This window comes from Megalops cyprinoides, chromosome 19, assembly GCF_013368585.1.
Source record: "Megalops cyprinoides isolate fMegCyp1 chromosome 19, fMegCyp1.pri, whole genome shotgun sequence".
NCBI lineage: Eukaryota > Metazoa > Chordata > Actinopteri > Elopiformes > Megalopidae > Megalops > Megalops cyprinoides.
The window spans coordinates 22544681-22688859 of NC_050601.1; the positions used below are offsets into that span (position 1 = coordinate 22544681).

The 144179-nt window shown below is 43.6% G+C and overlaps 2 protein-coding genes across 4 annotated transcripts; one reads left to right on the forward strand and one right to left on the reverse strand.

Annotated features, from left to right (window-relative positions):
- Nucleotides 1–2271: 2271 nt before the first annotated feature.
- Nucleotides 2272–73484, reverse strand: LOC118794708 (neuronal-specific septin-3-like). 3 transcript variants are annotated; one of them, XM_036552961.1, is made up of 11 exons: nucleotides 73191–73484; nucleotides 59352–60905; nucleotides 21994–22212; nucleotides 15980–16108; nucleotides 10658–10739; nucleotides 10326–10463; nucleotides 9975–10092; nucleotides 8536–8631; nucleotides 7961–8057; nucleotides 6046–6097; nucleotides 2272–4254 (listed from the first exon to the last, which is right to left on the reverse strand). In XM_036552961.1, the coding sequence occupies exons 1-11, from the start codon at nucleotides 73243–73245 to the stop codon at nucleotides 4095–4097; spliced, it is 2700 nt and encodes an 899-aa protein (XP_036408854.1). In that variant the 5' UTR covers nucleotides 73246–73484; the 3' UTR covers nucleotides 2272–4094. The 3 variants fall into 3 exon arrangements, with proteins under 3 accessions (XP_036408854.1, XP_036408855.1, XP_036408856.1); XM_036552962.1 differs by lacking the exons at nucleotides 59352–60905; nucleotides 73191–73484 and adding an exon at nucleotides 35258–35379; XM_036552963.1 differs by lacking the exons at nucleotides 59352–60905; nucleotides 73191–73484 and adding an exon at nucleotides 29531–29717.
- Nucleotides 73485–86805: 13321 nt separating this feature from the next.
- Nucleotides 86806–103765, forward strand: LOC118794959 (cytoplasmic phosphatidylinositol transfer protein 1-like). The gene is made up of 10 exons (XM_036553261.1): nucleotides 86806–86918; nucleotides 92559–92707; nucleotides 95494–95582; nucleotides 95863–95870; nucleotides 96601–96672; nucleotides 96794–96889; nucleotides 98688–98843; nucleotides 99871–99934; nucleotides 102772–102897; nucleotides 103511–103765. The coding sequence occupies exons 1-9, from the start codon at nucleotides 86871–86873 to the stop codon at nucleotides 102852–102854; spliced, it is 765 nt and encodes a 254-aa protein (XP_036409154.1). The 5' UTR covers nucleotides 86806–86870; the 3' UTR covers nucleotides 102855–102897; nucleotides 103511–103765.
- Nucleotides 103766–144179: the final 40414 nt, after the last annotated feature.

The window sequence follows — 144179 nt, forward strand, 5'->3', positions numbered from 1 at the left end:
GAAAAGTTGCTGACAATGGGACAAAGCACCAAAATCAGTAAATTATTATAACTAAGCATAACTATTATCACAAGTAGGATATTTTCCCTATTTCATTTTATTTGGTGGGTCTAAAACACTGATGGATTACATTAGCCAAATTGCAATGCTGTCTGACATGACAACATGACCCTCAGATTAGGATATAATTGATTCTTTGTAATCTACAAAAGTGTAACCTGCAAAAGAAAAAACAAGATGGGGTTATATATATATATATATATATATATATATTTATATACATATATATATGTAAAAAGTTGGCCATTTATGACATACTAACATACAGTCAGATCAATAGAAAAATATGTTAGATCAATAGAAAAACACTGGAGTGGATCACTGGAGTAACTGACCATATCACAGAAAACAACACAGAGAACAATTTAAAGATGGTATGAATGACTGTGTGACTAAGTCAGTTACTAATTCAGCATATGGTCAATGCCACACACTGAAACAAGCTCAATTATTGTTCTAATTTTGTTCTTTAATTTGTGACAAAGGAGTCATGAGTTTTCTTCAGCTGTTTTTGTTTTGCTTATTTTCTCTCTGTAAATAATAATAATCATTGTGAAATTGATTTGATGAGAAAAAAAAATTGTTTTATTAATTTCCTCTCATGGCTTCAGTGCCTTGTCAGACAAGCGTTGTTGTCTTGAAATGGTTTGGTTGCAGTCTGCACCGTTTTAGTAAAAGTTGTACAAAATCAGCCATGTTTTACTGTCTTCATTCACTTCTCAAAAATACTGTCTTGCTGTTTCTTTTTGCAGTATTGCTTAGCCAGCATATTTGGGAATCCCTAGTGCATGGGGCCTGAGTTAATTCTAACTGCTTTGTCATTTGCTCCTCAAGCAAATGTTCCTTATTTCCATGTTTTAGACATTATTTGTTAATGTCAAAACTGCTGAACTCAATGTCCTGTAAGTGAGGAAAAAAGTAGGCAAACAATTAAATACCATTAGATTGCATTCCAACCCCAGGAGGTTCATAGCATTCCCAGCTGACGTAACATATCAGGACACCTCTGTCTGGGTAGGATTGCACTATTAATACGTGGCCCTCCTCTTTCTGTGCTTACGATTTGAGTGAGAAGCATGAATTGTTATTAGCCTCTCTATCCTACACACCTCAGGGCAGGACAGGACAGGGAAAAGCAGGAAAATTAGGAAATTTAGCTGTTAGAATAGGACTGAGACTCTGGAAAGTCATCCAATCACAGGTAAAGCAATGCTTTGGGGTTTGACTATGAAATCAAATGAATGATTTTGCCAAACCAAAACAGGGCTATCCTTTTCGACAAGAAGGTTAAACTGAATGTTGATTTTTGATTAATCTCACTAGCTTTTGGCCAAAATAGGGGTGCACTGCTTATAGCCAGTTGCGTTTGATCTAAATTACGATCAGGCTTGCTGTTCGGGCAGCCATTGTCTCTGCGCTTTTGTCATCTGGCCTCAAGATGGTGCAATAGACACAGGTTTTCATTCCACAGTAAACTGTGACTGCACCTCAATATGATCTGTACTGGCCATTACTGTGCATGTCAGTGGCCCGCAGAAACCCAACACTGCACACAGTCTTGATTGGATTTACGTTTAATTACTGGGAAAAGGTACAATAAAAGCTTGCAATAAACTCTTCCATGCACATCACTGTGCTTTCACAATAGTCTAGTTACTTTACTGGTAGTAAGTCTATCAACCACAATCTCCCAGCATACCCCTGGGGAATTAACTGGAATCAGTGACATGTAAAAATGTAACTGCCAATTCAAACAGGCAAGAAACTCAGTATTTATTGTTCTAAGGAAATGTTCATTCTTGCCAAGCTGCTTTTTCAACAAAATATGCTCTGTATTTTGACAAATTGGATGAGTGATTCTGTTAATCAGGTGTTGGAACTGTATGGACTCGTACAGAGCCATAATGTCTGAGTTAAACCTGTTCCCTGTTAGTCGGTGCGTGTGAGCTCTCTTCTGTGGCTGGGTAGCTTCACTTCTGAACAAGAACACCGGTCGCGTTTTCAGCAGTTCCTACCATCATTACCGTCAAGTGTAGAGTAAGTAACTGGATGTTTCATTTTCTTCTCTACAGATTTGTCCCCACTGTCAATGAATCTGTCTCATTAGAGAATCTACTTGCATGGGTTCAAATGAAATGACTTAGCACAGGCCACATTAGGCGAGTGCTACATTACAAATGAGTGAAAATGAACACCACTCCGTAGCTCCACTTGCACATAAAAAGCTGTTTATTTGTGAATATTTGTGAAGAATGCCTGTGCTCTTTGTATACTGCGCACATATATATTTTTTCAGGGGTTGGGGGGTTCTGTTCAACCTTGGGCCCACCAGAAATTTAATCTGCCCTAATGAACAGCATGCTTAATCAGAGGTCTATGAGGAGGACCGATGTATGTCTGGATTTCAGGTCAGTTTCTGCTGTCGAATATTTCACTATCCCAATCACTTACTTGTTCTGACATAGTCGATAAAACCTCAAACAACATCTGAACACTGTGCTCGTATCCTTAGCTAAAACTGTGTACTGTGGCATCACTGTGGTAACATAGGACTGAACATTACGCATGCACACAGCCAATTAGCTAATTAGTCTTGATTAGTCTAATTGGCTTGAAACAAAAACCAGCATGCGCAGCGGCCCTCCTGGAACCTACTTGTCCACACAAGCAGTGAACAGCCCCTCAATTCCTTGGGAGATGGCATGCACTGTGTACTGGTTGTTATGCCAACCAAACCCCATGATTTAAATGGTCAGATTATTTAATTATCAATTAACATTTACACCTGTGCATTTTGCAACATGCTTATTGGGCACAGGACTTAAGACATGTTTTATCAGTGGGGAAAACTGTGGGCCCTGATTAAACAATGCAGAGGACAGGATGGAGAGACAGCCAACATACACAGCCACCACCCCACCCCTCAGGTATTGAGTGTGACACCTATAGCTCCCTTTCTATATGAAACGGCTGGACTGACATTCACGCCAATACTACCAAAGGGAGACACAGTAGAAGGGCAGACGAACATAAGGAAGACACAAGGTTCATTTCTTTTACACTGCATCAGAAAGTCCCTGCAGAAGCCGCCTTGTTATTGAAGCGTCACACGAGGGAGTTGTGTCTTGAGTCATGAAACAGCAATCATTATAAAGGAATGGGTATATAAAAATCAGCAACGGTAACTTCGCCTTGCATTAAATGGCCTCTGCTTTCAGAGAGCTTGCAAAGAGATTGTGTATGAAAATTAAAACCTGTGGAAAGGGTTTGGTTGGATGCAGAATATGGCTCTTAATCAGCCTTGTCAATGAATTGATGTGTGTGCTTTTAAAGAACAACCAAACACCTTTGCCGTGTTTCCTTTTCATATACTTGACTCTGCAAAATACTGAGGCAAGAATTTGAAGCTTGTATGCAACGAGCTTACTAAATGATAACTATAAGGTTGGCTGATAAATTTCAGCTGTCAACCCCAGGTGCTCTGTGGGGGTGAAAAACAAAGTGGACAGAATATTAGCCAATCAAATCAATCAAAAAACAGGAAATAGATTAAAAGCCTTAATTGCATTTGTGTTATTGATGGTCACGTGTCCATTAGGGCTGTAATGCATTTCCAGTTTCCTACTTTGATCCAATGGTCAGAAGGAGGATCTGGAAGTGAACCCTTGTGTATCAGTAACAAAAAGCCATGCACCAATCAAAGTGTCCTTTTACAATTTTTTTGCCTGGCGATGTGTTTTTCCGCTAAGCGCGCGCTTCAGACGTGGGCAAAGCGCTTTGCTTCCCCTTTCAAAACAAAACAAAAAAAATCATATACATTTTTATTCATAATGAAGAAAGGAATATATGCTTTCCTTAGCAGTAACGTGTATGCGAAAATAGCGGTGAGTTTCCAAGGTGCGATGGAACTTTAAAAAAAAATGTCTTTTTCTCTCCCATTTTGATTGGTGGACAGTGGCCGGTCCGTACTGCAGTCTGGTGGGGGCAAGGGACGGAGGTCTCCAAAAATCTTCCCGCTTACTCCTCCGCCTCTCTCAGAGGTGGTTCCCCCCCTCACTCTTTTCTGTGGTCCCGTTCATGGGGGTCAAAGTTGAAAGTCCCTGTCCGTTGAGGTTGCTTTCGTTGAGTCTCCTGACCCTGTACGTCTCATAGTGGATGTAGTGGGTGACGTCCTTTAAGTCCTGCAGGTGGGACCTGAGGGGATCGAACAGCACATGTTAACCTGATTGATTTATTTAAAACTACTTACTAGATAACTGTAATGTCTACTGCTTTTGAAAGCAATCAAGCAGCCTGGAACCTGACCCTTTCCCCTTGCTTGCTATAACTAATTGGCTCCCTGAGATCGACAGCAGTACCTCTCTCTTACCACTAGATGGAATAAGGGTGTAACATCTCCTAACTGTCCTTGTTTTATTTTTGTGTGGGTATTAACCACCTTTATTCAGATGATTGGGAATGTCACTGTAGTACAATAAGGGCACTGAGGGTCACTCTCAGTCTCATTCTCTCACTTTATGATTGGGCTTGACATGCATTTTCCATTTTATGGAAAACAGTTAAAAAATATTTGAAGGTAAACCCAAGGGAAAGTCTTAAGTTTCCCAAGGGAAGCTTCTCAAGCACAGAATAAGTTTGTGACCTTTACAATGCAGATTTATAAATGCTTGGTGTGTCCAACCAAACACTTTCCGTGGGATTTATTTTCTCATAGAACAACAACAAAAGAGTCCTTTCCATTCTATAGTCTGTAAGGTGCATTGATGTTCTGTCTAAAAACACTGCAAAGTTCCTTTTTGAATTAAGTTTGAATTCTGTGGGTAGACGAGATGAGGTCAATGAACATGGATTTTTTTTTTCCCAGAGCCAACTGTTCAGAAACTGAACATCTTTAGAAAACCACAACATGCTCTTGTAATGACCACAATTTTTTCCATATGTTTCCCTTTTTTTGCATATTGTTTTCGTAAGCTCTTTGCCAAGCCATGTGGAATCTCCCACGACCATTTATTTAATCCATGTGTAAGTTCTTGAAGGAGCTGATGTTGAAAAAACCCAAGCAGACCAGGAATTTAAAAAGAATAGGGCTACACTTCTCTGTTACGGCCTTTAAGTGCTGTATTGAATTTAGGACTCTGGTGCATTCTGGGAGATGTGGCACTCTGTAGAAACCCTTGGGACCAGAATGTTCTTTAAGCAGAGGTTACGGGGAGGTGGGGACGTCCCCTGAAAGGAGCTGAAAGGGCTGTGTCACCGTCCCGCCCTACATCCCACCTCCTCCGTCAGGCAGTGCTGCACACAGTCTGGCATTGTGTGAACCCTTGTTACTCAGTGCCGTGTCCTGGGGTCGTTAAAGGCTCTGTGGCCCTGTGCTTGTCTGGGCCTCTTCCTGGCAAACCACAGGAAGTTTTGTTGTGCCGACAGCATCAATAACTAGGGATGCACTGTGCCAATAATGTAAATAATTAAGGATGCACTGTGCCAATATTGTCAATAATTAAGGATGCATTGTGCCAATATTGTCAATAATTAAGGATGCACTGTGCCAATATGTGTACCAATATGGGCATAATTAAGGATGCACTGTGCCACTATTGTCAAAAATTAGGAACGTGCATTGAGTGATCCTGAGAATGAATAACTGATTAATTGAGCCCTGCTGCTCAGGAGACAAAGCAAGTCCTCAATGTGTTTGGAGACCAAATCTGTGCAGACTAACCACTCTTTAACTGCTCTGGATGATCCCTCTCATAATGTATGCCACTTTCAGCCCATCCAGACATGATAAAGATCAGTGGATCTATGTAACTGCTGTGCAGGGTTTGTCTACTGGTTGATACGCACTTTGGCGATACATTCAAGATGGACCAAACCATCACTGGTGCAGTTATTTATAGTTTGTCTTCCTCTAGAAGTTTTAGGATTTGTATAGCTAGTTCCTATGAAGCAAAAACAATGCTGCCACCGACATGCGCAGCTTCTTACCTGATGAGCAGGTCTCTCAGGTTTGCGAACTCACAGTGTGTGACATTCTCCACTGTGAAGAGAAAATTACACCACCAGTTTACAACTTCATTACTGCCTTAACTGCACAGATGCATACATCTTCACACAAAATTAATATAGAATCCAAAATGTTCTAAAATATCTTTTGGAAAAAAATACAACCAAACACTCAACATATAGATAGATATACCAGCTGCCACTTATATGTACAATAGTATACATGTACTATCATTATACACAAATGATTATATATGCAATAGTATACATACAGTATATTGTAGAATATTTTACAATTACATGTGTTGGGAAATAATTTTTAGACTGTTTTGGTATGCTATGTTATTTTACAATAAATTCTAAACTTGTCAGGACTGCAGCTTCTTAGCCTGGTTTGTTTTTGTTTTCCCCATCCATGTGCTTTTGTTTTTCCCTGTATTCCAGCCCTGCCCTGCTCTCCGCCCTGTCTCTGGCCCACCCGATTACCTGACCGGCTCCACCTGCCTGCCGGCACACCTGCATCCCAGCTCCTTATTAGCCTTTATTCCCTGTTTGTTTCTTGTCTCGTTGCGAGTTCGTCTCAGTTATTCTGTTACGCTACGAGCCGTTTTTCCTGCCTCCCTCCTTCCCTGCCTGCCTGCCTGCCTGCCTGATTTTTTGCCTGTTTACTTGACTTCATCTTTGGATCTGTTTTTTGGTTTTGTTTGCTGTGCTTTTCTGGATTGTGACTTCACTGTTTTTTGACCCTGATTCCTGGACTGCGTTTTGGCTTTATTAAACTCGTTTATGCATCCTGCATTCCTGTCTGCGCCCGAGTCCCTGTCTGAGCTGTGACAAAAATATATGCATACAAATACCATATATAAAAGTGGCAATGGTTGGTATATCAGTAAATGTAGTATATGTTGACCCATATTTGAAGTATCCAGTCTGTGCATATTTCTGACAAAATACATTAACTAAGATGCAATAAATTATATGCTAACAACTAAAAGGAGATATTAATATTTTGTTGTTTTTCGTGTGTGCCGGACGGTGCAGTTGTGACACTCAAATTTCCTTCGGGATTAATAAAGTATTTCTTATTCTTATTCTTATTCTTATTCTTATTTCCATTAAGAATGTAGTATCAGCTGAAGTGCAATCATGGTTCCTGTGAAACGGCAGCACTGCCCAATTTAAAAAGCAATCCCTGAGCTCTAAAATGACAGGGACAATGGCGGAAAAACATCGGCCTCATTTTGTAAGGGGAGACGGGTGGATAAGTCAGGGGTTTTCTTGTCTCACCACACTCCAGCACCTTGTGACTTAGCAGGTGTCTGTAAGTTGCACCTATGACGTCAGTGGAGTATCGCCCATCCTCCAATTGGCACCCAACACTATTGCAGTTCACTGTGTGACTTGTCATGTGATAAAACAGCCATCTGATGTATTGGATTGCATTCATCTTGCCTCAGTGCTCCTGGTAGTGCAGAAACTTTTGCGGTGGGATGAGTCTAATGTGCAGTGAGGTAATCCACAGCATGGTTGCATAAAAGGGAAAAGACAGGAGTCTATATTTGGCATGTGATGCACTTAAATGTCGTTTTGCCTTTTCCTTGATTTGCTGCCATGCTGGAGGTGAGTGGATCTAGCTAGGTTTACTGCAGATGAAGAGATCATCGCTGTGCACCAGCAGCCATCACACTCTCTTCCCTGGTGTCAGTGGGTCCTGTCTGATTTACATGGCGATGGGCAACGGAGGAGAATGTCCCGGTCTAGAACAGCATGGCTGCCAGTTTTAAGCTCACATGGGCCAAGCTGTTCCTCAGGTGGTTGTGAGTTACGGTGGGGACGGCTGGGTCTGTGGCGTAGAAGGGCTGCTACACGTTGATGAGATTTCCCACATGACTCTTACCTTCAATTATTCCCCATTTGGTCTTCCTGCCAAGGACTTTGTTCCCGTTGACCTGGTGCTCCTTGTCTGTTCCAACCACCGCAAAGGGAATCTTTTCCTGAAAGTTCAAACACATCAAAACTCAAAAAGGCTGAATTAATGCACAGAGTGTCATTAAAATTGGAGAAAAAGGTTCAGATGTTTTTTTATATGGACAGGGAAGTGGAAAATATTACTGCCAATTATACTCAGGTGAAATTCTGGGTTAATTTTTTGTCAGAAATTGCTCTGTTGAAAACTTTGTTCAAGATGAGTGCTGCTTTCTTAAAAACTTTTGAAGACTGTTCTGAAGTTTAACTTACAATTATCATTTAAGAAGTAATTGGCATTCAAAGTCAATTTGAAATTTTGTCACTTATAATAAATAATTATAATTATAACTTATAACTTAATAAACTTGAGGGAAAGTTATGGACATAGGACCACAGCACACAGATTGATAACAGAACAGTATGTCCAGCCACGCACTTTGCCTGGATTATATTTTCCCATAAAAAGACCCATCTGTGCCCTGTAGTGCTAAAAAGAGCCATTACCCTTATTTTATCATTCATTATCCTGTCCTCTGCGTCTTCGTCGTACTCTGCCTGCGGGTACACCCTGATCCCATTGGCCTGGAGGTCATGTCTTATCTGCAGTGGTAAAAAGGTTCAGATGGGTGATGAGTCACTGTGTAATGTGGTTGGCATAAACCCTTTTCATTACAATCCTGAATCAGCACATTAAATCTTCCATGGCCCTGATTTACAGAGTGGTCCTTGTTTTCTCAAAGCTGGGATGAAGAACAGATGATTTCACAGACACAAACTGAAGAGCCACTCGTGGAACAAGATGTGCTGATGGGTGACTGGGGCTTCCCAAAACCCTTATAATGAGTGGTTGCACAAAGCAATGACAGTATGCAGTAGCTCCAACAATTACAGGATTTATGAAGCCTCACTGTCCCATTGCTGGGTAATTCCTCTCCTTCCATGACAGAAACGCGAGATACACAGCAATAGGTTTCCTCATAATAATTTGTCGTGACGTGTCTAAGGAATTGATGGAAATGCAGCGGCCATTTCATACTTAAGGCCCAGCCAAGCTCTTATGCACTTCCTTCCACACACAGCTCAGTAATACCGGCACTGATCTGAGGTCAGCTCATGGAAAGGGAGGGAATGATAAAGCGCATTATGCAACCTGCTCATTAGTCCACACCAGTGGATGATCTTGAACTGCTGGAGGTCATTGGTCAGTGCTGGGAGGGTGAGTTGATATCCGCTCCATAGAGACATGCTGGCCAGTGGCCAGGCATGGGTTTCCCTTCCAGGAATTTGTGTTACATGGACAGTTCTTTAGGTGTCACGGCTTGCTTCTCCTCCTGTTGTGACACACAGGCTGCGTTTTGTAACCTAATAACGGGCCAGTTGTGGTATTTGGGCTCAGTGGTGAAGTCAAAGGTTTTTTTTTAAGATTTAAAGCCCTTCATGCCTTTTTTGTAGCCTTCCCTCCCCGCATGTTGCATGCACTGTCAGGTCATTATTTTCTAGATTATTTAACTGGTGGAATTCTTCTAAAGTGCAGTGGCAGGGAGCAATCAGCTTTAATGAGGGATTAATTCCGTTAAAGAGGAGCACGCAGCGGTGCATGTGCTTTCTGCTTGCCGGTGTGGAGGGGAGAGTCGCGCTCGAGCCAACCAATCGGCGTAGCTTCGGCTTTCGGCTTATTGCTGCCATCGTCATTGTCGTAGTCGTAACTATCAACATTATCATCGCTGTCCTTATCGTCATACTCATCATCGTAATTACCGCCATCGTTATTGTCATTGTCGCTGCCATTTAACGCTTTCATCAGCATCATTATTGCCATTGCAATCATCATCATCTTTGCCACCATCATTAGCGCCGCTGCTGCCGTCATCAACACCATCATCGGCACAATGCAGGCTTTGGCTTTCTGAACAGTGTGTAAATGGAGTCCCTGAACTCCTCACCCTCTGTTTGAATTCCAGCCTCTCCTCGATGGTGAGCGTGTCGGCCTTGGCAATCACAGGGACGATGCTCACGATCATGCCCAGCCTCTTCATGAACTCCACATCTATGGGTCTCAACCTGTGAGAAACCAGAACACAAGCGCCTTTGCACCTGAGGGGTGTGGGATTTAATCCCAGATGACAGCATAAGACAACCCCATAATTCAAGTTGCTCTACTGCTACCCACTCCTTGGACACAGTGAAGCAGCCGCCATTCTGTAGCAGAGATCGCAAATGGCTCAGTCAAGCAGTATACACAGCAGCTGACTATGGTGGCCCAGAGGGGACACAATGAGACAAGGGACACATACCAGTGGCCGGTGGGCGGCAGAAAGTAGACGCAGCAGTGGACCCTTGTGTCCGGGATCCTCCTCTTCCTGTTGACATTGAGCTCCTCCGTCAGGTACTTTTCATACTGCTCGTTGATGTATTCCACTATGGGCTCCCAGCTGGAGGGGAAAGAAAACACGTCGCAGAAACACTGTGGAGAGGAAGCTCTCGGAAACACACCGGAGAGGAAGGTTTCGTTTCGTTTTGTTTGTTTGAAATGGCTCGGGCAGATGGAAACGCTTTTCAGCGTGAGCTCTTTCACGGCACTCAAATGAGCTGAGCCGTTCAGAGCGTTTACTTTGCGCCCACTCACCAGTTTTCGTTGTTGATCTGGTCTCCGAAACCCGGGGTGTCGATGACTGTTAGCTTCATTTTCACGCCCCTCTCCTCGATGACTGTTGAGAGATACAGGGGCAAAGTGGAATTCCAGCAACTCTTTAACGGCTGTCGAGGGATTGGTGTAATGATCATGCAGTCCACTAGGTGGCAATGCTATTCAGATAACCTCTTAACGGTCTAGATAACTAACCTTTTTGATGTGACATTACAGGAATTAACATAAACATCAACTGCACTTTGGGTTATCACATAAAAAACTAATGTAACTTACATGAGTGCTAAGTTAAGTGCTAAATATATCTAACTGCAGCTTGCAATTTGGAACTTGTTTATTTGCAGTTTGCAGAAAATTTTAGGGAGTATTCGAAAAGGGATGAATCCAGAGGAAAGATACCATCCAATACAAGCATAACAAATAAATACAAATAACAGTCTACATCAGAAATTAGGGTATGTACATACAGGCCCTCACTGTACATGTTGTATGTGCATCAATAGTGCAATGCAGCCCAGTTAGATCTGTCTCATCTTCCATGTATTACATGTGTTACATCAGCACCTGTATCCTCATTGTGAACGGTAAAAAGACTCTCCTCTGCACAGTGCCCGCCCTGCAAGTAAAGACTAGTTCAATGAGAATGAGTCTCTATGAGCTGGCCCTGCCAAAGCTGTGGATTTAACTGGACCTCAGGAAGTGATCAGACGGGAGGTCAGTGGATACTGCAGTGCAAACCCCGTGCTGTTAACCAGTCTAACAATGAACCGTTCAGTGAGTTCAATGAAGTTGTAGATAGCTGGGGTAGATGGAGCACAAAAATGCCTTGAGAAACAGTGGGGATGCCCTGTCTGCACCTGCAGCTGTTGAACACAACGGTCTGTGGTTAAAATGGGGCTAGGGAAGATGGCAACCCTAACCGTGCGTATAACTGTATCTTTAGTTTTGTCACAACTACCAAGAATGTGTCTCAGGACAGGGCAGTAATATGAAAATTAGGCAGGAGATAATACGCTCAGCTTACGATACGAGATGTTTCACTAAATCATGCGACAAAATTGTCGAGAAATGATATCCCACTGCTTGCCATTCTACTGTCTTTCTCACATGATGGTGATGTTAGTAAGAGGCACAGTTCAAATGGCTACAGAAATGCAAACAGCATTCAAGAAGAGTAATAGACTGAGTAAAACAAACAAAAATTCCACTGACATGTTTTTTTGTGGACAAACTATATAGTACTTTCTTTTTTCAGCATTTTAATCTCAGTCAGATGGTAATTGAATTTTGTAGCATGTTCTCAGGGCCACCCAACATTGTATCATTTTCTAATTTTGCGAAAATTCAATATTTTGCCGCATGCCTAGTGTGTACTGTGAACACAGCGACGGCACATTTTACGCACTTTGCAGAACACTGGCCAGAAATTAAAGCCCTTTCTCTCCATATGATATCCATTACCCACACAGGCCAAACAACTGCAGCCCAGATACCTCCTAACATACCTACATCCATTCACAAAGACTGGATCTGAAGTCCAAAAACCCTTTGATGCTCAATCATCAAATCAGGCAAAACCGATTACCGATCCTCCTACATACAGGAATCAGAGGAAACCATTAAACTCCTCTGTGCCTGCAGTTCTGATCCTTTCCACATTTTTCTCAGTCCCTGTTTTCACTGTTTAAGACTTTGTCGCAGTGTTCCCCAGTAATTTACTCGGCCACTCTCTGAAAGGATCCAGAGCTGCTTGGATGGCTGTGAGGTGTGGGTGTTGCTCATGCTGGCTCTAGACTGGGATTTCTCCTAGACAGAGACCGGGACTGTGAACGAGGTCACAAGCCCAGATTCAGTCTAACTGCTAAGAACTCTGTCTTAAAGTAGCAAATCTCAGCACGTACTTGCTCAGTTACCATGATTGACTACTGCCTTGCAGTTCACTGTGACGTTTGAACATGTTTGAGTAATTTTTTTTACTTTTTACATCGCTTAACCAGACAAGTTAAGCAATTGCATTTTGTCACTAAATCTGATAAATATGAGGAAACAATGGTGAAGATTTTACTCAGGATTTAAGATTTAGCAGCTTCATGAGTACTTTCTTATGCTAGTCTTCCCCATTGTTCCAAGTTGTTTGTGTTGTGCCTGACTGGGAAGCCTGTGAGGAGTATATCTGTCACTTCCTCGGGGGATGGCTCAGGAAGTCATGTGACTAAAACAGACTGGCCTTCATCATGTTAAATAGTACTAGTGCTGTTCTAAGAGACAAGGAATCCCCCAAAAGCTTGGAGTGAAATGTACCAAGTGCTTACAAATTAGCATGGTGAGGGCCATTGAGTTCCATGCTCATTATACAAAACCAAAAATGCAACAAACAAAATACATTCATTACTTTACAAGCAGACACACCCCCAGCAGGGAATCAAACCAGCAACCTTTTGGTCACAAGTCCTGCTCCGTAACCACTATGCTACACTGCAGCCATTCCCAGAGTGTTTTCAGAGGCTAAATTAATTTCAAGTCATTCGAAGTTAGAAACGCTGCATGCATGTACGTATAAAACAGCTGTATATTCTGCCACCTTGTACTAGAATTGAGAGTAGATAGTGTTAAAGACTTTTGTGATTTAAAAAACATATCCTACAAGTGTTAACATTCAAAGTTTTACATCCCCTTCACACAAGGTTATGGCTTATAATCACAGACTTGGCAGGGAATAAAAATGAGTCACTGCAGTCACTGGGGGTGGGGTGGTGGAGGGGGACGTGTCCCTTCTCTCCAGCCCAAGGACCTGTCAGGACAATAGTGCTATCTCCTTGTCACATCTATTTTGCAGAACTGGGCTTTCGTAACCTCAGCCCTGGACCAGCAGTGAATCTGTCCCATGAAGTCAAAGCCAAAGACGACATGTTTTTCCAGCAGCTCCCTTCACACACAGACCCTCAGGGTATTTCAACAGGGGGCTGTATTTGGCCTCATTCCCATAAGGCAGCCACATATGAGTAGTTTGGACAGGGTTCATACTCTCCAGCATGTCCGTAACCAGCTATGAGGTCACGAAGGTCCGAACCTTGGTAATTTTTTTAGAGCTAAGGATAATATTTGAAGCTAAATACAACTGGATAAAAAATCAGTGGTCGTCCCCTCCAAGACAAGTGCATGCTTAATTCAGTTTATAATTGTTATTTAGTGTCCGCTGTGTGTGAGAGTTGTGAGAGAGGGCACGAGCGCAGCCCCTTGCATCATCAGCACTTCCACTGACAGCAGCAATTGGAATTTACGCACATTGGCAGCAGCAGGTGGCTTGTGTGTGAACTGGCAGCATACCATACCATTCGGCAAGACAAAGCAATGATCGTTATGCCATTATCTGTAAGAAACATTCAAAACAGTAACAGTATACAGTGTCTGGAGTAAAGGCAATTGTATGAAACATGTTAAATATGCATACTCTGGCCATGATGAAGGCTAGGCTATTTCTTTCATATTAGTAGGCTAGCTAATGTTTCACACAATGCCACTGATTAGAAAACAGCTTATGTAGGCGATGGTATCAAAAATAGTATGCCAACGAAACATTCCTCTCATTACATTACTCTCAAGCATTCCCCCCTGGACCTCACTGTTTTTCGAACCCTGGTTACGGCCATGCACTCCATCAGCTGAAAATCACAGCGGAATATAAGAGCAGTTCACAGGATGCACAGTGAGAATGGCCCAACCTCGTCCTGTGGCTGCGGTCACATCCCTGAACTGTAAAATATAAATTAAAATCAAATAAAGCCTCCTTCATTTTGCATTGTTTTGCCTCATTAATCTTTCTGGGAATGAGTCCACGAATGCATAGAGAGCTGTACGCAAAGCGCAGAGCGGGATTTCTGTAATTGCTTTGTGTACCAAACGCACGGCCCCTATTTCAACGGTCGGGAGAGGAAGTTTAAAGCTGTCACGGTGACGACCTTCATGCAAACTCTTACAAACCAAGCGTGATGGCGCCTGGGGTATGGTATCAAAACACGGCCCCCAGTCTGTATTTGGGAGATAGCGGGTTTGGTGGGGACCGGAGGATTGAGGGTACGTGCTGTTGAAAGCATTCAGCCTGCATGGAAACGTTCTGAGCGGATGGCGGCGGTTTGTGAAGAATGAAACTTTCCCTTAAGCTACTTCGCACACGCTTCCGTCGGCTTGGCCACTTGGCTGACCACCACGGCCCAAGGGGCTCCTTGCGACGTGGAAATGCTCGCTCGCTGCTCGCAACGCTTGAGCGCCTTCCCAGCAGGCACCACGGGAGGGGTTTGAAAAAAGGAACGTGATTCTGGGTGCTTCGTCCCTCGCTTTGACCCTGATGGTGTCTCTGATTTGGCCCGTCTTACCAGAGACATGACTTCTGCGCTCATGGAGCGCTCCCAGAAGTTTCCTTCAAATGTCACAGCCCTTTGAAAGGGAAAATATAAACCAAGCGAAAGAAATTTCATTGGATATACAAAGCACTTATAAATCAGCCTTGTGGGAGCCATTTGCTTACTCATGATGTTTGTTGCAGCTGATGTGGCTGTCTAACAACTTACCCTCATGTTCCTTCTCAAGCACTCAAGACCTTTTCAAGAAAACATAAACCTAATTTCAACAATTTACAATTTGTTGTACAAGCTAATTAGTTTTATAGAGTATTTGGTATTAAGGCTATAATTTCTGATAATATGTATGACATGCAGGTTCCCTTCAGGCACAGAGTTTTATAGACCTTCTTGTTTTGGGAAATGCAAGAAGAAACACTGATAAGCTGGTTTGTGTGACCTGAGCCATTGTCTTTTTTCACACTGAAACACAGCACAGCAATATCTGAGTGAAATCTGCACAAGCCCCATGATAGTTTTCACTCCTAATCAATCTCGCTCTCTGACGTTTTGACCGCCCCGTTCCCAGATTGGTTTATCTGTGCCAAATGGCTCCTCTCCAAGTTAAACAACAGATAACACCATTTTGGCTTTCTCAACTCATTTAGTTTCGTATTAATTACAAAACTCTCCACCTCTGTTTTTCTCCATAATTAAAAACAATAAACGTGAAATTGAACTCATTTAACATGAGAAGTTTCACATCTCGACCTAAAAATACCCCTGTAATATCAAATGTAGCATCCAGCCCTTTGGGATGAAGGCAGCTGTTTTCAATATTACTGCTTGAAGCCCGGATTCTGTCGGGAACTGTCCTCAGGTCACGCCTGTGTGTTTGTGTGTGTGTGTATGTGTGTGCGTGTGTGTGTACATGTATGTATGTGTAAGACTCTCCTGCTCTTACCATGGCTGATAGACTGGAGGTTCACAGTCTTTGAGATCTTCTCCTCGTAGTTGGGCGTGCAAGACTTCCGGCTCACTTTGGATTTGAAGAGCGTGTTCACCAGCGTGGACTTTCCAAGGCCGCTCTGTCCTGTAAGAGATGGGGACAGGAGAGGTATTGTATGTAAGAAGGCAAGCTGAAACATAGGGAACGTCCTGATCTGGGCTGGGTGGTTATAGGAGGGGGGGAGAGGAGGGCGTTGTCGGGAGCCAAGCCAAAAACTGGAGGATAGCATTCCACAAGGTGCTGCTTTCACTAATGAATTGAGCGCACGCTGTACTTTTCAAAACATCACGTCTAGTGCAAACAACACAATTTACTGGAACCTCCGAGGGATATGGAATCTCATAAAAGCCATGGTGTCGAAAGGAACTCTGCTATTATTTTTAATGTCTCAGTAAAAGATCAAAGTTGCTCAGGTGTTGTGAACGTTCCCTAACCTCATTCTCAAAATCCGGTAAAAACAAAACAAAAAAAAAAATCACAAATATATAGGATGAATCACACAGTATATTTCCTGTAATTCCTCCACCCTCGCAGACAAACACAAGCACATGTCTCTCTGTCACTGCAAGGCCCCGGAGGCTCAGTTGCGATATTTAACGACCAGTCATTTTTTTCCTCTCTGTAGCTAAGCGAGGTTAACAATGTGGAGAGGAGGCGTTAGCAATGTGGAGCCTGCCGCAGGAGTCGGTGGATGAAATGGTCTGTACCTCGCTGACACTGAGACAAAAGGATGATGGATTGTTCGGGTCCAGCCACTGGAAACTTTGACAGGGACACATGATGGATTCATGTTTGGTTTACTCTTGTAACAGCCCGTGAAAAAATTTATGGTACACCAGCACTGCTGGGGTTCCGCCATACTGTTATTGATGAAGCAGAGTTCCGCAGGCACTGTGCTACAGTCAGTGACAGTCACATCACTACGTGGAGAGGAGATTAGAGTTCGATTAGTTCTGCGTGCCTGAGGAGTAACCATTAACCGAATTGACTGTTTTGCAGGGAGTTGAGCTTTGTTGTTGGAAAATTCATGGATTGATTACCCTCTGTGATCACACTGGTTTCAAGTAACGACTGTGAGTGACAATGTGGTGACACTGTTTGATAGGAGGGTTTCCAAGAATCTGCTGCTGTTTCAGATGAAGCAGGTGGTACTACAGTCGTGACAAAAAGCATGACGTGGTTTACAGTTTCTCCACGCTCTGTGCTCTGTCACAGACATGTTCGAGTCAGATGTCGTTGAAAAGGATATTGACTACACTATTTGACTCTCACTGCGTTTCTACTGAAACATTCACGGGGTATTGCAAAGCCTTTATGTTAATTCATTCTTGGTTGAAGACAGAAACAAATTCATGTTTCAAGTGATGCAAACATCACCGCATCATCGTTTTAAAGCCCTTGAACCACAAACCACATTGTTACATAGGGCTGAAACTGTGTGGCTCCAGGTTTTTTCACCTGTGCACCGGTAGAAACTTGTAGTTTGGCAGGAGGTATTGTTATTGACAATAACAATATGCAAAGAGACGAAAGTAACAACCTATATAATTTGTGGTCATTATGAAAGCATGTTGCGGTTTTCAAAATATGCTGAGGTGTCGGGCAATTTATTCTGGAAAATATCCTGGTTCTCTCTTGTAACCACAGACATAACATGAAACTCAGAAAGGAATTATGCAGTGTTTTCAGACTGGATGAAGCTGCAGTGTAATTTACAGTAGAAGCCTGATAACTGAAAGAATAGACTGAAGGGCATTTTTTGAATCCATGAGAATGTAAAACCCAGGGAAAGTGTTTGGTTAGACATGCCATGGATGTAGAACATTGTTTTGTGAAGGCCATTTACAAGGTATGCAGGTGTCCCGCTTACTTCTTGTCCTGTTGTCCCATTTGTCAGCTCACGGATAAGGACTGTATCTCCCTAACCAATCATCCTTCACACATCGTTCCTACTGTACAGGGATCTTGCCATTTTGTCATAGTCGCATTCAAGTTGTGAACAAAACTGGAGGAGCCAGGGAAAGACGATGAGCAGAGTCATCATTACCATGTGTTCCTTTTCTCTGTGTAGCCTAAAAAAAACAGTATTTGGGTTGGGAAAATGTACAGAATGTCTCTGTGTATACTGGGACAGCTGGGTCTTTGGGGTCGGGGTGATGTGTTGCAGATAGAGAGCGAGGGAGCGAGGAGGTGTCGGGAGAAATCTCCCTTCGACATGAGAGACGTCGCTCCTTTGGGCCATGTGAGAACAAACACCTGATACAGACAGATTCCAGGCACCAAAAATCGCCCGAGTTCTGGGAAGTGCTACCTCAGATCGGAGGTACAGTGTTCGTCTGCGAACGTGCGTGCATGTCTGTGTGAGTGCATTTAATGCATTTATAACACAGAGTATGCAGGGAGAGTGTGGGTGAGAGATAATGAATGACAGTTTGTGAGAGACACAAATGCTTCCATTGAGCCAACCAGCTGTGCCGTGCACAGACAAACAGCCAAGTGCCTGAAATGTTTCCAAAAACTGAGGCCTTAAATCTGAATCAAAGCATTTGCACTCTAAAGGCTTATGACTTGGGCAGAATATATTTCTCCAGTTTTGTTGTCCTTGAAAGACATCAAGTTCTCTGCTCTCAAAAAGAAATGTCAGTTGTTCATTTACAATCATAATTTTAAACCAAATCGGGTTGAAACTGGTGATGTAGAAAATTTTCTGGAGTCTGTAGTGTCTGTAGTGTTTTAAAATAAACACCCGGGAAGTGTTGAGCTGTGTTTCAATGGTCCTAAATCACCAGCAGAGTAAATCATTGGGTAAATCACCAGAAAAGTATTTACTTAGATTTCAATGGTATTTACCAGGCTGACTGTTAAAAACTGTGTTTGTCTAGCTGAAGACTGCAAATCCTCTGAGATAGAGATGTAAGTTAAGCATCTGAATAATAGCTGAAAAACATAATAACCAACCATTTCCAATATTAACATAAAGGAAAGAATGTCCTTGACCCTATTAAGAAAGATTCAGTCTATTCAAGGCCTGGCACACGAGGCACTAGAAGACCAGGAAGCAGAGTTGCACAATATGGGACATGTGGACTTGGCCAAGCCATTAGCTGTTAGTGCCAAGGACAGGATTACCCTGAGTGTCTATTGGTGGGTTGCCATTCTGTTCAGTGGCTCTATGAATCCCTGCCTTAAAATCACAAGGCAACAGTTTGGCGCAGTCACGCTATGCAAACTGAAACATTGGGATTGTCACAGAGGCTGGCATTTGATATGGAGCGGCCCAAATCAGGGTGGCCTGACACTGTTTGTTTTGCATGATTATGACAAGCACAGTGATTCAAAACAGAAAGGATTGTCCATTAGCAGCTATTTCGTTGGTAATGTGGCAGCTCTGCCTTGAACTCCAGCTCTGCCTTGAACTCCGCATGAAATCAGTTTAGCTTTAATGGAAAAAAACTGGTATTAACTTGGACCTATTGTTACAATGAAATGAATGAACCCCAACACTTCATTAGGATCAGAATTATTTAGTGTGGGCTTCTGAGTGGCTCAGTTGTCATGGCACCTGTCTTAAAAGCAGGCTGAGGCCTACAGCCTAGGTTTGAAACTGGGCGTGTCTTCTGCCAAGAAAATTGCCTGTGTGCCGGAAGACTCCAGTGGAGTAGCGGTTATCCTCCAATGAGTGTCCACTTCACTGTGGTGCAGCGGGTGAGGTTTGCGTCATTTTGGGGCTCCAGCAGGACTGAAGAGGTTGTCACGGCGGATGAGTCAGCGATTTAAAAACAGGGTTGGAGAAAAAGCTTAAAAAGTAATGTGAAGTGGACAAAGGTAGTGCCTTCACATGAAACACAATGAAGTATAAGGAATCAGGTTATGATTAGTCACCCTTGCTAAGACTGATGACCTTGTTAAGTATGATGAACCATTATTAGTTTCCACTGGTCCAAATGACCCCCCCCCTCCCCACTGCCCTCATTGGTGCCCAGCATTAGTTTGGTTTGGGTGCAGATGGTGGCCCTGGTTCAGGGACAATGGTGGCCCTGCTGTACAGCACATTTGCCTGAAGTCCCACACATTGGGACCACGCCTCACACTCAGACCTAGTAATCTATCACACTTTTTAAGGCAGATATTTTCCTTCTTAATTTATGTTTACCTCCTTTCCAAACTATTGTTTACGTTCAGTCTTGCCCGTCCACCTTAATCAATGCCAATCAATACCAATCTCTTAATCTCCACTAACTCCACTAACTCACCAGCCCACCCCTGCACTGTGATTGGTCTGACGGCCAGATATCCTGCAGCTTTAGCCCAGAGCAGAATACCACCATACATTCCTACTTCAGAAGTTTTATGGTTCTCAGAGTCGAACATGGCCCCGGCGCTGAAAATAATGATGATGACAAATATTGGTTGGGCTAAACATCCCAGAATTAAAACAGTTAATCAGCCTTCTCCAGGCAGAGATACCAGTGCTAAAGATGCAGCCATACTGCTCCTCCTGACTGACTCAGTGTTGCACTCTCTGCAGTGCTTATCCATTCACTGTGAAGCACGAGAGTGAGGAATATTCTTGAGATAATGAAGGAAATGGTTGGGCTATTTTTTTAAGTGTTTCACGCCAGAAGTATCATTCAACATGTTCTCCTGCTCAGGATTTCAAGTTAATTATTCTAGTTTGTGCAGACAGTCTGTACATAGTGGCTTTATGTGAACCCCAGGAAAAGCATCTATCCTGGAAATGATGAGCAAGAATTTAGATTCAGCTCTTCCAAAACTCATTTGTAAGCGTTTGGTGAGCGCAACCTGACACCTTTTAATTTCATTCATTTATATTTTTGTAAAGATTTCCAGACAAAAACCCCCCACGTAATCCATTTTGAGCTCTAATCAGATGTATATCTTAGATGATAATTGTAAGATAAACTGTTTATAATTTTTCTTGGAACTGCTCTTGGCGTACTTACAAATTAGTAATTAAAATGAGCAGCACTGAATGAAATAGTTTATTGAGGGGTAATTCTTCCTATTACTGTTTCCATAACAGTGCAGGAGACAAAGGCTGAGAGACACCAGCTGATCCCCATCTGTTAATTACTGTTTTGGCGTTTGGTGTACAATAGGAGATTCCCCTCCCTGTCGCACCGTAACACAGCACAATTGCCAGAGATGAAAGGAACAGCAGAGAAGGGCATAAAGCCTTTAAAGCCGAGATGACAACGTTGAGTTTTTCTTGGCTCTGCCTGAACACGGTCAGAAAGGGCCCACCTTTGGCAGTGGAGCACACTTGGAGTGTCATGCTTCCTGTTCACCTGGCCACCTTTCCTTTCAGCAACGCTGCAACCCCCACCCCCCACCAACACCCCCACCCGGGTCACCACAAACCCAGGGCACTGGTTTCCGTTCCGTTTTAGGGGGATCAAGAGGCAGGGGCAGGAAAAATGCCTCTGATTTCTTGCATGCATGTGTTTGAGAGCTCAGTGGTCTCTCCTGTTTTCTTGTGTGGTCTTTCCTCTTCATATAGCTCTTACCACGCAAATGAGCCATACACATTAAAATATAAGTCAAATCTGAAGCAATACATTTTCAATAAATGAACTGCACACATAAGAAGATATATAACATCATATATGATATGATATTATATAATCCATATATAATATCAAACCAAATGTATAAACCGGCTAATACTGGAAGTATTACTGTGTACTGTGATATATTCAAATCTGTATTTCTTTTATTTTTATATTTTATATATATTTACATATATTTACATACAATGCAGTGAACATACCACTTATTGGAAACTCATACTCTTAGTACTGAGAAAGTTAGGTTTTGATGCACTTTTCATGGCATATATTCAGTGCATGTGTCTATGTGTGTTTGCATGTATGTTTGTGTATATACATATATACGCAGCACACAAAAGCACACTCTTTCTCTTCCTTCTATTTAGGCCACTTACGTACCTACAACCATGATGTTGAACTCGAAGCCAGTCTTCATGGCCTTGCGTCTCATTTGGTCCAGCACGGCCTCGATCCCCACATAGCCAAACAGCTCTGGGCCCATGACACACCCGTCTGGGCTGGGTTCTCTGGGGAGAGGGGGCGGGGCCTCTGGCTCTGGCTCTGGTTCCGCCTCCTGCTCAGCCATCCGGACTTCGGGCTCCAGGGCCTGCGTTGTGTCTGAGGGAGGAGAGGGCAGAGGTGGAGGGGGGGCAGGGTTAGCATGACAATGAGGGTGGAATTGTAGGATTGTAGCATAGAGGACTTGAAGGTTGTGGGTTAGCATTTTGGTAGGCTTGATAGCAGGACTTAAATGCTCAAGAACCCTAAAGACTCAAGGGAAAACCCAGCTGCATGAGCAAGTTACAAAATGTCTAGAGTGCAAAACTGGAAAAACTGTAAAAAGGTAAAGCACCTGAATCCAGACAAGGGTGCCTGAATAGCAATGAAATGAAATTTAATCTTCCATGCATGGAGGGATGCCTAGTAAGTAGTGTGATACTTTAGTGATAATTTAAGGGATTCAGTTCAACAATTTAAAACAAGGAGTCAGAATTCATTTAATATGAGTTTTTCATCAGGGCTTCTGCACATGTACATGCCAGGAAACACACACACACATACACAGACATATGCAGTCATTCAAAAATGTATGCACACTCACAAATAATATCAGTATCTAGTATTCTACTGGTCATTAAAACCTGATTTTGTACTTACAGCTACTGTTTGACCATAGACACAAAAACTACATTTCTCAAATCTATCCTGGTATATTCTGGTCTTAGGCAGTGTTATGTTTTTCCTCAGACCAGAATTGACTAAAAATACATATGCATATACAACATATTTTTCACATATAGTTACACACATCAGATGTCATGGCTGAAGCTGTTGAATACACTACACAGCATTGGCACGGTGCTGGCGTCTGTACCATGCCGATTTGTTTGTTGTGTATTCCCTTTGTGGTGTTGTGAGGCTGTGGTGTTTACAGGTTTACTCTCAGCTAGGCTCTCTAAATGTGGACTGCAGCTCCGCTGTCCAGGGCTGGTTTAGCGAGGAAAGAGGATTGGCCTGACATGACAGTCTTCCAGCGGCGCTCACAGAGTGACCTCTCTTGTGTCATCTCTGCCCTCGGTAACGGTGATGTAACCACGTCACCCCCAGCGGTGTGTGTTTGTTTCCTTGGATTACGTCAATGGCAGAATGCCTGAAGTTTAGCTGAGGACAGTCCTCCCATCAGTGGAAATTTATCTGGAACCAAATCTGACTCAGAGCTGCCAGCAACAGAGGAGCAAAGACAACAGGGAAATGTAAAGAGCGCTAATTCAGCCATTCGTGTTTTCTCTCTCAGTAATAATGAGTAGGATGTGTTGCTCTGAAAAGCTAAATGCAAAGGATATGTATATATGCTATGGTCCACCAAAATGTATCGACCTGTGGTGGGGGTAGAACCCACTGCGACACAATGCTAGCACATTTGAGAGGTTTTTGGGGAGTTTTCACAGCTACAAAACCACCTTTTACACTGACATTTGGGCAAAGGTCCTGCCTCAGTTTTGACACTGGGTGAAACGGAACGAGTCAAGTTGAAGTTTATTTATATCACACAGATCTATCATCAGAACTGTGTCATACAAAGACCCCAAAGCCACAGCAGTGCACAAAAGAGGCATTAAGCATCGCTTTGTGATACATCTGTGTACCCTCAACGTTAAGGTCACCTTTTTTAAATTGACAAGAAAAATGGTTCAGTAGTTTCATTTGTGGAGCTGGAAATCAGCGTCAGAGAGGCTGAATGATTAATGCTTTCTGTATCTAACTAAATGTGTTTGCTGGGTTTCACTTCACATACAGCAAGCCTGGAGGCCTTTGTTGTTAGGACAGAAAACGCTAGGGGCCAATTCCTATAGAAATGACTGTGCCCCGTTAATACCCATTAAAAGTTTACTGGATACTGTAAAAGCTCCAGCAACTATAATCAGCCTTTAACTGCTGAGCCAGGTATGCCCATGCCAAAAGCTTGCAGGGTCTTATGAATGAATCAGGGCGATTGGCCATTTCCTTTAAAGCTCACAGTAAGGGCTCACTGTCCTGGTGGCAACACCGACTGAGGCAAAATGTATGTCTGTGTGTCTGTTTGTCTGTCTGTCTGTGTGAAGTGTCAGTCTACAGAGAGGTCACATCATGGCAGCGCAGCGACCGTTATTCTAACACGTGACGCGGAACATAAGGGAGACTCTGAACGCAACACAAAGCAAAGGAGAACCGAGCTGTGCCACAGCGGCACCTGTCCCAACGACCAACAGCAACAGGAAGCCACGCGATGGTGCCAGCAGCACCGGGGACGCGTGAGCTGCCACAGTGGCCGTTGTATGCCAGCTAACAAAGACAGCAGTGAAGTCATGAAACAAAGAACCGCTGGGTAATAGGATAATAGGCCCATATGAAGTGTCCTTTATCCCACTGCAAATCACTTCGGACAAACAGCACGCGGCGTGATCCAGATTTACTGCGACTCGGATACAGTTGGCCCGCAGAAGCGACTGGGGCGTGCAGACTCGGGCAGCGGGCAAAAAAAAAATGAAAATGCAAATTACATGAGGTAAGGAAAGAAAGAACAGCGAGAACAGCAAACAAACAAGGATTCAACGAACAAGCAAAAAAAAAAAAAAAAGAACGAACGAACAATGATTCAACAGTAAAGACTGCTGCTCCACTTCTGGAGGATGAGATCACCGGGGGGTGGATGTGTTTGATACAGAGCTGCTTCACAGAGAGTTAATTTCTTTAATTTGATGCTCATTTATTTCATTCTCCTGTGACTAGTAACTATCCATTCTTGTGCACAACTCACTCAGTCAACTGGCTTGGGTGAGTTTTGTACCCTGCTGCGCCAGCAGAGCCAGCTGCATTGTTCTGGTCTAATTTAATGCTGATAGAAGCAGAGGTAGACCAGCAGACTGTACCTACAGCAGCATTTCCTTCTGGTTCATTCCATGTAGTTTCATAGTTGATAGTTTGGAAAGGAAGTCCTGTTTTGCATTGTACATTACTGCATATACTTTTTTCCTATATATATATATATTTTTTTTTTTTTCCTAAATTTATTTCAGTCCATTTCTTTGACTGCTGTGTGGTGAAAATGGGGCAAAAAACATTAAAAAGTTAAATATGTAAAACAAGTATCAAGGAAATTACCATTAATTAACATTAATAATTAATATAACATTTGCACATGTATACATACACATACATCTTACAGTGTAAATTTTTCAAAAATGCACATACACATATCACACAAACACACACACACACAGAGGCACACACACACAGACACATGCACACACACACACACGCGCGCGGTATGTCTAATACACTCTTTAGAGCCAAGTGGGAATGTTGGAGAAGACCATGGGAACGGTGCCAGTAGCTAGTCCTGTTGATTTGATTAGCTATAAATACCTGTCCTCCAGCAGCAGAGAAAGAAACTAATCCCCACAGAACCGTTGTCCTTGATACAGCCCAGTGAGACCATGGGCAACAGAGCACCCCAGAACCTGGTGCGGTAGATGGTCGCTGCTCTGAGAGAGATGAGGACGAAACAGACCCGGAAAAACACAGGGACTTCTCTCATGAGGACAAAGTGTTTTGTTGAACAGGCAACGATTCTGTGATACACCATCCCTCTGAGTGCAGGTGACCTCCTGATAATGTCCACAGCATCGTACCGGAGCTCACTGGTGTCCTTGAGTAACTCTGTCTGGCTATCTGTACATCTTTCAGAGGGAAACTCGGGATGTTCCCAGAAAGGCCCTTAGTATTTCACCTCACACTTATCCTTTTGACATGCGTATCTAATTGGAATTTGAATGAATTGGAGGCTTTCTGGGAAAAGTCATTAAGCATGTAAGAATTTTCCCAAGGGAGTGTTTAGCTGGGTGCACCAAATGCACACCAAGTCAAGGAGCCTTACAAGGCAGATTTATAAATGTTTGTAAGCCCAGCTAGGCACTCCCTATACTTTATTTAGTCGTAAAACCTCTCTAGGTGCCCCAACAGTTCTACAGTTCCTTTTTTTAACTAGCATTCTTTCTTACTTATTAACAAGCCTTTTCCCACCAATTACTGTAAATAAAAAGCTCTTAAAATTACATTAAAAATGACAGTGCAGCTGCTAGCACATGCTAAAGCAGTTGGCAAAATTACATTACAGTTGCTTAGCTGACACTCTGACCCAGATAAACTTACATAACTGAAAATTTTTATCTGTTTGTACAGCTGGATATTTACTGAAGCAATTCTGTTTGAGTACCTGCCCCAAGGGTACAAGAGCAGTGCCCCATCTAGGAATCAAACAGGTAACCTTTGGATTACTAGCCGTGTTTCTTACCACCTACCACTATACCACACTATACATAAAATCACACGCATTCAAAGAATGTGAAATGACTTAAACATATTTGTATGATTAACTGCCAGAACAGAGGCTGAATTCCAATTAATATTGCACATTTTCCTGTGGTCTTATTACAAATCCAGAAATGGTTTGGTGACAGTATGCAACTGCACACAGATATGGAGCCTTACAGACAACCTTGTTCATGGCACTATAGAAGGTAGTTCTGTGAGAGGGCAAAACTAAGGGAAAGTGTGCTCTTGAACCTCAAAAGCATTTTCACACCAACTTTTTTAACTTTGTAAGGACTGCGGCCTTAAAGTGTGCTTGGCATATCCAGCTGACCCCCCCCCCCCCCCCCCCCCCAAACAATTAAGTTCTAGCTCCAAGTATATCTAAATGTTAATAGGAATCTACTGATACTTCCTTCATAAAAGAGCCCTAAGTGTCCTTCGAGCCCCGCCAGGCTTCGCCTGAAAGCTGCACACATGCCAAATCATTCATCTCGCGAGGAACGTTCCTCCTTGGATGCGATGTGAGCGGGACGCAGGGGGTCGTGCCGCCGGAGCTGGGAAAACACTCAGAGGGCCATGACAAACGAAGTGCCCGGGGGGGGAAGGGGTGAGATACGGACCCCCACGGCCATGAGAAAAGCAAACAGGGCAGGAGCCACAGGCAAACGGGCCGAGGGAAGAGGGCCCGTATGAAAGGCGGGTGAGAGTGAGCACACTGACACACCGCATTCTGCTCACACTCCCCGACCGCTCGCTTCTGCAGAGTAGACACCTCACCAAGGAGGCTGTTTGATCTAAGCGCTCCGCCACCTCCACCTGACTGTACAGTACATGACATTAGTGTGACATAGCTTAACATTTTTACAAATTATCTATTTCTATAGCTGGATACTTACTGAGGAAACTCTTTTCACCTTCAGCGCCATAACTTTGCATTTAATTGTGCATTTAACTTAACTTTCCGCAGCATTATTATTAATTATTACCTGCATTCACCCTATGTGATGAAAAAGCAGATAGGAAATTTGAGGTGCTTTACTGAAAATATGTAACTGCTCACAAACAATTCTCACTGGCAGTTTTAGGTGTGTGCAGTGCTCCAGCACTGATGAGTTGATCAATAAATTTAACCTGAGAAAATCAACAGGAATAACATTTGTTTAGTTCCTGTTGATTTTCTTGGATCAACTACTTAACAAGTCACTGATGAAGTACATGCTTAGAGAATTAATTAGCCAGTTAGCTTTAGTGCTAATGACTAAAGAGTGTTCTACAGTGTTTGATTCTGATCACATCTGATTTACCAGGGCCAGTTAATCAGTCTCCAGCGACCCACTTGCGCCTTATTTGATTTGATCACTACCTGTATCCATTTGTTAGTGTAAGTGTAAAAGTGTAAAATCCAACTTTAATAAACACATTTTCAATATTTACCCAACTACAATTTTGAACTTTTGGGAAGTATAGTGATTGCCACTTTGTTGTATGTTACTGTATGCAGAAATAAATACTAATTTGTAATACTAATTGCAGAGTATGTTGTGAAAGGTATTCCCTAACATTTGAGAGAACTGCATGAAAGCGGCATCTCTGTGTTCTGCAACGCTCTTTGTGACAGTCTCTGTTGTGGAGAGCTCTACACTGCACACAGTTAGGACATTACTGAGTCAGTGACAGCAGCAGAATGCTCACACTGATGACCTCACCGTGTGTGACGACCACATCTGGGGAAGACACACAGAACAGACGCATGCTATGCACACAGTGGACCTCATGACCTCACCATATGTGACGACCACATCTGGGGACAGGCATACAGTACAGACGCCAGCCATGCACACAGTGGACCTTGTGACCTCACTGCATGTGACAGCCACACATCTGGGGATGAGGATACTAAGTGTCCTTCAAGCCCAGCACAGGTGCGACGTGCCCATGAACCTTACACACAATGCTTACATACAATGATCCATCCAGTCCAACCAAGAGAACACTGTGGGTTCTGTCGGCCTGTTGTGACTGGATCAGATTCTGGGAGGGGGTGCTCCAGCTGGCCAGGCCCACCCCCCCGTCTCCCCCCCCCCGTTTCCCTATCGCACCGTACACGCATTCCCCACCAACGGGTGACTTTCGCAGGGTTTAATTAAGAACATACAGTCACATTATGTTGTTATCAGTGGTGCTTTCTGTACATCTCTGAATCTCTACATCGCCCCTGCCGTCACCACCCAACATATTTCCCTCTGTGCCCTCGCCCAGCTGACTGCGCCTTCTGTGCTGCTACCCAGGACAGGAATCCGTTCAGCAACCACGCAGACCAACCCACAGACCTCATTCTGCAGCAGTCATCACTGCCATAAGTGACAGGCAGATTTTGGCTCAGTAGATGTGTGACTAGGGTTGTGTTCCCAGAGCACATACAAATTGAATACAAAACCCGGCTGCTCACCCATCCTCAAATTCCATACAACTAAAACATCCAACCACAGTTTTAGCTGTATGAAAATGTGGAAAGAAAGAAGTCATCTGTAGGAAAAAAATGATCCACAACATGCAACGAACATGTTCCAGAGGGGGAGCGCATTAATTTAATCTGATTCAGAACAGGCATGTGTGTTACATGATAGCTGAAAAATATGGAAAACTACAGAAATTCTGCAGCAAACAGCCCTCCATGAGCTCTCCCCATAAGGCCTCATTACACAACAGAGCTCCATAGGGGGGGGGGGGGGGAGAAAGCCATCCTGTATGAGAGAGGCTACACTTCAAATGACAGCAGCCACCTGTTCGACTTGGACCGTCGTGACACCCGGAGCGCCGCTGTGAAAATTTGCCAGCACTGAGTACCAAAAAGGGAACAGGTCTGCCACCGAGGATCAAAGACATCAAAGCTTCCTTGAAACTCTGAGGAAAGTCTCCAAAAATATGATAATACAACAGTGTACAGCCCCCCCCCTCCCTTTTTTTTCATCAGGCAGCTGCCGATGAAGTAGACCATTTCTGGCAGCCCTATTGTTAGCAGAGCAGGACTGAGCAAACTCTCATTGAAACACACATTAAAAAAAAAAAAAAAGATTCCTACCTTCTCTCATTCAAAAAAGTCTCTTTCCGCTTCGTTCCGAACAAGCTAGTAATCCAACCACTGCGGTGCCTGCTGGGTAATGGGCTGGCACAGCTCAAAGCAGGGGGCGAGCCTCTCCTTATTTCGCTGAAGTTCGTTCAGCCCTTCTCTCAGCTGTTTCCCGTGCTGAAGAAAGCTGGGAGCGCTGAGGCTTAATGGGACTGAATGAGAGTGATTCTCTCTCGCTCTCTCTCTCTCTCTCTCTCTCTCCGTCTCACTGTTCAGCTAAAGCTCTGCTCAGCCATTCATATGCAGATGGGCCAGAAGCTTCCACTAATCCAACAGAGTACTTGTCCAACCCCCCCCCCCCCCGGCCTCTAATTTACACATGAGTGAAGCTGCTAAAAGAATTCTGAACACAGGGCTAACCAGATAAATAACTGTCCTATAAAACAAATTGGTGAGCATGCAGTTATTATTTAAAGAGCCCCTCCCCCACCAAAAAAACTGACAGTTTATGCACATTGTGAGCCTGTTGCTTTAATCTGAAACACAAGAAGGCCTGGCCCTATATACTTCCACCCCCCAGTAATAAATGCCAGCCATTCTGAGGTTATCTGCAATGCCGGTACTATCTCTTCAGCCATCCAGCCCTTTGAAGGCTCGCCAGTGACTAAATCTCTTACAAGATAAGCTGAGTTTAACAATGTCATTCTCCTAACGTTTTATCAACGTCCTCAGAGCGCAGATATTCACAACAACGGTTTACTAACGAGGGCCCCGTCTGCTGTTTTGCAATATATGTCCCTTTCAGCAGACGGGTGTGTTCAGATAGGAACTTATGGCTGGTTGTATGCTACTTGAGGAAACGTCACGTAAAACAGGTTTTCCAGATAGCCGGGGGTAATCTGGAAGTGTTTAAAAGGTTATTTTCTTCGTGGCTGGTGTCACAGATGATATTTTCAGAAATACTTATCACTGGTTTGATGTCTCCCTCCAAGGCAGAAAAAATGGATTCTTTCATGACTGATACCGGATAGGGCCAGGTTTTACACTAAATAATTTAACATTCTGCCCTTCCATTGTTTTGGAGAGTTGGGTAAAAAAGAGAGGAACCTGGAAGAGGGTGTGCGGGGTAGTTTGAAGACACCTCTCACAGCCTTTTAAATGAAAACATATTCTCTGGAGGTCTTTTTAACAAGCAAGGTTAAAACGCGGTTCAGTTTGTCTCTGTTCTGCTTCACTTTCCTTTTCCGTCGAGCACTCGCGGTACCTTGATTTCTTGGGCCAGGGGTTTAAGTTTGCTTGCTGTCTGTCTGCACTTCTAAAAATTGTAGTTATCTAGAGAAGTACCATTTCTCACTTTGAGCTTCCGTTGGCTCAAACCAAAACTCACAGCTTCTCCATGCCCTCTCTCAGATAACAGAGAAAATCACGCAACATCCCAGCCAATGACAAGCAAACCTTCCTTCATGGTGTGCATCACTGTCCAAAACTAGGAAAAATAAATTCCAGGTTAAGAATAAAGTCACGAATAAGATGTAATCACCTACTGATGGGTGATCCTTACTTGTTTATGTTCAGCAAGCTGGCCAAACATAAATCCATAACAAAAAAATTCAGGATTCAGGAAAGTTATCAGTTTAGAAGTAAGCCCCCTTCACTCCCTGCCTCTTGCAGACAGACCTCCACTAACTCACAGCAGGAGCAAACACTAAGCGATGATTATCACCAGTCAATGAAAGGAGGAAATGAGTGAGCTCAGCCACTGACGGTGAAGAATTAAGAATGATTTCCTGGCTTCTTTATAGCTGGTCTTATTTATCTTTGTTTAGCAGTGAGACATGGGCATAACGAAGCAGTCATGCTTGCTGGTGTTCAGAAATTTCATAACTGCTCAGGCTGTCAGTTGAAGGTCCAGTGAAGCTGGTAAATTTGTCTCTCCATGACCGCAGATGCCCCTGTCTTTTACTTCCTGTTAGTACTGAATGATTTCTAAACTCTGAGGTAAAATATTTCAGTTCCCTCTTTTTTTTAAAAAATAAGAAAGTCTTTTCTCAGGTTCCTCATTGTTATAACCATTAGTGAAATGTAGCCATGGTAGCATGCACAATTAAGGCAATTAATAAGTACCAATAAATGCTGGTAATATTATTAAACGGGTCAGAGCTTATAAATACAGCATTATAATGTAAATAAAATCATAGTAAAATGTTTCCTTGCTAAAAATAAAAATATATGCCACTTTAAAGTTCATTGGCTTTATTCAGGAAATTCCATCTTTCATAAATTTTTTAGGTGCCCAACACAAATTTTTGGGCAACTGGCCCTGAGTAATACAATCTCTGCATGTTTCTTGGGTACACGCTTCCACAGTTAAAGGAGATACAACCATTTCAAAATCAGGTGTCGTCTGGAGGAAATCCGAGACTCTGCTTTTATTGGGACAATGAAACCCAGCGCCAAGAATCTGTTTTTTTCCAGGACAGGACAGCGTTACGGCAACAGAGTTCCAGACTCTCGACATTCCCATCCCACACTGTCTCCCTCCACGCTGGCCCAGTGCCGGCTGTCACCCCATCCATCTCTCCACCATTGCGGACCCCGATCAGGATGATTGGGGGGGGTTGATATTGTACATGAACCTGTGAGCAGTCCATTTTTGGACCATTTGGTCACTTAATAAATCCCAACAGCTTAAGAAAAAACAAACCCGAGCCTCATTGTCACCTGATGTGTATCTCAAGCTAACAAACGCTGGGCAGTGTTTTTATTTTTTCCATTTCATGTATCAATGAACTTCACAGCTAAAGAAAAAGATGCCAGTATATGGCCAGAAATATGATTTGAAAGGTAAGAGGTAAATATATAAAACACGTAAATTTTTCTAAGGAGGGGATTTGTACCAAAAGGAAAAAGCCAATGAAGAGTCAAAGAAGCACTTGCAAATGGACGTTAGGTTATGATGTGCCCATCTGCATTGCTTTAAAGCGTGGCTGCTGTGTGGCTAAGTTAAAGTGCAAATGCGAAATGGAAGGCACATGGCCGTTGCTATTGTGGCGCACCCCTTTGCACTGGTTTTCGTTCTGCTCATTCGAACAGCTGTTCGTTCTGCCTCATTTCAGTAGCCTTTACTTTTTTTTTCTTTACTGTATCTGTCAATCACTCATGCAGGGCAGGCGAAGGCAGCTTTTTGTAAAGGCAGTTTGTTTTAGGTGCAGGCTTATGTGTGGGGTTACACAAAAGGAAGCTGCATCGTCTCTAGGGCAGCAAACGAACAGCTTGAAACCGAGCAAATTTCTCGCACCTCCTTTCGCACGCGTCAAATGTTAGGAGGTGAAAGGCCAGCTTTTGGGTGCCGAATGTGAGGTTGCCGACAGTCACCATCTCCTGCCACTTTTCATAAAGCTCTCCATTTCTGAATGCGACTAGACTTCAAATCTAGACTTCAAATTTAGTTTGCAGTCTTTGTGAAACTAAGTAGCTAGAATATTATGGATACTGTGGTCCCTAGTGGATCATTTTTAATTGCTTTTCACTCTTTTATGCAACCCTGCTTTAATATCAGTAATTGTACATTAGGCTGGTCTCACTGCAACAAACTCAGAAGTGCTGGAGTGTCGCAATGCTGAAGAAATTTCATTCTTTGATACACTTGCAAACAGCCAACAGCTATTTTTTTACACTTCTGATCCTACATTGCACCACAGTTAAGGAAGTGCTGATTAGAGGATAGGCACTTAAAATCTACAGTGTGGGTGTGTCTAGATGATAAGTGACAAATGAGGTAAATGTTATATTGTTTGGAAACTGAACAGCGAAAGTCGTGTTTTTACCTTTTCTCCATCTACATAGCTGTTGACTCATGAAATGAGTCGAGAACCCGAAAACCTTCCAAAGATATGAAACATATTACCATGAGTATGCAAACTGACCCACCAAGAGTTTTTCAACAGTTGTTGGGTCACTATATGATTGCATGGCATTTTGTCAGTTAATCTTATAGAAGCTCAAATTATTCCTGTCTTTACTGACTTTACTGGCTTTGTAGAGGAAAATCATACTTTAAAGGATTTCCATCACCTGTTCCATCTTCCATTAGCACTTAAGAGCTTTTCCTCCAATTAGACAGGAATCTGTACCATAACAGATGCAAAATTTTTTTTTTAAATGTGCAAACATTCTATATCAGTAACTCTTCCATGGCCTAAAAAGAAAATGGCCAATCTTTGTTATGATTTCTGCTGCAAAAGTAGGTAAAAGCTGCTAGTTTATGTGTGTGTGTGTATGTATTTGTGCATATGCTTTAACACAAGGGAAAGTCACTGAACCCTTCCATTATTGGGTGCCTTTGATTAAAAGCACATGACACAACTGTTGCTGTGGGTTCATTCGTTGCCAGGGAGACGTGCTGGAAGGAACAGGAAGTATCAGGTTACCTCAAGGGGTTCAGGGGCACAGATGGTGAGAAGCCACTGCCATACTCTGAACCACACAAGGGGTTAATTCAGCTGCGGCTGCTCAAAATGCAGCCCCAGCAAGCTTTGGGGTGGGGGGTGGTGAGGTAGAGGAGGGAGGAAGCAGCACACTCTGGGAGACTGACCCCACTCTTTCTCGGTGTCTGTTTACACTCTGCCTCTGCCTCGGTGTCAGTGTGTGTATTCTGCTGACAGCGAAGTGGAAAGGAGGGGGTGGGTGCGTGGGGGCCTTTTAAACCCATTGACAAGGAAAATGTCAAACAGGACCATTTATTACCAGCAATCTCACCAGCTAAAGCTGACCTGAGAGCACTGTTTCTGGCTTTGTGTTCGCAAAGGACCGATGGAGTACCAGAAAGGAAAATGTCCATTTGCTCCAGGCGATGTCTCAACCTTACAATGAAACCCCTACGTACTGCGCGGCCCCTCAGCCGGCAGAAACAGACAAGACTGTTTGCATGCAGCATCTGGAAACAGACGGCCCAGGGAAAGACAGACACTACCCTGATAAAATCTAGCCACAAGGGGCTTTATCTGTAACTTTGAATAACACATTTAAGCGGGGGCTACTATGTTTCTGAACTCACAGATCGTAAGTAGCCGAGCAGATGCTATAATGATCGGAAAATGTGACAGGAAAGCAAAAAAAAATGTAACACTAGCTTAAATGTTTCAAAAGCTACATATGAAGAGCTTTGCTTTTCAAGCTCAGTTGGACTGAATCTGGCCCTCAGCCTCCACTGTACCATTGCTTGTCCCTCAAAATGTCACCTGAATGTAGTTGATATATGTATGGTCTATGTCTACAAAGCTTTATATGCTTTGTAGACATAGCATTATAATCCACATCAGATGCACAATACAAAAATAGTGTCTGTGAGGCATGCCATAAGTGGAAAAGGACCAGGACTGGAACTGAAATACCTCCTAGTTGCTTTTACTGCTCTTGCTATGAGGAGAGGCAAAGCGAAGGCTGACAGTCTTTTCATCTAGATTAAAAAGTGCTTTGATTGACATTTAACTTACAAATTCAATAATCAGTGGAACAGGACATGTTGACTAACCATATATTTCATTCATACATATTCTTTTAATGACAGTACACGACTTGCACCACAAATATGGATACGGCAGACGTTCGAGGCTACATCCCTTAGCGTCCTCTGGTCAGTGTTTCATGATTTCATGGTTCGTCTGCAAGTCACACTGACCCCTGAATGCGGATGACAGCGTCGGAGCTCCATTTGAAAGGGATGCAAAGATGTCTTACCCTGCGAATGGTGAACCGTCTCCATGCAGACACAAGCCTCGGGTCACCAGCTCTCCCTACGACCGCGGTTTGCGGCGTCCAAAAGAGACAGAACGGCGACTCTGTCTACCACTATGACAACGCAAGCAGAGGAAGAACCCCTCTGTGTGGTGAAAGAGAGAGAGAGAGAGAGAGGAGAAAATACTACCAAGAGAGAGGGAGTTGCTGTTTTTTTTGTGCGCTGCTGTTTTTTGGAGGAGGAAGTAGGCCAACTCTCAGGACGGTCTCACAATGCAAACGAAGCCCCCCCCCCTTCCACCCACCCCAATCAGTGGTGCATAACGCCGGCTTCTCGGCTCTCCCCCTTCACCTCACTCTCACACTGCTGCCAATTGTTTGTGCACTCATGCGTTTCGATATCTCGGCACCCGCCGAACAGCACCCGGCCTCCCCGGGCACTCCTGTGACAGGGCGGAACTCGGGGGAAGACTGCAGTTTGACGTGCTCAACCGAGCCTTCCTAAATGCGCCTCAAAAAGGCCAGTCGATTTAGTGCACCCTTGGTGTGTCCAGCTGAGCACCTTCCCTTGGATCAATTTTGAAATGTGTACCGAATATTTCCAGCAAACCTAATTCATTTCAAACTTCAATGAGGTTCACATCCTGATATGATGATAACTCAATGGAAAAACATGGAAATTTTTTTCGGCCCAGAACACCCCCATGTGCCCTTTAAAAACCTGGGGAAAGGCACTCCATCAAGCTGTGGTGTTAAGCCGATGGCCGATGGGCGGTCCCAGCTGTTTGCTTTCCCATATTTCAGCTTGACGTCTTCCTTCAGGAAGCCGCAGTATATCACCTCGTTACTCAGGGCAGGCACGGTGTCACGCCGCGTTGGCGGGTGAGGCGGGCACGGCTCCAGCGAAACGCAGACGGCCTTCGCTCACTTGCTGTGCCTCCAGGCCGCAGGGGTTACAGCGCCCGGTTTGGGTGGGGGAAACTCCGTCCCTCTAACATCTCATCACAATTCTCAAGCCGATTCAGACTTACAACGGACTTACAATGGACATTCAGATGTAACTGTCCTTGAAAAACATGCCCATGAAAAACATGCAAAGCTTTCTATCAAAATGTCAATCGCTTCATAGAATAACAGGACAACACGTTTGGGCTGCTGGTGTTAAAGTGTATAGAGAAAGAGAAACTGATGTAACTATCAGAAAGTTCTTGGTCGCATGTGTCCCTTTGCATGACTTAACTTCTTCAAGACTATACCACCCTCTACCATTAGCATTACATTAGGATCTGGGAATACCTGGGAAAATCGGGTTGCGACTGGAAGTGGTGCTGGGGGCCTGTAGGGGGCAGTCCTCTCCCTGGACCAAGCAGAAAATCATTTACTGTGGGCAGTGATGGGGGGTACTGGGATGTAGGAGGCTTTTCAATGAGATGTTTTGTCTTGTCAACTAATCATCCCTAAACTTTTGCCTAAACAAATTCCCCCACTCACAACCTCGTGTATCGAGCATACTGGTGCAAAATTGGTGTTGTGCACGTGCCAGGTGGGTGCCACACACTGGTTGTGGTCGCAGGTGAGACACTCCCCCCTTCACTGTAAAGTGATCTCGATCCTTAAAAGGTGCTACACAAACAATCTTTATTATAAACAGATGTTATGCGGTATTGGCTCAAATACTTGCAGTAAGTATATTAATATGGCATTAAACACCTTCACTCAGGCAAACATTATATATTTGCCTTTACCCCAAAAGAGTTCGGCACTAATTTCCACCATTCCCACTAAAATAAAATGTAGTCCCTAGTAGTCCGAGAAGCTGTTATGAATAGGATTTCAAAGTCCAAGCATGCTTGAAATATGCTTGGACTCCTCCTGCAAACTGACCCACAAGCCAACTCTGGTATATATTACAAGGCTGTCAAATATAATGTACTGTACTTTCCTCAAAGAATTTAGGAGCACTGCAGAGCAAGTGTCAACATGCAAAAACAACTCAATCGATCAAGGCCAGGTATTTTAGTCTTCATCGCTGGCGTTCAACAAAACAATCCTCCCTTTCCTGATGTCTCACTCCCGAGGAACTCGAGTAGCGGTGAAGCTACTCCACACTGGTGTCATTTCATCTATCAATTAAACAATATCAAACAACATTAAGCATTCCCAGGTACTTCATAATAAAGGACACATTGGGCCGTTCTCTGAAATAATCCCAGGAACAGATTGTTTTAGGTTTACCTCTCACCGGAGAATGACTTTGGCTTTCAGCGCACACCACGGCCCCAGCCAGTGGCCATCGCAAGGCAGCTTAGCTCATCCATCCAAGCACTTTCCCTGGGTTTTTATTTTCTCAAACCTAGGCACCCTTAAAACAAACTAAGTGCAACTCCCCTCTCTGGCAGTGGCTTCCCTCTGCCCCTTCTTGGCCCAGTAAATTCAGCCCAGCGTGAGAGATTGAGCTGCAGCCCGGGCCTTCTTCTCACGCGAGGAGAATCGGGTTGCCTCTCTGTGAGGTTTCGTTCCCCAAGGGTCGCACACGAGGCGGACGCCGCGGCGCTGTCTGTGTATGAACAGGAGACTCCTGCTGACAAGCGATTCGAGTTGAAATTCGGAATCTAAGAGCTATGTAGTACAATGCATGTCAAAATACACTGCATAAAAAATGAGGTTATTGCAAGTGTTGTGACTGTAGGATACATTTGCAGTGTATGTCATCGGAGAATATATTCTATATTGCATCACATAAAATGGCAATAAATGATTTGTCATAATATGTGCAGTATATTTTGTCATATATTTAAAATATATAACTTAAGGTCTATTAAACCTTTTGACATATATTGCTTTTCCCATGAGGGATGACACAAAAAGTAATTTCCGTAAGGTGGAAAATTCCAGACTGACCTCTGACAGACCTGACAACTGATGCACTGCACAGACGTGTCCTGGGAGATGGAAGCTAACACCACCTGATAATTGCATAATTGTGTCTCTCTGTCCAAGGCTCTGTGAAACTCGTACAGTAAGAGGAAAGGCACCGGAGGGCTACCACCCACTCCCGCACCCGCCGTCCGTGTGAAAACGCAATCTCTCGGCGGGGCCGTGACTTTATAGCCCCCAAAACCTCGCTAACGAGCCCTCTCCTGCGACGGCACAGTGGCTTCCGTTTTCAAAACAGTCTGCTGCCACAGCAACCTGCTGAACGAAACGCCTGCCCCGGCAGCACGTCCGCGATGCCGAACGCCATTTAACACTCACCAGAACGAAGTGCACCGAATGACCTCAGTGAGCTGCTTGGAGACTCTCTTCTCTGCCCTCCGCAAACTCAGGGGCATGTGTCAGACGTTGACCTCTGACCTCCTCATCCCCCACCTCCGATGCCCAATGACGGTGTGAGTCAGTCCCTAAACCATAAACGAGGACACGGCGTGGGGCGACCAGCTTGTTTGAGCCGTGGCTTGTTTGATCCTAGTGCCGTTTGCTCCGACGCTGATGGTCCACTCTCTCCCCCAAGCTCATAATCTGAAGCCCGGCCTTTCGGCTGCAGGTTATCCCAGTCCAGAGCTCAAAGGGGGGCTAAAAGAGATTTATTCTGTGGGACTCTTAACGCACCGTCCCGGTGGACCAGGCTCCTCCCACAGTCTGTAACTCACCGCAGCAAACCTCCGGTATCAAAGTACACAACCATCGAATGAGCCCCTCCTGCTGTTTATAAGATTATGGCTTTATAAGATAAAGATTATGACTTTGTTCCCTAAACCCCCCTGAACACTTCCCTCCCTCGGGCACAATGAAACTGCTGGCAAGGAACACTTGGGTGTGAGTTAAAATGCTTTTGAATGTAACAAGAATCAGCATCTCTTATTTAAGACTAGGGTTAATCTGTGAAGAAACGATCGCCCCTTTTCAGTACACTTATCACTTACCATTATCTCTGATTGGAACAGAAATAAACTTTTGAATCTTCTGGAAAATCCCTGCAAGGGTTCCAGGATGACACCCCCCCACACAGGCACGCATGCACATCGGGGAAAGGGCTTGGTCGAGCTCGCCAAGCACGCGCCACGGCAGCTCACAGAGCTGATGCTTAAATACTTCAAATGTCCGACCAAACGTTCCCAGGGTTTCCTCTCTCCCAAGCTGCTGTGTGTACCTTTTAATGCAGCAGTATTGCTGGATTTCTCTGTCATTACCTTGTTGTAGTTACTGTGTGACTGAGAACTCGAAGCAAGAGACAAATAGTATGGCCCTGTTCTGCTGCCCCCTGTTGGTGGTACGCAGGCAACACGAACAATTTCAGAATGTTTTCGATTTGTCGGGTAGTTTTCTGTTCATTGTGTCTGCATTGGTCATTATCTAGTGAACTGTAAGTTATCCTGGAAAGGACAGTGTACTGACTGGCCAACTACTAAACAACAGTAGAGGGGATGTAATGGTGAATTAGTCCAGGCCAACAGAAGGACAGCCTCTTAAATGTGATGTATCTGTAAATACAGAGTAGACAGCTAACTACAAATTTCTATCAACTGATGATTTTTACTGATGTTTGGATGAGTTACTTTGCCATTGAGTCAGTTTCATGCCTTGAATTTGTTGTTTTTGGCTGTAATGGCCTGTCCTTTCCTAGGGCAAACCTTGAGCAGCATGTGTGTGTGTGTGTGTGTGTGCTTTTGTATGTATGAGTGTCTGGACATATGTGTGTGTATGTATATGTGTGTGTGTGTTTGTCTGTGTGTATGTATGTATATGTGGGTGTATGTGTGTGTGTGTTAGCATAAGCACAATGATGACACATCTCAGCAAAACAGAGCAACAGCACTCAAACTCAGTGTGTGTGAATAAGGGAACGGGAAGCAAAGTCTTTTGGCAGTGAGACTGAATGGGGTGACGGGATGCTAATTTCGCAGAGAGCACATGGTCATATATCACCCAATAAAGAGGCCTTTTCTTCGCCCCATTCTGTGGCTCTTTGGCTCTGATCACGGCATTCATCACACTGATGCGCCCTGTACCATGTGAGCCGACAACCATTAGTCAGATTCTCCGGAGATGCAGACAGCAAAAGTCTGCAACTGTAATGGATTCTCAGCGCATTATAATTCAGCAGAAGATGAATGCGTTCCCCTTCTGCACAGGGTTACTGGAGTTTATAAGCAGTGTAGACATCCCTGTCTCTGTGTCTGATGGGCTTGACTCCCTTTGTGGCTTGTTGTTTAGGAGGGAGCACATCTGGTATCTGACCCACACTTCCTGGAGTTCATGCCAGCGAATGAGAAGGCCACGGGGGTACAAACTACACCTTGTTTCCAGTTTGTGTGTGTGTGTGTGTGTGTGTGTGTGTGTGTGTGTGTGTGTGTGTGTGTGTGTGTGTGTGTGTGTTAGTATATAAGTATGGATACAAAATGTACGGGTGTAGGTGCGTGCATGTGTACTTCTGTGAGTGTGGGTGCAACATGTATGTGGGTGCAACATGTATGTGTACGCACATGTGTGTGTGAGTGAGAGTACACGTGTGTGTACGTCTGTGAGTATGCATGCACATCTTTATGTCTATATGAATGCACATCTGTATTTATGTGTGTGTGCACGTGTGTGTGTATGTGTGTGTGTGTGTGTGTGTGTGTGTGTGTCTGAGAGAACACACTTATTTTTCACCCTAGCTTATTCTCCAAATCAGCCAGCAGACATTACATAAAGCTAAGATACCGCCACCAATCACCACACTCAATCCTCTGTATCAGTTTCACCACTGTTTCAAGCCCAGCCTTGAATTCCTTTTGAAGAAATATGTGTTGGCAGAACAGAGACAAATTGCTGTGCCTACAGGGCACAAAGCTACAGAACCCAGTCAAAGAATATTGATGGTTTTGTCTCTCAGCCCGGTTCCAGATCCTGAAGCGTATCATGTGTCTCTCAGAAGTGGTTTATTACTCAGGTCCTGATCTTGTGTTTGTGGAGTTCTTCTGGTTATATCTGCTGACTTACACTACAGCCAGCTCCCAGGTAGCTTGGGTTCACCCTCATCATCCAGGGTCTTTTCTTGATTACTTGATTTGGCATTGAGGACCTAGCACACCAGTAATATAACCAGAGTGGGGAGATGTAATTCAGCTTATTTTTGTATTAACTATGTTACATCTACAAATCAAAACCCAGGTAAAGTGTCTGGTTGGACAAGACAGATTTTTCTCGTAAGGGCCTTTGCTGTTGTATACTCTCACACACTTCGTTCCAAAAAGATGGAAAATGTTAAATAATAATTCATTATCTGCCTACTCATCATTTTTCACAAGAACAGCCACTTCAACAGCAACCAAAAGCTTGTTCCGTTTAGTTTATTTTAATGACTGCGGCACATTTTTCAAAAGGTTGTCAAAATGCTCAAAACTCTTGCCACACAAATTAGTTCCAGAATTTTCGGAGGACATTTTCATATTTCCTAAAAAAAAAAAGCTGCATTATTAATCATCAACTTTAATCATCCATTAAGTACAGCAACCTCTCTCACAGATGTCCATGCATTTCAAATGTGAATGCCATCTTCGCAAAGTAATTTAAATATTCTTTATTTCTTTCCTTAAATTTATTTTCCTTTATTTCTCACAGCCCATGTTCACCGCTGTTCACCACACCTCCACATCAAAGACCTGACAGTAATTATGGATGTGGTTGTGGTCAACATCGGGGTCACTAACAACCGAGAAGCATTGTTGCTGATCCAGTGAAATCAGAGTGACCGCACATGACCGCGCTCTGACCGTGCAGCCTGCCAATGAGGACAGATGGGCGGATCAACCAACCCAGTCCAAGCACTTCAACCATCACCTTACTGCATCTGTAGCTCCACTGTATGTATCATGGAAGACAAGTGTAGAACTGGCAACCGGACGTGGAACTGGAAGTGTAGAAGATTGTTTCTGAAAGAGATTGTGTTTCACGCTCGCATCAGATGAAGTTTTTATCATGCCATCCATTCGCTGCCTGCACCACTCATTTATGACACTTGTGACAATTGTTATATTTATAGTTTTCATTTGTTGAAATTATGACACTCAGCCTGTTACTCAGGCCGTACAGTTAAGAACATTTACGGAATAACCTGGATGTGTTCCACAATCACCTCTTGCCAAATGAGGAAAATCACATTGGTTGTGGCTGTATGGTACCACAACCTTCATTTCTGTGCAAGATCAATCTGCACTCCTTACAATGATGTTCCCTCCACCCTGATGCCTGTTTCTTTACCCGATGGGGCAGTTCTTTCCAGCATGGAAGCTATCTGATTGCCCAAAAAAAAAGAACAGGAAAAAACCTAAACAAACAAACCTGCATTTATCACTATACTAAAAGCAACTGCTAAACGTTAAATTGTGTCACTCTCGATTTCTTCAATTCCGGTTCCAACTCTGAGCGTGCCCCCCCCCCCCCACTCCCCAGCCACTAAAAGACAACACCCTCCATCCCCTGTTTCCAGTATGAGTGGTGGTCAAGGACTCGCAGCACTGGAGCCTTTCCTCTGTAAAAACAATAACAGGATCCCACCGGCCAGATGCGCCCCCCCCCCCCCCCCCCAGCCCCCCTACACCCCCCCCCACCCCTTCTCCTCTCCAGCTGGAGTGCTCGCTCAGCGCTCCATAGCCGTGGCGACAGGCCAAATGATGGGCGTTCGTTCGCCCCCCCCCCCTTCTGTCTTTCCGCAGAACGTGGAGAAAATAAAGTGCGATCGACAACCGCCTACACACCATCCCTGTCCTGCCAGGGGTGTGTGTGTGGGGGGGGGGTTCTGAGGAAAAACCTGCAGGCTCCGCCTCTGCCTCCGCTCTCAGTCCCACTCACCAGCGGCAGTCGGGGCAGTCCTGTGAAACGCTCTCAGTGGTGTACCTTACATAATTACTAGTTTACCCTTACATTATTATCAGCTTAACTTCTGTATTTACCACTTCTCCTGACATGAGGATCAGCTCACCTTACATTAATGTCAGTTTGCCTTACACTAGGACTGTTTTATCTTTTTTGTATGTGTAAGTCTAAGTTTACCAGTAATTTTAAGTAATTTTATGTTTCTGGTGAAACAAAAACCCTGGGAACGTGTTTTGTTGGACGTTCTGCCCTGAGGTCCAGGTCAATGGCCCTTACTGTGCTGAAAGCCCTTACTTTAGTGGAATTAGTAAAACACACAACTCAAACCCTTGGGTCATTGCACAGTCAGTGGGAGAGTCTGCCTCCCTTAAGAAGCTTTTCTGCATATTTCTGATGAACCAAGGCCCATGAATATTTGTTGTTTTGTTTTCTGGTTAAACAAAAACCATTGTTTTCTGTATTTATATGTGAACCCCAGGGGATGTGTTGGAAAGTGGGAAAGACACATTGAGACAATGGCCATTATAATCGATTACAACACTCCCCTCAATTTTACAGTCTCATAGACCCACACAGGATTGCTGTTAACACAAGGGGAGAAACGAAAAGGCCAAACACTGTAACATCTTGATTAATCCCTGTGTTACATAAGAGGCTCCCTGTCTGCCATTAAACGTTACTCTGCGAGCAATGACTGCAGCAAAGTTAAAGTGGGCTTAAGAGCTTCTGTGAAGGCAGTGCAGCTCCAGAGCAGTTACACTCCCTAAAACATTCCGTTACATTTTGTACTGGGAATAATCTTCTGCCTCAGTGCAGAGGGTTATGGGAATGTTCCCAGTCTGCAGTAGAGAGAATCATAATTCTCACCGTCATAACTGGCTTCATAATTTCATATTATCTAGCTCAAAACAAAGGAGCAGTTTGGCGGACTCGATTTTGTTTTTGAAATGACCATAATCTGCACTGGTAAATGCCTTCGGTTCAGACTATCTCTCTTGAGGAAGCTGTCGAGGGGACAGGCAAGGTAGAGGAGTGTCGCCTCAGCCCTAACTGGCAGAACGGCTGTAACAAGCTCAAAGAGCAGCACTGGCTGAACAATGTTTGCAGCAGGTTCTGAGAATGGAGTGCCGCCTTAAACCAACGATTAATGATTCAACTTTACTGTTCAGATGAACCGTGACTTCATACCAGAGAGCCGGACTGTGTGAAATTCCGTCGCGGAAACAGCTTCGCGTTGTAAAGTGGAGCATGGCAGGTGCCCTCCGAAAAGCATGACCCCAGCGACCATGTGGCGGTTTGCGGTTGACCGCTTGCCACTTCGTGCTGCTTTCAGCTGTTTAAGCACTCGGTGGCGAGACTTTTAAAAAGGGAAAACTTACAGTTTAAATGAGTGGATCTGGCTTTGCTTTGCCTTGACTCAGGAGAATTCCTCACTTCTGCAGTGGAGGGAGTCGTTTTTTAAAAAGATCAAACCACGCGCGGCTTAAAATTTTCCCTGCATTGGTATCAGACAGATAGCTTTCTGAATGGAGAAAACAGCTGCATGTTTTCAATGGGATTAAAGCTGGGCGAGGGAGAGGGCCGTGGCGCTGCACACAATGGCCTGGGCCGCCATAAAGAACCCTTTATAGCCACCTTGCGAATTCGGCCGGCCAAATCGGAATTTTTTACCTTCTCCCCCCCGCGGACACTCTCAACAAGCGTGCATTATGACCTGACCGAGCTGGGCGTATTGAGTGCCGTGGTGCGACCGGGATCGCCGGGCGACCGGAACGGCCCGAAGGACACAAAGGGCCGCTTTGTGCGCCCCTCAAGGGGCGCACTGAACTCTGGCGTGGCGTCACTCGCGTCAGGTCGCCCCGAGCAGAGACGGCACACACAGGGCGCTGTGTGCCTGCGCCCGCGAGCACTTGCACGTGACAGCCGTCGCTGTGTGGGAACTCGCTACCTGCTCTGACTCACGGCCAGCCTCATCGCTCTCCGCTGACTGCGTATCGCCACAGGCACCACCGCACACGCGAAGCACAACAGGTCCTCTGTAGCCAGCCACTGAATCACCTCTCAGAGCCTCGCCAGGGGCTGTATCGGCACTAAAAATGTCCTGTTCTCCGATTTCCAGGCTGTCAAGATGGTCCATATGGGCTGAGCTGATTATTCAGGACACTTGTGAATTGCGTAGCAGTTGATTGTGTTTTGTAGAAGGAATAAATTAAGAAATAAAAGATGCTTTCCTGTCAACAGCTCAGAGAATGCAGGCAGTAACTTGACAACAGAATTTTTTTTGTTTGTAAAAGCAGTGTCAGTGCTTTTCTTTCGGAAGAAATGAAAGCAGCATTTGACTTTATAGCTCACATGCCTTTTGATTTTATCGTAATCGTTGCTTTCCTCTTTGTTTCTGAATAAGAACCAAAACACTTTCAGCTAACTGCAGCTTGAGAGTGCAGTGTTACCACATTATTACCGTGCTATTAGACCTTTACATTTACATTTATTTATTTAGCAGACGCTTTTATCCAAAGCGACTTACAAAAGTGCATACAGCAAGTATAGCGACAGTACGGGGACAGGATGTGTACAGTTCCACAATGAGACAGTTCTCAGCCTGAGACCTGAGCTGTCGTGTCACTTTCAGGCCTGCCCGTGTACCACCCTGCTTCTAATTAAATCTGACAGTGTTACGCTCCGGTGTGAATCCATGTGCGTTTTCATCTTTTGGTGTTTATTTTGACACCGTGCTGCTCAGATTCCAAACAACAGAGCCTCTCCTTGCTTCATATGTAAACCTAGCGGCGATTTGCTGTGTTGATTTCCAAGCACCTTTTTTCCACAGGCGATATTAAAAGGTGCTGACGTTTTAGCAGGCCTGTGTTCGCTCTTTAGACGGTTTTGGATGACACAGCAGTTGGCAGACAAAACGTGACCTCCATATATATGCAGTCCCAATTATATTCAATCCCTATTCAGTCCCTATATTTAATATTTCTATAATCTTTCTATATTCTAAGGAATATATTTTAAATGTCAAGATATAATGCTAGAAAAAATTACACTTTCAAAGAATATATTGTCAAAAAATAGTAAAACACATGCAGTGATAGATGATATTTACCACAAATTACATATCATGAAGTGGATATAATTGTGTGCGTGTGTTTGCGCGTGTGTGTGCATGTGTATATCAGAGAGATAAAGTTTTGACTATGTTGACGTTTTAATTTTTCAAATGGCCACTGTGTTTGATTCACAGAATCAATGTCCCAGCCGTCACTGCATAAAAACACACAGAATAAAAACCAGTATAAAAAAAGTGTGTCCACTCGACATGCAGAGAAACTGCCAGATTGAACTCGCAGTTTAGGCCGCTCCACTGAAAGCACAGGGAAGGGCAGTCAAATCCGCACTTGTTCTCAGGGAGCGCATCGCAGGAGATCCATCAGTGCTGCCTGTGAGTGGCCGCCGAGATCAAAGAGGCGCGGCGCGGGCGGAGGAGCTGAGCGAACAATGCATCCGGGCCCCAGCCCGCTGTCCCTACAGCGCTTTAGACACATTAACTCACACGCCGCATACTTCGGGGATTAGGCGAGATGCTCGACACCCCACCGACCGTGACGAGCAGAGAGGAGGTGTGACTCACCTCCGCGGAATGAGGGAACGGCAAGCCGAAACCACGAGGGACGGGGCCCTGAGGTGGTGGGTGATCTCTGTGTTAACCACGGTACCTGAGGCGCTGAGACGGCTCCTGACAGTGACACCGCAGCCTCCAGTCGTAGCCTGGCGTTCCGCGATTGCGTTTCCACCACCTGACGTGAGCCATTTGAGGCCAGGAGGCCTGGCTGTTAACATTACATAATCCAGGTTTATGGCCTCACGGTTGCCCCTTTGGGGCCTTTTCTCACTCTGGCCAGATCTCTGTTTGTGATATGACTGTCAAACACTTAGACTTATGAGCTATGGAGTGACTGAAGAAAATCAGTGGGGTTTGGCAACACAATAGTTAACATCTGTTAGCAGAATACCATAGTTAGCATTGATAGAAATGATAACATATTGGTAATACTTTACTTTCTTACTTATGTTGTATGGATTACATCTTGATAAGCTCCACACAGCACATAATAATCACTGGTTTAAGCAAATATCAATATTATGACTATTTTATAAGATGAGTTTTCATCTGATATGTTGAATATTTTTATGCCCCTAGTGTCATAATGTTTGTCAGAATATGCTGTTAAAAGATGTTATAAGCAGATCATAATGTTTATGTATTGTTACAACAAGGGTTATGGCCATTATTTAGAGCTTATAAAGGTTCTTTGAATGTTTCCCAAGGCCAAATTCAAATAAAATGTTATGAACATGTTTTTTTACAATTGCCTATATCAATGCTGACTGAATCATTGTACTGCATTCCTGTTTCCTTTTGGTTGCTCTTAGCACACTGGTGCATTCCTCTTGACAGGATTATTTGGTGATCAGTAAAAATACCACAACATTCATTGATCTGTGTCTTTTGGATGGAAAGCGCCCATCTCTGAAAATGAAGCTGAAAATGTTGTCATGCCCTCAAGTCATTACGGTGCCTCTTTATTTCCTGCAAAGAACTTAAGAGGCTCACCTCTTAAATCAAAAATAGAGATGCTTTCCCCACATCTTAAATCATTAACTTCAGGCTGTCAACACTCTCTGGGGAAAAAAAATAGCTGGAGAAGGCACATACAGGCAACCCCTCTCCCACGCCGCAACATGACCGCTGGCACCTATTAAATTAGGGCCCCAGTAGCAGTATCAGCAGATCTAAAAGATACGCTTTCTGCCTATCGGATCCATCTTGTAGGGACGTGGGCCATGAGTCCCATTAACAACATCCTCAGTTCTCAGTTACCCATGACAAACGTAATTCCTTAGGGGTTCCACTAAAACAAGACGTGTACGAGGGGAGTCCTACTTGGAGGCCAGAACATGGGAATTACACTGAAGGTCTTTCCTGAAGCCTCGCGGCAGTTAAATACTGATACTGGTGGTTAAAACTCTGAATCTGTCCAGAGAGCAAAGGTTGGCCAAACAGACTATCTGCTGGTGATAGTCCTTGTATTTTTCACTGAAAATTATGTCCCTTGTATTCTAAAGTTCCATCACTGGAAGTTTCACAGTTCTAACTGGAAATGGTGCATTCACCTAGTAAGTTCCCTCTTAAAGCAGTCGGGCCCACTTTAAACACTGAGGAGTATTTGCTTTTCCTGATAAACTGTACAAATTCTGGTTATAGGGAGCTGATCTCTGTATAACCTGATAACTCTTTCGTGAGCTCATGTCATCTTTCCTACAGGTCTTCCGTAATTAGCAAAACACTGCAATGCTCTATAGCTGATAAGTGTCAGAGTAAATTATTGAACACCCTCATTATGTAGCTACAGCAAGCCCTTAGCCAGACTCGGAAGGAACGCAGAGCATTTGGTCTCCCTAGTGATAAACAGCCTCTCACTAAGCTCGCCTGAATGAAGTGTTGACAGATCAATGCTAGCTTTTGTTTAAAGTGAACTTTTAAAGTGAAAATGTTTGTGTCCACTGTCCTGTTTGTTTTGTGTGTAGATGTGAAAGCCGACACGCGGTGCAGTGGCACCACACACTCCTCCCGCAGAACTTACACTCTCGCAGGTGGCTGCATTCCAAGGCCACTTGGAATCAATGCATATCTGAACCAGTTCTGCTCACCTCAAGTCCAGGCTGAGCCCTATGGCCAAAACCGGCAATGACATCTGCTGACAATGGCCTGGCAACTGCAACAAACCGGCTTTGTTCTTCTGGGGATAGGGATGGATATGTCCGCCTGGGTTTCCTTGTCTCTCAGATACCCTGCTATTCATCAAGCCCCTGGAAAATGCTCGGATGACATTGGTGGAGTTGTGCCTATCCTCCAGTTGGTGCCTACCTCACTGTGGTTTTATTTGTAGCGCAAAAAAAATCACACTTAGGTGGCAAGGTCATTATCAACCACTAGAATAGTGTATGACCACAAACAGCACATGTGATTACATTTTTTAATTATAGATATTAACATGAAATTGGCTCTTTGGCAACCACTTACAGTTAAAAGCTTGTCAGCACAGAGAATAGAAATATTTTCTTTTTTCCTGCTTTAAAAAGACATCATCTGCACTTCTCCCTCTCGTTAAATCACTATCGCACGCCCAATCTGACAGCCCCAAGTGCTTTCAAGCACCAAACAAGGCTGAAAAGTCCCCTAATGGACCAATTTCAGGAATGCAACTTCCTTTGCAAAACAGCAAAGCTGTTTGCAACTGTACAGCAAGGCCCTTCTCTGACTCTGTGGACTAATAGAGCTCAAGACTGGAAAGTCAATAAATGAGCAACAGAATGAAATAAACCAAGACTGCATATTTACTAGAGATACTTCACTGCATGGGGTGAAATGTGCAGATAACAGTGAACAAAGACCCCGTAGATAGGGATGTTACAGCAGGGTGTACACCAACCGAGTAACTACAAAACAGCCTGACTCATACTGTCGTGGGTGTCCAGGCTTAAAAAAAAAAAAAACAGGTCAGTGTCTTAAGTGCTTCACAATGATCATGAATGGAGCCAAGCAAACACTATGCACATACAGTAATAAAATTGAAATGAACTAAATAAAATACGCATTTTAAGGGAGCTCTCATTTTATGTGGAATCTATTTGGCTGAAGGTAAGCACTTTGTGCAAAGAGACATGGCTGTTTCTTATCTTTCAACTATCCATTGATCGGTCAGGGGTCAACATGTGACGTGTTTGAACATGTTTGGCAGTTTCTGTGTACACAGAGGCTCCAGAGAGTGTGGCTGGACCACTGGTATTTGTGGTTAAACAATGTTTGTAATTGAGAAGAGTTAATGCGGACTAATAACTGTGATTGTGCCCCTCTTTACTTGTGATGTAAAACTTTTATACTCGGCATGTAAGAGGAATTTGGTTTTGTTATGGTGCACATCATGCTCTAACACACACAGAACACACTGTATATAACTGCAAAAGGGTTGAGAGAGACTGTAGGCTGTGATTCAGCCACGTCATTTACCTCTGATATAAAAGCAACATGGTTTTGTAACAGAACAAATACTGTAGGAGTCTTACACAGGGAAATGCAGGGATAGTGTTTGGTTGGGTATACCCAGCCTTTATAAATAAACCCTCTAAGGGCCATTAACCAGGTGAATTCTTGGTACATTCAATCAAACCCTTTCTTCTCACTTAAGTTTTATGTACTGAAAGCTATGCAGCCCTGTGCCCTTTCGTGACAATAATTTAACAAAGTAGCCAGACCCAGATTACTTCCTTTAACAAGAAACGTGGCTTATCAAAGACTCAAAACCTTTGAAATCCATGCATACAACAATATCAATGCAACCATTTCCCAGAGTAGTTCACAGTTCACTAAATCCCACGCTTGAAAGATAGGTGTAATGTCCTCTCTGTGATTGCTGAAGATTTTCTTGTTCTGCTATTTGGGGCAGTTACTTGGCACATGATTTAGGCATGATAGGTCTCCTAATTGGAGCAAGCACTATACAAAATGATAAGGAGAGACAGAGAGATAGATATTGAAAGAAAAAAGAGAGAAAGACACCGTGGAAGTCTACCAAGCCCTGTGCTTCTGAGCTCTTAACCAGCAACGATAAGCAATGATTAGAAGCTGAAGTGAATCAAAGGCCTGGCACAAGAAATCATAAACTACAGACAGTTTGTCATGTAAACTGCCAACATAAGAAATGTGAGAATCCTCTAGGCTGCCTCCAGATATGAGTGTATGTGAGCAGCTGGTGTGCATGGGGGTTAATTTACAGTGGATTTAATGGCTTTATGTGTAATGCTCCATGTGAACACAGCAGTGCTTGTCACTCCTACTGGTTTCCTCCCTGGAGGCCTGTTACGATTATTTCACTTTAATTCCTCTCCCCTTTAAGGGACGTCCGCCCCTGTCCTCCCACACACATGCACAAACGTGCAGACACATGCACGCACAAGCCCGCATGCACACACAGGCGCGCACAGACACTGCCTCACACTTCACACCGCTTCCTCGCTTTATGTTACTATTCTCAAACACGAGCAAGATCCTTCAGGTGTGACTGTCAAATTGTAAATTAAAACTGGAAACCTTCTTGCCTAGAAAACCACCAATTCAAACTCTGTAAACCTGCTTCACAAAGCAACTGCTGTGTACAGAAAAAGCAAGCTCTTCTGCCTATAATAAATGAATGATTTGTGGTTTTGCTGATTGCTAAACGGGTGTCAGAACATGCAGTGAACATGATTTCCTTGTGTCTTTTCACTTTCTCACCAACTGTCTCATTTTTTAATTTTTCATAATTATAATTTTCATTATATATACATTCTTCTGCCCTGAAATGTACTTACAGTGTGACCTCTCACCTTTCCCAGCCTTCCTTGTGCACAAGACCTTTCGCAACGCTAATCTATATTTGGGAAAATCACTGTATGTTTCAAATGCTACTGTACCATGAAACAAAAACACTCCGCTATCCTAAAGGTTCAAAAGCCACAAAGTATTTTCCCATAATTTGTTAAAGAAAATTGATTTTTAATGAATATTCTACATAAAAGTCATTTGGTTGGTCCTGATGGGCCGCATAGTCTAGCCAGTGTTACCCTGTATTTAGTAGCTAGTAGGGCTCTTCTAGAAAGACGGCAGACCTGTCGATCCCCCTTTCTCCGCCCCACACACGTCGCAATGTTAAAGTGCCAGTACATCACCCTTCCTGCAGACGCGCTCTTCACACCAAAGGCTCCCCTTACACACATGAGTATCCGTCCCCACTCATAAATGACTCTGAGACTGTACACCCGCATATTATCACCATCCCTCTCTCTCCAGTCACAAACCAGCAGGTCAGGCAGTCAAAATACCACAGAGGCCTCACTGGCCTACCTCACCATCAAACAGCCTATTGAAGGATGATAAGCCAAAAACCGAGGCCGATCAAAAGCAGTGTGGGGGTGGCGGGGTGGAGTCTGGAAGTGGTGACAGCAACGTTTCTTAACTAAAGACGACATGAAAAACCATAATTGCCCAGAATGCATACTGAGATCCAAGAAACCAAGCAATGTCGTTTGACACCCTGCATTGTGATGAAATGAGACCACCTCACTGCTGTTCGATGCCGTCTGGATGTGGTGAAACCCAAGAGCGATGACTGTAAGTAACAGTTGTGGCCTCATAATAAGGGGCGTGTTTTCATTCACTGTAATTGCCATGTAATCACACGAGGACAATAAGATATCAGCCGTGAAGAATCGCATCTGATTTATTTGGAGATGTCAAAACTTTGCCCCCCCAAAATCCCTGCACCTGCAGGGTGAGCAGCTTTGCCCCAGGGCTGTGGGTTTCCTCAAAATGTGGGTTTCAAGCAAACCCTCCAATCACAAAGGATTCCATTCAGCCCAGAGCGGGGGTGACGTTCTCCATGTAACCGCACCACGTACCCCTCCATATCAGCTGTGTTCCTTTAGAGCAAAAATAGCTGGCGTAACATTCAATCACGCCTTAAGCCGCACTTTGACTTGGCGCATATGTTCTGATGAGTGCAGGTAGTTATATGTTATACGAAGAGCAGCCTCAGAAATCTCCAACTGCAGTTTGTAAAGGCTTGCAAAACTGTAATTACATCCGCTGCCGCGACAACAAAAGACAGAAAGTAGAATGGACAAAGGGGCACGTGAAAATGTTGGCGGGCGTTGTGCAGCCACTTTTGAGAGGAAGCAGTACGTGGGGCGGAGGATGTCTGAGCCCGTGGGGGATAATGGGGGGGTGGGCGAAACATCTGCTCCAGAAGAATTTATTCTCTAAATCACTGTAATTAAAGCCAGAATAAAGCCGGCTCTACAAGAGTGCGAGGAACCTCCAGCCTGCTCCACTCAAGACCCAACATGAACTTGGAGAGGGAGAGAGAGAGAGAGAGAGAGAGAGAGAGGAGAGAGAGAGAGAGAGAGAGAAAGAGAGAGAGAGAGTAAGGAAAAACAGAAACAGAAAGAAAGGAAGAGGAGACATGAGAACGAAAGCAAGTGAAGGAGAGGAGGAAAGGGGGAGGGAGAGAGAAAAAAAGAGGAGAGAGAGAAAGAAAGTGAGGTGAGGTGTGACAGGGAGAGGTGAGGGGGGAGACAGAGAGAGGAGAAGGATGGAGAGAGACAGGAATAAGGACAAAATGGGGAGGAGGAAGAGTGAGCAACAGGAAAAGAGCGGCACGGAAAGAGAGAGAGAGGTTGAGAAAGAGAGAGATGGAGAGGAAGGCCTGCACTTCTGTGCTCCTTCTAAACTGTGGCTCAGAATAGGGATATAGAAATCTCTTTAAATAAAAATAGTGTTCAATTGCCAGAAATCCAATCCAATCCAAACACGAGAATCCAACTGAGCTGCTTTTCACATGCGTCCGTGGGGAGTGCTGATCAGTGTAATCTGATTTTGCAGGCCTCTGAATTGAACAGGCGCTCCTTTCGTACAGTATGTGCGGCTCATTTACAATCGGATGCACATGGTTCCATGCACTTCCCAGTGTGAAGCAGCAGTACCTGCCAGCCCCGCAATGTCCGCATGCTATATCTCGTACAGTTAATACTGAGACAAATGGAGGTTAGAGACTGATTACAGACAAGGCTGTGTTCTTCTTCTGACAGCGTTTAACTGCACTTTTTTGTGGTAGAAGTTGATTTGCATGGAAGCTAACTGGACTTTTGAAGGAATTGCAAAAAAAGCTACTCAGAATCAAAGACGCCGCTTCCTGACCTACATGAATTACGCACAGGAATGTTACACTGAAGTCGGGGATTACAGTCGAAATCCAAGCTCTCCAAGCAAAGTCAACTCATTGTACACCAAGCCACACATCACAGAATGACAGTTAGTGAGAAGCATTTAAGGATTTATAAAGGCATTGTCAAATGCTGACTCAGTTAAGTGAAAGTTTCCCGTTTCCCAAAAGTCATCTTCTGTTTGCCACGTTTTCATTTTGTTTTATGTTTATTTCATTTTTGGCACAAATGAATGTTGTGACATTCAGTTCTGTCAATTGTTTGAACACAAACAGGGTCTTAAGTTAAAATAACAATAATAATAATAACAACAACAATAATATTAAGAATAAGAATAATGAGAATAATAATAAGCAAAGGGAAGCGCCTGATGCATTTTGTGTGGCACGACTACCTCTGTCACCAACTTCAAAGCCATTTTCTCTCTTTCTTGTTGAAAGGAATGAGGGGAGGAAGGAGCCCTTTGGTTATCTTTTATCTCTTACTTGGAAGTGAAACATCTTTGTACTATAAAGAAAACATTTAGCCAAACAAAAATCCTTTGTGAGCATGCCTGTGAACAACTGCAATTATTCACAATGGTGTATCATTAGAACTGAGACTAAAATATTGTATTTATTGCCAAACTTTTGTAGCTGTGCTAAGCTATGCTTACTGTAATTTGGGATACAGACATCCACACACTTCAGATGTGCACCAGACTTATTAGAGAACTTAAATGGTCCTTTTATAGTTGATAGCTCTTGTCTTTTAACAGGTCACCTGACAAGTCCTTTGAAGAGAAGGATGGTTTGAATGCATTTTGCAGCATCCATTGCTGATGGATGAAAGAGTCTGGGGTGTGAAGAAAAAACTCAAGCGGCTCTAGTTTGGACTCCAGTCAACCTTTCAGAGCAGTGTGATAAAACTCGGAGGATTCAAGGTCGGTAATGCCGTACCGATACATCACAAAAGAACACATGGCTCTTGTGAAATTAAGCAAAAAGTCAAAATGATGCAAAAATGTCTCACGGATGAAATGTTGTGCGTGTGCACTTGCTCACAAAATGAAACATGGAAGAACATGATTCAAACCTGAGTAACACTATCCATGATAGCCCTACACAAATGTTACATAATATCTCGCTACAAACGCATGCCATCTGACACAAGCATTGTACTAATATCCATTCCATGTGGGCCATTATCATGACACATTGACTAGGGAGACCAGTATTGTATGATATGGATGATTTCAATGGTTGTTCATGTAGTGCTTGTGGATGCAGCAAGTTATTCTAGCGTAGGACACTTCACTTGCCATCTTACTGGAACATCAGTGGTCAGCTCATCGTAATGACCTCAGGAGGGATCTTTATGATGTCCAGAGCAACTTAGAGTGACCTTTGGACAAACACCTATGGTTAGAAAGGAGGAACAGTAACTACAGTAACTACAGCAAGCAGTTAAGGTCAAACTGCAATGCAGGATTGAACAGAGCCCATGGCCAGCGAATTGGTCGATAGCTCAACTTTGGGTACTGAGTGTGTTTCTGAGGTGTAGTGAATTTTTTCAGCACATCATTCATCTAATAAAATTTATTTACACAAAAGGATCTGTATTGAGCTTTGATGGCTGATGTTATTACAATCATCAAGTTTTCACTCACAAATAACAAGCTATGCAAGTTTAAGTAAAAAAAAAAATTCCCTGGACTCTTTTGCTGTTACCTTCTTTGTAACGTGTTATTCGACCTCCATGAAGAACACAGGGCAATCTCTGACACTGAAATTCTTTGCTTTCTTATTGAATAACAAACACAGCTACAGAGTGCTACAGTAATAACAGCACTTCCCCAGATGTTGGACATGATCAGCTCAAGTTAACCTGTTACAGGCCATTCACACCAGATCATGTTAATCAATACATCAGTCCTGACTTGGTAGAACTTAGCATCAGCTGAACATGCTGTTATTTTTTCCAAACTTCTCCCTCTCATGCTTACACAATGCGGGTAAAAATGAGTTTTTATGTACTTGAGCTCCCCCTCCCCACCCACCCATGGCCAAACATTCAGAAAACAATTTAAAAGGCAAATAATGAGGTTTTATGAGAAAATAAACCAAAGGAAATTCTTTGGTTGGACATTTCCAGGATTTATAACTGCGCCTTGTAAGGCCTATTGATTTAGTAAGTGTTCTTTTGAATGTTCAGCTATGTTCAACAGTTGGATTCATTTTCAAATAATTATTGAGTTAAAATTCTTTCCAGATCCAATTAGATATGCATGTTAAATGGCTGATTTGATGTAAACTGCTGAATGGCTCTAGAGGCCAGTTAATCAAAAGACCATTAACTGCTACTGAACTTGTTGCCATGGTGGTAATGTTTGTTCCATCAGCTGGTTATGCATCAACGATTTACTGTAACTGGAGACTGCAAAAAGTGTCAGTCCTGTTAGTCATTTTTAAATCATTAAATGAGAGGTAATTGAAGTAGAACTGAACCAGAATCAGTGAACAAAGCAAACAGCGGTGTAAAAAGCTTAACAATGTTTAACTACCAAAGGGAGAAATTAATGTTATGATTAATTATTATCAGTTATGACTGAAGTGATAACTATTGCTGGCTAACAGCAGCCCTTTGTCAAAGCGACCTTCATAGTTTACATTTTACTAATTAGCCTCTTATACAGCCGGAAACTTACTTATGTAATGCAGGTCAACAGCCCTATTCAAGGGTAAAACAGCAATATCTCATTTTGGGTTTGAACCTACGACCTCACGAGTCCTGATCCCTTAGAGCTACATTATACAACAGGAACAATATTGCGTATTCCCTTTGCACACAAATGTTTCAACAAGTTGTGAAGCGCTTTCTTTCATGCTCTAGGATGTGATGAACAACCTTTCCACCCCTCTTATCTCAGGAAATTGGAACAATGGCTCAACACTGCCTCTGCACACGCCCCCCAGCTGGGGCATGGGGAGTGGGGCGTTAAAAAAAAAAAGAATCTAAAAATACTTTCAAACAAAAATATATGGAGTCATAGAGTACACGGGGCACGGCACAAAAAAAAAAATACATGAAGCCCTCGGGCGTGTCCCGCTGGGTCTCTGACTGATTCAGCTGCGGACTGTCAAAACACAGCGGCTGCGCCAGGGCGCTAGTGAGAGAGCGTGCCTGTCCTCTGGGTTCTCCCATGACTGATCTCGGATCACCATGGCGCAGACATCAGGAGAAAGTGACTAACCCATCGGCAAGTTCATCCGAGCTCAAAATGGTAATGTTGAAGAGTTTCAAACCCTAACAGTGGATAAGCTCACATTTAGCATTTAAAATGTATACATCAGATAGGAGCTTGATATTACAAAGGAATTTGACGTTATCTGGGGAAAGCTTTCACTGAGCACACATCGAGTTGATGACCCTTACAGGGCCCATAAATAAGTGCAAGGTATGTCCAAACAAACATATCCCCTGGGCTCTTCTCTCCTCAGATCCCTTGAGGTCACCTTTTAAGATCTTTTTTTGAATAAAATGTGAAACACTTCTTTAAGCCTTGGGAACATTGAAAGTGAAAAGGGACTGTTTGCCTTTCTTTTGTTGCTCTTCCATTGGATGTTATTAATTACTGTTAATTATGATCTGGCTGGGTGCCAAGAGAAACAGTGCTGCAGCTGAATGTCCTTAGTCTGACCGACAGTCTCAATCTCTTTCTCAATCTCTTTCTCTGGCTGTCTGCATCTCTGTTCCTTCTCCATCTCTCTCTTTACCTCACTCTCTTGCACTCTCTCTCTGTCAATGTCTCATTGTTTGTCTGTCTGTCTCTCTCACTCTCTCTCTGTATCTGTCCCTCATTCTGTCTGTCTCTCTTGCTGCTTTCTCTGTCTGTCTCTCATTGTATGTCTCTCTGACACACTCACTTTGTCTCTGTCTCTCTGTCTCTCTATTGCTCTCTGTTCTTCCCTCTCCCTTGCTCAGCACCCCTCTCCCCACTCTTTCACCCCCTCTTTCAGGGAAACCAAGTTATTCTGAAAAAAAAAACCTCATCGTTATGACAGCGTAATTAGGCATAGTGCAGCTCTCACACAGGGTTCTTGAGGTTCACTGATAATTGTTTTCTTTGGCCTGAATCACAGAAACTTCCTCTTCCATTTAGGGCCCCCACCTCTCCACCCCCAGAATAAACACTGAGAAAAGGATAAAGGAAAGAGGGGAAAAATGTACAGCATGGAAACAAAACAACTCTTCCTCTGGAACCAAATTGCTCATTTATCAAATGGCTCTACGCACATTTAGCACTCAGGGAGTTCCATCTCTGCCATTTGGTGGGGAGACATGTGGCTGGACGTTTTCTGGCAACCACTGGACCAGTTCACAACTTCAGTCAGTCACTGCAATAAACGCAGCTCTTCGAGTTCAGCAAGTCGCCCACCCACTTATACAGATGGAGGGTTCTTTCTCCATTGTTTCGAGCCGGCCTCCACCGGGGAATGTCTAACCCGGGTCGAACTCAAAGCGCCTTTCGGCATCCTGTCCGTGGCTGAACTTTGGCCTCTTTCCCAACCCCGTACCCGTGTGTAGCCAATGGCAGGTGTCACACTCCCAGGTCACACTCCCGTGACTCCCTGACCAGATCTCAGGCGTTCCCCTCGCTCGTGTCTGTGCGGTGGTCTTTGGCGGCCTCATAGAAATGCACACAGCACATGGCTTTCATTGTCAGCTTTAGATGTTGCGGATGTTCTGGACCCAGGGAAGATGTTAATCTAAAATGCTGGGGTACTGTTCTGCTCTCCTGTGGTAGTTAAAACTCAGTCCCACTTTGCCACCTTTTGATGCGCATGAGCTACAGTGCCTAAGCTTCGAAGGCTGAAATGCATTCTTACTGACTGATTTAGACAGCAGCAAAACTTGGAACAGACACACTGTGTCAACACTTCAGCATGTTTGACTTGTTGTGCTTTTAAAGAGCAGTGCAGCTAAAAGCACCTCTTTTGTTGGATTAGCGACGGAGCACTGTGTTGTAAACCCTTATGAAAAAGCATATGTACACATATGGTAAAATGTAAAATCAAAAATGTAAGAATTACATGTTTACGTTTTGTGCTGGACAGCGGTCATGACTGCATTCCCTCAAACAAAGCAATTGTGTGAGACACAATGCAGCAGACATCTTCATAACTTTATATTATTGGCTTACTATTAACTATTAATGGTTCTGTGTATGTCTGTTGAGGAATTTCATTCTATTATCAATTGTTTAGCATGAATATCATTTTTCCTTTTCTCGTCATTTTTCAGACGTGTTGCTCAGAGAAGCCACCAAGAACAATGCAGAAAATCCACATACTCCAGACTTATCAGACAATCATTAACTTCTCTAACCAGTGATTTTGACACACATACATTCTGGTATGCAGATCACAGCTCTTACCCTCTTCTCTCTCAGGCTCCTTCTGTTTCAAGGCTGGCTCCTCCCACTTTGCCCTGTTGCTTTGGAAATCGTCCGCCTTGGGGGTGGGCCCTGTGTCGTCAACCCGTGAAAAGGAGGCGATCCTCTGGAGTATGGAACCCACGCTCTCATTGGTCTGGGGCACTTCCTGGACAGACGGAGCAGTGCCTTCACTGGCCTGTAGCACCTCGTTATCAGGCGATCCCACACCCTCATTGGCTCTTGGAACTTCCTTAACAGGTGATGCAACACTCTCAATAGCTGGTGGCACTTCCTGGGTAGGCGACCCAGTGCTTTCATTAGCTCGTGGCACCTCTTTATCCGGCAATCCCACACTCTCATTGACTGTTGGCACTTCTTTATCAGACAATTCCACGCTACCTCTGGCCAGTGACACTACCTTACTCGGTGATACCAGGCTCACATCAGCATGTGGTGTTTTCTCACTGGAGACTGTCTCAGGGGTTGAAGGCGGAGGTGATGCAGAGGCAAGCTGGACGACCTGTGGCTGAGTGACCAGCGTGAGCTCGGGGGTTTGAGCTGGGGAGAGTGGGACAGGAGATGGCATGACGCTGGGGACTGGGAAAGGTCCTGGGGCGGATGCAGGCTCTGACTGGTCACTGTTGCTGTGGGACGACCCCGTGCCTGTGCCATCTAAGCTGCTGGTGGACACTACAGGGCTGGCAGGAACAGGAGCGCTGACTGGCTTGGGGTGAGACCTGGGGGGTGGTTTGGGGGCCTCAGCCGAAGGCCCCTGAGACCTGGACACCAGTGTATCCAGATCCAATGGGAACTTGTTGAGCTTTGCCGGCTCCTTGGGTTTCGGGGCCTGGTGGCGGGTCGAGAAGGACGGCTCCCTCTGCTGAAGGTGGGGGGCGGCGCTCCAGGATGTCCCTGTCTGGCCATACCGGGAGGCCAGGCCTCTGACCCCCCCACTCTGAAAGTCCAGGGAAGGCATGGAACCATGGCTGATGCCAGCCGGCTCGGTGGCCGTGACTAAGGGAGCCTCCACTTCTGAGCGGTACACGTTACCATGCGAGGAGAACTTCTTCAAGGCAGGGCCGACCAGACCCTGGGTCCTGTACTCGCTCCTCCCTGTGGAGCTCTGGGGTAGGCCCGCAGTGCTCAGCTTGGAAGAAGCCTGGTAGTCGAGGCTTGAGGAAGAGCTGTGCAGGCTGTCGTTGTCGCTCCCGAGGGCAGAGGAAGAAGAGAAGCCGTTGGGGTTAAACCTGCTCTGGAAGGACTGGGCCCGGCTGATTCCGGAACCTGTGTTGCCATTGGTTTTGAACATGCCTGAGGTTCCGCGGTTGAAGGAGAGGCTGCTGACGATTTTGTTCTTCAGCACTGGGCTCTGGGCAGGGCTGGAGCCGATGCTGATCCGTGATTGGTAGGATGGAGGGGTGTGGTTTGTCGGGCCTCTTCCGTCATTGGACTTGTTCAAGGTGGGGGTGGGGCTGAATGGGGAATTGAGGGTGGAGGAAGGGGAGAAACTTGGGATCTCATCCACATCTTCAACATCAAAGGATCTTTTCAGTGCTGTGAAAGACGAAAAGATACATCAACTACAGTATTAAAAAAAAAACATTTTCAAGATGCACTTAAAAGACTTTTACATTGTCAGCTTAAAAAGATAAATTTAACTGCCTTCCCACTCATTTTCTCTTCATCTTTTCTCTTCACAATCTCTTAATAACAACTGAATGATGAACTACAAATGCACACTTCCACTCCTCATGCACTTCCATGGAAAATGTTTTGATTGCTCATCTTTTCAGTGAGGACGTTTGTCACTCATCCGGTGTAAGAATACATTCGAAACAACAGAAAGTTATTATAAGGAGGGAAAAGTGTTAGGACAAGCTCAATGTCAATCTCCCGGTTCCAGTCCATCATTATTAAAGGTCTATGCAAAAAAGCTTTCCAGTCAGATGCAAAGTGCAAATTCAATGTACAAAAAGGTTAATGATCTCTCGATTCAAAGTTGTGTCTGATCCCAACCGTTCTGTCCCCTACCACAAAAGTCAAAACAAAAAAATCCCCATTTTGTTCCTTTTCAATCCCAACACTGTACTCTTGTTTCAGCACACCAGATTTCATCAAGTGACATCAAGAAGCCTTTAGGTATCTTTGTGCAGAACCTGAGAGAGCCTAAACAAACTACAACCAATTAAAAGGCCTGCGTGTCACCCATGCTGTGTCAATGTCAGGAGATGAAACATATTAAAACAAAAGCAAACATAAATGCTTGTGCCAGCATACTGGCCTCTACCCCTAAAGCCCTTTATGGAAAGAAAAACTGAAACTTCACAGGGGACTTGAAAACATCAGTCGTCAGTGTGATTACAGTATTACGTCAGAAATGTAAGTTTGTATGCATACTCTTACCAGGAATATCCTGGCTGACAATACACGTTGTGCTGTGTCACTCCTCCTGGCCTACATCAAAGCTTTCTAGTCCTTTCATGATAACAATAAGAAATCAACAATAACAGTCATTTCCCAGATTTTTTTAAATAGGGGCACTTAAACACTGAAAGGCTACATTCCGATGTAAAGACAGACAAAAGTCTCCTGTCAGTGCTCTGTGCCAGACACATTGTTGGAGACCCAGGCATAATTGCGACCGAGTCCGTTTGATCTGTCTTTGAGGCTGTGATGTCTGTCTGTAAGGATGCCCCGCGCCTCAGTGTTATCGGGATTATGGTTCTCATAGAGTTAGTGTCGGGGTAGTGCGTTAATGCCGGGGCATGCTTGCATAAGCACTGGCATTCTTCCATGTTCCACTGTGGGGCCAAAACCAAGCTGGAGCCAAGGCTAACCTGGAACAGAAGGACTGGTTTTCCACCGCTTCACGCACTCACCACAACTGAGGCATTTGATGCTGTCTGGCCAGATTGACTGTCTGGATGTTGTATGCGGTGTTGAATCCAATGGAAATGCCAGTTACTCAGTTTGCTGGGTGTGCTCATAGTTTGAATGTAATTTGCCCCAAGATCAGTAACGCTAGCAGCCTGAGCTGGTACAGGCCAGCACTATGGAAACGATAATAGAAAGCTATCAGGAACCCAAAGTGAAAGAGCCAGCCTGCATCTAGACCTGCAGCGGGGGAAAGAGCTATGAGATACACAGAGCTGAGGAGTGAGCTGCCAAACATCCACAAGACCAGCTGGCTTCAAGCATCAGCACCTACCCTAAGCAAATCTATTACTGTCCGCAAATGAAAACAGAGCGAACGATAGCATATCTTACCAGTGCCACACAGGAAGTCTTCTGGGAAAATAAACTGGGAATTGTTTATTGCGTGTGACACATGAGTCAGTAAACGTCGCAAACTGCCTACAGCAGTCCCACAGTTTCGAAGTATTGGGCTCTGTCACACCCTGTACATGTGAGCACCAAGGTATTTTTACGATGTAAAACAGACGGGATGTTGACTGTATTAAAATCCATCAGGCGCTGTTTCCCGAGCTCAGGAATGCAGGTCTGCCCCATCACACTGCCCCCTCTAGGGTGATTACAGACCTTTATGCTCTGAACTGTGTGACCTGGTCCAAACTGTTTGACCTGGTCAGACTGACACAAAGGTTGAAGGCTGCACCAAAAGTACAATTTCTGAACCAAGCCAGAGCACAGGCAAACATCAAGCCCAGCTGCAGATTACATTACATTAATTTAGCAGACACTCTCATCCAGAGCAATTTACACAGGTTATAATTTTTTACATGTCACCCATTTATATAGCTGGATATTTACTAAGACAATTGTGGGTAAGGTACCTTGCCCCTAGGGTACAACAGCAGTGCCCCAGTGGGAAATCGAACTGGTAAACTTTCAATAATGAGTCCTGCTCCTTACCACTATGCTACGCTACACAGATATTTTTTAATGCTTAGTCCTGACTGTGTGCTTAGAATATTATATATTACGTAGCCTATAGTCTGACATGGGGAAACAGCAGCGGTGACATTCATTCTGACTTCACGGCCATTTTTCTTCCCTGCAGTCCTGAAGACTCTGGAAGATGGATGTCTTTTATGACTTATCTTTCAGAGATTAAAAATTCCTGCCTTTCTACCATGCCAATTAAGGAACTGTAATTGTTTTGAAATGTCTGCATACGGATTTATCACCCCTATGTTATGTGAGGGTATCAAACCCAGGGCTACTCAACCCTGCTTCTGGGGAGCCATAGTGTCTGTGGGCCTCTGTGCCAGCCAGGCACCCCAATTTGATGGAATACCTTTTGCCTTCTCTCCCAGTTCCAAGAAGAATGAAGCCCTGATCTGGACAATGACCCTAACATTTCAAAACAGAGCTCCTTCACACATCCAGCACTCCTTTCCTGGGTCTAACGGAATCTGTGCTCAAACTTCTTTTTTCTTCTCAATTAATTAATCCTTCTTTTTCCCCATGTACGCACACACCAGCTTCACCATGCCTCAAAACCCTTCACAGTGTGTTAATTTGTTTTCATGCACAGCCTGTATGTCTGAGCAAACTTTCCGTGGAGGTCTTGTAACTGTCTCCCAGGGCGCCGGTGACAAGATGATGGATAATCTTGAGTGATTTTGCTATGCTAGACTCCCTACCAATGATTGAAACCAGAATTACTACAGATAACTATCTTTAAAAAAGCCCCATCCACATGCAGCGTATTGAACTGTAGGGAGAAATGGTTACATAAAGGACATGCTTGGGGGAGCACTCTGAGAAGAATGCTGGTCTGTTAGTAAATGTTTGCAAAACAATTTAATGCACCTGTGTCCAATTATGTGTTGCAAGCCAACGTAGGCCCTAACGGCACATCTGTAATGTAAAATATTAAAAACGGGAGGATAGAAGCCAGCGGTCGACGCGGTCTTTCGTCCCTGCTGCTTTATCGGGACGGGCTGCTCCTACCCGTGCACAAAGGGCCGATTCACGCGCTGACACAGGGGTGTCTGGGGTCAGGGGCTTGGGTTACAGGAGCCTCCTCGCTGACCCAGAATCCCACCGTAGAACCGTGAGCCTCTCCTCAGCTCGGCTACGGGCAGGGGTTAAGTGACCAACAAACAAACTGGGAGCAGGAAGTCTGACATCCGGTCATACACACTTATAAGGCACCTATTGTTGATCTGCAGAGGGGAGGAAAATTTAAACATCCGGAGAAGGTGTTTGGATGTAAGGGCCTCTGTTGGTGTGTGCTCAATATGTCTGACCAAATGCTTTCCCTGAAAATTCATTGCCAAGCATTCACTTTTTCATCCGGAAAACGTCAAATCAAATTAACTTTAAAATCTGATTAGACTTACACATTATTAGAGACGATAACAACAATTCGTAACTTAGAGAACAACCCAGGATACCTCTGAGACTATCTTTGACTCACACAAATGCATGTTTATGTACACACAAAAGAAACTTGAAATAGGTGCACACACTAAATGTGTCTTATGAATACATGCTGGGACCAGGTGCAAGTTTTACTGTAACATGAGAGCTGAGAGTGTGGCATCTTGGTTTTTGAGCTCTGCTTGTAAAGAGACGGTTGCAGTTTTAAACCCTGGGTTAAGAGTTACTACCTGCTGCTAAATCCTTGAGCAAGGCATTAGTCAGTTGCAAATTGCTTCAGTCAGTATTCAGCTATATACAGTGTGCTCTGTGGATGTTGCCCTTCTTGACCATGCTAAGCGGCTCAACAATCATATTTTAGCTGTCAACTTTCTGCTCTTTCAAGTGTTAGCGCTTTTGGGACAGCTTTCCTTCCTGTAGGGTATGCTACTAATTAACAGCAAGTCCAGGCACCAAATCAAATCAGAGGGTGAACAGAAGTACTGTACCTCTAGTATAAAGGCCATGAAGTTCTCATTTTGACTCACATCAGCTGCAGAGCTGTTTAACGGCCATTAAAGCCCTGGCAGTGTGACTCTCCATGTCACAGATACATGGTTGTCTCCTCACTTGGAAATTTATTGCTGTAAGGGACGCAGTGTCTGCCTCTCTGAGGTAGGGAACGTTTGTTATTGAAAAGAAAGCATTAGGATGACGTTCGAAAGTCCCTGGCAGGCTGTCCGCTGGTGATTAGACAATCACATTAAGGCTCTGTCTGAAAGCTGGAGAAAAAGCGCGCAATTTCAATTAGCCGGAGATGCGCCGCACACGTGTTGGATGACACGCAGCATTAATGGCTTTTTAATGAGGGCTTTGCGAACCAGTCCAAACCCGCCCCTCCTGCGCAATCACGATAACGGTGGGGCCGCTATCAGGTAATTACTGGCATCCTTTCAAATTCTCCAAGAGTAATTACCGCCTCAGCGGAGCCGTCTCTGTCAGACGCGTGCTGTCTGAGGCTCTCAGCGTTTCCCCACAGGTTTCAAGTCTTAAGTTACACTCTGCATCCCGATTTCCCTTCTGAATCTGACATACAAAAGACAAACCTGGCTTCTCGTTTTAAGACGAAACTGAAGCTTCATGAACCCCACTGCAAAGCGGTGCTACATCCTGCTGTCAAACTCTGACTCCTTCGGACCAATCAAAAGGCTTTGCTTCCCATTGTAAGCCACTATGGTTGGTCGAAATCAGCCAGTCACAGATCTGTCTGACCATTCTGAGGCTCATGAAACCTTTCCCTCCCATCAAAACTCAAACTAATGCGTTCTCTCTTACTTTTGAAGCAGTTGTTCCTGTTTTGGATGTGGTATTGCAGGAATTATAAGCACATCCTGAAAGTACATGTATCATCTGAAAACAGTCAGGTGTATATGGATCCCTAAATGACCTGGATGCCTCATCTTGTTCTAAGTGCTGCCCTCAGTCCATCCAGATAAGATGGTGATCTGTGGATCTGTGCAGATTTCATGTCAGAGTCACTTGGCAAGTCAATCTCCCACCTATGCTACATTGTCTTTATTCTCTTAACAAACTGTGCGCCACACTGTTTCTGATCCCATTCCGGTGATTGCTGAGCTCTTTTTAATGTGCGAATATCAGAGAAAAAAAACATTAACACTTAACTAACTCAAAGTTAAGGATAGCTCTGTTCGGCAATTTCACTGAATGCCCCACTTGGACTTAAGTCTCTGCTCCAAAGTATCCAATTCAAGATATGAAAAGAACAGGAATAAGAATACCAGCAATTTTACAGGGATGGAATAGCACATCTAATTATGGTTTTCTGGAGAGGTTCCGTTTAAGTGCTCAGTTAAGGACACAGTTAATCTGTTTTTACTTATTGCTGTAGCGTGGGACTGAAAAAAAAAGCTGCTCTAAAAATGTGATGCCTGTTCCTGCTCCGCAGGAAGTGGAATCTGAGAATCCATGAGGATGACAAGGGACTTCCTGTTCTTCAATGCGCCTGTTGACATTCTGTTTAGCAAGCACCAAGGGGTCCATTTCCTGTAATCTGACACGGGGACAACAGCAAGCATGAATGCGGGTGCAGTTTGCGCTCTCAAACTTGCAATGAAAAACCTACGCACAGTGGAAGTCCATATTTCAACTGAAAGAGAACAGATTCACATTTGCTTGGCACGCAATGCTGTGAGACCACCGCACAGTGCATTCCTACATCCCAAGCTTTCCCAACGTGCATATTTCCATCTTAGGCAGCTGACTTACAGAATACACAGAGGGTTGACCTGGATACAGCTACACATGTGTGGCTGACCCCAGGTCAGCTCACTCAAGACATATGGTGGCCTTGACTGCCACACACCCATTTAAAGGTGGTCCAGGGAAAGTGTCATGGAGGTGACTGTGCATCACCCAAGGTATGTCCTTAAATAACTGGTGTGTTGATATTTGACACTGTATACTTCCAGGCTGTGGACCCAGGATAACCGGCCAATAAATCGAGGCATGACACTGACAGCCTGTTCCTAGCGGTTCTGTCTGAGAGGTCAAGGGGGAAGATTTCAGATTTCAGAGACTGTAAATCAAAGACCGTGCCCTCTGCTTTCTTTCCTGCCTTGAACTGTTCCACTTCCGGTGATGGCTGCTCTCTAGGGATGGGAAGAAAACCTACTCACATTATTGCTTTGAGGTTTACCTAAGATGTACGTGTTAACCTTTCACCAGACCAGGGTTTTCATCATCCACTGATGAGCACCCCAGTACGGTTTAACACATACATCTTAAATCTGGGAGCAAGTGGAAATGCGGGTATTCTACTTCAAAACTGAACTCCTGAACTCAGAACCTTAAAGCAAAACATATGTGCCATTCTGACCTCTTTATGAACATTCATGAGCTGGTGGCTCTGGAACATGCTTTGGTTCTAAACAATTAGCTGCCACAACAGTTCTATGCAAACACGTAATGATTACAAACCAGAACCAGTGTTTGACCAAAACCTACCACAGAATGTTTGGTACCCCCTAAACACTTTGCCATTATCGATATCTCTGCTGATTCCATCTACTGGAGACAGCTGCCCCAGGGCATTGTGGGATGCTGGCTCCAGGACTGGCCCAAGTGAGAGTGCAGCAAGCACCCGTCTGGCTGATAAACACCCCCTTCGCCTCTGGCCACACTGATTAACATTCTCAGTTGCATTGGTGAAATGCCATGTTCCCAATGAGTGTCTTAAAATGCACCCGGGGTGGTTCTTTGAGAAAATAAAACCCAGGGAAAACTGCTTGGTTGGACTTCAACATACATTTATGAATCAGCCCATTGGCAATTTTTGTGATGTTTATATTTACATTTATTCATTTGGCAGACGCTTTTATCCAAAGTGGCTTACATAGGTTACAGTTCTTTACAATGTTATCCATTTATACAGCTGGATATCTGCTGAGGCAATTGTGGGTTAAGTACCTTGCCCAAGGGTACAGCAGCAGTGTCCGAGCGGGGATCAAACCGGCAACCTTTCGGTTACGAGTCCTGCTCCTTAACTGCTATGCTGGTTTCGACAGCACGATGTCGAAAGAAATACTTTTCCAGAGGGTCATTTTTCAAACATGAATATCAGAAACTGTAATTATTGAGACGTATTACTTGATAAAGGACGGATTTCAGAGTGTTCCCCCTGCTGGCCTTTTAGAAAAACATGGGTCTTTAACAGACTATAAAGTCTCTAAAACACAGTGGTGCTCAGGTGAAAGTAGGTGCTCCCTCTGCTTGGCGTAGAGACCTCCAGACAGGACGGGGCTTGTCCTAAAGGATCCCCCCTCCACTAACACCTCCCCCAGGCTCTGCATTCCTCAGAAGTATTTACTGATGACCCCCCTCCAACCCCCCCCCCCCCCCCCCAGAAGCTCAGAGAACAGATCAGGTGTGTTCAGTTTACCTGTGGAGATGGACTCCACCCAGGCACATCTGGACTCTGAATTCCGAGCTGCCATTTTCAGTGGTGTAACCACAGAAATAGGGACACCGAATTTCCTGCCTGAGGCTTAAAGAAGGTATTTGCCCTTTTCCTGTCTGACACTATCTAGAAAACACAGTTTTTTTTCAGTATTAACACTGTGTTAAAGGGGACATAAAGCTGTTTTCTGGATAAAAAGTGATCAGAAGCTCATATAACATGTACTGTCCACCAAACTGGAGCTGAAAGTGAATTGTAACTTTCTGAACCCAGCCTGTAAATTCCCAGAAAAGGCATTTAGTTTCATGTACCAAGCACACACTAAGGTGAAAGCCTGGTGCTTCCAAGCAAAACCTCACCCTGGTATTTATTCTCTCATAACAGCAACCTAGGTGCCTTTTAATGTATTTTCTCCTTTTGAAATAATAATCAATAAATAATAAATCAGTTTTTAGCATGGCTTGTAAGAGGTTTCAGAATTTTAGGGAAATTATAGCGCAAAGTGTCTAGACTATAAGCAGAACCGCAGCCAGACTCCTTGTTTTTATAGTTAGGGGAACCGCCTGGAGAGCGCCACACAGTACCTGTTCACCCTTGAGTTTACTTGCATTCCTGAGCGAAGCAAGTTAAAAGCAGACACCCAGTCAGGCAGAGCACACAGGCCAGGGAATCACGTTCGCACCCGGCCTGTCAGCGACAGTCTGCACGAGGGCGTCATTTTCGCCTTTGGTCGGGTGACGGCGAAGTGCGGGGCCGCGGGCGAGGCGGGAAACGTGCATAAATCACCGGCACTGACTGGGAGCTGCGGGAGCTTTCTTGTTTTTCGGGGAAACCACTGTTGACTCGTTTCCTCTCAAAACTGCCAGGTAATCAGACAGGCCCGTGTGCAAAGGGAACGAGCTGAAGAAAGCTCCTGCCAGCTGGCCAGCTGTAACTGTGGCCAGGGAGTTACTGTGACGCTGGAATGCTGAGGTAGCCACATGAACGGCACAGCACCCCCCAACCCGCCTCCACACCCACCCCCTTCCCAAAAAGATAGGCTCCCTTGGGCCCATTGCCCTAAAGCCGGATGGAATGCAGGGGGTGGGGGGTGCATGAGGCATGGGGGAAGAGAGACGGAAACATGACCCTTTGTTTTGATTGAGGGCTACTGGTCAGCATGAAAAGGAGGCTCTGCTACCGAGGGTAACCAGATCACTGCCCCCGAGGCCCAGCGAAACAGAGCCGCAGGTCCACTTCTTTCTGAGCACTCGGGCCTAGGGATCTCATGGTAACATTTTACATATCAGGCATTTATAGAGGGGGGCATTTTACTGAAGCAATTTGTGCTAAATACCTTATTTATGAGTACAAAGGCAGCATCCAACCAGGGACTTGAACATGCAACCTTTTGTTTACAGTTTACTGCCTGCTGTGCCACATTGTCACACCATATAGGATAGGACAATATATACATACATTTAAAGAGGACATAGGGCTGTTCTCTGAACAAGTAAGGTATTATTTGTTGGACCTTGAAATTAAAGTTAATTTGGTTTGCACTGCTTTGAGATATCTCCACCCTGTAAACTGCTCTCCCTGGACAGCCAGTCACTTGGAATGATTCTTGCCCGCTTCTGAGCCTCTGGCTACCTCTGGCTGTTGTCTGGAAGAAAAACCTCTGTACTTTTACCTAACAATTATATTTAAATGTGTGTAATTGGAGCCTGAAATCCTACATCATTTCTTCTCTGGAAAGAATCTGAAACTACCCACCAGGGAACTGGCCTTATTAAGCACCTACCTACCCCGTAAATGGCACTGAGATTAACTGCTGGGAATACAAGACGCACTTCTTTTTTGTGTGGCTGTACCCTCTCATGGGGTAACATTAAAAACCCGTAAACACAATCAGTGCATTCCTTCTGTCCCAGAACTGGCATCGGAAACTTTCATGTTTCACTTTGATTTTGTCACGAACACCCCGTCAACTGTCAGTTCGCCCCGCATGGGCACACAGGAAAGGAAAGACAGTCCGGAGTAGCATGAGGGCGACGCCCCCAAGAACGGATCGCGAAATGCCTCACGCACCCCGCGTGGCACGAAAACATGGCATGCCAAGGCCCTGCCTCGCTTTGTCTCAACAAGACAACCGTGTCTTCACTTGAGCCTAATCACAGGAAAACAACTCCCCTGTACCAAAACGCCCCTGGATGGCCACGTTTCAGGTGATGTGCAATTAGATTAATGTGTCATATAGGCCTACTGTGAAGTATGTTCTGGCGCGTATCACAAGGTTTATGTGCTCAGGAATGAAACTGATTCACTCGACGGCTAATTAAGCTTGACATCCACAGAAGCAAAACACTACGCGTTTCAGACTGTCACAGAGCCTTGCAGCTGTACTTATGAAAACAATTGTATGCTTTAAGGGTGAGCAATTTAATTGTCACACTTAATAAATCCCAGTTAAACCACACTTATACTTAATGGCCACTAAACAGCTTACTTTTTAATGTGCATGCTTTAGAATACTCATTTATTAGATAAATCAAAATACGGTAAGACAAATACTATCATAATATGGGTTTTTATATTTAGAGAAACCGGCTGCAATACCCTCAGACTGCTGTACTCCTCGCTAGACAGCTTACTTCTAATGTTAGATTCTGTGGGATATGTGGCCTCGTTCGTCTTTGTCATTTGAGCGATGATAATGCACCTGGGAGAATATATAGCTTTATTAGCCAATGAGAGCTTGTCAACGGATAAGGCGTGTCCTCATATACGAGACATTAGCTGCTGAGAGCCTCCAGGAAACGCTCGATTAAACGTAACTGCATATGCTCGCATAATACTCGCAATACAACAATACACTCGCAATGCACGGACTTGTATCAACAACACTTCAGATTTCCATTTTCAGTTAAACGAATCAGAAATTAGTGCCTGCTAATAGCAATGTTGTGGCAATATCTGGATCAACCTCCTACAGCTCAAGAAAATTGTCTAACACGGACTTGTATAAACAACTTTCAGCATACAAAAAAGACAAACTGGTGTTTTGTTTGTTTTGAGGACAAACTATTTTTCCTCATTGAATGCGACACCTGTAAAAACATAATGGTCCTGTCACCTTTCTCGGGCCAGGCCGTGTCCCCCATCTACGACAAACATGGGAAAGTATTTTCTTTTGACATACTTGTCCGTTCAACTGGTTAACGATAGGGACAGCTGGCCGTGTGAGTGTAATCATCACTGCCTTGCGAGTCGGGTGGCTAGTGCAAGCTCATTGCTAAGTAGGCTATAAGGCGTGGTGGCACTGAATGAACTATAAACTGGAAAAGTCAGTTTAACATTAAAAACAAAGGACAAAAATATGTCAAAACAGAACGAAGTTACCTGCGTTAAAGCCCATTTCAGTTTAGATCAGTGAAATCACTCTGTTGCTCATTTAAGTGTCGTTGGATGACTTTTGTCACTTCACTCATCTGCATAAATGAAGAGTCGGGAGATTCGCCGCCTGCTCTTAACCTTTAATTGTTTTCGACACAAAGTCGAGCATATCCTACATATTATCCAGTTTGAAGTTCCACAGGTGAGCGGAATGCATAATTTGTGCTCAAAATGATTTTATGGCTTTCATGCAATTTCAACGAGAATCTGACTGAAGATTGCTTGCTCCTGTAAAAACATTAGTTCTGCAGCTAATGAAGTGATATTTTTTTCTTTAACAACACCGCTTCGAAAGACATAAACGCAGGATACAGAAAATACAGGAATAAAGTAACAACAAAAACGTAACGGAACACAACGGGAATCCCAGCGACCAAACCTGGACAATCTGTGCAACAATCGAATACAATTCCCGTTACATATTAAGAAATGTGTTATGAATACGACTTTCTACTGACTCGATTGAAAATATACTGCACTTTTTGTGGGTAAAGTTGCTTAAGACAAATTTATCCGCAGTCGTAGATTAGATTGCTTTGCCGTTTGCTGAAAAATCACTGAAACCTGAGGTCGAGAGAAGAAAGCTTTCAAAACAGTTCAATTGGCTCTTTGTGCGCAAACCATGTAATTAAATGCTTCTATCGTGCACATGTTTACAATATAGTCAAGGCAGCGCAGTGAAGTTGTTGTTGCTTCAGACACAGGCTACAGCTATAAAACATTTCCAACCGCTCCAAGCACATTCATCAATCAGAAACAAATATTGAAGTAGGCTACTTCAGCAAGCCTTTAGCGTGATACTGTCGTTTCCGAGCAATATGTGTTCTTGATATTTGTAAAACTTTTCAGAATAACCTGACGGCTTAATTAAACTGCAGTATTATGTCTTTCCTGCATATTGATTGGTGCGAAAAAAAAACACTTTGTGTATCGAGCACTAATGAATTACTGCTTGAAATGAACTGCTTCCCACTAGGCTGCAGTAATCACTACAAAAGATCCAACAGTTGTGTGCCAAAGTTTTTTTGGAACAGTCTGTCTCTAAGAGATGCGATGGCCCACATAAACCTGTAGACATTATTATCGATTTTAATACATACCCTCAAAATCCGACAATATCCCCTCAAGATGGTCGTTCACAGATATATCTGACATCTTGATTGCTTCGGTTCCTGAAAAAAAAAATCACTTTGACAGACGCACTATCTCCAAAGTTTTTTTTTTCTCTGCAGATGAACAACTCAAAATTTCCTTTAGATGTGTTCTGAAAAATCTCCTTCTGGATTATGCGGATCTTTTCAGAGTCCAAAAATAGACACAAAGGTTTATTTACTGCGTTTGTTGCAGCAAAAACGTTGCGTTTCGGCCAAATCCACTCCACATCCGAATGCGCACGGCGATGCCGTACAGCTCTCCGAGTCTACGTTGGAACTGAAGTAAACCACCTCCCTTTAGGTAATCTCAAAACCTCCTAGCCCCTCCCAGCACATTGGCTGCTGGATCAAACTTCACGCTTCACCGACCCCCCGTCACACTGGAAACCTGGGTGCGTTTGTATTTATTCCTTAGGAATAAATCCACTCCACTCGATTCCTCCTCGCTTATGTCTTAAAGATTACTGCACTTTGTATGAGCTCTTGGCAAAAGCCTCTCTGGCATCATATACGGATGCGTCCCCGCGTGGAAATTTTAATCCTGTAAAAGCCCCCCCCCCACATCCCCCGGCCCCGCCTCTTTATTTGGGTGAGGAATGCGGGGGTTATATCATCACAGAAGAGCACTTTAATTAGAGTGGATTAGCACGGGGGCAGAAGACGTCCACAGCGATCTGTGATCTGACCCTGCGCCTTTGAGATGTTGGGTAATTGCCACAGCAGTCTTGGCGATCTTATCTCTTTCATGGCATATCCTTTCAAATGCTGGTCTGCTCTTCCTAACAAGCAACGCACAATTAAGCATACAATCTTACGTGAAGATCTTTTACACATGTCAAAATATAATGCATATTAAAAAAAAAATCAATTGTCAGGTTATCTGTCAAGCTTTGCATACATTCTACTGACATACACTGTAAAGTCTATTTTATAATATATGAACATGCATGTATAAAAGTATACCTATACTTTAATACAAGATGCATATATTAATAAAAACATTAAATATGTGTTTGTTTTATTTAGGTATTTTATTTTGCAATGTTTTGATAAATGTGTTACATTCTTCACAAGGGATACCTGTATCAATGTTTTATACCTGAGGAAGTTAGCCTCTGACTGAACTTCAGGCAACTGAATCTAAATTGAATGTACTGCCTATGTTACATGACCAATGGCACTGAAACCATAAATTCAAAGCGCTGTTCTGCCCTTGTCCGTTGAAGTTCAAAGGTGAGGGGCCAAGGATTAACTCAGAGGCTCAGAGGCTAATTCAAGTCATTCATGTCTCATGGTTTATCCCTAATATGAAGAATTGGCTTAGTCATACACACATGAAAAGTGAAAAAATGTACAGAGCTGTACAAATCTTACATCGCTGAACAATATATTGGTCATGCACTATGATGCACGCTTATTACATGTCATCACAGGGTAGTTTTGTTTGAAAAAGGTAGTGATAGGGGAGGGTGGGGGGATGTCAAATTGCAACACTGTTACAATCCCCCTGAATGAGCTCTGATGATCTGTGAGACCTGTATGCTAATGTAGGGTGGTGTGTGTCAAGTGGGCATCTCAGCTTAATCCCTGCTATTGTTAAGGTAACAAACATTCCAATTTGTCTCATCCTGAATATTCAGGATAGGTGTGGCCACAGACAGAACATTCGGGGCCAGCAGAGCACCGGAACCTTCTTTTGCCTATTGGAACATCTGACATCAATGTATAGAGGAGGGAAGGAACACAGAGCTGACAGTCTCCCATTTAACAGGCTATATACTGTATATAATATGTTTTTCCCTTTATGCAACCCTGTTTTGAAATCCCCAGTTATATATTGCACTTGTGTAGGGGCGCTGAAGTGAGATTAATGCAGTCTTCCACTGCACTTGTACATAGCGAATGGCTATTTTTTTTTTTTACTACAAGCTTCCAGCACACCACAGTGAAGTGGGTGCTGATTGGAGGATAGGCACTGCTCCACTGAAGTCATGTGAACAACTTGCAGGCATCCGACAAGTTGAAGGATGCCTGAGAGAGGTGAGATGGAGAAACCTTAGCCAACCCACCCACCCCTGTCCCTGGTGGAATGAAGCCAATTTGTTCTGCCGCTGTGGGCTGCTCAGTCATTGTCAGAAGATGACACAGCCAGTTTCAGACAGCCGGCACTTAAGATGAGTACCCTTCCAGCTGAACCAATCAGGAACCAGTACCCAGTTCTCTCACACTGCCATGTTCTCAGTGCACGGATTGACATTAAATCTTACAACTTTAAACTTATTTGGAATGCTAATCAATCATCCCAGTGGCAGTTATACATTATCAGTTTTTGTCTAGCTGAAGAGAACAATCCCCTCATTGTGCTCTGTCACTATGTATTATGAATATTTTATATGATCACATGTTGGCAGAATCATACTTTACCTCATGAAGGGCACATTCTCTGAATAGCATTGATGGATGAATGTGATTCTTATTGGTCTGCCTACTTGTCATGAAAGCATCTGTGGAGAAGGCATGGGAGCAAGAGTCACGCAGGGCTTCACTCTGTAAATCTCAGTGTTGTAGGTACAGGTAGATACAACTTGGTGAGTGGCATACCTGCAATTCCAATATTGCATTTATAGTTTTGCCAGATGCCAGTAATGGCCAGCCTGTTTGCAATTTTGTATCTGTTGGCTTATCCCCTGAGTATCTCTAACACAGTCGTGCAAGTCATTTATAGCCACTCTGCAGTCACGCACAGGTCAGAGTGCTGTCCTTAAAAAGAATCTTCCGTGGCTTTGTTAGAACAGAAAACCTAGGGAAAGCGGTTGGTTGGATGTACCAAATTTAAAACTGAGTGGGAGAGGACTTAAAATGAAATGCTTTCCCTGTGGAAATTGTCAAATGCATGTATTTTTTTTCTAAGAAACAAAATTAAACATCATGTAAACCCCTGATCTTTTTGTAGAGAACAGCCCTGTACAAAGCAAACCCACCTTAGGAAGAAAACTGATTGTGTCACTGATTGTGTCCAATGAGCATTAAGAGAACTCCCATCCTCCCCAGCAGAGCTCACCGTTGTTGCCAGTTGACACCCCCCCCCCCCCCGCCTCTTTTTGATGTGTCCTGCCAGGTAGACTACAGGTACAAAGCAGCACACATAATTAAGCAGACCGTCAGCTTGGTTCTCTCTAGGGGCCAGGTTGTGAAGTTTTGTATCAAACAGTCCCCAATTAAAAGCCCCTGATGAGTTCAGACACCATGTGACCAAGTTCCCATGCCTTGCCCCCCAAAACTCCCCACCCAGCCCCTCCACCCCATGCTACGGGGTCTGGCTGCAATCTCAAGTGGCCATATGAGAGTGGCGTGGCAGGGGATTAATGTCACCAAGCCTTTTCATGGTCTGAGAGATGGGGCTTAAACTGGGATGTGTTTTTTTCTTTTTTTGGGGGGGGGGGGGCAGTGGGGGATGGGTTGGCCAATGGGGACAGAGGGGGCTGGGGGGTGGGTTGGGGGTGGATATCACTAATGATTCAAGGCCTTCTCTGGCAAGGGTAAAACTATTTCTGTCAAGAGACTGTGGGGATGTTTAAGAAAAAAATGCATCCTATTATGATCTGGAGTGAAGAAAGACAGAAAAGAAAAACAAACCATTAATTCAGGAAGTGCGCTGTAGTTCCTGGCATCTGAACCTTATTAATAGGCTTCTTCCTAAGATATTTACAGAGAAACGAGAAGCTTTGAAGTGGAATTGTCCACAAAAATAAAAGAAAGTGGCTCCAGGTTGAGATAACTGCTGTACTTCATAGGGATGCCTGAAGTATAAAAGATCAGCATCACTCTGTGAAAACTAGATCTGAGTCCTGTCTTCCAGATATGTAACTAATTACTGCACAAATGAGGACTGGACACCCACTAGCATGGTGCTGTTTTTTATGAACCGGTTTTACTGTTTTTAAATCACTTTCCCATTTCAGTTAATCTCTTTTAAATCTGACCACGAAACCTAAAGAGTTGGGAAAATTCTCTTTTAATCGAATAAACATAGTCAGCTTCCTATAATTGCATATTGGATAATTGCACACTCAGTTTAATTGCCTAGTACGCAACCGGTCCTGTTTTAATCCCTGGCTCTAATTAAACTTTAACCAAACTTACTTCTGTTATGTTCATACTCCTGGTTAATTACATAATGTCAGAACTGTCTCAGACATATGTCATTCTCGGGAGTTGGCTTTATTTGGAATACACATGGATTAATACAAAAATGCACACTACAGTATGTCTGAAATAATGCACAAAATGATAGCAAACATATACTAGCTGGAGCTTTAATTCAGTGAAAACCTTATTGTGAAATATCCTACAAACCAGTTTTGTTAAAGAAACAACAACAACTTCAGATCATGGAATTTATTATTGCTTTCACTATTAGGGGTCTTTTTCAACTGTGTAACAAGATGGTCAACATTTAGATATTTAAGAATTCTGTTGGATTTACTAACTGGTAAAACATTACACATGGCCTTTCCCATTGCAAGTAATGCTTACTCCTGCTTTTATGACAGAATAATTTATGCCATCAGGCGGTAGTATGGCTAAAACTAATCTCTTTGTCATGTTGAGGTAAAACCTTGCCGCCAGTTTTAAGTATTTTTTTCTGAAATACTATAGAACACAAAACAGTTCGGGCTAAGCTTGATATACAGCATGAATTTACAAGACTGTAAATTCAGTTTTAAATTCTTAAACGTGAACTCAAGACCCCCCCTAGTGGCTACTAGTGCTAGAACATCCCAGTGGCCCGAATATCCCGTTTTATGTTTCTTCCGCGGATTTTACGGTCAGTTTAGTTTGTCCTTGGAATTAAATTTGGCCGTGAAATGTACATCGTGGGAAGGTAAAAATAAAACGTAGAATTAAAACTAGATTAAGTCTTAATGCACATTTGCTATGATAACACTCAAAAGTCAATAAAAGTGAATTCTGTGCATATCAGTAGAGAAAGTAGGAGTGGAAAGGATGGGTTTTTTTTTACCAATAAATCCACTGTGTCAATATACTCAACACATGACAGTCTTTTGATTGGCATGGCAGGATTTCTCTCTTGATAACAAGCTTCTACTGTGAAACAAGTCACGCTCAGGGTTGTGAATGAAGGTTCTCTGCTCAGCTGTCACCGCTTAATTAGTAGGTCTGTTGAAGCCCCCGCATTGCAGATAACAATCAGGCCTGGCTTTGATGTGACAACAGCCACCCACTTCAGGCCAATGAGGCCCAGCTGAGATGAGTGATGACAGATGGGACATTTACGCCAGGTAGGTGGGGGGGTGCCAGGCTCCTCAGCGGCCGCTGAAGATGCTCGGACACGTTCGGCCAAGCTGTTTTCGGGCGGGGCATCCCTTGCTCTTTCACACAACCACTGAGGGGACAATTAAGAGGAGGCCCCTGCGAGGTGAGTAAGGCTGGCCGGACAATGGGCGACCTCTGTCCCTTTGACCTCGCTGGCCTGTGGGACAGAGATAACAGACACTTACCCATAAATGCGCCCCTTGGGAACCAAAATGACTGTTTAGCCCCCAAAGCTGGAATGAAGTGCCGGTTCGGAGGGGAACAGCCTCAGAACTACCTGAAAACAAACAGCCACAGCAGAAATCAGCCTGGGACCTGCTTCCTCAAGTGTGCCATTGCTTTGTTTAAACATGGTAAAGTGGAGTGTAAATCCAGCCTTTTTTTCCTATTCCCAAGGTCAGTGTTTCAAGCGGCCCTGGTCACCCACAGTTAAAAGCAAAGGAAGTACTTCGTGTCTCTGTCTGTCCCTGTCTCATGTTAAAAACCTGCCTGTAGGAGACCAGAAGGTTTCACCAGTGACCGTTTTGCCAGGGTAGAGACACATGTGTGGTGCCGTTTTGGAAGCAGTTTTGGAAGTCTGTACGGAAACAAAACTAGGGGAAAGGATTTGGTCAGACACATCCCCAAGCATTTAAATGAGCGGCCTTATGAGCCATATGGGCCGTGTACTTGGTATGCACGATGTCTCCAGCTGAACACTCTCCATGGGGTTCATGCTCGAATTTCTTCCCAAAAAAATAAACAAGAAACATCAAGCTGCTTAGAGTGCCATCACGCAAGTCATGAATGACACCGTCCCAGTAAAAAAAGCCCAGCAAGCTCATGTACACACAGAAAAGGAGAATATCTTCCACATAAATGCAACAAGCTAACTTACTGAACTAAATCAATAACTAGCTCTGAGGCAGCAGTGAACTCCCTCCTCCCCTCTCCCTGGTCAGCCACCGGTCACGGTTCAGTTCCCAGCATCCCCTGAAGCCCGTGGGCTCTGTCCCAAGATTTCTCCCAAATTACCATCATCCAAGGTGTGTCCCGCATTTCACCAGAGCAGTCACCCGAAATGGTCACGCTGTGGAACCCAGGAACAGCCTTGGTTGAGAATTCAGTTTGTCTGTAGTGCACTGTAAGAAATCTGAATCATACAGGGGAAATATTTGGTTGGACAGCTGTAAAATGTCAGGATGCATTTTTGCTTTTTGACACCGGAAAAGTACTGAATTAAAGCAATAATACTTCTGTATCTCACTGTTAGGCTCAACATTCACTTTAGTAAATGTAAGTATGTTTTGTGTGTAAGTATATATCTTAATAATTGTTGTCAAAAATATATGTTTTTATTGTGATACCGTTTTCAGCTTGATGCTCATTTACTGTAATGCTGGCTACCCTACAGACAGTACTATTTTTAATGTTTTTGTTGTATGTATTTACCATATCTTTCCATATTAATCCTCTATGGTCACTTTGGGTAAGAGAATCTGCCAAATAATGAATAAATAATTATAATCGTTACAAACAATACCCTAAATTGTAAGGTAAAAGTCTGACAGCTTTTCCAAAGCCAGACTGTAGCGAAGGGCAAGAGCAGTCACCCCACCTGGCCTCAAACCCAGTTCTACAGGGTGCTAAACCTACAGCTTGACCACAACGCCAGAGAGCCAGGCTCAGCGATAGGCTGGTCAGAGCACATACTCAACTGTAGTGACAGCACTCTCTCACACTGCCCTCCCCTTCCGGAAGCACGCCCATGTACTTTACGCACCAAGGTGCCCCTCACGCATTCCCCCACGTACTTCTCCCATCCCAGGGTGCCCCACTCACTGGTGCTTCACCCATCTCTGGGTCCCTCACACCAGGGTCAACCTAACTTGGGGGTCCCTCAAATGGCTCACACACTGGGCATGCCTCCGATAGCCTTGTGGCAAGCCATCCCACTCTGACACCATATGTAGCAAAGGGAGAGAGCAGTCACCCCACCCGGCCTCGAACCCAGGTCTGCTGGGTGCCAAACCTGCCGCTCCCTCTTGGGTGTTGTGGTCAAGCAGCAGGTTTGGGACCCCGTAGACCCGTGTTCAAGGCCGGTCGGGGTGACTGCTCACACCCTTCACTACACAGACCATTGGTGCTTTGGAAGACCAGAAACCCTATGACCAAAGTCCTGTTAAAGTAGGCCTACTTCATTGCCTGGTAGGCGATTATAAGATCAGGGGTGATCTTAAGGTCTGATGCCAGGAATTTATAACCATTTGCATATGCCATGTGCAATGTAGAGGTATTGTGAGTATAACTGTCCCTGAGAGCCAGATGTTACTAGTGATGTCGGTATACTGATGTAAGACCTGTTGCAGCAGGTTCATCCATGTACTGCCACTGGCTATCAGAGGCCACTGACCCGACGGTGTCAATGTTTAGGAGTTCCCAGGACAGAAGATTAACTAAAACCCCATTTTCAATAGACTGAGTCCACCTGCTCCTCAGCCTGGCCCCTCAGTCTCTTGATTCCGCTGACCTCAGAACAGAGTGTCACAGAGTTCGGGGTCACGCAGGTGGGGTATAAAGGTATATTTATCTCTCTCCTATTGCTCTCTCTATATGTTCATTTGCAGCGTGAGCGCTCGCGGTTTTCATGCGTCTAGCCTTTACTCGTCTCTCTAGATAATTCTGCCCGTTTTTCATCAGGAATACTACCATCTTGTGTGTCTCATCTGCTCTGAAGTGTGTCCATCCACGTTTTAAAATCAGTCACACAGGCCTCCCTCAATCGGCAATCATGAATCTGCCAACAACTTAATTAATTAATCAAAATGTCTTAGTCACAGGCAGTCCGTGACAGCTGGATTGTCACGAAGCGCTGGACAGAGTACGCTTTCCAGGAGGAGTAGAAAACCCAAGGAACTTGGAATCCATCGGGAGTAAAACTCCAAAATTATTCCCTGGTCTCAAGAAAAGGCTGTCGAGAGACACTCCTGGAAAACGGTGGAAATGAAAGCAAACAGCGAAACAGAAACACATGCCTGGATTCAAATCTGCAAGCGTTCTGGCGTCAAGGCCATTACGTTAACCACTATTTTTCTGCTTTAATGAGAACCAAATTGAGGCCCGAGTAAGAAGAATTTATTTAAATTAATTTTATTCAGTTTTAGTCTAACCCGGGAGGAGATTATATTTTCAAAGGGGGTCATTGTCAAGAAGGCGGCCAGATCCTACAATTTATAAAATACATAAATAATGAACAAACGACCAAGGAGTATGATCGTTACTACCACTTATAACTATAACTAAAGACATACAGCACACAGCAGATCATAAGGACGATGGAAAAAATATAGGATTACGACTACATAAAGGGGACAGTATCGATTGGATTGGGAATATTCTCTTCCTTAGTGTTTCGTATTTAAACTGGGTATTGATCCACACAATGCATTACGTTCTTGGCAGCCAGTGAAATTCCACACACCCACCGTTCTCGTTCCTCTGTTGACATGGTAGGTAGGTTACAAAAATAACATTTACCTTGGTGTGAAACGACGGTAGTTAAAGTCTGATGTAAATCTTGTAGATTTGTGCTATGCCGGTGAAGGCTGCCCGGACCCTACTGTAAGAAACTCGACACCTGGGCGTTGTCGTAGAATAACAGTTCCGATGTTTCATGTCTGGGTATGTGCGGTAACTAGAGAAATTCTTACATTAAACCTCAGCGCTGGCAGTCATTTACACCACACCAGCGTTTGTGGAAAAATATATTTTAAGTTGAACACATCCCAGAAATTCTTTACAGCAGCTATTCTGCCCGTCCAGATGTTCATTTGTATCGACTTTACAAAATACGTATCTTTCAGTGTTATTGATCTAGTCAAGACCGCCACCTACTGGTGATTTTTAATTGAATTCAAGAAATTCAGGTCCCTTTCTGTTTTGTCCGCCGCTTGATCCGCTCCTGTTAGGCATCCGTAACATTTTCTCGCCCAAGTACAATTTGAAAGTTTTCAAAAGTAAGATGTTAGTCAAGTAATCAACAACTTGGTGAGGATCAAACAAAAATGAAAATACATGCTTTTTTCCTTTGAATAATCCCAACAATTTTACATCCTATTTACTTCCTGACCCCTGTTCTGTACATACTCTGGTTATGTACATAACCTCACAACAGTGCCCAACTTGTGCATTTATCAGGAGCTGACTATATCTGGTGTCTGGAGATCTGCATCTGAATGGAGCAGGAGGCTTGTGGGCCCGTGGGAGGGAGGGATGTGGCCCAAAATGGGGGATGCATGAGTGTGGTGCACTTAACATTCATTAAACCAGCCTGAGAAATGCTGCTCTCTTCTTTATATAGCTATTTCCCAAATTAGCTTTATCCCAGAAACCTGGGAATCATATTCCTCATTTCTCACTGACTTGTATCTGGGAATATGTCTCCAGTCTATGTTTTACCTCCTCTAGCACTTGCAGGTTTGCACCCACACACGATAGTCACTCACCTGATGAACGTGCCTTGCTGAAAAAATACCCTGCGCAAAAGCTGAGCAGTCCATGTGCCAGCAATTTATTTCACAGCACGATGCCAGCGCTGGCTCTGAGGACTAATTCTCTGACGTCAGAGATCGAGAGAGAGAGAGAGCGAGAGAGCAAGAGAGTGAGAGACAGAGAAGAAAATGAAAAGGGATTTGATTCTCACTTGAAATATTCTGACTCATTCATCTTTCACCTTCCTGTCTCACGAGTTCTATTCAAAGGAGACTTATGGGAAGATCCCTACAGGTATCCTTCAGCCAGCTGAGACAGTTCCACATGTTCCACACAAAATTTTGTGTTTTCTGACTTGTTTGTGTCATTACGCAACAGTAACCATGATAGAGGTGTCCTTCTCGACAAAAACAAATGCATTGGTTTTTCTTTGAAATCCACAATGTCAAATGTAGCAACCTGTGAGCTGAGTGCCTCCCTCAGTATGATGGAACAGTATCACAGAAGAAAGGAGCTAAAGTGGGTCAGAATAAGGTTAGAGAATAGGGTTATGGTACTGGTAAAGGAGAATTGAATTAACCCAGTTACATCCACAAACCAGACATACAAAGACAGACCAAAAGCAACAACAAATGGAACCACACACATCAATAAATAGACATGTGACACATGCAACACTTGTTTTACCCTGAAGCTACAAGACTGATCTCAGCCTGCTTTTAGGACCTACTACATTATTGTAGGCACAGGCAAGCCTGGGTGTAGAGTGCTGAAAATGTTTCTAGTGTTCACTCTGTCTTACCACTTCATTTTGATTAATTGAGCATTTTAATTGAACCAGCATTGATTTGGCATATTAATTAATTGATTAACTAATTAAGAGACTTAATGAAGGAGCTTTGTTGGGTTTGCCAGGAATGGGGTTGCCTAACCCTGCATTTCTTGGACTCAGTTACCGGTGGGACAGAATCTATGTTGAGTTTTGTTATAATTAATTTCCAGTAGTTGGCCAATTAGGTAATTTGCTGTATCCATGCACACTAATGAATATCCCAAAACTCCACTGTAGTACAATATATGGATCTAGGAAACCTTTGTAATCTTTCACTATAAACCATCATTTTATCAAGAAGTGCCGACATAAGTAATTGATTGGAATAATTCAGAAATGAAATTTGAAATGAACAGAAATGAGAGGTTGGAGTGGTGCAGAAACTAGTGTATACACTGGCCCTGCAGAAACTGAGTGCGATAGCCCTTGCCTATAGTTTCAGGCAGTTTACATTACCTTCCAATGCAAAATAATTCCTAATTGTCCTTTTAGATAGTAAGAAGTGGCGGTGTGATCCAAATCAGTAAACAGTCCTAATTAAGAGAGCTCAGCTGAAAGCAAAAGCAGCATACACGGTGGGTCTCCAGGACTAAGGTTGTGAAACCACTGTAAGACCACTAAGCAATTTCCTTTTTGGATTAATAATACTATATTATTTCACCTTATCATTTATTTCAGACATCTACTGTATTTTAGATACAATGAAATTGTTTGGAGTCTGTAAAAGTTTTTCCAGTGTGGGTTAAAAAGAAAGATCACGTTATTGATGGAGCTCCTAACGCCAAGTAAGGAGAGAGTTGCGAAGGCAAGCGGACAACGGGGCTCCACGCGTGATCCTCCTGTTTTTAATGATAACCCAGTGGGAGAGATCAGCACGTGCTGTTCACCCACATCCACAGAGTTCCTCCGTGCTATTTAATTTGCCTCTAGAGGTCAGTATAGAGATTTTAAACCGGTGAAACGGGGTGGGGGAGACGGACAACTCATGAACAGGGAGTGTGTTTTTTGGTTAAAAGCGCTTGCTGTGCGGTGGCGGCACATGCCTGAAGACCGTGGACTCGCAGTATCCGTAGTCTTGTGCCGCAGCACCGGATACCGCTGAAGTGTGCCCACGTATTTTTTTTTTCAGAGAGAGAAAACTTTGTCGACATAGGAGAAAAATCTTTATGTTTGTTAACAACGGGTAAAAGCAAGGACCAACTTAAAAGCCAATGGACTCACCGTGAACATTTTCACGTGTGTGTATTCAGCTAGAACTCGTGAAGCACCGATTTTGGACAGTCTTGAAACTTCAACACAGGTAACGCGTATTTTTCTATATGAATGCGACTTGATTACTGCTTACACTGTATGTGTATGTGTGTGTGCGCTCGCTCTTTATAGTTTGTCATGTAACAAAAACTCAAACCAATGTGCAGACCTGAGACGGTACTCTGGCCACTTTCCAAGACTAACAATCTTAGTTCGTATAAAACATTAGTGCTTAACCATGCATTAAAAGAGAATTTGGATAATATAGTCCTGAATAGTATTTTACGCTGTAGCCACAAGTTTCTGAATTCATGGGAAATTTTCAGAAGAACAGAACCCGTTTATTAAGCGCCGTCCCAGACTGCATTATGTTCAATGCCTTTCAAACGCTTTCCTAGGTCCTTTTGTTACAATTCCGAAAGTGGCTCGAACTGTATAACTTGCATTGCAATTTTGAGGTCCAGCGTGGGAAATGGGAATTTAAAACGATCTGGTCTGTGCGGCTCCATCATATCCGTGATATGCTATAGAAACGATAGCCGGTAAGTATTTAAAACGTATTTTTTTCACCATTTAAGGATGCTAAATCGGATTTAAGCATAATGAATCGGATCCAGTTTCCGGCAACTAGTTAATGCATTCGATATCTGTATCTGTATCTGTCTGTTGCCGTGCTTGTTGAAAGGGTGCTTATACTGAATATGGTCTTTTAAATTAGTTATTTAAAGAAAAGTTGATAGGCAGAGGGAATCACGCTGGGTTGTTAAGCATGAAAGAGTGGATACATTTTTGCTGAAACTGATCATTTGTCTTTGGAAAACAAAGCAAATACTAATGACCCAGATTTACACTGTGTTAAAATGAGGTTAAGGCACAAACATGGAAAAAGGAAAAAAGGAAAAAAAAAATCTTTCTGTAACCTTGACTGAAAAAAAGTCAGCTTGGAAAAAATGGACACCTCCATGAAGAAGCCTTTGTTTCCTCTCCAGAAATCTTTGCAAAGTCACTTTTACAGTGTAAGGAACAGGTCAAGAATGTTCTCTGAGGGTTTGTTGGAAATTGTGGGACACAAGAACAGAGCAGTGACGTTCATTGAGCAGTGGCCAGATTCCTCTCAGGGTAGGAGGTGTGATGGCTTTGAAACTCTGGGTTTACATGACTGAAGAGGCTGGTGGTATATTTTTATGTTTTATGTGCTATATCCCGGTACTTGTCTGGTTTCCTTTCTTTTTTGGACAGACACTGAGTAGTCTGAGTAGTATTGGTGACATGTGTACTCAAAACATTGCGTCTTAATATGTAATCCCTTAATTGTAGGCCATAGTACTGGCACTGCCAGTGAATAATTTGGTTCATCAGTATCACACCATGTCTAACTTCCTCTGGTGTACATTTTTATCTATATTGTGATAAACCAGGATTACCCATCCTACACCCAAAATCCAGCCATGATTATTGGTGTTTTACAATATGCTGTCTCATGAAAACACACTGAAGCAGACGAAGAACTTCTCAGGTTCACCACGCCATTTAAGCCATGTGGTAGAATGTGCACAAATGCAGTGCAAGGATGATTTTTTTTTTTGTCTTGCAGGTCGTGCGACAGTACATTGTTCCCTCGGGTTGCAACAGCGCATTGACGCACGGGAAGCTGCCTCTTCTTGTGAATGCCGTTTGAGACGGCTGTGGTCCATCTCCAGTTTCCGGAAGCTGTCCTCTGCCTCATCCAAGAAGCCATGCTTATTAAAGAGTACCGAATCTGCATGCCTCTGACTGTGGAAGAGGTAAGCCTTTCCAGCGTGTCTGCGGTAATGAACTCCCACCCACTGGACCCACTGTTTACTTCTGCCGGTGTGCTCCCTTGCCTCATTCCCTCCCAGTACTCTGAGGACATCTAGCACCCGTGTTATTAAATGCCCTCGGTTTTCACTCCTACGGAAGGGAGCTGGTCCATCTCCAAACTTGATGAAAGCGCACGGCTATGCCGTGTGACATGTCATGCTTTGAGAGAGCCCCATCGTTCAACCTGTGGAAACGAAAAACGCACAGGGAAATTAACATGCAAAATGTGGCCTGCCATGTCTGCAGGCATGGTGTTTCGTTGTGAAACATTGGCATTGAGGATGACATATTAATAGTGATTAAGCTGCCAGTGTTCATGTATGCACTGGTTGGGTGTATGCTTATGTAGCTGCCATTTACACATGCATGCACACACACCTCACAGCTACTTACACCCACATTATATCTGCCTTGGCTGAACATGTTTAATATTTGGCTAATGGCTGGTATGTAATTACCACATCTCCACTCATTGTTTAAGGTGCGCATTTTATTTTCAGTTTCATTATATTGTACCACTTCAATTGAGGGGCAGAAACTGAGGCTGCTCTATTTCAGAGGCATAATAGTCCAATAATATGTATATCAATTTTGAGAGCTATGTAATACGCGCTCGTGCACATGCACACATATAATACCCATTATGGTTTCTAATCATCTCTCTTTGGGTCTTCACAAAGACTTCTCCAGTTGTTTTCACAAGATATCTCCTTTAGCTGCTGCAGCTCTGCACGTGATATGAGTCAAGCCCTGCTATATTTCCGTGTAAAGTGTTCTTTTTTTTCTTTTGCTGACCTTTCAGTGAACAAACATTGATGTTAGAAATCTTCCACGTTGTTCTCGCAGAAACACGAGAGGCCTTGCACTTTCCGTGCCCTGCGTCATACTTTCCTGCTGTTTTTTCCCCCCTCTTAGGGAAGCTGAGCTCGCCGCGCTGTTGCGCATCAGCTCCTTCTTTTCTGTGCCAGCTGTCACTACTGTGCTCTGCTCTTACCAGGGTGATTGAGAAACCTGACGTTTGACTCTGCGGCTGGTTCGCTCGGCAGTTTCGTTTGCGTGTGGGAACTTAACTATTTCATAAGTAAGATTTCATAATACAGTTTCAGTGTCTGTAACTAGTCCTTGATTCAGACGGTTTCACTACATGCCTCCAAAATGTGTGATCAAACGCATACCAAACTACAGGATGCTCTATCGGTTAATTTGATTATTGGAATGAGCCTGCTCCCGCCACAAGAGTCAGGCTTGTCGTGAATCGCAGGATGTTTGCATGAACTGAAGAACTGAGTCATATTTGAGACAAAACTGAGACGCTTTGCAATATGACTCATCGTGTGCAGATGTTCTGCTTTGAGGGAAGCGTCATCGTCAAGAAGGCGTGTCTAGGAGTGACACACAAGGTGAGGGTACAGGAATTTTGGGTTCGTGACAGGAAGTCCAGGAACTCTTGAGCACTGAGCGCAACCCACACTCGAACCCTCCGCTCGAGCGAGAGGGTTTAACTAGTCGCGGTTGCGCTGGCGGAGGATCGGTTTTCTCGCGGCGTACGAGAAATCCGAGCCAGCTCCGCGGAGGGGGGAGTTTATAGTCGGCCCTGAGCAGACCCTTCCTGTTCGAACAATGGGGAGGAAGCTGCTCTTAAACTTGGGGCGGGTTCGGTTTAAAGGGAGTCCAGTGTGCGGAGGCTTGCGTGCTTGTGAAATTGAGTTTTTGTAGTCTGATGTAAACATTCATTCCTGCTGACTGGTCACCAGAATTTGCCATGGCAACCGCGGTTACTCTTCAGCTCTGCTTCCCAGCATTGGTTTGAAATTGAGTAAACAGTTTTAAAAGTCATCCGGGGTGGATTCATGAGGAGTTAAAACCCTGGGTTTTCCATTTGTTTGAATGTACTTTAACGAGCAACTGAAATGAACAACAGATAAACAACGATCAGCGGTCTGCTTTAATCAATTATGCGTGTTGCATTTAGAGCTCCGTGACTGCCGCGCCGACAAGGGAATGTTCTTATTTTCGCTGTGACTAATATAATTAGAGCCGTATCTCCTCACGGAAAGACTTGCGTTAGTCTTACTGTAAATCACTCCCCGATTCTGTAGACACTTGTCTGTACTCCTCTCCTCTTGTGCCAATGAGGTCAGCTGTGTAGCGACTTGACACGTTACCCGGGCGACGGCGGTATCCTTCAGCCGCTCGCTGACTGAGCTCTTCCAAACACATACTGTAACAGATCCTGACATGACAGCACCTCTGTGCACTCGGCTATTCTCTCAATTTTATGGACCCAAACACACCGATCTTGACAACTCTTCTTTTTATAACGACATTAATCGGCTGTCCCTCGGGTTCCGTTTTGGATACTCAGCACTTTTCTGTCCGAAAGAAAAGAAAAAATCCCTTAAAAAGTGTATCGAGTCATACATGTTTTCAGTGATGTAAAATAATCAGTGTAAGATAAATACTGGTAACTTATCATCTTGGGAATCCTTCATGTAGGCAGAGTAATACTACAATGTGTAGAAACCCTCAAAAGTTATTCGGTGTTTCTTATAATTTTGACTCAAAAACTTGGCTAATGCGTGAGGTTGTTCTCCTCGGTATAAGGAGATTGCACAACCACCCTGTTACAACCCAAGACCCAAGGGCAGAAAATACACAGGCCTAGATGGACTCTTGCTAGCCTGCAGTCCGTTAGTCTAGGGGATTTGGTTGCCGCCCTACTTGAGCTTCGGTTGTAACCTAAGCTAATGTGTGCTTTAACGTGGACGTCGGTATGCACGAATCTAATGTTGAAGGTGTAGCACTGAGGGGAAGAGGTGAGCTTACCGCCACCTGGGCAAACACTGGGCCCGCTCCTTGGTGTGACGCTAGAGTCGGCCAGCCCTCGCTCCTTGTTGTGGGTCGTTCAGGTTATTTATTTATTTATTTAGTTATTATTATTATTATTAAGGTCGTTTAGCCGATAGTTTAATCAAGGTGACAAACGGGAAAAAAAAACAAACGGGTCAAACAACTGAGGAGTCCTTCCCCCGAACTCCCGTCTCAGCTTCTCCTCGGGACTCCACCCCCTTTGCCCTTTGACACCACTACCCTCTTTATCCATTTCCTTCCAGGAGGCAAACTTCACCCTGCCCCCCAGTGCATTAGGTGTGATACTGGAAGTGTGGTGTCTAAGCTAAGGTGCATCCCTATCCGTAATAACCCCACAACGTATTCATATGAAAACTGCAGATAGCTCCATCTCTGTGATACTGCATGTAATTGGGAAGAAAGGGACAGGACACATACTAGTTATACTTGAAGCAAATGGAGGAATATTTCTGCAAAACCTCTCCCCAACTGGTTTAACTGAATGATGACTCATATATAATTGTAGGACTCTTGCAGAGTACGTTTGCTGGACTGCTGCATTTGAATAGAAGTTGTATTCAATCTGAATTGCGAAACCTTGACAGTGCCGTCATTGAACCATGATGCAAATTAAACCAGTTGAACCCAGACCACAAGAGAGAGGTGCAATCATTTGTGACTTTGGTTGGCCTGAAAACTGTGCGATACAGAAGCAAATGCTTTCAGGTTCATGTGGCAATGACCCACTCAAAAAGGGCACCAAACGACAAATGAGGAGCAAAGCTGCCTCATTATCACCCCCTGGTGGCATGTTTAGCTCATTGCCAGCTTTCTCCTCATTGTTTCCTCAGGAGGACAATACCAGACAGTTCCCTCCCTTATGAGGGTTAAGCAGTCTTTGATGGGAAAGTGCTTTGAGACCTTGACTTGCAACTCTTACCACTGCACAGAAAAACATGCGTACAGAGCAGTTTAGTATGAACAAAATATTCCACTAATGAAGACCTTGATATCTTGTCTTTGGCCCACGGTACTTCTTGACAGATGTGCAGCCAAATTGCATTGAGTGAGTGTTCTTTTTGTGTTCATGTCCAAGATTATATTTTTTATATAGCTGGCCTAATTATCACGTCTTGAATATGTTTCTTTATGCTGATTTGTCCATTTAAACAAGTATTGGCTTGGCTGTTATAGCTAACAGAACATTTTTGGAGGTTGTTGCAGTGAGACTGGTGGTCCCAGGGAAATGGATCCGCTTTGCGAAGGGCCACTGTTTACATCCTGTCCACTTTGTCACCTTGCTGTTATTTTGTCACGCCCTCCTCAGCGCTGATCGTATTCATCTCACTATGCTGTATGTATGTCAGGCCATTTGCATTTCATCATCCTATCCATTTCATTACAGTCCATTGGGGCCATGTATCGGTTTCAGTATGCGTCACATGTATTTTTGGCACATTACCGAGGAGGATGGCAGCTGGACAGCTCCCCTAAAAGGCACACGAACATGGCTGAGCGTATTCCCCGCCTGGAACCCTATTAAAAAAAGGTGGAGGTGCAGCCAACAATTATTGCAAATGTCCACCGTCTTACGAACGTCCATCACGGGTCTGTACAGAGCTTCTTCCAGGCTGGTAGGTGGTCCAGTTATCTGTGACTTCCCTTGATGGATTTTCCTCCGCTGTAACATGCAAATGTAACATTGGCCAGAATACCTTGAAGGCATATGAATGTGTTATTGCAATCTGAGCCAAAAGATGGTCATCTGGACTGATTGTGTTGGGGTGGTTTCATGGAGCAGTCTTACCACGGCAGTGCTCAGCTGTAAACAAGGCCTCCTGTCTTTGTGCAGACCTCCCTAAATAAAGGTTGGTAGAGCAATGCTATAGGTTGGGCATATAGTGTTAATTACATCATTGAAAAATGGAAATGGGTCCTTAGAAATCAGAGAAATGAAAACTCCTCATTAATGTGATTGGTCAATGTCCCATTTAGACAGTACCATCCCTTTCGTATCACTTTCTTTTGACCAGTAATGGCTGAGGTTTTTAAGCAGTCCACCTGTAAAACTGTGGACATGGTCACAATAGAGCAGATGGCTTAGTCCTTTCGAACACAATGATGTGTTGATCCAGTGGGGGAGGGGCACATCTCTTGTGCCCAAGTCAAAACCCCCTTGCTTGGGGGTTGATGTGACCCAGACAGTGGCCTGGTGCATTGTTTAATGAAACAATCTCCCAGATTCTGAAATTGTCTAGGTAAATTATTTCAATGAGTTAATTTCCACCAGCATCACAATCTGCATTCTTTCAGCATCACAGTCACTTTTTATGGTAGGGATCAGATTCGCTCACCCAGGTAGAGAATCTGACACGGCTGACTCTTGACCTCTGTCTGCAGTACAGGATTGGTTTGTGGTGTGTGATGTGTGTTGTGAACATTGTATAGCCATTCGGAGGACGCGGCTGACTCTTGACCTCTGTCAGCAGTACAGGGTGTGGGTGTGTGTGTATGTGTGTGTGTGTGTGTATGCGCACAGCTGACTCTTGACCTCTGTGTGCAGTACAGGATTGGTGTGTGGTGTGAGATGTGTGTTGTAAGCATTGTACAGCCATTTGGAGGACGCAGCTGACTCTTGACCTCTGTCAGCAGTACAGGGTGTCTGTGTGTGTGTGTGTGTGTGTGTGTGTGTGTGTGTGCGCGCGCAGCTGACTCTTGACCTCTGTCTGCAGTACAGGGTTGGACAGCTGTACACCATCTGCAAGCACAGCCACGAGGTGAGCGACAAGGGCGAGGGCGTGGAGGTGGTGCGGAACGAGACCCACATCGACCCGGTGCATGGGCCAGGCCAGCTCACCGAGAAGAGGGTCCACCTGTCCAGGTGACTTGGGGAATTTATTTATGTATTTTTAAAATCATGCACACGCACCGCACTGTTTGCTCAGTTCGGATCACACCTACCTTTAACATTACAACAGACATCACGTCTTTCCCTTTCTTCTCTGTGTGTCGTTCCTTTCAAAGGAGGCAGCGATTTTCGCCTGGAACACAGCGCACCACAGATGTGTTTGTTAAAGAGAAGCAAAAAACGTTTTTTGTCTGACGATGTTCCTGGGATGTCCTTGTTCCGAACAAGTTGGACAGGATCTTTTCATGACATGTGCTAATTTGCATAACTTGTAATTATTTTTAGGAGTTAGTCCTATTTTTTATATGTCAGTACACTGACAGGGAGAGACGTGATGTGCTGCAGCACACTGCAGATATTATCTGAATGCTTATCAATTTTGAATGGTAGTGAGTTTCAAAGGGCTCCACGTCTGACATCCTCAAGCTGCTTTTGTGTTTTCAGGAGCTGAAATGTTGGATGAAACCTGTTTACCAAGTGTCACTGTACAACTGTACCCTTAAAACAAGTACTTTTATGAAAAATTAATCTCTTGATTTTCTGTTAACTGGGCTTGCAGAATTTGTAGAGTTTTCTAAATGTTCATTTCTGGCAATTGTGGGATTTAATGGATTTCTTGCACAGTGGCCACTTTTCCCCTCTTTGCCTTTTATTCTCTTTACCATCAATTGAAATATACTCTTTCGGAAAAACAAAAATTGGCATTAAAAGCGTTATCAATGTATAACCCAACAGCAGTGCTTCACTGTTGATTTGAATCTGCAGCCCCCTGTTGGCAAGCTCGGTGCCATAAACATTACTACACACAGCTGTATCGCAACGCTTGCAGTCGGTTGAAGTGCAACTGCTTCTCGTGCTTCTTAAAGCTTGGCCCTTGTGTGGAGCTCCAAGCTCAGTGCTCAAGGGTTGTGATCATAATGAAGCCCCTCTGTAGCGTGCGTGACCAGGTTTGGTCGCGTTTTAAGAAGAAAAGCGTTTGACTCAGTTGAGACAGTTGCTAACCCAGACCTCAAAGACTTGCAACCCCCGATGCTCCTGACCAAAGTTGGGGTCGCATTCTGCCAGGGCCTGAAAAGGCATGCTTCTCTGCCCACTCCCTCCCATCACTTCTTTGTGGATTCTCCATTTTCATTTTGAGTATTAATATTTTGTGTCTTGCTGCTTCTGTTGCCAGGCAACCTTCCGTGGCGTGAACTCTGGCTTCAGTTAGCTCAGGCAAAGAATCAAATCTCTTAGCTAATCTATTTTTACCCGCCTTTCCCTGTAACACAGTGTGTTTCTAACAAGGCAGCAATTGCTGAAGGCGCTTCTCCCAGATAGCGAAATGAGCACTGGGAGGCTGGAGGGGTTATGTAGATCTTAATTAGAGTTCATGATTAGGATCTGTGTTCTGCTGGCTGTGTTATCCCCTCTGTTAGTCTATGCAGTGTTTGATCTCAGTGTACTTATTGTAAAACGAAAAAGCGCCGAAGGGTGCTTTCCTGAGGTACACGATAGATAGATAGGTAGGTATCTGATAACACTGTCCCACTACGCAAAACTGTTGGGTGAGCCAAGGGTGCTTCTGTGAAAAGAAAAAAGAAGGTGTTCACCTTCATGTGATGGGTTTACATTGAAATACCAGTTTCTTGGATGGCATTTTAGTAAGTGTTATGGAAAGTCTATGGAAAGTCTTTTTTTCAAGTCAAGTGGACATCTGTTTCTCCCTCACAGGGTAAATTTGTGCGTGCCTCGCCTGTCCATCTAGGCGTATTCTCAGTCACCAGTCACCAGCTTTGTCATTTGACATTACAGTGACTGGTACTGGTGGCCTTGTAGATTGTACAATGGTTTAAACCGCTGGGTCTTTGTCACGTCATTGGAGGTTACTCAGGCGTAGGCAGAGCACACAAATGTCTGTGAGGGCAGGACTACCGTCTCTGCATTGGAACGAATTCTGCTGACGACCGTTCCTCCTAGAGACATGAGAAAGGGAAATGAGTGATTCCATGCTCTGGCAGTGCTGTCAGACGCCAGGTGCATCCTGGGAAGAGGTTTCTTTTTCCCCTGAAGGGAGTGGTGTTTAAAGTTAAGCATTTCTTCTTCCCCATTGTTCGAGATGACTCACCAGTCCTGGAACTTGTCCTGTTCCAGCGATCTTTTCCAGCTGGCCTGGTAACAGTTGGGTTTGTGGCTTGTCTAATCAAATGGAAAAGGAGAGTGCAATAAAGAAGGGACATTGTTTATGACACCGCGGCTGTGCTGTAGTGGCTGTTATTCCTGAGAGCAGGTTGCCTGAGCAACATATGAAAATGTTTTTTTTGGGAGGGTGTGTGGGTAGGGCGAAGGTTCACTGCTTCAGAAAGTACTGTCAGAGCCCTTCAGTGTGTTATGGTCAAGCTCGTTTCCTCATTTTCCTGTCAGTCAGGCCTCCTTCCTGTCTTTATTCTTTGAGTGATGCGGAGAAGGCACCTCGATGTTTTGTGAGAACTAGAACATAGGGAAAGCAGGAAGAGCATCATGCAATTGTAAAAAAGGAAGTCGCTCTATGTGAGGATAGAAACCCAGGAAATGTGTTTGTTTGGATGTATCCAGCAGTTATAAATTCAGCCTTTGATCCAGTATGCGTTCGGTGCGCCTAACAGAAAGCCTACACTGGGGTTCATGTTCATGTTCTTAGTGGCTTCTTACTGCCTGGAAAACTTGAAATGAATGTCAAGGCCTTGTCAGAGCTGCATGAGAATGAGAAATGTCATTTTAATGATAACATGTCTTTGCAGTAAACTCCCCACCTGGGCGCGTGCTGTCGTCCCCCGTATTTTTTACATCACAGAAAAGGCCTGGAATTACTACCCATATACGATTACGGGTAAGCTGAAGGCTGTCCCTGTGTGGGCCACAGTATTGTTATCAGTGTATAGCTCTACTCATGTTAAGGTCATTTTACAGTTAAAAGAACAAATTGTTCATACAGGACTGTTTAAATGGTACATTATGTTTAAGTATATACATAATATAAAGATGTATGAATGGGTGTATTTGTGTGTTTTGTATACGCATGTGTATATATATAATTTAAATTTTATTACAACCTGTGCTACATAAAGTGTTCTTTCTTTTTCATGTGTTTGGCCTTGGATCAACCTCAGAATACACAGTAAGTTTTATCTTTACTTGAACCTTTCAATAAATGAACACTGATTTATATAGAAGCCATTTTGGTTAGTGGAATCCATCAGAAGCTAGCAGGAGCCTTTCAGCCTATCCTAATTAATAACACAGAGCATTGAAAGAACAGAGCCCCTAAGGCCCCCTCCTTTTGAATGATGTCCTCAGCTGCCCGGCAGATTACTGTCTAAGGAAGTGCTGTGACAGGAAGTACAAACTTGATGGGTTCATTGGTGATGTCACAGTGACTATCCTGGGTTGCCTTTGATAGCAGAGATACCACAGTTGGTAATGCAGTTTTAAGCACCAGTTGTGCTGCTATGATTTACAATCTGAATTATGTGCTGCGATGATTTACAATCTGAATTATGTGATATTTTGTCAATTCACTTTTTGGGGGAAAAAACATGAATGTTCCTCAGAGGTATTTCTACCTATTTCCTGATTGATTCCACTGCACAAATACAGTAAGAAGCCAGGCATTTTAAAACAGTCTTTGTGTAAAATTCTGAAATTGATTCAGAAACACCAATGCAGGTTTTCACGTAGTAAAAATTGCTAAATCAAGCACTGTAAATCATTCAGCAGAGAGGGTAAGCGGCTGCTTGAGGGTGATGGCTCAGAGAAGGGTCCATTTTGAATTCCTTTTGTCAGTGTTTCATGCCACAGAAGTACAGCTTATCCCATGCAGTATAATAACCTCAGTCTCATGTTTCCAGTGCTCATTTCTGCCCAAGTTCTCAATCCACATAGAAACGAAATATGAGGACAACTGTGGGAGCAGTGAGAATGTAAGTGAATCAGAATTTTGATTTCCGTAGATTTAATGCACAGCATCATAACCTGATAATAAACACAAATGTGACTGTGTCAGCAACGGTGGTTTTTTTTCCCCCCCTTTGTTCTTTGTAGATATTTGGCACAGAAAAAAGCAACTGTGACCAGGAAGTGGACTTCCTAGACATAGCCTTCGATGACATACCAGAAAGGCACTACAGCAGTTCAGAGGTACAGAAAGTCACATACTGTAACAAAACAATTGTGTGTAAAGTTCTTTGCAAACTTTACTTTGTGGCCGAAGTAATTTATTTCCAGTGGAATCTCTTCATTGTTGCTGGAAGCATCTGCCATGATGAAGTTCAGCCTGGGTTTAATTTGCTGTTAAATGGGCTTTGGTTCTGTCCTTAAGGCCTCCTGCTTGGATTCAGATGGGCTACAAAGACAGCCAATCAGCAATAGGAGAGCTGGACAGAGTCTAACAGAGATACCAGAGATTTGTTTGAATTTTCCTCCAAAATAACCCTGCCACGTGACTTTCGGTGACTGTAACTGAAAGACACCTACAAAAGCAACCCCCCCTCACACTGATGAAGAGGGTGTCAAAAGTGCACGTGTCTATTTTCAGAGTGGTGCAGTAGGGTCCAGGGACCCTGATCAGCAGGCTCTTGAGGGTGGTGTGAGCGGGAGTGGTCTGATTTAATTTCACGCTGCACGGGTGTCACAGAGGACACTGCGTCACACAGTCAGACAGGTCAGGGAGAATGAGGTATGGCAGGATCTAATCTCTGCTTTCTGCTACCTGGACGTTCATGTTTGATGTTCAGTGGCTCTGTCTACTCAACAGTAAGGCGTTTGTAAGCACTTATGAGCTAGCTGTGTTAGATAGCTTGGTTAACTACTAGGGGATGCCGTAGAAGGGTCACATGCAAGTTATCAAGATGGATAAAATGGACAAAATTGATGTTCTAAGTTAAATACAAGATATGTCCTAGATAAGTCGTCAATAAGAGTTTTGTGCAACAAATGAAGACATCAAGTGTGATAATGACAATAATAGTCATAGTGTAGTGTTTGAACTTTCTTTTGGGACATGTACATTTCACGTAATTGGGAAGGCTGTTTAGACTACTGCGCCCAGTAGGTTAGGGCAGTCAGGGATTAGTACTGTGGAGCTACATTTGTGAAATGAAATGCAGTGGAAACTGCTTATAGTGATCAACCGCTTATATGGATCAAAAAGCTTGGGACAGAATCATTCCTTTACAAATACTGTTGTAAATAATTTGCTTATAGTAATCAAGTAGTCCACTTACAGTGTTCATTTTGGATATTTTTATACATGACAACATATGGAAAAAATTAAAACTACGTTGATTCCTTTTTTTTTTAACTTTACTTTGATAGGCCTACTTTGCCTCGCGGTAACCCGTCTGCTTCCGGCTAGCTACCTAAGGCTAATGCTGAAATAGAAATCATGATGGGAAAAAGAGTCATTTTCTCTCAATGACAAAGGTAGACTCATCGAAGCTTATCACAAACTGCCAAAAACGAGTCAATGAGACGCAGCAGCGAAACTTGGTGTTCCTCAGCCTACTTTGTGTAGACTACTCAAACAACGAGAAACAGTCCTGGCTGCTAATGATGGAGGCAGAAAATGAATGCGCACGGGGAAAGCACCTGTGGTTGAAGCCGCCCTCGTCAAGTGGATGAATATGTTATGAATCAGTTTGATTTCAATCTCAGTTTCATCTGGACAGACGTGATCACTATAAGCGGTTTCCACTGTATGTACAGGCGCAGTTGCTTTTATTCTGAGATCATTTGCAATGCCGTTTTGAAGTGAATGAATCCTTGTTAAACTAGCCTTGGTAATGGCTCAATTTTTAACTAAATCTCGGGGAAGAATTTCCGAGCTATTTAAAGAAGAATGACTTGGAATTCGAAAGGGGTTGCAGCCTGTCATTGCAAGCACAGTGAATTGAGTCCTTTCTCTGGCATGAACACTTAAGCCCTCCTCTTCCTTCAGGATCCAAGGTGCTTCTCATCTGTGAAAACGGGGAGGGGCCCGCTGAAGGAGGGGTGGAGGGAGAGCAGCAAGCCGGTCATGTGCTCCTACAAACTGGTCGCTGTCCAATTCGAGGTGTGGGGTCTGCAGACCAGGGTTGAGCAGTTTGTACACAAGGTAAACAACACCAAAACGACTATTTCTGTGATTTTTTTTTTTCCCCTTGACCAACAGTAAAAGGTTGTGTGTGTGTGTGTGTGTGTGTGTGCGTGTGCACGCGTGTGTATGAACTGTCTAAGCTGAAACATTGTGTGTGTCTGTGATGAGGCTTGGTTGTAAGGAGACGGGCAGCTCACAAGATGAAGCGTTACTTGTAATCGCAGTAATTGCGGAAACCGGTACGAATTCAAAGATTTCCATCCTTTCCTTCTACCTCCCCACCTGAAATATGTACCACTTTAAAGGGAGTTTGCTGTTAATGCCATCAAATGATATGAGTTAGCGATGCGTTAGTTACCATGTGTAATATGACCGCCTACAGCACGGGTTAGTCGGGACGTGGTGAGCTAGGTGCTCCCCTTTCCCTTGCTGAGACGGCATCTGGCAGTCCCAGGGACGGGGTGGGGGGGGGGGAGGGGGGGGGCGGGGGGGATGCTGACAGCAAAGCTGACACGGGATATAAACATAACTGTAATGTGACAGAGGAGACTCGTGTGAGCGCAGTGGTGGACGTGCTCCTTCACCACGTGCGTTTCTGTGAGATTCACGATCTTCACCCAAGTAACCCCCCCTCGTCACCTGTTTTGGCTTAAATCATCATGTCAGGATTGCGGGAGGCCGCCGCCTCCTCGTCACATGATGCCGACCGCGCCTCCTTACCCACCTATTCTGTCTCCCAATCAGCCGTTTGGGATCCTGTTTATTTATTGTTTACTTGTTTAGGGAATACCTTTACACAGAATCACTTGAATACAGTAGTTTTAGTGTGTTTTAATGTGTAGTCCAAATGATTAACTGTACAGATGTGAAGTAAAGATCAGCATCTGGTTTTCTCTCCAGTGACCAGGTTAGGGACCACACTAATAAAATCTGGTCTGTTTATGTACAGTACTGCCCTCTGTCCGTGGAGTCGTGTACTGCGGCACTTGGGTGGCGCTCTCTTCACTTTTGTCTCTCTCTGTTCCCCTGTCTCGTGCTCTCACAGGTCATCAGAGATGTTTTGCTGGTGGGACACAGGCAGGCATTTGCATGGGTGGATGAGTGGTATGGTAAGTACAGTAGCTAAGTGTATCAGTCAGCATGCCACCCCCTTCCAAACTTGGCATTAACATCCAGTAAAGTGGAGGCTTCCAATCTACTTTAGTCTAACCAGAATGCACTTTGTCTTTTATTTTGAGCCACACGTTTAAACATTTACATGTTTTGTCATTTTTGTGAAATTTTTTTTGTTCTTTGCAGTGACTGCCAATCTCAGAGTCCTTCAAGACACTGAAAAGCTTGTTTGAATTTGTCTCTCAGAAATGAAGGATTTGGCACTTTGTCTGGCTGTATTTGATGAGAGGTTTCCTCTCTTATCTTGCTTTGGATGGTGGAGTCATATTGGTAGTGGGATTACGCCATTACTGTTAATGGAAAAACAAGAATATTTGAAAAGCTTCTTTGGCTTTGCTTTGAGTTTCTGAGTTTGGAGACCCACAAGGACCAGTTTTAGTAACAATTTGAGAATGTGAATGACTGACATTCTTGTTGAATCCACTTTGTATTGTATTAAATTTTGTAAATACAAATCTCATAATGCTGAACGTACTTTCTTCTGATATAGATTTGAAACAATTGTTATGTCTCTGTTGCTAATTATAGCATATAGCAAATATCTCATTAGTTTATCATTCTCTGTGGTATATTTGTACTCTGCAGTAGATCAACCACTTTCATTCTTTTATGAATGTTTGAAGGGTTAAACTTCAGTGTATTTTTCATTGTCACGGGGGCAGTGGATTTGCAAGCTGTTCTGATATGGTGCTTATGTGTCTTTCAAATTTGAACATGCTTGGCTAAGTTTTATCCAGCTTCTGGCTTTGACCAACATTTTACTTTTGCCATGCTTCATTGCGGGCTTCCTTAAGCGTTTAATTGCCTCGTGCAGCGGTCCTTATTTCCTTCTTTAACAGTTAACCTCTTTTCATTTTGTCTGGGTCCAAGGCCAGCTGCTTGTTCCAGAACTTACAAAGTGTTCTGTGCGAAACTGGGACGGGATGGCCTGCTGCGCCATGTGATGTAGAACGAGATTACGCCCCCGTCTCTCGGAGTCCTTCCAGTCACACGACTCGTCACTTTGTGGACAGAGTGCCCGAAACATTTGCACCTTGGCTCTTTTCGCCTCTCTTCCATCTCATTGTCCGTCCTGGCATTTTAGAAGGTGCCCCCCCCCCCCCCCCCCAAAGCCACTTAAAAGTGTCAAGTAAATTAGTGCCCTGAAATGGCCTAAGAGCACTGAAATCTCGAAGAGAGCCCCCCCCCCCCGGGCAGACTGTGTCCTCACGCCCAGCGTCTGCGAGCGAGTGATGTTTGGCGGCCTTAATTGGGCCATGAGTGTGACGGTGACAGATTGGCGTGCGGTCGTCCCCTGTAATCAGAGCCGTGCGGAGATAAGAGGGCCTTTGTGCTCTGCGCCAGGGTGTTTGGCGGGCAGCGCGTTAGCGGGGCAGGCCCGGGCCCGCGGGGGTGGGGGGGCGTTCCCCGGCGGCCTCCAGACGAGGTTGTTTTTCATTTCGCTGGGCGGCCGTGTCCGGGGTCAGTCTGCTGACGCTTGGCCTGGACCCGGTCCAGCCTCGTGTGTGGAAGTCCCCTGTGATTGGACTGGGAGATGTAGGTCAGGGTGGTTCAAAATAGCCCAGAGGCGAGCAGCAGGGAATGGCATCGACGTCCCAGTCCAAACGGTGGCCCAGGCTAGCGAGGTTTACCCTCATTTTCCCTCCTGCTCTCTGCGGTGTCTGCCCCTTTTCCTCTAACTGTGACCGTAATATTGAGCTATCCCTCCCCCAAACCTGCAAGTAATCTATTTTCTCTGGCTGTGCAGTCTTTTTCTGCCTTTTTTTCTCTCTGCTGCATCGGTTGGTTGTCTGTGACCTTTTCTGGCTTACTCCTGGCAAACGTTGACCATTATTCTCTGAATGTTTATGCCAGGTCAAGATGCTATTTCATGTTCCCAGTGCCAGTGCTAATTTAATTTTATTTATCCCTTGGGCAAAGTTTAAACTGATTTATATACAGTTTTTTTCATTTTTAAATCAAGGTTTACACAGCATCACCACAAATGAAACCCTAGGGTACACGTAAATCAGACTATAGCATAGTTACTATAAGAAGGTCAATGAGATGCACCTCCATTGAAAACTGATACCTTTATCTTTTGAGAAATGCAGATCTGAAAAATTTGTATGAAAATGTAAAGCTGGTTCATCTAGTGTAATATTAAATGTGATAACATATATGACTCTTTGGAAGAGGGGGTCATGCATTACTTTCGTTAGTGCTCACTGAAATGCAGTGCTGCCTCCTAGTGGAGGTAGCTGACACAGCGAGTCTCATTCTCAATGCAAAAATCTTCATCTTGCAGGGGGCATGCAGCTGGTTTTAATGTGTGGCTGTCCTGTGAAATAATTGCAGGTTACTTACCTCATTTCCAGTGATGGTTTATCATTAGTGATTAAGCATGAATTTTATCAAAAGATACTAAGAATTTGCTTAGAAGGTAATATCCTCCCAAATGAATAGCATGGAATTACTAGGAAATATCCAAATATTCAGCATAACTAATATATTATTGTATATGTGTTATAAGATTATAACTGAATTTTTGTCAAGGCTCCCAAATGACACAGACAGCAGTTGTTGCTGGTTCAGTGGTAGTTGTTGTGACAGGAATATGTGTATAAATGATGACCACTAAAGTTGGGTGTGAAAGGAGAAAATGCAAAAATATAAATAAAAAAAAATACTTTTGGTCACTTTCTGGTACACAAGCCACCGAAATGGAAATCCTTATTAGCTACTAACTGCTACTGATACAACGAATATGCTAATTACCCCATTTTCTCTGCAGATATGACCTTGGAGGATGTGCGTAAGTTTGAGAGCCAGATGCACATTGCGACAAATCAGAAGGTTGGACACCTTGAAACCTAGCTGGCCTATAGGCTCCACCCTCTTTTGCCCTTCTTCTTTACAAGTAGGTTTTCTTTTTATTTCCTTTTTTGTTCTGCTCTTGGTCTCTTGCTGATCAAATCCACTGGCGATGTGGCTTTTGCTGCCACCTGCTGGAGAGATAGGGACGTCCAGCTGAGCTTATTCAATATTTAGGTTTTCTCGGGGTCTGTGATCTTGAATACAGCAGGTTAAATTACAGTCATCCTTTAGAGTGCATGTATAGTTGGATCTTCAGATTAAGTGCTCTGTAAAAAAGGTTAATGTGGAGTTGAAAATGAACCCTAGGAAAAGTGTTTGGATGAAAGGTTGGAATTTGAATTTGGAGGTAGACACCACAGGCAGTGTGCTCAGACCACCCTAGGGTTACCTTGTAAATGGTAAACCAAACTGACTGCTTTTTACCGTGAAACATTTGTGTTGCCCTACAGGAGATTCTGAACTAGACGATAAACCATGTTCTTTAAATCCTGTGCTAGAAGGTGGTGTTCAGTAACTGTTGAGTGTAACATCTGAAATGTTGGAAATATCTCACTGGGATATTCCATTTTTACAGAGTGGTTAAATGTTATGGTGATTACTTTTTAAATAATGCAAATTATTCGACCTGTGTTTCCTCCCCCACCCTCATGGAGCAGACGTGTTTATTAACAAGGTGAGAGAGCGTGAGGAGAGGACCCTGGAGGCCACCAGAGAGCGGTGTGGGGGGGGCGGGGGGTACATCATGCCCTTCATCTCCAACAACAACGCGTCATGGTCAGTGCCACCACATGTGGTGCCCCAAGAGCATCCCAGACCCTCTCGACTTTCCTCGCAAGACCGGCCTCTCCCCCACCCTCCAACCAGAGAGTGAGCCTGCCACAGTCATGAAGCCCACCCTTTCACAGTAACATTCCCACATACGCCTCCTGGAGGAAAGCACTTATGCTTTCCCTCCAATTTTTATATTTCTCTGTATTTCTTTTATATGTATGGATTGAATAAACTTTTTCCCAGTGATCATGGTTTTATCACCAATTTTGTTTTGTTTTGCCTGAGAAACTTTGGTTATGTGATTTGTGTGTCATTGCTTGACATGGATATAATTTGCTATGATTTTTGCTTGTTGATTTTTTTTTTTTTTTTTAAATGGCTATTCAAAGTGTGCTCAAGCACGGGAGGGCTACAGTGGGCATGTGGGACTGTCACTGAGTCAACCTCATTGGACACAAAAGGAATGATTCCGGAAGGAGTTTCAGATGGACATGAGACATGAGACCGATGTGTCGCTCTAGAGGAAGAGCTGTTAAAGGAAGCACTGGAGGAGGACAGAAGACCCTGTACCTTGCGTGCCCACAACCCTGTGTTCAGAAAATCTGTGCCGTCTTCTGCCCAAGCCATTGATGTTCCTTTACTGCCGTTTATGGAGCTGTGCTACACCTGCAGAAAGCCAGTGGACAATAAATTGGATTTTAATTCATTTAGAATAACACGTTTTGGTTTACATTTTGCACAAGCTTCAGACATGATTCTTTTTTATATTTTGTCAATTCTGTGTATTTTTAGTGGACGAAATCTGTGTCTGTTCTGTCACACATTCACTGAGGTCATTTAAGCAGTATGAATAATGAGATCATGTTACTAGGTCTTATTTTTTGTGAACTGGGTGCATGTTGTTTGGGCTGGGATCTGTGGGGGAAGCAAGTGTGTTGGAATTCATTTTAGAAAAAGCACTCCTAGTGGAAAGCAATTTCAGCCACTGCAGGTTCTACCGTTCTGGCAACAGGGAGATTCTCCTCAGCAGACTGTGCTGCTTCTAGCAAAAACCTGCAGTGGCTCGACCTGCTTTGCACTGGTGCTGTTGCATAAATATACTTGTACATACCTGCTTTTTTTTCCCCTATGGTTACTGTAGGAGGTGAAAATAATACTGGCAACAGCGTGCCAAAATGCCTATTTTTTTGTATTGGCAGGTCACTGGGCTGCAAACATTGTGATGCAGACACAGACACTCGTGATGACACTCAGCAAGACAATCAGTTTATCCGTTAATCTGTTCTGAATAAAGTGTAGTCACACAGAGATGTGATGTAATAAACAGTCGTACCTGTTATGATTTGTGGATGGGTCAGTCCTTGTGTGGGGGAAAAATGGAAATGGATATGTGTAACTGCTTTGTTAGGTGAGCAAATGCAACGAGGTCATTATGCATGACAATGCAGCTGCCTGGTGAGGCAAAGAAATCACATGAGTTTAGCATAGATGAGACAAACCTTGTATGAAACATAACATGAAGGTGCCAGAAATATATTGTCTTTGTCAGGCTGCATCGTTAATGTCATTTCTCTGCCCTTAATACCTTCTGGTCAAGGGATTTTCAGCATCTGTACACAAGTTTTTTTTTTTCCTTCAGACAAAGACGAATCATTGAAACCATGGCCTGAACACTGAAGAACACTTCACTGTTAACCGCACTAAATTCAACTGTAGCCTGAAGCCACTTGAGTCTCTCAAGTAATCCTTGAGGCAAACCATTGATGTGGTCTGTTACTTCTAAGCTTCCCTGGTTTCCCAGACTCCTGTGTTTCATCAATGTGCCTCTCCCTCTTTTCAGCTCCTGGTGAAGGTTTACATTTTCTGGAGACTCGGAACATGAGTTATGTGGCTTTTCGCAGTGAGCCCGGTGAAGGAGCTGCGTAGGTCTGGGGATTAATTTACATCTCGTGGTTCCAGGCCTGCAAACGTTGCAGCGCTGGTTGAAAAAGGCTTCGCCTAGAATCTACAGAATAGCTTCCTATTAAGGCTAAAGAACAGGGCATTGTTGGCGAAATATTTTATTTCAGGAATGCTCACTTGTAAGTGAATGGGCTTGGTGTAAGGCTAAGTTTGGAGGATGGGTCTATGTTATTTATGTCCCTGAATACTGAACAGAGTGTTCCTTTCTGTGTATGCCATTAATAATCGGCTGGTGCAAACATTCACATGCAAGCAAGAGTGATGGCAACAGTCATCTTCTGTTTCTGTGTGAACCTTCCGCTGATAAAAAAAAAATACTAGCTGCTAAAGGACTTTAACGGGCTGTCAATAATTGTTGGCTTAATAAGTATTTGTTTAACACCAGATCTCTGCCTTCTCACAAAAATGGAAAAGTCCAAACATCATTATGCTTTAGGACAGTGACTACCACAGGGGTTCCTCACCATAGCTCCAGGAGCAGATATTCTAGTCACTGAACAGATATTCAGCTTGGTGTGCCTAACATTCAGAATTGGGTCTCTGCTACTTTTGAACGTGGTTCTGATTTGATTTCTCATGATGAATATTCACAAAATGACATGGTTGAAAGCCAACACACTACAGCTGACTGCACTGGAAATGTCTGTTACTGTCTGAAATGTGAAGGTGCTTGCAACACAAAAAGTATTTCCACAGCTCATACTATAATTCTGAATGGACGATTATAGACAAAATGAAATATTTACTTGCTTCAGGTCTAGGAAAAGCTGCTTTGTCAGTATCACAAATACTCTATTTACCGAACAGATATTCATCTCAATGAGCCTAACATTCAGAAACCTGTCGAGCAGATATTGTCATAGTATAAATTTCATGCAGTGTAGTTGAAAAACCAAACATTCATAGCTCTCACCCTAGTATGGACCCAGGCCAACCCCAAGGTCCTAGACACAGAAGTAAAGTGCATGAGAAATAGAGCTGAATATCTTGTCACTAAATGGAATGTCTGTGGCACATGTCCTCAGCTACAGGAATACCTGGTTGCTCAGTATCACTTGATACAGGGAAAAGTTCAGGTTGGTGTGGTTGTACAGCGTTACGTCTGTACAATTATGAAATGAGGATGAGGGAGAAGATGCACAACAGTCTCCTGTTTAATAGTCTCTGAGCCTTTCTTTGACAATTTTTGACTGCATATGGACTTGACACTGGGCTGTTTTTGTCCAGGACTGTCTTGAGTTATTTACTGATACACCTTTTCCTGAATGCACTTACAATGACTTCAGTGAATCCCAATATTACCTCTTATCATGTTTTTTTTTTTTTTTTTTTACAAAATATGTATGGATTGATCATTTGAACATTGTATGTCAGTGTCACCGTAATGTAATGCAGAGTACATGTAATATGGTTATAGTAGAGTGTATATGGTTTTTGGTAATAGTGTCATGTAGCTGTATGAATAGGTGTATAGTGAGTCCATTGCTGTTGTGTGTCTCTGTTTGGTTCTTTCCCAACACAGTGTTGTGATGCAGGCTGGATTTCCTCTGAGGAGTGCCAGAATCGAGTGCATGAATGAAGCAGTACAGCACCAGGGATCCTCAGCAATGGCTGGCAAGGTTCCAGCTGTGAAGGGCAGGAGCTGGGGTTAGCGGCCGCTGCGGTCCCACTGGGTATACACTTTAGCAGCAATGTTTTCACAAGGTCAGGGCCAGGAGCTGCAGGGGTAGCTCTCATGTTCATCTTGGAAAAAAATTAGAGACATTAATGGTGTTCTTCTCATGCCTGAAGTAATTCACTGACAGGCCTTTGCAATGGCTCCCCCTACTGGACAGAGAGATGAGAAGGCAAGGATCACGTTTGCCGTGCAGTGTGTCTCCTTGTCCGTGTAACCGAAGTATATTTAGTATACACAACAAGAATATTAACAGAGTTTATTCATGTTGTTTGGTAGGATTCTGTGTTCTGACAAAACATTGAGTGACAAATATAAATATGTTAATTAATAGCACAAGATTTTAAATTCAACTTCAAAGGAAAATATCATGGAAGTCCTTCCTTTACAGCTTTACAATGCTGTTTACTGGGTTAAATAATTCATTATCTCTCTGGCTGATGTGAATTGAGCATTCTGTAGCAAAATCATGACTAGCCAGGTGAATGCTGAATGAATTGATGGTGGTTGATATGAGGGGTGTAGCTCAAACTAGCAAGACAAACAATTCTGAAGCTAGGCTAAAATAATCCCACTCTTTTAGAGTGTCGTGGAATGGCCGAGAGGCGATTGAAAAAAAAAACTGATGAGGTGAAAGATTTGATGGTGACGTGATTGTGGTTTATTTTTCCCAAGCCCGTGACCAGTGAAAGTAACAAAAAAACAATAAACTAACAATGAAGGAAAAAAAAGAAATTAAAAAACACAAACAAAATGCATACAATATTCACCTAAGCAGGCAAAAGGAGACCACATCAATTAAACCACTGCTCTCAATACCACTGCACTCTTAGCCAGCCTGTCAGGGCTCCGCCCCCTTAAGCCGCTGTGTTTTTGTTTTTTCCTGTCCTTGTGCTTTTGTTTTCCTTGTGTTCCAGCCCCGCCCCGCTCCCTGCCTGGTCCCCGCCCACCTGATTTCCTCATTGCCAGCACCTGCCTGCCTGCTCACCTGCATCCCATCTCCTCGTTACCCCAGCCCTATATCTTCCCTGCGTGTCTCTGTCTTGTTGCTAGTTTGTTTCAGTGTGTTTCACCTGGCTCGTCCCCGTGGTTTGTTTTTGTGAGTTATTGCTACATTGCTGATCCTGCCTGTTTCCTGACCATGATTTCTGCCTGCCGTTTGGGTCTGATTGCTGTCACTCACCTGCCTGGTTCCTGACCCTGTTCTCCCTGACTCCCGATTTTGGATTTGCCCCCAGACTGCTTCTCTGTGTTTTGAACCCTGCCTGTCTCTGGATTCACGAACTGCCTGTCCCTTTCAATAAATCGCCTGGAACCGGAACATCCTGTGGTCCACGTTTGTGTCCCGATCACCGGCGCTAACACAGCCTCTTTCCTACTGACTGAATGTTGCTCTTATAAAGGAAATCAGCCATTTTGGACTAAACTAAGCAGAATCAAATAAATCAATCAACTACACAAAGCCCATAAACCAGTACATACTGGCATACAGGCATCGTTCTTCCACATCAAAAATGTTTCAGTTGTATTTCTCCTCTTTACAACACAATACGACCCAATTATAAAAGATTAAAAAGCAACCACCAGAAACTCCCCCACAGTCACATCCCATGTTGGTCAGCCTCATTTGTCTGCACTCTCTCCCAACCCTACAAAACCCATCAGCCCCCAGCCCTTGGCTCCTTCAGCTATTGGAATCTGTCCTGCTGTCCATCTGTACCCTTGGATGAACAAGTAGGCCCTGTTCCCTCCCAAAACATGAACAATTCATTTGCTTTAGCTGCTAAAGAGGTGCTGTTGACAAAAAATGTCCATGACTTAGAAATCCTTAACCATCCAGTTGGCCACCCTGCATGTTAAGATATTCCGCCTGTATCCTCGTTGGTTTGTAGAGTCCGTGGTTTGGGTAATTGGGAGGCAAACAAAGGAGCCAGTGAAATAAAATGTATTTTTCTCCAACCTGGCAGACGGTATGTTTGCCCCGGATTTTCCTGTTTAATTTACAAAGGTCCATGTAACAGACATGCAATCCGTTACACAGAGTCAGTCATCTTTATGGACTGGCTTGAAGGACGTTTAGCGTGTGGTGGCTTGAATGATTTTGGACTTGGATTTTGATTTGGAGAAAGAGGAGAGCAAACCAGTATCTCCTAGAACACCTGGCTGGTATGGTACAATTAAGGCGTTGCTGGTCAGCCCTACCAGTATACAGTTTGATTCCAACACATTATTTGGCTATTACATAGACATTCACACCTTCTGAAATGGTGGCCAGCTTTTTTTTCAAGCGCATGAAGTGAATTTCAGTGATAGGAGAGTGAGGCTTTGTGAACCCCAGGCACCACATGTTATCCGTGACTCTCAAAGTCGATTGAGTCATTGTTTTGCTATGCAGAGATGAGACTTTCAGCTGGTTGGTAGAAATCAATGATTGACAGTATGTGGTAAAAAAGCAAGAAGAGGATTTGTTAAGGATGTGTTGGTGAAATAAATAAAAAAAATGGAAACTTCCTGAGCTCCTTTACCATAGAGCATTGGTGCATCCATCCATGGAAATGGTCCTTGGAATAAAAATATCTTTCTGCCACAAGCCTCACATCCTCATCTTTAAGGTCACCAGTTGCTGCTGTTGTCAGATTTTGGACTATAGGAGACCACTCCTATGTTTGCTGAGGGTCATGAATGCCTGATGACCCAAAGACAATGGAAAGGGAAAAAAATATGCAGGTGGATGTGTGGAATCATATTATAAATGTGAAGAAGGTACCTGTGATTTTAAAAATGTACATGTTGTAAATATTAAAAGACCAAATAAAGCAAAACCTGCAGTTATTGTCTATAGTTCATTCTATAGAATACCATGGTCTATAGTTGGTTTATTTGTCCAGACGTTGTAAAAGCAATCTTTAGTTTGTTAATACGTCAATAATCAACCAACCCTAAACAAAACGAGATATGTCTTGGAAAATATTCGCGTTAGAGTCTTGATATACGTTGCATTGTTTCTTCCACCGTTCACAAAATTGAAGGGCAGCAAAAAAAAATATCCCTACATTTATGTACAAATGTTTACGTGTTTATATGTCACCAATATCTATAGATTTTGTCGATTAAAACTTTAGAAAGGTAACGCAAGTCCTGTGCCCGCGCACTAGCTCTCGTTCTTCAGACACCTGTGCCAGGCGTTGTAGCTGCCGCACGAGCCGCGCCGTCGCCGTCTCGCGCAGGTGGGTAAGTACTCCATGTACCAGCGCGCGCAAGGCAACATGAGTGTGGATTAATAACACGTATAAAATACACACGCGGAGGGAAGACTTCTCAATGTCACCGAGGCGGTGCAGCTCGAGCAGGAATTAATCAGGTCCGACACCGCGATACGGCGCGGCAGCCCTGCACACACGGACACCCGGCGCTGCAATTTCAGGATCCCCATGGGGGGCCGTGTTTAACTGCACCTTTGCGGCACCTTGTGGGAAAAAAAAATAACTAGTCTTTCAGGTGCTAAAAGTGGGACTTAACACACTGTGCAATGGCAAATCGTTTCAGCGACGCGCAGGACGCTAGCCGTGGGAAAGCTTGCGATTTGGCTGAACCGGAGAGGGAAGACGCAGATTTTCGTCCAGACGCAAAAAGAGTCCAACTGTGGGACGAGGGAGGAATCGATGTTAACGGCACGGAGACGCATTGTGGTAAAATGAACGGGGGTCACAAGCTGCAAACACAAGAGGAAACAAGCCTGTCCCGCGCAGACACGCTAACCGTGAGTAACACAAGAGTCTCCTTTCTTTTGGCTTCACTAGACGGACCTTTTGATGCTAATGGAACGATTGCAGTTAATGTATGTTGGATGTATTCCTGTTGTTAACTTCTCTGTGAATATATGTAAATTATTCAGCGAAGACGAGCGGTGTGTGAGCGCGAGTAATGTCAACCACCTTGGTGAATGTGAGTGCATGCGTGTGTACGTGTGCGCGCGCCCTGGCTTTATCACTTTATGTCCCCAAAAGTACCTGTGAAACCAGTAAGGGAAAAAAAAATCTTGTTATGACCACATACATTATAAATACGACATTACACATCTTATAAGCATATATTCCAAAACGTAATGCATCTCCAATTATTGCCGATATCACAGTTTACTTTTTTATAACATATTTTACAATACATGCAATATTGCAACACATTCTACAATATATTGGAAATAATTCTGCACTAATAAAAATTCTAAAATGTGATACATGCCAAGGTGTACTCAATATGCACATAATCTGAAATGTTTGATTGGGGATGTTGACATTTTAACATATTTTAACATTAATTTAACGTATTTCTTTTGAATAGAGGATGACTGGTGTGGAGTTCAGATTACAATATCTGAACACAGAGTACCAGTTGGAAATGACATGATGCTTTTTAGAAAATATACCACATGGACTACTGACAGTTACAGGGCCTGGAACAGGTGTTGTAATATCCTGGGAAAGGGGAATCCTTTTTCTGTGTTTACACAATGCGGTTGAGCTCATATTGCAAGGGCACAGTTGGCAATCCTCACTTGATCAATACTTGTTGAATTTATACAGGCAGTAATATGCAATCTTACAGGTAATTCAAAAAGAAAATGTGCAGGTTAGCTCAACGCAAACATTTATTTGCTCACACTCACATTCTCATGCAGGGGAGAAGATTGCCCTTGTGGGAATATTTTGGAGTCATCACAGAATCCACACACACCTCCATTTCAAACTCCCTTTATTACATTACATTGCATTACACTGCATTACATTTGCTCAGTGGACACTCTTATCCAGAGGGACTTGTCCAGGTCCCGTTTACTTTCCATGTTATCCATTTGTACAGCTGTAACTTTAATGGGGCCTTCTGAGTTAGGCACCTTGCCTGAGTGTGCAACATTTACTGTGGTGAAATACATAGGTGAATAAACGGTTCATTGTACACAGGCGCGTGTCTAGCCCTCCAGCTTTCCTGATTGTACAAATTCAATCTTCATTCTTCAGTTGCACTCCACAACAGTGAAAGCCCTACAGAACGACGAACGTGATGACCCCCCCCCCCCCTGCTGGAGTTCATTTTTCGAAACTGAGGACAGAGGGCAAGGTGCTAGGATTTAGCACATCCCTGTAGTGTATGTAGGCCCTCCATTGCTTGCGGTCAGACACATCTGGGGCATGGTTGGGGAATGCGATGGAGCCGCTGGTCATGCGGTCTGCTCAATGGAGCATGGCAACTAAAGCAGCTGAGACACTACAGTATGTTAACATGAACACAGATTACACCGTATGCTTGCTAGCTAGCAAATGGCAAATGTGTGGACTTAGAACCTACAGTTTGTTGTTGTGTGCAACTAGACTGTTGTCGACCAGAGTTCAGGCTTCTTTCAGAGGTGCTCAGCTGGTGTAAATTGGCCATCAACACCTCTTCTCCCCCACAGGCAAATGCTTGTCTGTCATTATTAGATGGATGGGCTTGAAGTCTACATTTGTCCAAGATAATAGTGGCTGTTTATGTTTTACAAGCTCTAATTGGCTAGTTGCCACCTGTCAATCACCCGACTGCAACTGCATTACTTTCTGTGAGATTACAAGCAGATTGGACTCCGATGAACAGAACAATGTCACACTGGAAGAATCCAGCATTCCATCGCCGTCTTTTGTGACTTTTTTTTAATTGCACGGGGATCAGGAGACGAGGAAAGTGATCTATTTTAATCCCGAAAGGTCGCGATGCTATTGTGCCACTGGTGGACTGAATCCGTGCTACTGCAGTAATGGTGGCCTTGAGATTACATCCACTGAACCAGCAGCCCGAGAAACTAAACACATAATTGGCCCTCCTGGCAAGATTTAGAAGTCCTCTAAATGGGCTGTCTGTTTGTTCTGTATTGCGTGAGAATAATATGTGTGATGATACTTCCATACTACTGCTACTGTACATTGATTAAAAAGGCATTGTGTAGTAAATCAAGTATTAATACTTTGCCGTAGACGATTCTAGATAGGGATGCAGTGCCATCTTTTCCGTTTTCATAAGGGGTGAAAAATAAACGACTTGAGGAGAAAGGAGTGCTCAAAATACAAACGTGTGATCCTAATAGCCAAAAGAAGCTGTATGTAGGCAAAAGCGTGTTTAAGAGTAGGTTGGCGTGTACGCACTGAGATTGCATAGACAGCTCCAAACCACTTGACAGAAATGAAACTGAGCGACGGCGATAGAAACGGCAGGATCTGAACGCAACGGAGAGCATGCCACGCTTTTCAACCTGCATATCCTTCAGGCAGTGAAAAGCAAGACAGCCTTGAGACTTCAAAGTTGTTCCTTTCTTTCTTTCCTGAATGTGATCCGAAGGTCATGTTTCATTTGAAATCAGTGTAAATGTAGTAGAATATTCAGTTTTATCTGAGCGTGGAAGATGCCCCCTGTCAGCAGTGTGGAAAAGGCAGCTCAGTGAAACGCAGCCGGCAGGGTGCAGGCAGTGCTTTTGTGTTGTGGAGCGTCTGAAGCTCAACCTGTGAATTAATTAGCAGCGGTCAGGTGATTAGCTGGAGGTGGTCTGCCAATCATAGCTCGCCAAATGCTTAGCTTCGAATGCTAAACCTCAAATGTTGTCTCCTGCTTTAAAAAAAAACAAGACATTCATATCCTTTCATGTGATATGGCTGTAATCGGTTTGCCAGATGGGTGGAACTCAATGCTAAGCCATTAGCTTAGCCATTGGCTAATTGTTCTCTCCTCTACTGATTGTTTCGTGATTTATCAAATAGCAATATGCTGTTGGAGCCTGTATTGTTGAAAAAATTAACAGGTGCGTACATTTCAAAAACTGGCATCAAAAAGAGGCAAGTGCATGCTCTCTGGAAGACAAAATGCCTTTTGAATGTATTTTGAAAATCTCAATCTGAAGGAAATGGCATGTGATTAATTCTGGCCACATGGAAAAGTGTATTTCTCAGCTTCTTCTGTGAGGCTATGGCTTTAGCACTTAGCAAAGAAGGGGGGGGGGGGCATGGCATATTTAGAGTATCCAAGGGTAAGGAATTATTGGTATGTTGCAAATATGAATACAAAACGTTGAACTGAGCTATTGAAATGTTGGTTTGACATCTCTTCTCCCACAAAGACACACACACACACACACACACACACACACACACACACACGCACACACACACCTGTTCTGACAAAATCAGGTCAGCCAAAACCATTTATGACGCTGTCACCCTTCCCACAAACTCCCATAGTGGCATTGTGTAACAGTCCTTCACAATTCTAATCTGTCGCTGATCTTTAGGTAGGACAGCCCTTTAGCAGCAATTGGGTGAGTGTGACAGTTTAAAAATGCACTGGGTCATTCTGTGAAGAAAGTAAACCCAGGGAAGCTCTTTGCTTGAACCTACCAAGTATTGATTGGGTGTGGCTGGTATCTGAAGATGAAGCCCTTTACCTGAGTTGTGCCTTAAACTGCGTATTGATTTTTTTTTTCATCAGAAAACACAAGTCATAAGATATAAGGCATTTGATGACTGTATGATAAGCTACTGGTAGTATTTCAGATAAAGTTAAACTCCTGTTTAGTCTTCATGCTTAGTGTAGAATCTGAAAACTGGATTAAAATATTTTTTAATTGATTAATTTTTTAATTAATTATTGACCTGAAACCCTGTTAAATACAGTCACAGGCTCCTGAGTGGCTGAGTCAGTGAGGCGCTGGCCTTGAGTGCTCTGGTTCCAGCCCAGCTGTGAAATTGGCTGTTAGAGAGCTCACAAAATTAGAACAAATTGGCACAGGCCTTGGCATGTCAGCAAGGTCTCCTCATCTCTCTGCTGTGGTGCCCTCTGAGGTATCAGTTGGAATGACCTACCATGGTGAATTGTGGGAGTTGTCGTGTAAAAAACAGCACCCAGGTGTATTGGAAGATTACACTCGGCTTGCCTCAGTTCTCCTGTGTGAGCACTCTGGCTGTGCAATGAGACCAGCCTTATGAAAGGAAATACAGATGCAAAAGGAGACATGCTGTAGCAGGGCCATTTGGAGTGCTTCAATAATGGCGTCACTGTAGGACACTCATTACAGTACTGTGCTGACAGAGATGTGTGTGTGTGTGTCAGAGATCTTTTTATCGATTTGTGTTGAGTGCACTTTGAGCTCAATTATTGCCTTGTCATGGTTTGCCCTGTAGGGGAACAAAAAAACACACGTTTAATATCTTTCCAAAAATATCTTCAAACAAGCAAAATATGGTATTTTTTACTTATGCGGTATTTTTAGGGAGAGCTTGAAAATGTATTTATAGTTTACTTAAACTATTTGTAAAGTTTTAAATGTTTTTAGTTGTCTTTGTTTCATTTGTGAGTTACCCTACTCATCACTGTTCCAGACTGAGCCACCCAATGTGCTCACCCCTCTGCTCAGCTGTTCCAGCTAGGTGGAATTTCTGTCTCGTTGCGTGCCGATTTTTGCCCCATCAGGGAGGGAAGTCAGTCAGTCACCTGACAGGCAGATCCGCAGCGCTGCCACAGAATGTGGTGTGGAAGCGCGCTGTGACAGCGGCAGCTCCCGTAAATGAGTTGTCACAGGGCTGACTTTGGTTTGGGAGACACATCAGACCAGGAAACATCAAGACAGCTCATTAACCATGTCAGCCGCATTTTGGCAGGAATGCCAGAGGCTGTCTTCTAGAAGCTGAAGGTGAGAACGCCCTTCTTTCACCTCTTATACTGAGCGCGTTGGCAAGAGGTGGATTCTGTGCTGTAGGGTGGGATAGTAATGACTGCAATCAGCCTCAGATCAGTTAGTACTTTAAATTCATTCTAATGAACACTCCTTTGATTTTCCATTTGCAAAATAGACAAACATGCTAATACACATGCCCGTGCCCACTCTCCCATGCACGGTCATAATTTTACATGCACACGCACACACACACGGACGATCTTCATGTTATCATTTATTGCATAAGTAAACGGCAGTAAGTCGTCCATCCGGAAAATAATATTGATTAATTGATTGATTATTGACTGACCATTTCATTCATTGAATTAAGTCATCAGTGCGAGGTGAATGGGAGTGTTGCGCTCAGCAGTGTCCAGTACACAGCACCGTATTTGCTCAAGCACTTTCACCCCTATTGCCGGTGGGAGGCGGCCAGGCTTATCTAACCGGGGCCCGCTCCGGCTGACGTCACACTCAACAAGGAAGAAAAAAAAATCCTCCGCTTATCTGAGCTTGCGTTTCATCTCTCTCCTCCCGAGGGGGCCAGAGCCCTGCAGAGAGAGAGGTAAGGAGGCCCTCCATCCGATCAGTGAGTCACGTGGGTCTGAGCAGGCTGTCTGAGACAGCGCACGGACAGACCCGTGCGAGCTCCGGTTTGTGTCGTGCTTTCTCAGTGCTCTACAGAGGCTGGCTCCAGATAGCTCTGATGTAACAGACACAGAGGTTTTTTGGGCTGTGGGCAGGTTGATGGAATTAGTTTTATGGCACATGCCTCCCTGATCTTTTGCGCATGCTCCTGTGTGATGGCACAGCTGTGTGGAGGTTTTTTGTTTTGAGGTTTTTTTGCTGCACTGATATCAAGTGGTGTTTCTTTGTTGTAACATAAGGTGCCTTCCATATTGAAGTTGGACCTCGCTTTGGTTTTGACGTGCTCCTAAATAAGCATTGGGTCTGTTTCTGAGCCCTCCCAGCATGTTTTAAGAGGGCTGGAGTGACACACCAGCCAGTCAGGGGATAGGGGTGGACCTTTGGTGTGATCTGTTGCCTGTATTTGAATTTCCTTCCAAAATAGCACTTTCATAGTTTACGCACCAGCTGCAAATCGCCCACAAAAGAAACTCATTACAGATCGCTCTTCACCTTCTTAGACCATGTGAATGCAGCACAGTACAGCCAATATAATGACATAGATGCACTGAAATAAACAAGCAGTATTAAAGTAGAAGTGCAGAATTGAACTAGTGAAGGGGGTGCTCAGAATAATCTCTTCAGACTTTAATTTGTGAACAGTTGCCTCAATCTGTCACATGAAAGCATTCAGTGTCTTAGGAGGGGCCCTTGGTTTGGATGTTTTAAGTCTTCCTTTCCGTCACACGTGTATTATGCCTATTGAACTCCTGAAGGGCCAGCTGAGACTCAATAAGTACTTAGGCTGCCGGAGGCCTCCTCCGTCTGGCTGGGCTGAGGTCTGACCTCCTGGTGTGACTCCATCATTCTCCTCTGTGTGTGCACCCTAATGGCTCGGCTAAGCCCGGTGCGGCAGATGCAGGGCAAATTGGATTGGTCTCGCAGCATATAAGCCTAGCACAATGCACGCTGGGTAAGATGCAGCGGCAACGCGTCAGACTTTAAACAGCAAGAAACGGGCAGTTCTGTTGGGAAATTAAAAACCTGGGGTAATCTCTTGCCTTGACATTCCAAACACGCACCAAGTAGATGGTCTTCACAAGGACAAATTAAGAACATTTTCAGCATCCAGCTGGCTGCTTTCATTTCGGTTGTGTTTTTGCTTCCTTCAGGAAGGAACCCTGCTGAAACACACCGAGTTGGCTACCTAAATTATAGAGGAAGGAAAGGCTGGTCTTGCCTTTTCTGTGAGACTGTCATCCAGAGGTAATCTCTGCAAATGCCCAACATGTTAAAGCCAGCCATAAAGCTGCAACATCTGACCACACAGTTATAGCCAACAGAAGGGTGTTCACAAAGCCACAGATGAAAAATATGCGCGTGTAAGGCCCCATGGAGTAGAGACGGCATCAGACGGCTCCTTTACCCAACATCAGGAAAATGTCAGTCATCCGGACGTACTCCGTCACAACCTGTTTCCGCCTCCATGTTTCCCAGGAGACAAAGCCAAAGGTCAAATGTCATGTCACGTTACTGCCATCTCGCTCTATTTTTAAGGCGGTAGCAAACTGTAAGGGCTTACTGCACTTTCTCCAACTCTCCTGCTGCTCTAATGTTGAGCATGTACGTTAAAATCGCACCTTTAATGGTATAGGTGTGGGCGCCGTCTTTGCTGCTAGGAGCTTGTAGATGGGTGGGAATGTGGGGTGGGGGGTGATTATCAGACTGCTATTTGACTAATGTTGTGTGCCATCACTGTGGGAATTTTTATTAGTGGAAACACAGACCCAAGCATTGATTTTTTTGCAGTTGTTCCGTTAATATTTAAGCATTTATGAATGTGGCTATGACAGAGGCACACACTGGAATATAATGGTGAGACTACAGCAGAGTGTTTAACATAATGACATTATTTATTTGCTTAGAAGAGCCTTTATCCATGGTAGTAGATACACAGGGTAGCTGGGTATTTCCTAAAGCAGTGCAGGTTAAGCTTTGCGCTGGTGTTGCACCCTTGCTCAGGCAACGCCTCAGCTGGGAATCAGACCTTCAACATTTGTTTTACAAGACCAGTCCCTTAATCTCAGCATTATTGTCTAATAGAATATATGCAGTGGTTACAAAAGCAATCCCAGGCATTATTACAAAGTCTACCTGTCCCATCATAGTCTGTGAAGTGAGCCGCTCATCCATGCACCATGTAGAAGGACAACTTGAAGTCAAGACTGAATTGCATCCATATGCAGAGAAAAGCTGTTACAGCAAGAGACTTTCTCCATTAATCTTGAGTCATAAATGTATGTATTTATTGATTTATTTATTTAAATTGATATGCACTCTTTCAACATTTTCAACATAATTTTCACTGTTGTCTTGTGCCATTTTGAAAATGTTATTGAAATCAATGGAAAAAAAAAGGAAACAAGGAAGCTAAGATCTGCCTTCAAAAGTTCACTGACTCAGTCCTCGGTCATTATGTTACATGCAGTAATGATGTGTCCTCAGCTTAGGCTGTATGACCTAAGAAAGCTGGCTGAAAATTCTCTCCTCACAGCCCACCTGTGTTGACAGAGAAGCGAACGGCTTTGACTTTCAGCGCTAAGTTACCTTCCCTCTGAGGTCGCGCGACACTGAGGGAGCTACCTCAGAGGTTGGTTCACGCCGTTATTTCAGGAAAATCTATATTGGCGCTGCTATTTCAGTAGCGACCTTCAGGGGACATCATAAATAGATGATGTTATAGTGCAGCATTGAGCGGGCATGGAAGATTGATATCATTGCTTCCTGGAAGTGCCCAGGCTCCAAATGCAGAGACGTGATTGGTCAAAATAAGTTAATGGCACCACGAGGATGATGATGATGATATAGTGATGAAGATGACAACATTGCCAATATTGTTGCATGTGAAAAGCAGAGTCTCTCAGAGAGGATGCTTCAGTGCCATGTACATATGAACTACTTGCATGCACACACATTCGAATGCTTCATTTGAAATCACAATGAAATATAAGTTACACAAAAGGATCTGAGTGTAGGGCATCTGCATGCTGGGATCGTGTGACTCTTGGTATCTATTAGCACATCTTTATGCACAATTAACTATCTAAAGCATCACACCTTTTTGTGTATAGTGATACACAGTGCTCTATCTCAGACTTCCAGTAATTACAGAGACAGAGCAATTGACGTTTTGTTTTGCAGGCCGGCCTGCCACTCGTACCCACAGTGTGTAGATTGGTCAGTTTTCTCAGACACTGTAGAGTGTGGCTTACTCACGATGGTATTCCCTTTGCACCACATGGTGCCTTTTCAGTCTGAAAGGCATAATACAGTCCGGCAATGTTGCACGTCTAAGATCTGAACAATACACTCTCTTACCTTATTTTGAAACCTAACTTTTAGTTTGTTGGCAGAAGCATACACGCTATTCAATATCTCTCTTATAAAAGCAAGCTGCTTTTGCACAGTGTGGATGGTATGTAAATGATGCATCTGGAAGACAGAGTGAAGGTAAACGACGGGATAAAAATGGATGACGTTTCTGTTAATGCCAGCTGCTGATGATGCTGGCAGAAAACACTGTGAATGTGGAAGTGCAGTGGTAGAAATTATCTTCTACTAATGCGACTTTTGATTCATTTATTTCAGCGCACAGAGTTTAGGCATTTTAATTTTCTCAGAGGACGCGATTTGCATGGCAATGAAGGTATTAGCTGTCCAAATTAAAAGAGAGAAAGAATATTTACCTCCCACCCCCCACCCCCTTTGGGCCAGCCCCTGTGGATGATTTGATTATGAGCATTCATATTACTATTCTAAATATTCATAAAATCAATGATTTATAACAGTATAGTGGATGAGTGCATATTTTCAAATGTCTCAGCGGGTGCATTTGTTTTCATTTTGAAATACATTGCTTTGTCTTTTGCAATGTAACATCATTTATATGCATCCTCCTTAAAAGCATAATATTGTTAAGTGAATAAAACTGATCTGTTTTCCCAACTCCCTTATATGATGCATATTAATCTAATAGTAGGACACTGTTGTCCACTGGCCAGCATTGTATTGCACATGCATTTTTACATACTTATACCTTCAAAGTGATGCTGTTATGAGCAGACACAGTCTGTACAATGGGTGACCCTTTGCTGAATTCATCTCCTAATATCAAGTACATTATACAAAAAGCACAGTTTCCAGTTTTTGCATATGTAATGACAACAGTTTTTTACGCTTAAAATTCTACTAAGAGACATCTTAGTAGAATGCTGTTGATGACTGTTACTCTGTCAAGCTCACCCTGATGACATGCCAACTCTTCAATCACAGGGAGATGATCTTAGGGACATTTAACACAGAACATTTACCATGATGTGAAGTTGCCATCTAGTGGTAAGAAAGAATAATTTTGTGGAGGTTATTGAATTCAATGGAGATGTTGTTTTGGTCAGCAGTTGCAGAAATAATTCCCAGAAAAGGCAGTTTGTAAACCAATTAAAAAGCAATATCATGTTATTTATGTATCCATTTTCATTATAAGCATTTCTAACAATGTTTCAGCACGGCACCTTTCCCCCTTTTATTCCTGCTCTGAGACTATGAATGAGTGAACAAAGCACCCCCCCCCCCCCCCCCCCCCCACACACACACACACACACGGCACACAAACCCTTTCATGTATTAAAGGTTGTAAATGGCATATGGAATATGTATATGGTAACATATATGCATTTCATGTGTATATTTAAATGAACTTTAATGTGTGCAATTTTACAATGTATTCTATAACATATGCATAAGTTGATAGCAGCAGTTGATATACTGCAAATATTTGAAATATATTCTTTTATATACTTTTATAATTTAATTCGTGTCACTTATTCAGGAGGATACATTTGTGACAATTCAAAATAGATGCATTGCTTCACCTTTTTGGAGGCACAGGAAGCAGATGGAGTTGTACATGGAATATGATGCAGATTGATAAAATAATATAATTTCACAAAATATCTTCAGATGATCAGAGTATGTTTAAATGTCCATGTGATGTTGGGGGAATGACTCTTGACTCATACAGGAATATCTTGTTGCAAAAGTGCAATTTACTTGCGCCTTCATGTGTGATCACTTGCAGTTTTAAGCCTAATGGTCTGATTCCTAAAGCATTGCTCTGCATGAGAGTTGAATAAATGTGCTAAAAGATGAAATCTTTTTTAAAAGCGTCTCTAAAACAAGTCTCTCGGAGCAATGGGGGTTAATTTTTTGTCATCATTTTCTTGTGTAGTTGCTTTGGCTGTCTTTCAGAGTGACAGAACCCCACTGCAACTTTTCTCATATCAGCAACTGCTGTTGTGCCTATTGACACACAGGTCAGGAAAATGCATAAATGTGCCTTTGTAAACAGAATATTTCCTCTGACTGTAATGAAGGCCAACATTTTGCAAAGGTCAGCATCTACATGCATGCTACAGTCCTTCACTCCCGCAAACCCTGCAACTGCCAAGAGAATATTTTTGCCCCATCTGATATCCGCACAGAGCTATCTAGACAAACATTCATTAAAGTACAACCTGCCTGTCAGATGCAAAAAATTGCAAGGGCAAAATTTAGGATCTTCAGCCTCCAGGGTATTGTATAGTGGCCCATGCAAATATCCTCTTGTTAAAAACACATAAATGTTATGAAATTCTACATCTGACAAATTTTCAAATATGTATCAGGGTATGTTGCACATGTTTGAAAATACAAACATACGTAATTTTCATCATTTGTTGTAGAATATAATGTAAAATTTGAGAATTTGTAATATATATACTGTATATATTTTACAACATGAAGTATGTGTGTGTGCATGGGGGTATGTGTATGTGAAAGTAAAAACCGATATATTTTGTTATAGGCCTATCTATGTGCCTGTTTAATTTGTCAAATGTCAGAGACCTTCGTTCATCCGTTTAGAATGTCATGTTATACTAAATACATTACTGACGTGTATCGCTTTCCCCCTCTGTGGTAATGTTTTCTACTTAAGTACGTTGCGTTTTCACTAAGGATTTAGAGAATGGTTCTCACAGGTACTTGTTTTTGGCATGAAGATGACTGCATGAATGATGAAAACTAGATGAACGCACGGAGACGAAGATGATCACTTGTGCAGTTTTAATCACTCCGAAGTGTTAAATCAGAGAACAGCCTTTGCAAATTAATAAAATCATACAGTAATTTGTCCCCCTCAACCGGAAAGATTGATTCAGCCGTAATAGCTTAATGACACGTCGTAATAAGCGATTCGTCATGAGGTCTGACGTATCGAATTGAATCTAATATTGCCGGGACATTACCTAAGAGAAGTGTAACGAGGAGGAATGAAACGCTCTACGCCAGCTGTGGTCTCTCTCGCGTGCTAAAATTCTGGCTTGAAGTGCTTCGGGGGCCGCGTCTTCTTATTATACCGCTCTCTTTGACTGAATTCCCCATCTTGAAGCCTGCAGACTCCAAGCAGCTGTCACAATTTATGCCCCTAAGAAAACAGCGTGAAAAGTGATTAGCCGAATTTAATTAAACCCCACTGCTGTTACCCAAGTGGTTTAGCCGGCTGGGTCGCTGGATGAGTTCGCGTTTTGTTTGCCATTCGCGATGATGAATTTAGCCCCCTAAAATCAATCATTCTGAAGGTTACACGCAGCTCGTCTTCACCGCCTTCGAAGCGGTGAAAGACGAAGCGACGGGATCATGCTTAGAGATCTTGGGTGTACCGTTTCCACGGAGTAGAAAGACATCCGGAACGGTGCTTACTGTATGCCGCTGTCCACTCAAACATCGATGTGCTTAAGTATTTATTAAAGCACTGGAGCGAGGGTAAGTACTTTGCTCAGGCTTACACTGTCAGTGGCCCACCTGGGGTAGGAACCTGTAACAGTCTATTGACAAGCCCATCAGTGCATGGTTAAATATGGTAAAAAGATTTCACATCTTCAATGTATTTGAAAGTATGTGATGTCTGATATAACGTCAATTTTATTGGTTATCACCAGTTTCAAATCTGCAATTCATTCAGATACCTCTACATATTTTGGAACGTATTTCATATAATTATGTATGCACAAAATGAAAGAAGAATGCCAAAAGGTAATGCATTATTATTATTATTATTATTATACTTAAAAACTGCATTTATCCTTTACTTATTCATATAATCTTAATGATATTAGAGAATTTCTTTATCAAGAAAGACCTTGCCAAGACAGTGATACATTGGCGTTAAAAAATATAATATAATACAGAACTACACTGGACCATACACCTACAGTATATACAATGTGCTTAAAGCAGAGGGGGTTAAAGAACATGACTGAGAAGTTAAGAACATTTGCAGGTGTCTGTTATGGTGTTGTGGACAACTCCACACTAGTTACACAAGTTCGCAGGAGTCCATTCCTTTGATTTCGAATTTGAACATTCTGCAGACACATTGTAATTCAAAGTTTCTGTAGCAAGATGATTTGCAGGTAACTGCAGTATTGTGGAGATGGTTGTCCCTGCCATTAAAGATGGCAGAGACCCACATTGTGTGCGTAGAGGGAACAGCTGGAGAACTTAAAATGGGCAGATGAGCTGTCCTTCTGACATACTTCTTTTGCTGAAGAGAATTTTTTCCTAAATAACTGTGAGCTTAATATCGTCAGTTCATTACGTTCGGAACATTTTCCAACCCATGGCACAAGGAGTCGAAATAAGTTACAAGCTTTTAACCCTGAGGAAATGATGGTCCTGCGGACAGTTTGACAGTCTCAATTTGACTGCAGTGCAAAGGAGACTTTCTTCCTGCTGCATAACCTCAAGTCTGAATAGCTCTGCATATATCCTGACAGCAGGTGAGCAACACCTCTCTTTCTTCTCCAGTGTACTCTGGTCACAGGCACGATGGATCTCAGCCAGATGATCACACACGCTCCACCCATCCCTAAAGCTGGACTCACCCTCAGGAGACTGTCTTGGAAAGAAGGAAATGACCCCTCTGTAATTCCAATGGCCTTTTGTGTGAGAATTGCCATCTTTTAATTTTTGAGGGGTCTGCTTTTTTCCCCATTTATTTAGACACGACTACTAACGTGTACAAAAACCCACCCCTGGATTCAGTCAGCACTTGTCCTTATATTTTGACTTACAAATGAATGCATGTCTTTTTGCCTATTATTTTAGAGTTTTACTGTGAGAAGCAATACAACACCAACACCAACACCACCAACAACAACAGCAGCAGCAAATAAACCTGGATTTAATTTTAAGTCAACCTTAAGGGCAAATGTGGTTCAGATCCTGGTGTCAATCCAGTCAGTGTCCAGTCAGAATTGCCTGTAGCCCGATGACTCTCTCAGACCTGAAATAGTGCACTTCGAACAACACGTTTACAACTACAGCTTTTTCTGCAGCTCAAATATCCAAAAGCCATTAGGGCCGCCCTGAATTAAACACGTTAGTTTTCCATTTGTGAGCAAATTATAATAAAAATAACAAATGGCTGGGGCACTTTGCTGGCAGGTAATTTTAGCTGTGGAGTCAGCCAAGGTCACCGCACAGGGGGCAATGTGAGTGATACAGCATTAGCACAGAACACCAGCTCTGTGAATAACACTCCTCCTTTCAGAGATTAAGTCAGACACTGCCCAAACCACAATGTCACACTGTCCCAGGCATTTATGTCAGTAGAGAAATGTGGCTCAGATTAGTCTTGAACATTTCGATTACAGACACTGCCAGTAATAAGATATTTTTAATATAACACTTACAAAGTGAAACGCTTCACCATCCAGTGTGTGGGTAGAAGAGCACACCTTACAGCTTTGTAGACATGATTATTATTTGAGACCAATGTTATAAGGTGCCTGGGAGGTTACTGTTTCGCACAGCAGTTTTAGGTTCTTCACTTACTCCTGCAGCATTATATATGGAACTGACTTTCCCACACAGGTGAAACTGAAGATGCCAAAGACTGCAGATGACTCCCTCAAAACAGATACATCCAGCACCCTATTCCATCCCTATTATGTGCCAGCACCTTTTTAAACACAATTTGTATTTATTCTTACAATATTTCCTATTTAGAATTAGTAGCTTAGGTTAGACACCACGCAATAGAAACAACTGAGCGGTTTTAGCCATGAGAAAGTGTGTTACTCAGAGTGGTTCTGTATTTTAACACATAAACCTGTAAACCAGCCTGCAAACCGACAGTCAACTCAAGGGCGATAGGAAAAAAGACCAATCCAATTTGCTGTCAGGATAGCAAATGGTCAAGTAAAGTGCAAGTACTAACATGACCTACAGCTACAGTGCCTTCAAAACAACATGGAACTATACCTGAACTATACCTCAAGCACCTGTTTCTTATCAGTACAACATTTAACCACGACTAAATAAAGGAAGGCAATGTATGCAATGCTAATACATCAGTGTCGAATCAGTTAATTAACTTTTCTTATTTTAAAGAGGACAAGCTGCACTGGACCTGATTTCGACCATCACCTGCAACTGACAGAACTTTGAGTTAAGTAAGAGCGTGAGCAGGCGAAGGAGTCTGGGCGTAGAGCGTCGAGTCTCCAGACCTCAGGGTCAGCGATAGTATGGAGTTAATTAGAAAGAGCCGCCGTTAATTGGACCTTGGCGGTTAATTTGAGCCGCCAGCCGCGCTTTAATCGCGTTCTGCCCAAAGCCCGTGCTTCATTATTTCAGAGGGAGGAAAAGTTGATTAAAGGACCACTTTCAAAATCATCTGTTCCAAATGAGGTGGCTGAGGGCCACTGAGGTGCTTGACCGTTCGACACGAGAGACGTATTTGGCAGACTCGCCCTTATTTTGAATCAAGGCAGTGCTGTAATTTGTTCCAGGGACGTTATTATCGCGGCTCTTGAAAGCCTCTTAGACAAATAGCAGTTCGTAAAACTGCAGCAAAGCAGTGAATGCTGAACCTCACCCAGAATTAGACTTGGCTTTGCTCAGGTTTTCATCAGAATCAATGAAATGGCTTTTCCCTTGTTTTCAAACTGTCTAAAGTCAGACTTTTAGGTAGACCAATTATGCAGAATAACTACATAAATGGAACTTCTGCCATTAAAGCTTTCTCCTTCTCACCTCCAACCCCTAAGTGGGTTTCCCTTATTAGAACTCATTGCCAACACTAGAACTACATAGTCTCCAATTACCTCAAGCCATCTACTTTAAATATTAGTACTGAGTACTTCTCCTTTCCATTTACATTTACAGTTCACATGGCATTAAAATCTTTAAATTATTATTATTTTTACTTTGGCTTCCCTGAATACACATTTGTTTAAAATAAGCCTCAGTAAATGAATAATATATGCATTACATGTATTTAAAAATATGTGTCTATATTTGTTGTGCTCTGTGAGGTGCTAAAAATGAAACAGATGATTTGGTCCTCAGCATTTCTGCGCAAGTGACTGTATAAATGTCAGCTTTCGAAATATATTTGCCATCACCACCAGTGGGCAACAGAGTGCAGTTCTCTCTCACACTGTTCACACCCCCACCCTCTTTTACCCCCCCCCCCCACCCCGACTTCCCTCCGCCACGTTCAGCTGTCAGTGGCCGTTTGTTTAAATGAAAAACGTCCCACGCTAAACGTCCCTGCCGACACTTCCGTGTCGAAGAAGAGGCGGGAGACTGCGCCGGGCCGCGATCCTGACTGAGGTTTTCCCCGACGCCTTTTGACAGAGCTGCCCTTTCCCTGGTGCACCCACGAGGATCCTGGGAACAGGAAAACATTACCAGAAAAAAAACTGAAAAAAACTGTTTAAACACAAGATTTAGTAGCCTTGGCATATAGCAGTGGTGAGGGACCCCAGGCCTCCAGCGGTAAGGGGGAACAGTTGACTCCCAAGTGGGACACCGCTGCCAAACCCTTGGGCAAGGTGCTTAACCTGAGCTGCTTTGCAATTATCCATCTGCATAAATGAATTATATGTAACATGTAATATGCCCTGGATCAAGGTTTCCATTAAGCATAGAGAAATAATCGAATGAAGGGAATATTTTTATCGTCCTGTACTGTGATGTGATTGGTTCGTTGAGTTGCAGTCAGACCCCAAGCTGTGACTCCTGGGAGCTGGCCTTCAGCTGCGGCCCCTGTCTCGCAGAAACGTGGAACGCAAATGCAGGTCAGTCCAGAGGCCCGTGTCGAGGTTACAGACGTCCAGTGGAGGCTGCGGGTGTTACAGCATCATAGCTGTCACAATGACACAGCAGCATGGTATTCACCTCATACGGAGACAGAATTTACAAGGGTGGTGCTGTGAGCACATAAAAGCCAGGGACAACATTTGGTTGGACAGCACGAAGCATTTATAAGTATTTATGAGCATTCATAAATCTGCCTTGTAAGGGCCATTGACTCACTGCATGCCTTTTACAGAATGGTATGTCTCATTAAAAGCTTTCTCTGGGGTTAGTTTTCACATACAGAATTTACTGACTTTTGGTGGAAAACTAGCAGATACAGATACACAGGTTAAATAATGATTGTATATTAATCTTCTGGTGAATTTTTGACCAGACGTAGGTGCCTGGAAGGCTTGTGTATTATTACTATTTTGATGTGACAGATAAATTTTGCCAGTCATAAGATGACATTCTTTTTAGATCGGAGTTTTATGTGAACACGTGTTCCGGGGTTTTGAACTACTAGCCTTTCCTGAGCCGCCAGTAAATTAATCACTGCAATTTTGCTTCGCAGACAATCCATCCAGCAGACACTATCCAGAGCAACCTGCATGGCTCACAGTTTTATGTGTTGTCCATTTGTAGAGCTGGATATATACTGAGACAGTCTGGGCTCAGCCCTAAGCCCAAGAGTATAACATCAGTGGCCCACCTGGGAATCAGACCAGCAAATATGAGCTCTGCTTCTTGCCATTACGCTATCCTGCTGGCTCACAATGAGGCTGAGGCGCTGTGTAAACCTGTGCTGAAACTGTGTTCTTCAACATGAGTGGATTTATCCCTCCATGCCAAATTACCACATCTTACATTTTATGTGGTGTACATCTATACTGGTGGGTGTTCACTGAAGCCATTTAGTGTACGGCCCTTTGTCCCAGATAACAAAGGTCCAATGACAATGTGTTACACTGGGATTCGAACCCACAGCCACACGTTCCCAGGACTTTATCATTAAACATTTAGCGTTTTATAGAACAGGCCGGTTTGGAAACTATGCCCATTCGGTGCTGTCCCCCTAGTGAGCGTCCTCCGAGTGCACACGCGGTCAAGAAGTGGCGAGCTATCCTGTGTTACCCTCCGAGGCAGAGACAGAGGGGGCCCCGGCGGAGATGACTGGGTCTGGGTTCCAAGGGGCTGAGATTGCCCAGTGGAGGGATGGAGATTTGCCCAAATGCACGGGAGGCACATGAGGATAGCGGAGGCGAAATGAAAGAAAGTGAGAGCAGCTGCTGGGTTTTATTAATTTACCCGGTCTCATTATTAAATCTGTCATCGGCCAACCAGATTTGAAGGAGTACCAGCAGTGCGTGAGAGGGCCTTGGCAAAAGAAGACATAAGAAGGAGAAAGCATGTGTTGTTCAGTCAGTGTTTCTGAGCATGCTGTTGAAAAGAGAAAAGGTGAGTGACTGCATGACTGTGTGATTGTATGACGTATGACCGTGTGACCGCGTGGCTGTGTGACCGTATGGCGTATGACTGTGTGACCGTGTGACCGTGTGACCGTGTGACCGTGTGACCATGTGACCATGTGATGGTGCCTCCAAACTTCTCCTGCTTGATGGTGGAAGCTCAGGGGGGCTGTGCTTGGCTACTACAGATGGGTGACCTCCTGGGGAAAACCAGTTTGATGCTGGACTTGGTATTTCTGGGCCCTTTCCTCTCCCTCAAATTGGGAAAACCAGTTCTCCAGAGCTGCGATGGAGACACAGTGCTGTAGGGAATGGTATCTTTTGGATCTGTTAAGATAATATCAGACTGACTGTGGTCATTAAACATCGCTTGCCAAATATTAGAGGCGACTTCTCCAGTGTCCCAGCCAAATCCTCAATCTGGCTTTCACAGCTTTGCCATCTAATCATCTCCCATTTTAATTGGCTAAAAAAATCCCCCTCTTTCCACCTCAGTTGATATGTGGCGAGCATTCTGGTGTAAAATGGCTGCTGTGCATCACCTGAGTGGATGCTACGCATGACAGTCCTAAACGCCAACCTCTCCCCCATGCACTTATGAGACCCACAAAGAGTGCTATGCCATATCTATGCCTTTCATCAATGTACTATGTTGGTAATTACAGTATTTCGAGTTTTACCAAATAATCATTGATAAATCATTTATTTTTCAATGTCTGAATGTATGTGTGAACATACAGATAACTCCACATTTTAAATTAAGCCAACTATCAGGCAAAGCAGAGGGCACAATTAACGTCACTGATCTTGTTTTTCCAGCAGCAGTGGTCCATTCCCTGTAACAGCAGATTTTGTCCAAAAGAGGGAGACAGAGAGACACAGCAGGCACCATAAACAAGAGCCACTGATTCACCCTCCAATGTGAGAGATTACAGACTCAGCGTAGGAAATGCTTAATCTCTCACTGTCCTGTCATGCATTTGCCAGCCTGTGTGTCCACAATTCAGCCGTGCATAATTTCAATCACCTTCTGGGAGCGCGGGGGAGAGAGGAGGCGAGAGAGTGGGGGAAAAAAGTGACTGCTAATGATGTTGCTTCTGGCCATAACAAATAACAAAACTCATAATCTCACCCTAATTAGCCACATTACAGAGTCTTCGGGACAAGAACATTTGCTCTCCCACGGCGACTTGCCACTTTTAATCAATTAAAACCCTTGTCTTTTCCGCCCACTCTTTTTTCTTTTTTTTTTATTTGACCATTTCTTCATGCCTTTAAGACTGTATCCAGGCTGAAGGAGCACTGATAAAAAATGAAGAGGTTTGGAATTTAGAGTTCTGACTTTTAACCTCGTTGTGCGCTATTTTGGCGTCCGAGGGGGGTCTCTGACGAACGCAGTACCGGTCATGGCGTGATGTTACAGATTGCGCCGTGCCGCAAGCGGAGTGAAGCGTGCTCCGGCACACTCTGTGACGCAAGACCTCACTCTCAGCAGCTCCGCGCACCCAGGACCGCTGTCAGCGTCCGCGCAGGTGTCCAGCCTAAACAGCAGAGTCCTGCGCAATCGCCACACAAGAACCAAACACAACCTGTTCCGGAATCAGAGCAAAAAAAACTTTGGGGTTTTCTGTGCATGGAAAGGATTGCATGGAATCATTGTTGTTTTACTGCCTTGTTTTCATTACTATAGTGTTCTTATTGTCTAGTTATTGCTCTTCACATATTATTGTCATCGTCTTTTGGATATTGTTGTCTTTTAATTGTTTCCTTTTTATTGTCGCTGTTGTCTTATTGTCATTATGTTTTTATTGTCTTCATATTTGTCCTCACATATCTGGAATGCATGAATTGAAGCCTTGAAACAATATTTCAGCTGCAGCAATAATGTTACTTCTGGGAGAAGGAAAAAAGTTTAGTTGCTAAGAAAGCAAACAAATTAAGCCGTTGCAATTTGAAATGAATGGAAGTGCTCTTTGAAAGAATATTACTTTTACTTTTTCCGCTGAAATTTGTCTCGGTGGAGTAAGTGGACTCCGCTGTCTGAAGTTACCATCTCCCCCCCGATTCATCACAGATAGGTCACCTTCCGAGTCCACGCCAGCTGGTTATTCCTGGAGCTCATACAATATGGAACAGTTGGAAATGTAATATATGCCAATGTATTCCATATTTGCATCTATCACAAAAACAAAATGCTCTCTGCGTCCAAGAGCGGCATTGGAAGTGCAGCTGATGAGGGGTGACGTAAAGCACTGTACACGCGTCGACTTAGTGCTTTTTTTGTGGGCTGTCCAAATTGATTTAGTAAAGGCAGGCGCCGCCCACACCAAATGCTTTATTGTTTTAGCAATGCGTTTTGTATTTGTTCATAACATCCATGTAAATTGCAAAGGCAGGGATTTTGTTGAAACACTTGACAACATTGATAATTTGGCATTTAACTCTTAACTTTATATATAGTTTATAGGGTGTGATAGAGATTAAGGAGATGGCCTCATATACGTAAGGTTGGAGGTGTGAACCTCAGGTGGGGTGGAGATGATTTATCCTTGTGCTAGAAAGCTTAACCCGAATCACATTAGCAAATAATGTCAATATGAAGAGAAGGCAATAATGCCACTTTCATCATAGTGGATGGAAAAAGAGTTGCAACACAACAGGTACCACGGTACCTAGAGTGCAGTTCATGAATTGGATTTAAGAAATTATCATTTAGAAATTAGGCAGAAGTTGACTTTAGCCATGACTTTAGTCATAATCTGCAGTAGAACTCCAGAATCTGGACCACCACTTGATGAAAATGGGTAACAATGGTAAAAATGTATGTGGAAATATGTGGAAATTATATATATTCAATAACATTAAGACAGCAATAGACATTTCAAGAAATAATAAATGTATGGTATGGAAATACAGAATAATACTGACGTAAACCTTACATGGCACTTGAATTGAATCAACCTTTATGTGGACAGGACTGCAGAGTGACTCTGTGAGAGAAATCCTTGAACATGACTTAAACAACTATATAAAAAAGATGTTTGTAGCTCTTTCAGGTTATATCTCATTTTTCCTTCCTTTTGATGTGGCTGTCTGATCGGGTGTCTCTCTGCTGCTTCTGGGACATCCGCATTAGAGAAGTCTGATAGATTTTTCCGGGGCCAGTGTTCCATTAACCCTGCTGACTGGTCGTACAGTTCACGTAAAGGGCACCTTGAGCTGTTCTCCAAAACAAAGATCAGTGGTTTACCATTGATATCATTGACACACAGCAGCTCTCAATGAGAGCACACATCCAGCTGGAGTGTGAAAATATGAATCAAAGCCAGGGCAAGTGTTCATTTGGGCCACCCCAGGAACCCACTGGGTCAGCGACTGGTGTGACTTGTACGTTCTTTTCATGTCTGAAACAACATGTTCCCTGGTTTCTTTAATTCTTTAGGCCACCCCAGGTGCCTTTCCAAAAGGATGTCTTGCTTGTCATCATCTAGTAACACCAAATTCATCACACTTTTAACGTGACTATTGAACTCTGTGCGGACACCATGTTAGCAAGGTCTAAGCGATCACTTAAAAGGCCAGACACCTTCGTGCCACATCTCATCTAACTCCATTCACTTCTGTGTGTGATGAAGACTTAAACATGACCAAGGCACACCTCCTAAATTGTCTACACTGCCATGTTTGTCAGTGTTCTGTTTTTAACTTGGCCTATCCGTAACAGCGCCTCCCCACTCACTTCAACCTAGTTTTCAGTGCATCCATGCAGCGCTCCCTCTCGCCTTTCAGTACCATTTATGTGCGGGCTGATGTTTGTGAAATTGCAGGTGAAGTTTAATTTTTTCCATCAAGTCTACATATCTGCGCTACGCTCAGAAGCCACGTTAGATCCATTTTCTCAAAGAGGTGACAGGCGGTGGTTTTGCGGTCATTTGCCGTAGATCTGTCCTTCAGATAACATACAGTATACTGTCTTTTTATCACTTGCACAAACACTGGCCCCGCGAATGTTTCCTTCATGCATAATGCAGCCGCTGAAAATTGTCTCCTTGTTAGAGATTTTCCTCGGGCGTGATGTCATAAAATCCGCCCGTCGTAACAAACGAAATTGACTTCTGAATGAAACGAATGTTGCATTACTCACGCAAAATTAAAAAAGGGGGTGCTTATGGAAAAAATGCTGTTTTTGAAACCATGCAGCGCAAATATTTTGTATTCATCTGGTGCGCTCTGAGCACCAAAGAGGATGCCGGCCAAGCCTTATAAATACGTTTATAAAAGGAGCATGAAAAATTCAGACGCTGTCTTTGGGTATGATTTGATGTAAAATGATACGACAAGGCGCAATAAATCGCATTACACGTTCACCGTGCTCCGCCGTTCTCCTTCCCCGCTCGGCGCTCTCCACGCCCCCACCTCGCCGGCGACCCCTGACCTTTGAAATGAAATAAAGTGGAAGAAATGTATTTTCTGTCAAGAAGGCTGTAATCGCGGCTGACTTCTTTCAGCACCTCGAAATTATTGAATCTCCACAGAGCCGGGGAGCGCTGCAGATAAATGCGACCTCGCCGGGCGCGGGCGGGCTTAGCTCCGCGAGGAGACGAGACGGTAATGGCCGCATTAATTCCCAGGTACTGGCACCGTCCAGGTGCACTTCCCTCTCGCCTCGGCACACGGGCATGTTTGTCTTTCTGTGAGAATACTGTTGCCGCTCTTTAAAAACATCACCTGACCAAACAAGCCAAGGCGCACGCGTACATGAGGAAAGACAGATTAGAGTGCATTCCTACTGTTCCCAGTGCTTACGAAAGAAAGGAAGATGAAGAAGGTAAAAGATCGGGCTTTGTAGTTTGGTGGGTTGTAATTCTTTACTTCATAATGTTATCTGGTTCATTGTTACACTGTTGTATTCTGGTTGCATTGTGGGTAAGGTGGGACATTCCCTAACACAATCGATAACATATTGTCAATGTTTAGCCCCCCATAAGTAAATAATAGTAAAAGTGTATTATATAATAAATAAAAGTGTATTATTAAAGGCAAGGTCAGGGTTGACAGATGCTCAGTCCTGTTTGCTGAAATGGTAATACAAAGATATAATATAAAGAAATGGTGCCTATCGAGATCTTGAGTTGACAATCTAGCATCCCTGACCTTTCCATGGTATTATATATTTTATAATGCATTTAATTAAAATAAGTGAATAGGTATTTTATTAATTATTTTCAGTCTATTGTCTATAATGTTATTATTGGATATAATACTATAGTTTATATACTGTAGTGTGCAGTACAGAAACACAAGATTGGTTGTCAGATAAAACACTGCACAATAAGCTGCATTTCTTTAACCATCTGTAAAACAAGCAAGCACAGAAACAGGGTCCCATAACATCACACTCAAATGTTCTCACACACACACACACACACACACACACACACACACACACACACATGAAGGGACAATGAAACCCTTACACACCAGTACAGTATGTTAGTGTGACGTCCAGAATGCTGTTGTAAATGGACACACTCACAGGAAATACCTGATCTCGAGTATTCTTGTAATGTGTGTCAAAGGTGTCAAAAGAAGAGTGCCAGTCTATCGGGAAAAACAGTGGTTAGACAGGTAGAACTTAAACCAGAACATTATAGGTTTGAAACCTTGGGTGTGAGGGTGAGGGTTGTTGTACTCGTGAGATATATAATGTGACCTGCCTCAGTCCGTGTGACTTTTCCGTAGGGTAGGCAGATCAATCTCTCGCACTGGTGTCGCCGCTCACACAAAGTGGCGGGGGGCCCTCACTCAATGGCTAGGCGCGGGTGCCGGTGGCTGCGTGACGCTCAGGCTGAGGCTGAGGTCGTTTGCCAATGATTGTCACCCCAAAGATGTAGGGTTTGTGCGCTGCACTTAGCAGCTTCCTTTTTTACTGCAGCTGTTGCATCATGTCTCTCTGTCCTGTTGTAACAGAAACGAAATAATGTGTTTTACACCAGCGTGTTAAGTCTGTATTCCGATACACGCACAGACGCCCGCACGCCCGCATGCACAGATTCCCCTCATTTAGGAAGCCCTCAAGGTTACTGTAATGTGCAGAGCATAATTCAATTGACTGTTTAATGAGGTTTCCTCAGAAGCAGACCTTTCTCCCTCCTGTACCTAATTAATTTATATCGCTAATTATAAATGCAGCTCGGAGATACTGTACAATCAGTCCAGCAGTTCCAGGCTGAGGAGTCTGCAGTGTATCTCAGGCCTTATCAATACAAACCCAATTGATTCAAAACACACTGTATCAATCACATTTTTATTATGCCCAAGTGTTTTTGAAATACGGCCATTAGTGAGGAATACAGGGAAATAAATCGATGAAGGTGACGTTTCAATGTCGTTGAAGGCATTCCCTTATTGAAGTGGCGGATTAAGAGGTTAAGTGTAACCGTAGCGAGTGTTTGAACACTCTCTGTCTGAACACTGTCTGTTTTTTTTATTTGTATTGGAGCAGCAGTACTTGTACTGCTCTGAATTTTTCACCTCTTCCAACTTTACAAATCTAGAACTTTACTGTGGTATTATCTCTATTTGTGCATACTTCTGCATATACTTATACTTTTAAGCAGAAGTATATACTCTAGTTCAAGGTCCCCCTATCCCGGACAGTAAATGAAGGTCCTTGTAGCTACAGTTGAGTGCTTTAGTGAAACCACCATGACCAAAGTAAGCCACTCATTTTGGGGGAATCAGGCATGCACAGAGGACTATGGGAGTAGCCAAAGCAGAGTGTGTATGCCTTACATTTACTCTTATTACCCTTTTTTAATGGCAGCCAAAGGAGGATTTCCAACTATTCGGCATCTGTGACAACTGGACTCTGTACCAGATGGTTCCAAGCTCAAATCCCATGGGTGATTATACATTTGTTGCTCTGAAAGTGCAGGTGCATCAGGGGGCTATGGGATGGATAACTTTTGGCAAGCTTTTAAGTTGCCCTATATGAAACCATCTGCTGAGCAAGTGAATGACATAATTATGCTTTTTAAAATGGAGACAGTTTCCCCTTACAGCGTCGTTGACTCATATTTGAACCTCTTACTGTGACTGAAGTGAGGTGCTGGTCAGTCTCATCTGGACTCCAGACCAGGAGAGCTCTTCGCTGACAGATGGCACTAAATTGACAATGTCTCTGTAGCACGAGGTGTTCGTTGACCCTGATATCTTGAAACTCACCAAGGACTTCTCTCTGTTTGTGTTTCATGGGTTGCCTTGACTGTAGGATCACACAGCACTGCAACATTGAAACAACATACTAGCGAAGATGTATTGTATATGAACTTGGTTTTCCCAGCTAATTATACACTGAATGTGCACTAAAATGTAATTCAGTGTGTTGCCATGGCAGATGAACAACAAAGTATTTCAAACTCTAGTTTCATGGAGTGACCCCTCGCTAAAAATAATAGGGTGACTATACATATTGAACAATAAGATCCAAAATCTATGAAATGTGCTTCTATTTGTGTAAATAATGGTTTCAGTAAACATTCATACAATAGTTTACCATGCGCTTACGTCTATGTGTGGATAGATTCATTGTTTAATTGCGTCTTCTTGTGGATGTCGTGCATCATTTAAACATGTCTGATTTTGGATAGATGCATAGTCCAATGGTGTTTGATTGTGAATAGGTACAGTGTTTAATCATGTCTGATTTTAGGTAGATCAATGTTCGTTTTTGTTGAGTTCTCTCCAAACACCTTGTCTAGAAGGCTGGAAGGCCCTGCGTGTGCTGCATCAAACTTCCTCTCTTCTGCTTTGTGCTCATGGGCTTTGTGGTGTTGCATCATTTACACACAAAGACTCTACATGTAACTTACTTGTCTTAGGCAGTTAACTGGCACTGCTAGGGTGGCATTGTAGCATAGTGGTTAAGGAGCAGGATTTGTAACCGAAAAGTTGCCGGTTTGATCCCCGCTGGGACACTGCTACCCACAATTGCCTCAGTAAATATCCAGTTGTATAAATAGATAACATTGTAAAGAACTGTAACCTATGTACGTCGCTTTGGATAAAAGCGTCTGCCAAATGAATAAATGTAAAATCAAATTTATCTCATTTTGTCTAAAATTCTAAATACGCTTGACAGAACCCAGGACGGTAAGCTTTAAGCTAAGATTCTGTTGTGTTTGGTTCAGGCAGGAGCTCCTCTGCAGTATATAGCTGTGGTTATTTGATTATTCTTACTGTCCTGCACTGGCTTGTATAGAATTTTATCCGGAAAGGTCAAGTCATTTACAATGTTACATGTTTTTATAAGTGCTGTCCGGGGTTATTTTTTCCTGGGGGAAAATAAGGGGTGAGAAGTTACCATCACATGCAAATGTAGGCTTTTAATGGTGTTCCCGTTTCCCCTGTTTCAGTGCAGGCAGATACAGTATGTCAAAAGACCAGAATATAAAGTTACAAAGCCACACACACACACACACACACACACACACACACACACACACACACACACACACACATGCACACGCATGCTATATGCTTTCATTTCTGGAAGTAAACATCTTAGCATATATTCCTGGTGAGGGAAGCCCTTACAGTTTACCGGTGCAGCCCTGAGATCATGTGATCTTGTTTTTAGCAGAACTGGACAGTTTCAGGAGGAGCCTCATTACGCTGTGAACATCTAATGGGTTTGCTTTTCTGTGCTCTGGGAATCAATCAGAACAAAAAGGTCAGCTGACAGTGATTGTGTACTCTTTTAAACCAACATTATTTTGCAAGTGAAATCATGACCCACTTTACTATTCTCCGCTATGCCATGTGGATTTTTGGGGAAAAACAGCTTCATCAAAGCCCGTGCTGCTATTTAAATATAACACGGATATAATTCTGAAAAGCCTGTTGATTTTTTTTTTCCACACTCTTTCAATGCCCACTTCAGTTTAAATTCATTTTTTTTAATGTCACAGACTTGCGTCTTAATTGCCAGATTGTTATCAATGGTAATTTACTTAGCTATGGGCAGGCTTTTGAATTCCCTGTTGTCCCTGGTCTGATCTCAGATCAGTCTCCTGTCGTTGACTCCAATTAATCTTTTTTGTACCTCTGAGCCCACAATCTCTGTCTCACTTTATCGCGGTTGTCAGCTGTGGGATCGCGCCTCTGACTGACCTTTCAAGCTCGCCTCTGTCTTTGAAAGGCTCCTCAATTTGCCACCGCTTGAGAACCGCGGGGTCGATTCAATCTCGGCGTCTTCGAAGGAGCTGACTCGTCTCTGCGCGTCTGTTCAAACAGCCAATTAAGGCCTGATCTGAATTCAAGTGACCCACGTAAAATGCTGATTAGAGTGTTTGTGCCCTTACGAAGTTGGTGATGATGATTCAAAACCGAAGTGCTCAAAGCGTAACCCTCCCAGGTGTCACAGTTGCTGTGTCCCTATATGCTAAGACGTGACAGACAACGCTGTATTAGTGACACCTAGAGTAAACTCTGCACACGTCTATGCTCAGTAACATACCATGGGTTGCAATCTATGTATACATTTTACATGCTGGGCTTTTTTGAAAATTGTTACGATGTGTTCCAGAATCCAGGAAGCTAAGCTGCCCTAGTTACGAGTGTCTCCTATACAGTTTAGGCATATAGTGCGAAGAGCCGTCCATTGTCACTAAATGTGGCTGTTTTTCAGGCCGTTGGCTTTTTTTATGTTGTTATTTCGCCTTCCTTTTTTGCCGACAGATGAAGTGCTTATTATTTTTGAGCGAGCGACAGCTGGAAACAAGGTCTGCCGCTCTGGACCGTCCCCGCTCTCGCCAGGGCCACAGCTGCTATCGACAGCCTGCCGAAGGATCTTGGATTCCGCGCTAATCAAAACGCAGACGGACGGCCTGCCAAAGCTCAGCGTATGCCGCATGCTTTTTTTTTTCTTTTTTAGAGCCGCTCCGTCTCCTGTCAGGATCCTCCCCAAACACGACCCTGTGTAGCTTTCAGCGCCTTAATTAATGTACGTTACAGAAAATGCCACTGCAGCTGGGATGGCATTGGTGGCACAGCGCTTTAACCTCACAGTGCCAGGAGAGGGCAGTCTCGAGTAGAGCTATTACACTGAAATGGGGATTTTAAAGGGCACCAAGGGTCATTTACATTAATTTAGTAAAAAAATTGTTCTTACATTACATGCTGTGCCCACTGTCATGCCTGATACATTAGAAAAAGTAAATTTGTCAAAAGGATCATCTAATCCTTGGCTGTAGTACCTGCCGTCTCCTGTTGATTGCTCACCCTTGATTATGAAAACGGGAAATAGAAAGAGAAAGCTGGTTTCAACTTGCTTGAAAACAAGTCTTCCCAGATAACCCATGAGAGGATGATGGAGCACAACCACAGTCATGCTGAAATGGTATAAATGGCCAGGTCACCTAGTTTTATTGCCATCTTTAGAAACCAGTGCATTTTCCCCCAAACTTTTGCACAGATGTGACTAAGATAGAGAATTGTTGATTAGTGCAGCTGTGTTGTGCTTCTGTTCCTTGTGGGAGATATGGCTAACCTTAGCTCCGTGAACGCATAGTCACTTTCAGTGTTACATGTGCGTCTTAACATGTCATACCTTATTCCCAACACTTTATTCAAGGCACTAAGCGTATAGCCAGTGGCAGCCACAGGGATATTACAAATCCCTCCCACCTGCAGTGTCCAATACAGCAAATCAGTTGCTGTGTTTGTTGTGTTCTTTGTTAGTATTAAAACAAGCATGGTGAACGGTCTTGCTTTTCACGGCTCTCTTGTCAGTAATATCTGGGGATACAGGAGGCCAGCGTCCGTCATTTCAGCCCAAGCTTCCGCGCCAGTCGCCCGTCGGACTCCCCCGCTCCTCCTCTAACAGCAGGCGCTCCATGTCGCAGCTTCTCCGGTGATGCTCGGTTCAGGTGTTCGCAAGATGTGGCTCTGTTCTTTCTTCCACGCATCCACGGTCCTGGCTTGCGTGTGGCCCTCGGCCTTTCTTCAGCAATCTCCTCTGGCCGCTTGGTCTTTAGGATGCTTTAGGACACCTGTTCTGCAGCTTTTAGCGTGTTCCTCTCGGCTCTGTGTCGTTTCTCTGCTTTGCTCCCCATGTGTAGCTGCCATCACATTTGAATGAAATGATACGAGTTAGGCTTGTCTGGATAAGCCTATAGATATATGTTATTGCCCTTGAACTGGCTATTGTAGACGCTATTGGTACCGTACTCCTTAACTGTGATAGTGGACTTGTACGTAAACTGGATGGCCTTGTCTAGATCGTCATTGTCTAGCTTGATATGTTCTTCCCAGGCTTGGTTGAATGACTTTCGTTCGTCCCACACTGAAGGGTATTTTCTGGCTTGATTTTAAATTTCTGCAACGATCAACTTTTCCAGTTAGCCTCATCTTGATTTATGAAAATTCAAATGGTGATTCGACTACCTGGCCATGTGGAAAGGGGGCGCTTTCACTTGCCTTGTATTCCATTTCATAATATTTTCCATTGGCTGTTTTATTCATGTACACACTGTTTTTTTCCATCTCAATTTCAAAGCTATTGGCTTTGATGCATTTTCTGTTCATGTTGTTATGATCGCAAGTTGCAATTGATTACTCAAAGTGTTGGACAGGAATACCATTTTGTTGAATTGATATGTCATTATTTGGGAACCTGGGCAAGGAATGCTGTTTTTCATTGAGGAGAAAATACAACACTGCACCAACAAACTCTCTGTACTTTGGGAGGAAAGCAATACACTGAAAAATGCATTTCATTACAGAAATAACACCATAGCCTAGTTCTTATTGAGATAGTATGATTTACAATTAGGTACAAAGTTATTAACAATTAATCAAATGTGTCTCTTTGGGTTTACGAGACAGTAATGATTATGACATGTTCTGTACTTGTAGCTGTGCAAGCACATCTGCTGTCAAACACATAAAAATGAGACTCATTTCCTGTTTTGAGTGTGTTCCTGATTTGTTGACAGGATCATTTTTTATCTGGCGAAATACTTGTGCATTATCAGAAACCGTCCAAAAAAAAAAACCCACCCAAATACCATCCAAACATTTTTAAAGATACTCATCCCTTTAAAGCTCTGATAAAAAGCCCTTTAAAGTTCTGATATCAACCCCCACACCCCCAGGTACATTAAAATAAAATAGGAAAGGTATTGTGTCCTGGTTTCTCTATGTTAGACACATCTGTGCTGTCTGTTGTTTGCCTTTGAAGTCTGAGGAAATATCTGTCAGCTGGTAACCCTCCACGCCTACCTCATCTCCCACTCTTCCTGTGAGAGAGCATGGAGAGATGAAGGCTGCATCACAGATATTCTATGCATCAACCAGATAGACTGCTCCGAGTCCGTCTCGCTAAAAGTTCTGTCTCTGCCATTACGCAGGCTAAAAGTACTCTGAATTGCTGGCATGTGGTGAGCATTCCTGAAGGGACGTGGGCCAAAACAGACCCATCACCAACATGCACAATAACACAGACAGTATCAGAGACGGCACCAGAGGACAGAAGGAACGCAGGGGCAGGATATCTGGGTACGGCATAAAGTGTCTGTGGCTGCACTATCAAATCATGCTTGTGTAGGTGGATGTCTAAAATGTGCTGTAGAATGTCAGATCTAATATAGAACGTCCACCTCAAATCAGCAAACATGATGTGGCACTCCAAGCCCACTGACTGGATGATATGCCCTTTATTTTTCTAACTTCTTGATGTGCTTTTTATCTGGTAGAGCTGCTCCTACAGTGTGGTAAACAGCAATCCATAGATGGCTAAAAATACATGCAGAGCAATGGGATTTTTTTTGTGTCTCGGGCTGTTCAGAGTTTGCAGTGTTGAAGCTTGTTTACACATCCATAAATGACACAGGTAGGCCTTATAACCCCTCTCTTTTGTGTTATCATTTTGAATATTAAAAATATCTCTTGATGAGGTCAGGCCTCACAAGGTCGATGAAAGATATGTCCAAAATATGACAGAAAGGACAGTTTGATCACCTGGATTTTTAATTTTTTTGTGTGGGGGTCGTTGAGGGTGTGAGTGAGTGAGAGAAGAGAAGTTTCACCGTAGGGAGAAAATGATGTCGTCATCATACAAAACAGATTGTTTTTTATTCTCTAATGTCGGAATGAATGCACGGCATTTACTTATGTTTTTTTTTCACTGTAAGACAGCCAGCCATCTCCAATTGCTCATCAAGCCTTTGCTGAACACCCCCGTCACTCTCCTGTCAGTTTCTCCCAGAGCGGTGGAGGATACCGACTCTAATGTTTCCTGTGAAAACCCCGCACCCCACCCCCGCCCACTTTCCCCCCCCCCCCAACCCCCAGGCAATCGTGAGGAGTAGCAGGTCGGCAAACAATTTCAATTTATGCAAATTGGAAGCCTTTCCCCCCCATTTATCATGCGAACGAGTTAATTGGGTAATTCATCTCGCACATTACATACAGGAGCTCCGCGCTCCTGTTCCTCGCTGCCGGGCGCTGTGGGGGGAAATTGCCTTCGATGAGGTTTTCCGCTGCACCCCTGAGAAAGCAGGCGGCACGCACCCCTCGCCGACACACCCTACTCCGTGGATGTCGCGACCACGAAAAACCGGCCGCACCCTGCGAACGGTCACCTCACGGTATCCTCATCATCGGACGACGCGCCATGCATTAGCCGACGGGGATCTCGCGATCTCTTCCAGATCACTTCTGCGCATTTGTTTTTGACAGACACGCCCCAACTGCATCACAAAAACCTAATCCGTCACGTCAAAGCTGCGGTAATTGTCGGCTTGTGTTTCCACTGCAGAGCAAGGCGAGGCTGGTCTGCTGTTGTGAGGGAGGGAAAAACCCGAAACAGGCAAACAAAAAAGGTGTTATTAATTCGATTTTTTGAAATCAAATTAAAGTGCATTCGGTTTGATAGCTCACATTAGGTTTTAACATTGCCTTCACTTTTCTTCTTGTGTGCACAGTACTGTGACAGAGGGTGATATCCCCCCTTAAGGCTAATTGAAGCTGTGCAGTGGAAGTAATTATCTCCAACTGTGCAATGCTGAGGATGTCTCATCTAAGAGAGAGGGGGGGGGAACCTGAGTGGAGGGGACTAGCAACTTGGAACATTTCAAGTACAAACTAAACCCATTCTTTAATGTGATGCTGTTGCAGAGTGAGGTAAAAGCTGAACGACAGGTGAACCTGGAATCTTCCTGCACGGTTTGCTTTGTGTGTACCCAGAAGATTTCGCACCACAAAAACAAAACTCCTGTGTGTGTGTGTGTGTGTGTTTATGCATGTGTTATGTGTGTTTCACAGTGATTCTCTGCAGCATAGATTTGGTGAGGAAAATTACTCTGTACCACCTATACCTCTCTGTACTTAACTTACGAATTATTATTACTACCAAATCTCTAGCTGCTTTAAAATACAATTCCATTCTGAGTGCACAGTGTGTGCTGTAACAGAGTCAGCCTGACCAGACCAGTAAAATACAGACTGTGCTGTGCCCTCAGTGGCCTGACAAGTGAAAAACAGCTCTGGGGTCAGTGAGCCAGCACCACTGACAAGCCCCAGTGTGCGGTAATGAGTGCCAAAGTGCTTAACAGTGAGAGATGTCAGATGGATACATTTAGATACTTTTTCCAATCCACTGCATGCATTTTTGAGCATATATCTAATACTTTATTGCAATACCTCAAGTCAGGTTCTAACATTGATGGCTGCAGTTAAAAAGAATCAAATTGCTCCTCACAGGGGTGATCCACAAAGAGTTAAAAAAGGAATGTTATTACTGCTTTACTGTCTGCTTGCTATCTGTTTATTGACTATTCACAAATTCAGCCTTAGTTAATAAGTAATAACATGTATTAAGTGTAAACCTAATAGAATGTGTG

What these genes read in the sequence shown, in the direction of transcription:
- LOC118794708 (XM_036552961.1), bottom strand. Translation starts at nt 73,245, where the DNA reads ATGTCAGATATATCTGTGAACGACCATCTTGAGGGGATATTGTCGGAT. An exon ending in GGCTGGAATTCAAACAGAGG is followed by an intron (nt 8,632 to 9,974) that starts GTGAGGAGTTCA and finishes TTACCACTGCAG; the next exon opens with ATAAGACATGACCTCCAGGC. An exon ending in CTGAGAGACCTGCTCATCAG is followed by an intron (nt 4,255 to 6,045) that starts GTAAGAAGCTGC and finishes CGATCCCCTCAG; the next exon opens with GTCCCACCTGCAGGACTTAA.
- LOC118794959 (XM_036553261.1), top strand. Translation starts at nt 86,871, where the DNA reads ATGCTTATTAAAGAGTACCGAATCTGCATGCCTCTGACTGTGGAAGAG. An exon ending in GGCACTACAGCAGTTCAGAG is followed by an intron (nt 96,890 to 98,687) that starts GTACAGAAAGTC and finishes CTCTTCCTTCAG; the next exon opens with GATCCAAGGTGCTTCTCATC. An exon ending in TTGAGCAGTTTGTACACAAG is followed by an intron (nt 98,844 to 99,870) that starts GTAAACAACACC and finishes GTGCTCTCACAG; the next exon opens with GTCATCAGAGATGTTTTGCT.